The 119,982-nt window shown below is 49.3% G+C and overlaps 1 pseudogene; it reads right to left on the reverse strand.

Moving 5' to 3' along the window:
* Window positions 1–3,642: 3,642 nt before the first annotated feature.
* LOC142440655 (cytosolic phospholipase A2 beta-like) lies at window positions 3,643–118,899 on the reverse strand (annotated as a pseudogene).
* Between the last annotated feature and the right edge of the window lie 1,083 nt (window positions 118,900–119,982).

A 119,982-nucleotide genomic window follows, 5' to 3' on the forward strand; every position in this document is an offset into this window, starting at 1 on the left:
CTAACGGACCACCAATACCACAGCCCTCCATCCTTGTCCTGGAGACCAGGAGAGTTAGATGGTGCCCAGCCACCGCCTCAAACTGCTCTGGTTGAGCTCAAACTGGCAACTTGTGCACAGCTTGAAAGCCAATGGAAGTCGACTTCATGAAGAGAGGGCATTACAAGTTTGACAGGGACTACTGGATCCCCGAACCAGGGCCCTTCAAATCCAAAACAGAGCCCAGCTCCGGGAATCACCCCTGCCCAAGCAACAGTCGAGCTGATAAAGTGAACGCATGGCACCTGTGAGGCACTTGCTTCCCAGAGCAAAGGGGAGCATTTGCCCTCAAAATTCAGGAGGGAGGGAGGGGCCAAGGAGGAGGTAAGAAGAGTGCTGTGTTATATTATGAGGGCTGCAAACAAAATATGTAGAAATTGTTAAACTGCTCTGCATGTTTCCACTTTAAACAAAACCCTCTATATTAAAATTCATATATATGTGCATTATATGTGTATATATATATATATATATATATATATATATATATATATATATATATATATATATATTAGTCAAACCCAAGGTCAGAAAAAGGCATGCCCCGGGCTGCTGCTCGTGGCAAGGTCAGTGGTGTGAAACCCATCAGAAAGACGCGGCTCGGTTGTCTGCTCCCGTAGTGACAGCCTCAGAGAGCCGCAGGGGCCGTCGTGTGCTGTCCTACAGGGCCTCGATGATAGAAATCGACTCGATGGCAATGATTTGAGTGCTTTGAAGGTCAGAAACTGTAGACAGTGATCTATAAACGTCCTTCTCTCCTGTAAGGTGTCTGTAACACAATCAAAGGAAAACAATCGGTCTGCACTCCAGATCTTCAGTGGGACCATTTCCAGGGAGCCTGGCCACACACTGCCAGGCTGTGCCTTCTCAGATCCGCTGGCACTGCTAGGAAGGTTGTGGGCCCTGCAGGGGTGGGGGACTCTCCAGCCTGCTCCCCAGCAATAGAGGCACTAGGCCAAGACTGGAAGAGCCCCGGCGGGGGGAGAGTGGGGAGGTTGAGGCAATCACTGTGCCCTGCTTCTGACACTCTTCATGTGGCTGCTATGGTCACCCTTGACCTCAGGGAAGGCCAAGGGTCACCAGGGCAGAAAACACTTCCTTTTTATGGTGAGGGCCATATCGGGTCTCAACTCCACTGCTAATTAGATGTGGTCTCTAGCAAGTAACCCAGCCTCTCGGTGCACCCAGTTTCCCCAGTGCTATCTGGAGTCCCCAGAAGGGCCAGGTACAGCGAGGCTGCTTGCAGCTGGGCCAGAACCAGCAGCTGCCCTCATCGTGCCCTGAAGCCAGAAGCCCAGAACTCAAAGGCTGAGCTTTGCTGAAGGTCGTCCGACAGGGCCTCTCAGCTTAAGTAAGCTGTCCCAAGCTCCAGGCTGCACAAGTTGCTCCCTGGAACACGTGGTCCGGGCCCCCAATGTGGGCACACAGAAAGCCAGTTCACCTCTCAGGACAGTGGTGGTGTGACTGGATGTGGACACGCCCGCATCGCCCGCTCGGGGCTCCTGGAGCAGGGTCCCCATCTGCTCTGCACCTCCCGCACCAGACGCCCAATGCCCTGGGACTAAGAGAAGCCTCACCCCCACCCGCCAGGGCAACCCATGGTCCCCAGGCAGCTTCTGGACCATGTCACTCCCTTCCCCAGACTTGACGGCTGTCCCACCCACGGGCTCAGCCCTCTGTACTCATGCCTGTCCATGTGTGCATGTGTGTTTGCGGGCGCACCTGTGATAGATGTTCACGTGTTTTTGGTAGATGCGTGTCCATCGGTGTGGTGTGTGTTCATCCAGGTGTGTTTATGGTATACATGCCTGTGGTATGTCCATCCATGTGTGTGTGTCTGTGTGGTGTGCGTCCATGGGCACACACACACATCTGCAGACCCGTGCGATCTTTCAGCTTCCTGCTGCTGGCTGGTCTGCGGAGAAGAGCAGGCCCTCTCGGAACGCCTTGCCTACTGGAGCAGCACGGGGTTAGGGCAGCCTCTCTTGGCATAGTCCCAGCAAGCTTGCCTGGACTTGGCCTCCTGCAACTGTGCCCTTTGGCCTGCCTTCTCCTCTTCCCTCTCCAAACCAACCTCGGCTCATGGGCAGCCTGCTGCCTCCCCGTCCCTTGCTGTCACAGTCCCCTGCAGCTCTCCCAAGGCACAGGCCCCGTCGCCCTCCAAGGGGAGAAGAGAATCTAGTCAGGGGTCAGAAGGTGGAGGCAGAGAAGGCAGGGCAGGGCAAGGCTCTCTCTCTCTCTCTCACATGTGCAAGCAGGAGCCCCTGTTCCCCCCTACTCCCACCCCCCAGAATGTGCAGCACCCCTGAGCCCACCACCCTCCACCAGTGGAGACATCCTGGGGCACCATCTCCGCTGTAATTGCCCACCTCCACGCACTCTCCCATGGGGTCCAGTTCATGAATGGGATGAATGGCTGGGGTGAAGCCTCATCCTGGACACAGGGGTACTGAGCAGTCACTCCTGCCCTGACTCTCACTCTGTGCCCAACCTGGGAGTCACTCAGCCATGCATTGGGGGGAAGGGGGAAGGGGAGTGTCATGGGAATCCACGTGGTTACCAATGCTAGAGGAACGTGGGGTATTGTCAGGGAGGTGGTGGTGGGGCAGGTGTGACCCAGGGACCCAACATTAATTCACTGGGCCTCGCTGCTCCTCCACAGGGGTGGGTGGGGCCAGAAGTGACCCTGGGGCTGTAGGTGAGTGGGTGGGCCCAGAAGTGACCCTGGGGCTGTAGGTGAGGACGTGCTCCATCCAGGTCACCACATGGAACCAGCCACAGACTGCCCATGCAGGCTCGCCACAGTCTAGCCAGGCCACCACGCAGCACCCTGGGAACGGGCAGCTCCTGGTAAGGGGCAGCCCTTCCGAGGTCACACCTTCCTAGGCTCTTCCTCAAGGTGCTCTGACCCCCACCCGGCAAAGAGGGCAGCTACTGGCTGTGAGGGTGGGGCAGGGGTGCCCGAAGCAGACACCTCCTACGGGGCTTCCTGCTGGGAAAGGGTGGCACAGCACCAAGAGGCTGGCAACTCTTTGCGGGGCCAGGAAGATGTGTCCTTGTCTTGTTTCCTAAACTGGTCTTTGATGGTGGTACCAAAGGTCTCCCCATTTGTAGCAGCAATGACATCCTCAGACCGTTGGTGGGACGAGTCATATAATGTGTGCAGCCCCCGAGTCCCTGCGTACAGCATTCAGAGCAGCAGGGCGGGGGAGCCTGGGACCCTCCCCCCAGTGCCAGCACTCTACACCGGGCCCAGCCACCCCGAACCCCAACCCCACCCCATTTACACCCCGGCTGCCACAGCACCTCTGCACCCCACCTCTCCCGGTGCTTGGAGAAGAGGCCCACTGTGGCCTGCTCCAGGGGCCCAGGGCCTAGGACCAGAGCAGCTGCTGAGCTGTGGCAAGCCCGTAGTCACAGCTTCAGTTCACAGTGCAGATGGCCCTCTGTGAGGTGCTGGCAGCTCCTGCCCCGTCTGGGGTACCAGGGCATACACCCAAGGCTAGGAAGGGTGCTGCTGGGGCCAACCAGGCCCTCCGAGGCCCCAGAACACTGGGGGATGGCTCTCTGAGGCTGAGGCATGGTGTCACTCGGGGCGGGCTGTCAGTGCTGCCTCCTCTTCCGCACGGCCTCGCGCAGGGCAGCCGGCAGCCGCTCCTGGTTGTTGCAGATGTTGTAGTGGGCCAGGCCCAGAAGCTTGTCCAAGTCCTCTTGGCTATAGGTCACTTTCGAGTAGTGGTAGGGGGAGTCAGACGGAGACAGGTTCACCCGGCCGGCCTCCTGCTCCTCGGGTGTCCTAGGGACCCCTGTGCAGAGAGCACATCGTGGGCATGGAGGGGCAGGGTGCTGGGGTGGAGGGAGGGTCTGCTGGGTCGGGGAGGCTGGGACACCAGGAAGGGGGTGGCGGCAAGCTGGCTCACCAGGGGCTGAGTGGTCCCGGAAGGAGTCGTTGACCAGGGGGAAGTGCAGAATGACTGGGGCCTCAGGCCGGCCGGGATCAGAGAACTTGTGGCACTCCCGAGGCTGGCGCTCCTCATCGAGGCTGGGAGAGATGGGCAGGAACGGGATGCCCTGCTCTTGGCACATGCGGCCCACCAGCTGCAGCTGCCTTGGGCTCCCTTGGTCCTGGACACTGACGTCACATAGGACCAAGCATCAGTCGGAGTGGACAGCCGTGCCGCAGCCCCTCAGAGCTCCACCAAACGGACTGTAGCCATCACTGAGGCCAGCCATGAAGGGCACACACCTCTCACTAAATTAACACAGAAACTAAACGCTGAGTTGTCGACGGCCTGCAACCAGCCGGGGTGCAGGTGCAGCCAACCAGATTCACCATCATATCCTCTCCCCATTGCGGAGAAAGCCCCCTGATGGAGCGTGAATGAAACCCCAGTTCTTTTCACAGGGAGTGCTGGTGGTGAAACAGTTATGTGCTGGGCGAGGTTCTGCAGGTTCAGCACTGGGAAACCACCCGCTGCTCCATGGAGAGAGGGCCGAGCACCACGTTCCTGAACTTGTGCCTCCACGTTGGTAGCCACAGACTCTCCCTTAACAGCCATGCTGCCTTCAAGTGAGCACATGGCTGGTCTGATCTCCCTACAGAGGCAGACATCCTCTGGCTCTCTCTTCCTGCTGTCGCCCAGCCCCCCTCTCAGCTTCCCCCAATGCAGCTGTTAGGCTTCCTCACTTGTGAACTCAGCGTTACTGTCGATCCCACCCACCTTGTGGCGTATGTAACTACTGAATATGCATGTCTTAAGGCTACCTGTAACTACCCCAAGATAATACAGATGCTCTCTCTTCCCCCACTTCCTCGTGGTCCATCAAGAGGAGCTGAGGTGAGCATGCTATCATAAAACGTGCCTGACTCCTTTATTGTACTCTCGCTCCCCTATCTCTCCTAGCCTCTATGACTTTACTAGACCTTTACTATTTTATCGCCATACAATTGTGCCTACTGACCCATTGGTTGTTAGAGGCTGATTTCCTGTGACAAACTGCTCCGTGGGCATTTTTACTCCCGTAAGCAGTTCGATCTCGGAAACACACCAAGGGGGACCCGGTGAGTCAGCATGGACTCCATGGTGGGGATCCTGGTTTGGTTCTTTTGACATGGTGTGGTGGTTAGATATTATGTCCACTTGGACCTGCGTGAAAGTGCAGGGGTGGAGTCCCACCTGTCACTCAGGTGGAAGCCTGGTGATCCCTCCTTGGAAGGAAGGGGAGATGCTATGAGCCTCTTCCTCCTCGCTGGGATTCTGTCTCCAGGGACGGCCCCATGGGGCCACCAGCCTGGAGAGCCGCCGACTGGGCCGTGTTCACGCCAGCCTGGGCATTATCTGCCTGCAGCTACACAGAGGCTGAGGAAGGTTCTGACTAGTATGGTCTTGAATCACACTGGGCTGGGATGCCTTGCTGATCTAAAATGACTTCTTGATCTAAAGCTCTTTCTTTCTACACAAAGGAGTGTTGCTGCTTTTGTTTCTCTGGACAGCTCAGCCCATAGCATGTGGGTCCCTGTCTCGTAGGGTTGGGAGGAAGCCAGCAAGGCACACACTGTGAAGCCGCCCTAGCATCCTCGGGTGCCACTCATCAGCTCCCCCACCTGAAAGGTGGCATTTAAGTTGTAGTCCAGCGACAGGATGAGGTCCACGTCCCGGGTGGGCTGCAGGAGGGGCGGGCAGCTGGTGTTGACAAAGTAGCCCACGTCCAGCAGGCACAGGCGGGGCTCCCCAGGGGTCAGCTGGTTAGGGAGTCCATCCAGTTTGGTGTCTGGAGAAGTGGCGGGGTTGGAGGGCAGCCTTGAGCACGGGTGCTGAGGACACCACGCTTGCTCCCCTGGTCAGAGGCAGTCACTGGCTGCTCCTGGAAAAAGACTCCACCCTCAGGCCCCACCCACCTGGCCCCAGCCCTGAAGCAACCTCCAGCCCCAGCTGAAGGAGAAAGCAGGAAACTCTACTTCCCACATCCCGTGGGGCCACACATGGAAGGCCTGGAGCCAAGGGGTGAGGTGAGGGGCCCAGGAGGGGCCTGGAGCCAAGGCCCACAGCTCTGGGAAGACATCAGGGGGCTGGACCCCGGTGGGAGAAGCTACCTTTCCAGGAGGAGAAGTGAGGGTGCTGGAAATAGTCTTTGTGGAACTGGAGACCACGCAGAAAGTTGTGGGTGGCCTGGGCAAGCGGACGCCACGTCAGGAGGCCAGAGAACAACTCCCCGATCCTCCCAGCCAGGCTGGGTGGCACTTCCATCTTCAGCACTGGGACCTGCTCCTTGTCTGCACAGCCAGGGAGTGGGGCGTGGGTGCTAGCCCAGTCTGAGGGCAGTGACCCCGGAGAGGGAAAGAGCTGAGACCAGTGCCCCCACCACCACACACACACAGAGCTGGGAGTCACATGCCCACCCCCAGCACCAGCCCCGGAGCCTGGGCACCTACCCAAGCTGGTCAGGGTCTGAGCCCAGCGATCCCAGAACGGACGGGGCTCCGAGGACCAATATAAGCTGTCTTGGAGGCTGGCTGCATATAGGTTGGTCCAGATACCTGGGAGCGCAGACACAAGGGGACGAGAGCCCCCATTCCTGTCACAGCCTGACCCTTCCCTGCTGCCCGCCTCAGTGATGGGCCTCCCCCAGAAACATCCTCCCATTCTCTCTCCAAGACCCCCTCACCTTCCAGGAAGCAGATGCGGGACTCAGGCATCCTCTTCATCAGCCGCCCCATGAAGAACTCGGAGCCGAAGAGCTCGGAGGGGATGAAGGCACCTTACTTGGAGAAACCGAGCTCGTAGGGGGAGAAATCACACCACTCTGCGGTGGGAAGGGACCGCTGTTGGCCACCACCCTCCTGCCCACCCGAACCCACGCAGGGCAGCCACAAAGGACGGGGCGACTCCCCTGCAGTCCAAGTGACTCTGGGGTCATGGGTGTCTGGATTCACTCGGGTCCCGGACCAGAGTGTAAGGAGAAGGGCATGAAAAACTGCCTCCCCACACCATCCCAACCACCCCTTCCCCGACCCCTGGCCGCCCGGGGCCTCAACCAGCTGCCTCGACCTGCCTCCAAATTCAAAGGTGGACAGGCCGTGCCCCTTAGTGTTGAGGGCATAGTACATGGGGAGAGGTTTCTGGCCGTGCCTCAGAGCCTGTCGCTGCTCCGAGAGCTTGTGGACATCAGGCTGTAGGGAGATAACTCCGTGTAAACCCATTGCTGCCTGGTCTCTGGAGATCTCCCCTCGCCCTGCTACCCAGCAGGGCTGCCTCCAGGTCCAGGCCCGTCCCCATGGGCCGCCCTTCTGTACCCCATCATGTCGCATGGCCTCATTGATGAGGTCCCAGAGGTTGGTGAAGCAGGCCGGGTGTCCCAGGCGAGCGCGCTCCTCCAGCTCCTGGTAGTACCATTGCAGCTGGCTGGGAGCCAACACGCCCAGCTTGTTCTTGGTCACCTGCGTCTTCAGCAGTACGGTGGCGCCCCCCAGGTCCTTCTGCGACCACTCTGGATCCTTGTAGAGGTTTTCTAAGGTCCTAGGCAAAGCCAGAGGTCGGGGGCAGACAGGTTCCTCTAAGAGTCCCCCGAGACCTCACACCCCTTCGGACCTTCTCTCCCAGGGCAGCAGCCCGCAGGTGCCTTCCAGCTCCATGGAGACAGCCGAAGCCCATGGGGCACCTTGGGCATATCGCACCTGCCACCTGCCTCCTCGCAGACCTTCCAATCTAGTCAGGGAGGCCAAGGGGGCACTGGAGAAGCCTTACCACAGGCACCCCTGCCTCTGCCCACTCACCCCCAGATCCCACACTCAGCCTGCTCACCAAGTGGAGCCTGAGGCCCCTGTGATGTAGAAGACGCAGTCCAAGAGGCCCAGCTCCCTGAGGCCGGTCAGCTGCCCATACAGGGAAGTCATTGCCCGGACCCCTCCACCACTAGCCATGATTGCCACCACTGGGACCTGGAAGGGCAGAGTACAGCTGGGCTCAAGGGAGGCCCTGCGGGGACTTCCAGTTGGTGGAGGGGAGGTCAGGGTGCGCCGGGCAGTAAAAACCACAGGAGGATAACACAGCAAGTCAAGTGGCCACTCAGTCCCCTGCCCCTGGCCCCACCACCAAGTTAGCGTAGGTCAGAGTCTGGTGGGGACCCATGGAGCAGGTCTGAGTCAGAGCAGCTGAGGAGAGTCATGTCAGGATAACCTCCTTCAGCAGGGTGGGTCCTTTCGGGTTTTGAAAACTCCAGGGAGCGTACAGGCCACAGGCCTTATCTCCCCATCCCCAGCCTGGGGAGTACGGCGGTCACTTCTTAAAAGACACAGGCTCACCTCAAAACCCCTAAATCAGCGTCCCTCTCCCCTTGCAAGGAGCTCATTTCCTTAGGAGCCAGCCCAACCAGCAGAGAGGCCTGGCCAGATGTCCACCGAGTTGTCTGAGAGGCCCAGTCTTAAAAGCAGCTCCAGGTCACGGGCCAACGCACAGAGAAGGGTAGCTACCCCTGGTGGGGCCCGTGGTTCTGACACTGCTCAGCCGCATTGGGCCCAAGATAACATCAAGAAAGCTCCGGGAAGTACAAGGGGGGTAGGTGGGCAGACGAGAGGCAAACACAAGTCCGCCTTACAACCAACCCTGGTCGGGCAATGGAAGTGTGGAGGCCCACTCAGCTCAACACTCGGCCTGAGACCCCCACACTCCTGCCCAGCCCGACAGACCTCGTCCTCCTGCAGGTCTCCCTCCAGCTGCAGGGCCTGCTGCAGGGCCTTGGCCACCACCTGCTTCCTCCTGCTCAGGAAGGCCTGCTCCTCAGCACACAGCTCGAAGCCCAGGCGCACGGCCAGCTCCCCTGGTCTGGGGGTGGGGTGGGGGGATGGACGGACAGTGAGGCAGTGCTCATCCTCGTCAGAAAAGAGAACACTGGGCCCATCTCCCTGCAAGATCCACGTCCATCTCTTCTCTCCCTTCAGCCTGCGTGCTGAAGCTTGGAGAGTGAGGGGGGGATGGTGGGCCCAGAGCCACACAAACACGCCCGGCATGACAGCAAGGCCAGCCGGCAGATGAGGGTGTCCCTGTGGCCAAAGGTGGCCCTGAGTCTCAGCTTCTCCCTCCCCTGCAACGCTGGACCAGGGCTACACTGGGGAGGGGGCACGGGGGCTGAGAAGGAACAAAGGCCTTTAAGTTGGGGCTGCTTATGCTCCCAGACACCGAGGGCCAGCAAAAGTTCTTGAAGGCCCAGCCACGTTGCTTCCACCCAAAAGGTTGCTTCCTTCTGGTCTTTGTGCTCCTCAAACCAGGCGTGTTACTCTCCTCAGCCCCCACCTCTCTCCCACCCAGTGAGGCCACACGCAGACTACAAGGCTGAGGAAGGACCCTCTCTGCTCTGAGCACCTTCCCAAGACTGGGAGCTCCCTGCTGCAGCCACCCGCTTGCTTCCGGTCCTCCAGGCCACCCAGCTGCACGTAGCGCCCTCCCTCCCCCGGCTGCTCTCCCCCAGCCCAGCCTCTCACCTGTCTTCTTTTCTCAGCTCCACCTTCATCAGAGGCTCCTGCAAACCAGCAAAACACCACTCAGAAAGGCTGGCACCTCCACCCCAACTTCGGCCCTGGGATGCCCCAGTCATCTCCACAGGGATGCACCCCCACAGCCCAGCCCAGGGGCTTGGCCCAAAAGAAAAGGGAGAGAAGGAGTCACCCCCTGCCACCACCCCCGCACTGGCCTGAGGCCCTGTCCCACCCCCACATCAAGGTCTCTTCCTCTGAGTGAAGAGTACCTGGGACGTAGGGAAGACCAGCCTCACGAGCTGGTCTGATGGCAGGGCCCTGAGTGGCACCTTCAGTTGCTCCTGGCGGGCGTTCTGCAAGGGGACTAAAACTGTACACTTACCCGAGTCTCAGAGCAGGGGTACCACCCGGCCCTGTGGGCCTGAATTCCAGGGGGTCAGTGGGGGGGGCACCCTACCTGCAGGTGGATACTCAGCTCCTGCTCCCAGCAGGTGGGGAAGTGGAAACGGAAGGAGTCGCTGCCTATGGTGGCCTCCTGAGATCCCTCGTAGGATCCGGGGACCACAAGCTGATCTTTTCCCTTTGACTCTGGAGAAAGGAACCGAGGTAGGGGTGGGAGGGGGTTCCCTGCCCGTGAGGTGTCTCCCGCCCCTGTGGCTGGCAGAGGCTGGGAGGAGTTACCCCCAGCCCAGCCCCCTCAGAGCAGGGTCATGGGAAAAGACCAGGTCTTGGTAAGCCCGGGCAGTTTCACCCCCAGCCCCTAGCCTTCGGAGGCTAAAGGTGGCTGGCAGCTTCTTCCAGGATGGGCAGCTGAGGAAGGGGGAAGACATAGGCTGAGGGCCAGGGCTGTCCTGGTGACCTGGGAGACTCACCCTTCTGGTCCCTGGCCTCCTTCAGCCGCACATGCAAGCGGGAAAGCTCACGGGCCTGTGTTGGGAAGAGAAGATTCATATGCCGCCCCTCACACGCAAGGATACCTCACCACTACCCTTTCCCCTGCAGCCCGCGGTTCCTGCTCCTCAGTCCCATGTCCTCTGGAAATCATAGCCCCTCCCACTTTGCTCTTTCCTGGTCCAGACAGACTTGCAGCCAGGAGGGCAGGTGAGCAGATGGCCTGAGGGAGGGTGTGTCTCTCACCACTACAATCCCAAAGCACTACTATGATCCCAAATCACTACTGTGATCCCAAATCACTACTATGATCCCAAATCACTACTATGATCATAAAGCACTACTATGATCCCAAAGCACTACTATGATCACAAAGCACTACTATGATCACAAAGCACTACTATGATCACAAAGCACTACTATGATCACAAAGCACTACTATGATCATAAAGCACTACTATGATCACAAATCACTACTATGATCCCAAAGCACTACTATGATCACAAAGCACTACTATGATCCCAAATCACTACTATGGTCACAAAGCACTACTATGATCACAAAGCACTACTATGACCCCAAAGCACTACTATGATCCCAAAACACTACTATGATCCCAAATCACTACTATGGTCACACAGCACTACTATGATCCCGAATCACTACTATGATCCCGAATTAGTACCATGATCCTAAGTCACCATTACCATCCCAAGTCACCACTATGATCCCGAATCACTACTATGATCCTGAATCAATCACTACAATGATCTGACTCACCACTAGGACACCGTTGCTGGTGAGCTGCTCTGCACAGTCTGTCCTGGGAAAAGCCATGAGCGGGGGGTCAGGTTCTTGCCCCCAAGGAAGCCTAGGCAGTCCTTCCAACCACAGAGGGTCCCCGGGGAAGGACACCAGCCCTGAGCGCACGAGGCTCTCTCCTTCCAGAAGGGACAGATTTGACCCAGAGCCCCTCTCCCTACCTCGCAACCCCCAACTCCCCTGACCCCCGCAACCCCCAACTCACACACTCCGCAGGCGGAATTCAACGTCAAACCGCTCCCCACCCTGAAAAAGCAAGTTATAAAGGTAAGACGTGTGCATGTATGTGGGCATGCATGTGAGTGGTTGTGTGCACATGTGAGTGTGTGTGCATGTGTATCCACATGGCTGTGCATGTGTGAGTGTGACAGTGGTTGAGTGCGTGTGCTTGCTTGTGAGTGTACCTGTGTATGTGTGTGAGGCTGTGTGTGGGTGTGAATGTGAGTGTGAGTGTGTGTGTCAGTGTGGGTATGTGCAGATTCCAACCCAGATGCCAGCCAGGGGTGCCAATGCGGGGAGGGCTGCTGTCCATAATGTGGCCCCGAGGAGGGGGCCGCTCCTCGGGAAGCAGGTCCTGGTTGACAAGGGCCTCGGGCACCAGGGAAACCTGACCTCATGGTCTGTAAACAAGTTCTTTGAAGAGGGCATTTAAGCAGCATCCCGTTGGTGGTACCGAGGGTGGCCGCCCATGTGGAGTCTTGCCTGCAGGCTCAGCAAGAAGCTCTGGCGCCGGAACTCCCCAGGCAGCAGAGTGCCCACGTCAAACAGCACTGACAGCATGGGGACGTCGCTGGTCAGCAGGTCCTGGTCAAAGACTTTCAGCTCCACCATGTTCTGGAAGGGGAGCAGCGGGACAGGGCCATGGGGTGGGGGGTGGTGTGGGGGTGGCGCTGGGGGTACGCAGGACTGGGCTGAGGCAGGCCCACCTTGATCTGGCTGTGCACCCGGAAGTGGAAGCTCTGGTTCCAGACAGGGTTTCTGCAGTTGTTGACCGTGCGCGTCTGGAGTCGGTGGTTGCAGGCCGTGGGCAGCCACAGGGTCACATAGAATTCACGGTGGGTCACTTGGAGGAGAAGAAATGAGGGCCAATTCTCCCCCAAGCCACGCAGAGTTCACCACCAGAGGGATCCCTGGGGACGCACCAAGCCCCACCCTCCATCACCAGCCCTTGCCCATCACTCTTTGCAGCCCCTCCTCCCAGGACCTCGCAGGCCCAGCCCTCCTGCCACTTCCCACCGTCCCTGCCCTGCTCCAATTGCAACCTCAGTTCCCTTCTCCTCTCTCGGTCAACTCACCCACGTCCCTGGCAGGAAGGCTGTGGGCCTGCAGCACACGAATGGTGAGCAGGCAGGTCCCGGGAAACTTGGCCTGCAGAGCAGCGGGGAGGGGACAAGCTTGCTGTGGGATGACATGACCAAAGGCCGCAGGCGATGGAAGGGAGGTTGGGGCACCTGTGAGGGCTCACCCTGCACCAACAGGGCCAAGGCCACCCAGAACCCCGAGTCTAGAAGAGACAGGGCACGTCCATAGGAACTTACACAATGCCCATGACAGGTCTGTCCCAAGGGCTATCCATACATTAACTCAGCCGACTACTACGCTGCCTCACGAGGAGGCGGAGGCATGGAGAGGTGACCCAGCAACTGGCCGGAGACCCAGAGGCAGGATCGCTGTGCTCTCCGCTTCCCTCTCCTGGAACCAGCAGGCTCCCATCTTGCCACCTGTCTGCCCCAGCCCATGCCCTCGCTTACAAAGCTCTGGGTGGGCATACAGAAGGGCATGGAGGGAGCGGCCTGCTAGGACTAAGCTCCTGCTTGCTCACTCGCTCCTCCCTGTGCATCCCACCCCTGGTCAGGGGGAAGTTCTGGAAGCCACCTCTGTGCTGGGGCAGGTGGGAGGTTACCAGGCCAGGCAGCCCATGGGCGCCAAGCCCTGCGCCCTCCAGGTTCTCCGAGGGCAGAGGAACAAAGGACCCCAGGACTCCATCCCAAACCACCCCGGGCTCTGGGCTGAAGCCCTGCCAGGTGCGCTGGGGCCAGGGAGCGTGTGTCAGCACACCCTTTCACTGGCCTCCCAGCTGTCGTTGGAAGTCCCAGCTGCATGCACCCAGGGGTTCCTGGCAGAGGAAGAACCCGGGAAAGTCACCCATCTCATCAGTCTCAGGCCCCGACAGCCCAGGCAACTGACTCAGAGGGAGCAGGGGAGCAGCCAGGAGCCTCTCCCTGCCTAGAAGCTCTGTGGATCCGCAGCCCAGCCATGCCCCTACCCAAAGCTGGCAAACACGCCCCCTACACCTGAAGACCACCGTGGCCACAGCCCTCCAGAGAAAGCATTAGCCAGGACTCAGGTGGGGAGCAAGGGTCAGAGTGGGCTCCAGTGCCACGCCAGTCTTACCAGAGCCATGAGGCTGGGGGTCCCAGGCGGGGCGAGCAAAGGCAGCAGTAGCCACTGGGCCGAGGACTGTGGGGTTTTAAGCCAAAATCCAAGTATGTCCCAACTGGCCTCCCTAGCCCCTCCCACCTGCATCTTCCGCTCCGCCCAAGCCCCACACCCTGTCCAAGAAATGTGGCACCTCAGCCTATACTGGGGCTACTGACACCCTCCCATGGGCTCAAGGTCCCCCACCCCTGCTGGGTTCCTGGAAAACCCACTGCTCCCAGCAGACACCACCTGGGCCTGCCCAGCTGGGTCCTGCTTCCAGGACAGCTCACCAACCACCCGTGTGAGCAGGACAGGAAGGTATGGCTTGGAGGGGCCACAGGTCTGGGCAGCCGCCAGAGGTAGGGCAAGGGCAGAGTCCCCACCAACAAGGCTTGTAGCAACATCCAGGTACCAGAAGGACAGGAATGCCCAGTCTCCACTGAAGCAGACCCAGAGGAGGGGTGTATCCGGAGCCTATCATCACAGCAGGGGAGTGGCTGTTACTAAAAACAGCTCTTCAAAGCCAGGGCCTGGGCCACCTGGGTCCCCAGAGATGGCCAGGACTGGAGCTCCAGGTGGGCACCCAGGGGAAGGGGGCTCATCTCCCCTTTTGTGGGGGCAGCATGAGAAAGCCAGTTCCTTCTGCAGAGGAGCAGCCCAGGGGTGGGGGTGGGGCAGTTTATGTCCCCTGGTCCCTGTGCTGGTTAGGAGACACAGGCTCGTCCCCAGGCCACCAACCCCATCGCGAAGCAAACCAGAGTCCCAGTCAATGAGCCCTGGCAGAGAGTTAAAACAGGGTTGGCCTGCCGGACAGACCGGAGTACAAGCTGTGGTCCCTGGACAGACAGGGAGCTAGCTCCTCTCTCTGACATTTCCATCTGAACCCTCCCCGCCCTCCTGGAGACACAGAAATCCACAAGGGGCAGGTACCACATGGAGCCTCCCCGGCTTTATTGAGCATGTCTTTCGAGTGAGCGAGCGGGCCCTTACACAAACCCTCTCCAGGCCCCAGGGCAGCCAGAAAGGTAGGGACCATCATTATGTCCACTTCACAGCTTTACAGAGGAGGGAGGACGCCGCAGCTGGCCTCCACCCACGGGGCTGCTTCACCTGCGTGGCAGCTTTCTGGGAACCCTGACCTAGACACCTGCCTGGCACTTCCTGGTCCTCCTCCTATCACCCACGATAGTCTCCAGGATCGGTCCCAACCCAAACGGGGTTCTGGGTCAGACAGATTGCAGGGTGTCTCTGTGGGGGCCTATCTGGGGAGGAGCCAGAGTGCCCCCTGAGCTGTGGGGGGGCACGTTCCCTGGGGGCTCCACTAGTCCAGGCCTGAGGCCTTGGTGAGGGTGTCGAGCAGTTGGAAGTAACTGTACTTGAGGTCATACTCCATGTCGTACCAGAAGTTCACTGTGGGGAGAGCAAGCACAGGAGTGGGTGGCCCAGCTCTGACCCAGAGCCTCCCCAGCCCACCCGCTGGCCGAGGCCAGCAGCTCCTCACCAGCAATGCAGCCCTGGGACTGCTGCACGTGGTGGAACCACAAGGCCGGCAGGTAGAGCATCTCGCCGGCCTGCATGGTGCAGCGGAGGGCCTGGGCCCCACGGTACTGTGGGTACCGGGACAGATCTGGTGTCAAGGGATCCAGTGGAAGCCAGGGCACCTGGGGACGGAGCAGGACCGGGGAACTCGGCCTTTGGCCTTGCCAACGGTAAGGGCCAAAGGTCCTCCTCCATCCGCCCTGGGAAGCCAGCCCCAGAAGGTGGGACCTTACGGAGGAAGGGGCCACCTTCCCAGGACTTTTGGGGCCCACTTGCTCCTCGGAGATGGATGAGCTTGCCCCTCCCTGAGGTCCAGGGCCAAGATGGACACCTTCTCCATGGCCTCTTCATCCACCACCTCAAAGGTGCCCGCCTCAGTGAGTCGGTAGGTTGCTGGGGTGTACAGCTCTGATGCCAGAGAAAAAGGGGGAGCTCAGCAAAGAGTGCTCCCAGCCCCTCACACCTCCTCCCAGCCTCTCCTGTTGGCTGCCTGGCCCCAGGGACACAGGCAGGGAAGCCTCGCTACCCTTCCTCTGGTTTGGGGCCCATGCGTAAGGCAGGTCCCAGCCCTACCATAGGGGATGAAGGGTCGATCGCTGGGCGGGTGAAACAGGAAATGTTTCTCTCCAGAGAGGACACAGTAGAGGTTTTCGTAGTGGTCCTTGTGCACTGCCAACACAAAGAAGGTCCTGGGCAGATTTGGCGGAGCAGGGCACATGAGAGGCAGAACCTGCCCACCCAGAGCCTTGCGCCTCAAGACAGCCAGGGGTGTAAAAACGAGAAAGTCCTGCGAATAAAGATTTCAACCTTCCATCCAAAGTGTCCCCTGATGTCTCCTTTACGCCCAGTACTAGTTCAACTTAGCCAGTAAAGGATCTCCATCCCTCTGCCATGAGCATGGTGCTCTTTTAAACTCCATCCGGGCTCAGACTGAAAACAGCCTCTTCAAAGAACAGCCAGGATCCTGGAGGACAATGAATTTATAAGGGGGAGGGGGAATCCCATTATTTTCTACACAGTTTCTGAAGCCCCCTCATTTCCCTCAGGGAGAAGAACTCGGGAAGGGAGGGTGAGAACGTTTGAACCAACTAGAGGGACTGAATCAATGTCACTGAGCTGTCAGCGTAGAAGCTTGGTGTGTGCTTTTGCTCTGTGTATTCTCAACGACATAGTCAAACCAGACTCCAGGAGATGCCCAGGGGGTGTCTGGGGTGGAGGGCATTCCAGATCTCAGCCACCAGGGACTTGGCACTCACCACACGCCCCATGCGGGTCATCTCTCCAAAGAGGTAAATATCCACGCATAGGGTTCTCCCAAGTTCACCTCCGGGGCCAACGTGCCCTCTGAGAGATGTCTAGTGCGCCCCCACACCAAAGTCATCCCACCCACCACGCTGCAACGCCGCTCCTCCTCTGTTCGCAGAATTGTAGACCGACCCTCCAGGCCAGCCTCCCACCCTTGGCCCCATCCTGGCTCCTCCCTGTCCCTGCATCCCAGAGACACCTACAGGACGTCACTGCGGCCGCCTCCCCCAGCCAGAATTTCACCGCCTCTGGCATCTTCCCTGCAGGACAGAGGAGGAGAGTTAGGAGTGGTTGTCCCCTGCAGGTCGGGTCTGGGATAACACCCAACAGGATGTGGGCAGGGGTACTGCATGCGAGCGAGGGGCATCACAGGGAAAAGTGGCGAAGAGGCCATGGTTTGGAGGGCTTGGGGAGTGGGCCCAACCCCCCACAGGCAAAAGTTAGAGCACTAATCCTTTGCAGTCGGTCAACAGTCAAGGCTTCCAGGGCGGCAGGGCCTGACCCTGGCCATGGGGTGGTGGGTGTGGGCCAAGACAATCAATGTCACCGAGCTGTCAGTGTAGAAGCTTGGTGTGTGCTTCTGCTGTGTATTCTCAACGACTGCCCTCTGCCCCAGTCGCCCCCTCTCACCCAGAGCCTCGGAGGCCCAGGGCACGTGGGGCTCCAAGTCGAGCAGCAGCTGGGGCAGCTCGGTAAGCAGGTTAGAGCACTGCTTCTGCACGTAGAGCACGCCAGAGTGCCGGGCCCTGCCCTCCAGGACGTCCAACACACCTCACAGGGGCAGCAGGCGCTCGGCTGGCATCACGAAGTGGTCTCCGCGCACGGAATCAGCATAGCCATCTGTGGTCACCACTACGCTCATCTCCGTGGCACCCACCGTGGCCCTAGGGGAAGGGACTCTAAGAGCATGCCCACATGCCACAAGACAGCTCGCCCATCACCCTAGCCCAGCCCAGGGCTGCACCCACCTCAGATAGGGGAGCGACCACTTCTGCAGGGCATTGTGCATGATGCAGGGCCTGCTGGGGAAGACCCAGTCCCGGTAGAAGTGCAGTGGCATCGGGGCCTCACCCAGGTAGGGCACGGTTGGAGGCACGCCAAGCTCTTAAGTGGGGTGGGAGGTAGATGTTGACATAAACAGCACCCAGCCACTTACGGATGAGATGCCCTCTCTGGGCAGGCCACAGGGTATCACTGGGCAGTGCTCACTGGGGAGGGACCAAGAGACTCTGGACCACCAGAAATAGAAGGGGATTTTCAAGGAGGAGGCTGCCGCACGCCTACTCCAGGAGGGGCCACACAGCCCAAGAGCACGTGAGCAACATACTCTGGTGTCAACTTGTGGAGGGGTGGAGTCTAAGCTGTCATTCAGGTTGCAGCTTGATGACCTCATTTGGAGGTGCCCACGGAAATCAATAGCTCCCTTCCTGTGAGACATTCCTGCTGACAAGACACACAGAGCTACACTAGAGCCCTGGAGCCGCAGGGCTCACTTGGAGACCCCTGCTAGCGCTGGGATGCCTCCACCACCACTGGGTCCACAAGGCTTTCCACCCACTGGCCTGTGATCTTCCTGCATCAGCATCATTGCTTGTGTTTCATGAGTAGGAAGAGGGATTTATAGACTGGTATCGGACATATGGGCTAATATCAGACTTAAGGACTTGATCTGGACTGGGCTGGGATGTTTTCATAATGTACAATTTTTCTTTGATATAAAGTTCTCTTTTAAAACACATATAAGTGTCTATGAATTTGTTTCTCTGGTCAACTGGGGCTAACACAGCGGGACTCCTGCTTGGCCCAAACCCCAGTCCTCCCTGGGGCCAGACCCTTGGTTAGCTTCCCTAGCTGCGGTGGTGGACCTCTAGCGAAGTATAGAAAAGCAGCCTCAGGCACCACGCAGGGAGCTCCCCGTGGCTGGGGGCAGCAAGATGAAGGAAGAATGCCTTCCAACTGTGAATATTCACTGAATATTTTGGAATGTGCTCAGCCCTTGGTTTGGCCAGTGTGAATGGATCCTTTCAAGATGCTGACAGCCTCATCGGGGAGACATGCCTATAACCTGAACGCCCTGGGTCTTCCATGATGGTACCGTGCTGTGTGCTGCCTGGGTGGCTTTCTCTTGCTGCCCTTCATAAAAATCACTGACTCCCTGTTGTGCTCCTGGCTGGCTCCTCGTCTCACAGAGTCTACCTACAAACACTCCCAACCTCCCTCGCCCTCACCTTCTCCTTCTCCCATGCCACCTCCTTTGGGGCCCCTCCACTCACAAGTCACCCCAAGAGCCTTCCTTCCCCCAGCTGGCTATCCTTCTTCTTTAGGAACTTGTGAACCACACCACCCACCGCCCACCCCCTCCCGGCCCCAGCCCACAACCATTTCTAGTAAACAAACAACAGTTGCCCTCGAGTCGATTCTGGTTCCTGGTGACCCGGGATGTCAGAGTGGACCTTTGCTCCACAGTTTGTGGCCCTGACTTTTCTGAAAAGGATTGCATTTCGTTGGGGGTCCTTTAGGAGTAGGCAATGTGCACCGACCTTCCCATTAGTAAGACAAATGCTTAACCATGGACACCACCCCGGGGCTCTGAAAAACTCCTCGTTCCCTTCCTGCGTGCATGTCCACTTGACCACCTGCACCATTAAGCACACTATCTACGGGCCCTGGTGGTGGTCGGTGCTTAAGCACGTGGCTGCTAACCAGGAGGGGGTTGATCTCAGTCCACCAGGTGCCCCTCGGGGCAGAGACATGGTGGCCAATCTGTTTCCTCAGACACAATACGGGGCAGTCCTACGACTCCAGTGACAGGTTTGCAAACAGGTTAATATACTATCTACTCAATTGATTTCCACTGGATAGCTGTCTCTGTCCCCGGCTAGAATGTGATCTCCATGAGGGTGGGGGTGTGGGTTACACCTTCCCAGGATGGAGCACAGTGCCCAGCACGCCCATGATCCCCAGTACACACTGGCTTAATGACTGGATGAAAGGCTTACAATATCTCCTGCCACAGTGAACTAACTGGTTCCCCTGGCTTAACTCCCCTCCTTCCAAAAGCATTTATCACCCCAGCTCCAGACAACCTCTTGAAAGGCAGCCTCATGTTGTCACTCTGAGCAAACCTCCTTTGATGACTTACCACTTGGAGAATAAAGTCTGCCTGGCCTTGGTAACGGGGCCCAACCCATTCTTCTCCTCTGATGAGCCTCTGCCTGGAGCCGGCCCCTTACCACACACCCTCCCTGCTCCCTGGCCCTGCAGCTCCCTCCATTCTTTCCCTTGGGTAGAGCAGAAGGTCCCCCCTGTGCTTCAAGGCCACTGCCCCCCCCCCTGAACCACAAGGTCGCGCGCCTCCAGTGAAGTCATCTGATTAGTCTCACGGTCAGTGGGAAAGTTGGGATGTCTTTAACTAGATCAGAAATTGGAGCTGAATAGGAAGGTCCCAGGGGACCTGGGAAGGTGGAAAGGGAAGAGCTGATTGGTACTTGAAAGTCACTGGCAAAGAGGCAAGATGGATCCTGCCTAGTAGATACAGGAACGCGGAGGGGTGACACGTGGCCAAGCTGTGCCAGCCCACTGTAACAGGCACCGCGGAAGATGACTCAGTAAACCCCTGAGATTCTCACAGAAATTCTTAACAGAAGTGGTAACTGCTATTTTTAGCCCCTTTATGTTTTCTACTCTTCTTCCATTTTGATTTTCTTGCATTTGAATAGATTTCTTTTGGGGTACGGTCACTCTTCTATCCCAGGGCTTTGAAACGAGAGAATTTCAAAGGAGATCTAGACAATTCCTTTGACCCCATAATTCCTCTGCTAGGAATTTAACCAACCAAAAACACATGGGCAAAACGCTTCCCTCTCCCGAGCGCACCAACCTCTCTCCGACTCAGGGTGTTTGCCTTCCGTGAACTGCCCCCGCATGTGTCTGCACACTCCCTCCCTCCCTGCCCTTGAGTCTGTGCCCAAGAGCCACCTCCTCATTGAGGCCCGCTTTACTCACCCTATTGAACCTCCATCCCGGAGCCCCTCATTCCACTTAACTCATTTCCCCACATTTATCTTCTAACCTACTGTCTCTTCATTTAGTGTGCCTACGGCTAACTGTAAGGAACCCCGGTAGCTGCTAACAGCAAGGTCAGTGGTTCAAACCCATTGGCCACTCCTCAGGAGAAAATAGACGCTGTCTGCTCACTTAAAGAATTTCAGCCTCACTAACCCACCCAAGGGGAGCGGGTATTGTTTTTATCTCCACAGGGAAAGAGGGACCAGACTTCAACCCAATGCTCCAAGATGTGAATGCAGCATGCCAGCATGCAGTAGGGAACCAGTGGAGAGGTTTGAGGGGCCGGTCAAAATCCCAACTACTAAATGGACACCTGCCCCTCCCCCCAGAAGAATTTATTTCAAAGGGCGGCATTGAATCTGAAGCTCCGGGAGAGGGACATATCTGATCAGAGCACACGGGAGCAGAGGAAGGGGAACGAGGAGAGTGGAGCACATCCTGGACCACCAGGCCATGGGGAGGATATTTCCAATTAGAACAGCCAGTTCACAGAGAGGACCACATGGCCAGCCAAACTAGGAGACATGGCGCCCCTCACTGACTCATAGCCCTACAGGGGACAACAATGGAGACACAGTGTGGGAATTGCACCCAATATGATCCTGCCACACTGAGGCAAAACACTAAAGGGGTGCAACAGCAAGGGATTGGAGTGGCGAGGTCCCCAGGGAATGCTGAAGGTGGACTTTGGAGCCAGCATGGTGCCCCAACAGAATGGACTGGAAAACACTCCTAAAGGCCAACAAACAATCCTTGAACTAACTACAAGCTTTTTTTTCTTATTGTGTTTTGTTTTGGTTTTTGTCATTGGTTTGTTGTTGTTTTGCTGTATATTGTTTCTTGGTTTTGCTCTGTCTTGTTTTTGTGCATGTTATTACCTCCTCAGGTCTGTCTAAATAAGATAGGCTGGATGAACAATCTGGAGGAGAAAACAATGGAACCAACAGTTCCAAGGGGACATGGGAGAGGGGGAAGTGGGGGGAAAGGTAGTGGTGTTAACAAACCCAGGGACAAAGGAACAAGTGACCCAAATCGGTGGTGAGGAGGGTGTGGGAGGCTTGGTAGGGCATGATCAAGGGTAATGTAACCAAGAGGAATTGCTGAAACCCTGGTGGGGACTGAGCATGATAGTGGGAAAGGAGGAAAGTCAAAAAAGAAAATAGAGGAAAGAGCTGGGAGGCAAAGGGCATTTATAGAGTTCTAGATAAAGACATGTACATAGGCAAATATGTTTATATATGAGGATGGGGAAATAGATCTGTTAGGTAGCTTAGCCTAGGTAATTGGGAAGTCCATTTACGCATGCCCAGGAGAACCAGCAAAGGACAAAGCTGGATTTTCCCGCCAGTGGGTGGAGATGGGCGTTACACCTGGAGCAGCCCACCTGGGCCAGGTTACTACAATTCAGCCAATGGGATCGACCTGGGGTCGTTCACCACGCCTCCCCCAGGAACCTTTAAGAAGGCAGGAACCGAGAGGGAGAGGGTCTGGTCATCTCCGTGGGAGGGGAGAGATCCTTGCGTGTCCCGGAGCAGTCTCTGCCAGGCCGCATGGTCAAAGGAATCCTATGGGTGCCGCGTAAAACCTGATGCTTCTTTGAACTTTCATTAAATTCACTTGGATCACGAGCCCGGCTTCAGCATAAAATCTTTCTCGCGCGGAGCCAAGGACCAAGGCTGAAATCTAGTCCCGGAGAGAGAGACCTTACAGATCTATGTGCACATATTTATAGGTTTAGTATTAAGGTAGCAGAAGGACCTTGGGCCTCCACTCAAGTACTCCCTCAATCAAAAATACTTTCTTCTTTTAAATTGACACTCTATGAGGCTCACCTTCCTGATACAACTGCTGAAGACAAAGCGGGTGAATAAGCAAATGTGGTGAAGAAAGCTGATGGTGCCCGGCTATCAAAAGGTAATAGCATCTGAGGTCTTAAAGGCTTGAAGGTAAACGAGCGGCCATCTAACTCAGAAGCAACAAAGCCCACATGGAAGAAGCACACCAGCCTGTGTGATCAAGAGGTGCCGAAGCCATCACTTATCAGGCATCAAAGAACAAAAATTCATATCATTGTGTGCTCACCTCCCTGATTTGATCGCTGAAGACAAATGGGTGCATAAGCAAATGTGGTGAAGAAAGCTGATGGTGCCCGGCTATAGAGTCGGGGTCTTAAAGGTTTGAAGGTAAACAAGCAGCCATCTAGCTCAGAAGCAAAAAAAGCCCACATGGACAAAGCACACCAGCCTGTGCGATCACGAGGTGTTGAAGGGATCAGGTATCAGGCATCATCAGAACAAAAAATTATATCATAGTGAATGAGGGGTGGAGTGCAGAGTGGAGACCCAAAGTCCATTTGTGGGCCACTGGACAACACCCCCTTACAGAAGGGTCTCGGGGAGGAGACAAGCCAGTCAGGGTGCGATGTAGCAATGATGAAAAATACAACTTTCCTTAAGTTCCTAAATGCTTCCTCCTCCCCCACTATCATGATCCCAATTCTACCTTGCAAGTCTGCCTAGACCAGAGGATGTACACTGGTACAGATGGGAACTGGAAACACAGGGAATCAAGGGCAGATGATCCCTTCAGGACCAGTGGTGTGAGTGGTGATGCTGGGAGGGTAGAGGGAGGATGGGTTGGAAACGGGGAACCAATTACAAGGATCTACATGTGACCTCCTCTCTGGGGGACGGACAACAGAGGGGTGGGTGAAGGGAGATATCGGACAGGGAAAGATATGGCAAGATAATAATTTATAAATTATCAAGGGTTCATGAGGGAGGGGGGAACAGGGAGGGAGGGAAAAAATGAGGACCTGATGCTAGGGGCTTAGGTGGAGAGCAAATGTTTTGAGAACGATGAGGGCAATGAATGTACGGATGGGCTTTACATAATTGATGTGTATATGGATTGTGATGGGAGTTGTATGAGTCCCTAATAAAAAGATTCTTTAAAAATATGTTGTGCTTCCATACACCAGCAGCAAACAATCGGAAAAGGAAAGAAAGAGAACAATTCCATTTCTAATACCATGTAAACAACTAAAGGACTGAGGAATAATTTTTTTAATAAATCGTTTTATTGGGGCTCATACAACTCTTATCAGAATCCATACATACATCAATTGAGTAAAGCACCCTTATACATTCGTTGTCTTCATCATTCTCAAAATTCGTCTTCCACTTGGGTTCCTGGAATCAGCTTTTTCCTTTTTTTCCCCTCCCTTCCCTCTCCGCTCCCCCTCCCCCTCCCCCTTGAACCCTTAATAGTTTATAAATTATTATTTTATCTTATCTTACACTGCCCCGCGTCTCCCCTCACCCACCGTTGCATTGCCCATTTCCCAGAAAGGAGGTTACATGTAGATGGGACTGAGGAATAATTTAATGAGGGAGATAAATACTAAAAATACTTCTGAGGGAATTTAAAGAAGACATAAATAAATTAGAAGGCTTAATATTGTTAAGATGACAATATGACCAAAGTGATCTGCAATCCCTATAAAAATTCCAACAGCTTTTATGTTCCTTTTAGGGGAACGGAAAGTCAATTCTCAAATTCACATGATTGCAAAGGGCCTCAAATAGTAAAAATGATCTTGAAAAAAAGAAGAACAAAATAGGAGGTTTCAAAATAAAATAAAAAATAAATTTTTAAAAATAGGAAGTTTCATCCTTTCCAATTTAAAAATGTACTGTAACGTTGTTAGGCAGACTAGCGCAGGGATGGGATGTCCCTTAAGCCATGCCCAGAGAGCCAGGCAAGGGAACAAAGAGCGGCACACTGCACATGCTCAGAGGCTCAGGTTTCCCACCAGTGGGATTGGGTGGGTGCTAAACCTGGATCGGCCCACCTGAGCCAGGTGAATTCAATTCAGCCAATGGGGTCCATCTGGGGTCGTCCACCACGCCTCCCCCTGGAATCCATGAAAAGGGAGGGGTGGGGGAGGGGGAGGGGGAGAAGGGAGAGAGAAAGTGAGTCAGAGAGAGAGAGAGAGAGAGAGAGAGAGAGATCTAACAGAGAGCAGAGAGTCGCAGGGAAGGAGAGATCTTTGCGTGACGCTGAGCAGCTTCAGCCAGGCTGCATGGTCGGCGGAGTCCTATGGGTGCTGTGTAAAACCTGAAACTTCTTCTACCTCTCATCAAACTCACTTGGTTCACGAACCAGGCTCCGGCGTGAATTCTTTCTAACGAGGTACAACTCGATCTCCCGAGAGATCTAACAAAGCCACAATCATCAAAAGAGTGTGGTATTCCTAAGAGGGCAGTCCAAGGAGTAGAAATGAGAATCAAGAAATACACCCGTACACCTATGGTAACTTGTGATTTGACAATTATGTGAATGGGGGAAGACCCACTTATTCAATACACAGTGCTATGACCACTGAGTCGCCACATGCAAAGGAATGAAGGCAAATGGACCGATACCTTACATCATGTATGTGGAATTATAAAGAGACTTCTCCCCAGATTTGTCTCCCCAAAGACATGTCAAACACTAGAGCCTATTTGCCGGCATATCGTGGGAAGCCAGATGCTTGGAGACATCCTCCCTGAAGGCAGTCATTGGCCAGACAACTGTCTGCTCCCAGGGCAGGTAGAGGTCCCCCCTTCCCTGCTGTTAAGGACAATGGGCTAGTTCTCCCTAAATGCTTGTGACCATTAGCTTGGTTCCCATAGGAAGAGTTTACACCCTACTGATAATGGTTTCTATGGAGACCCAGAAAACAGGTCAAACCAGCTCAGTGACATTCAAAGTTAGGCTGCCATCCTGAATCTAGGATCTGCCCTTGTCATATGTGTGCCCCCAATCCCTCCTCTTCCTATTGTGTATATCCCTATATTGTCCCCCTCTCATTGCTGTATACCCTATAGTGCAACCCCTTCCTGTGATGTATGTCTTTACCTGTAATTACTGGTCTTGCACATCCCCCAAAGATATATAGGCCTGGGTTATGTGTCTTTGTAGTCAGAACTCCAGAGCCTCGGAGCACTCTGCTGATTTTCTTTAGATGCCTTTCCTCCCACATGCCCAACAACCCGTTCCCCTATTTTAGCATTGAAAGTCCCTCCACCCAGGCCAACTGGTTTGATCATGTGTTCGATTTGCATGCAGCCCCTCCCCTCTCCTGAGGGGTAGCCTCAGTGAAGGCACTGACAGGCTCAGAATCTTGGTTTCCTGACCTGTGCGTGTGCTGGAAAGTTTACATGGGATGATAAATAATAACACGGATCGCAATGAACAATTATAAGCACTTACTATGGGCCAGACGTTGTTCCTCAGTGCTTCTAGCAGGCACACAAATGCCATGTCCTTGGGGCCTACAAGAACTCAGATTCCACTTCAGCAGATCTGAAGCAAGCTGTGAGAAATGGAGTTTCTACAACAGTGAGGACCAGGATTCTAAGAAGGATTGAGGCATTCAAATGACCGTGATGGCAAAGACCATGTATTGAGTATACTGTGGGTGGCCAAAAGAATGAGCAAATCAGTCCTGGAGGAAATCGAACCAGGACATTCTTCGAAGAATATTCCTAGAAGATAGAATGGCAAAATTTTGTCATGCTGATTTTGGACATGTCGTTAGGAAAGACCAATTGCGAGACGAAAACATCATGTTTGGTAAAATAGTGGATCTGGGGAAACTCTTCATGACACGGACTGGCACAATAACCGCAACAATGACCTCACACCTGCCAATGGGCGGGAAGATTGCATAGGATCTAGCAGTAATTTGTCCTATCCGGCATAAGGTCACAAGGAATCAAATTTGCTTTGCTGGCGACTAACAACAACAAGGTCTTTCTATCATTCAATCTCAACCTCGAACACACAACCTAAGAACTATTTTTCACTTCCCTTGTACACACAGCAGAACAAAGGGGGTTCAATGATTTTTCCGAGGTTATAGAGCTAGAAGGACATAGAGCCAAGACTGGACAATGGAGCGATTTGACACCAGAGACATTAATCTTAAGCAGGACCTTTGTCTCCCACAAAGATCATAGCATATCCATAACGGACTTGGCACAAGCTCTTCCACATGGCAACCTTTCAGCAGATAGTTGCTATCTTAGTGCCATCCAGTTGACACCAAATCAGCGACTGTATAGGGCAGGGTAGAACTGTCTATGTGGGTTTCTGACACTAAATATTTACAGCCATAGAAATCCTCATTTTTCTCCCACAAAAGTCCGTATGATTGTTATTAATTGGGTCAGAAGTTACTTTAATGGTGACCAAATCCTTCCTCTTCTTGGATTCAACATTATACCCCACTGCTTCTAATAGCTCCTCTACCCAAACCAAAACAGGCATGAGAGAGTTGATTCTGACTCATGGTGCCTTATGTGTGGATTCCATAGGACTTTCAAGACTATAGGCTTTAAGCAGGTTTCCAGGCCTTTCCTCCATGGTGCCCCTGTGTGGGTTCCAACTGCCGATGATTTGTTGAATAGTTGAGTGTGGAACTCTTTGCCCTCCTCCAGGAACTCCAATACCCTTGAAGCTCTCTATTCACAAAGGACTGTCCTTCCAACCTAGGCTCAGAGTGCTTGTCTTCTCTCTCTCGTTTTCCTTTTCATCAAGTTGTTTGGGACGCCCCAGGAGTTGGGTCCCAGGGACATATTTATATGTAATTATGTCCCTGTCATCTAAACATGATCATGATAAATGGAGAAAATACTGAAGTGATCAGTGCTATCTTCTTGCTGCGATCCACAATAAATGATCACGCGAGCCCCAGTCAAGAACCCAAAGGACGTATTGCATTGGGTAAATCTGCTCTATGAGACCTCTTCCTTTTTAAAATTTTTTTGCAGCTGGGAAAGAGAAAGGGGAGATGGGCTCTTCTCCCAAGTTGGCATCCCTGCCAGGGCACCCCTACTCAAATCTGGCCAACTTCACTCCCGAATAGAGTTCCCTGCTACTCCTGTAGAACTGCCCCGTGGAAGGACCAATGGTCTAAAGATTCAGAATAGAGAAGACAAGTGCCAAAAGCCATAGCCTAGCCCTTCACAGCCAGAGTGTGACCCCACAAGGGCCCCCACAAAGAGACACTTTCTAGGGATCTTAAGTTGTTGGGGCTTAAGGGGAGGGGAGTGAGGCTCTAGCAAGCTAGGATCCCATTCCAGGCTGTGGGCACATATCCCGAGCCCTTGATGGGGAGGCCTCACGTACCCAGTGGGTCCAATGGAGTTCTGGGTATATGGGCCTGTGGGAGGGAAGCCACCTTGGTGGCTGGACCAACCCAGATCATCCCAAGTTGGATGGGGTGCAGGGCCTGGGCAGGATCCCTCCTCCTTTCCATCCCTCATGACCAACCAGACTAACAAAGTCTTGGGCAGGGAGGGGGCCTGGAGAAGGACCAGGGTTGGGACAGGGGTCCTGGAGTGAGGTCTCAGGTGGGTGGGCCAGGCAGGGTAGGAGTTCTGGGGCCTGGGCAGGCACCAGGTGGGCTGCAGACCCACATCAGGGGTCATGGTGGCAAGGCCCGGGTGGGCAGGAGTCTGGGAGAGGGCGGGGAGGCCGCAGGAACCACACCTGGTCTGTGAAGCCCTAGGCCTTGCCCATCAGGTCATTTTGGCCCATGGAGGTGGTGCGGCTCTGAGGCTGGCTCACTCAGCACTCAGAGCTTGGCCTGCTCAGGTCCTGAGCCCTTGGCCTCCACAGGAAGTGCTGGCTGGCCTCTTGCCTTGTCCTCAATAGTGGCTCCAGCTGCTGCCAAATAGGCCAAGGCTTAAAGGGGCCATGGGCTTCCACCTGTGCGCCCCGCCTCTTCATCCTTAAAGGGGCCACGCGTTGCAGCCAGAGACCTCTTTCAAAAGTGTTCTCCAAAGTGTTTAAGAGCAAGGATGTTACCTTGAAGCTTAAGGTGTAGCTGACTAAAGCCATCTGAGTCATATATTCAATGGCCTTGTATGCACGTGAAAGTTGGACATTGAAAAGGAAGATCAAAGAAGAATCAATGCATTTATATTGGGATGCTGGTGAATAATATTGGAAGTACTATGAACTGCCAAAAGAACAAACAAATGTGGGTTAGAAGTACAGCCAGAATACTCCTTAGAAGCAAGAATGGTGAGACTTCCCCTCACGTACCTTAGACATACTGTTAGTGAGAGATCAGTCCCTGGAGGAGTAAGGACATCCTGCTAGGTGAAGAGAGATAAGCGAAAATGAGGAAGACCTTCAGTAAATGGATTGACACAGTGGCTGCAACAAGGGGCTGAACCATAACAACTATTGAGAGGATGGTGCAGGACTGGGTGGTGTTTCGTTCTAATGTCCATAGGGTGGCTAGGAGTTGGAATTGACTCAATGGCATCTAACAACAGAAACAAAATCTACACCTACTACTAACAGGACAGGAAGTTTTCCAACCCCTCGCATCTCTCAACCCCAGGAACAGAGATGCCACCTTCCTTCTACCTGTATAACCAGTATCTAGAACAGAGCTCAACGACGAAGTGCCTAACAAACCTGAAGTAGCTGTTACTTAGCTCCATGCCTCATAGGTCTCAGTTCCCCAGCCCCAAATCAATAACATCGGTGTTGTTGTTTGTTGCCAACAAGTTGATTTCTACTTACACCTGACTCACACCTGCCTACCTAGTAACCCACCTTATGAAAATAAGGCAGAAGAATGATTCTTTCCCACGGTGTCTGCAGACTATGACTCACCACTCTGAAGGCACTGTCATGTAAATGTTGAATGGCTAGCTGAAAGGTTGACAGTTGAAACCCACCAGCTGCTTCAAGGTAAAATGATGGGGCTGTCTGTTCCAGTAATGTTGTACAACCTTGGAAAACTTATATAAGGAATTGACTGGACTGCAATGAGTTTGCTGTACCTGGAATGATGATGCGACCAGAGAAAGAATGAGAGGGAAGCCTGAACAGAAAGCACTGCCCTGCCCTCCATCTGGCAGTTTTGTGATTTTTTGAAGCAGTTGGTTCGAATGGAACAAGGAATAAAGAGGCGGAGTGCATGGCAGTTGAGCGCTATTTGCCATTCTGACCAAGTGCCTCTGTGAGAAAAGGGGGAGGGTAGGGTTGATCTTGGTCTTGATCAAAGTCCAAGAAAATATTTGCATTTCCAGAAAGTGGGAGGTTTCCCAAGCCAGGGTAGTAACAGGAGCTGCTAGCTCTCACATCTGGCCCTGTGGACCCTGTTCAAAGAATCTCCTGCACTGGGTAAGAGGTTGGTGGTTAGGCAGAGAGACAAAGAGAGAGAGTTGAACTTCCTCAGGTTGTGTCTGGTCTGAAGGGTTTTGTCGACAGGCATCCTGGCTCTTTCCCAGCCTGAGCCCTTGAGGCTCCTCAAGGCCACGCTCCCGCTTCCCGGGCCCCCCACAGGGACAACTTCCAGAGGTCTTCCTGTACCCATATGTGGATTTTGGCTTTTCCTTCTTTTGGCTCTGCTCAGTAGCAGGGCATTTGAAGGGTGGTTGTGGGCTTTGTACAGTTGTCATTAGCATAAATGGGTGATAATTTCCTAAATTTCTCCTCCCGCAGCTTTAGGCTGTGTTTCCAAACTCCCGGTCCTCACAGAGGCTCTGCAGAGGGGGCAGTGGCTCTGATTCCACCTGGCAGTTCCTGGTTGAGCACATGGATGTCCCATCCCAGTCTAGCTATGGCACCAGGGATCACGGTGCTAGGAGAGGGCAAATGGGTCCTCCAAAGGAGATGTGTAGTGACCACAAAAGTGACACACTTATGGTTATCTAATAATTGTACATGGTGGTGCTTGGCCCTCTCAAGGTGGAAACATACAAATTAGCTTATGCCTCTTCTCTAAAAGCAAGGGTACCTGCTTGTGACATGAGGTTTTGGAATGTTCTTTCATGGGCACAAAGAAGGGTGGCTGATCCAACCCTTCAGCAGCTCATCAATCATTGAGTATCTCAAGCTGATTTAGAGTAGTGTCCAGAGATCTAGTGGTGAAATGGGGTAGAAAGCTGTGGGGCGCTAGCCAGGGAGAGAATACGGAGTAATTTGAGCCAGAAAGAGTTATGAATGGGAGGCAGAATGAATATAGAAGGGATCTGGGAAATGAGTTTGGATCTATCTACCTCTTGAAGGATCTCACCCTTCTCTCTTCTCAACTGCTTCCAATGCAGCCTCGATCTGCCTGCTCTGGGCTTCCAAACCACACAAGCGACAATGCAGACACACGCACTCACAGGCACGCACACACACATGTACACACACATGTACAAATACACTCCGAAGAAGCAAAACCTACTTCTGGTGAATCCAGCCAATTCAGATGCATAGCAATCCCAGAGGAAATAGTAGAACTTCCTGTGTGGGTTTCTGACACCATAAATTTGTCCATGTCAGACGGCCTCATCTTTCTCCCTCTCAGAACAGCTAGTGGGTTTGAACTGCTGGCCTTGTGATTAGTAGTGAGATGCTTAACCCACAGCATCACCAAATCTCCTTAGCAAGAAGGATATTACCACAATCAACACCACCTTTTTCCTACTTTTCTGGGGGTTAGGGAAGGAAAGAGTACTGTTCAGCATTCGACTCCCTTTAAAGAAAATGGGAGGTCCAGGGTGATGACAGCAGATGGCTGGAACATTCCAGCCTGGCATCCTGGGTCACCCGGAATGATTCTCCCTTGTGGGCTCTATGAAGCAGGCACACTCAAAGACCACAGAACCTCGTTCTCAGCTGTCAGCCTCGGGTCTTGGGTTTTTTTGGACCTGCCGGTTGGAGAGGGGCTGCTCAATGGAGAGCCTCATCACTTAGCATCATGGCTGCTCCGACATGATACCTCTGAGTCATGTAATTTATATTTCATGCACAATTGAAGCAGCTAATGGTGTCATTCTCCAAGGGGGAAACAAGTTGTTACAGTGTGAATTACATTGCAGGCGTGTGCCCTTTCCTTTCTCCCCAAGTGCCCCAGGGGAAGTTCCCAGGTAGCCGTCTTGTGGGTGTCCAAGAGAGTGGACAGGCCCCAAGGTGTCAGGGCTAAGGAGTGGTGGCAAGGCCAAAAATGCTTTCTCTGACTTCTTTTTGTGTGCATTGAGGCGGTGGAAATAGAGGTGGCAGCTAAAACTGCCCAGTGGTCTCACCATTTTTTTCTCACCTGTACGTGTGGGATTGGGCAGGGTTAGAGTGTGACTCTTCAGTTCTCATGCTAACATTGATCGATATTGGACAGTGGAGATGATGTGTAGGGGAACGGATGCAAAATCCAACCACTTGTACTCAAGACATCAGCAGAGTGTGGAGCTAAGCCTGTTGTCTCTGAGGTTGGTCTGCTGGGATATGAATTCTAGCTCCCCCTTTGATAAACTGGTCACCTCTGGGCTAGATTGTTTCACTTTTCTGTGAATTCATGTTCTCACCAATAGACGGGAGCTGATGCACTCACTACCAATGGGTCAGTCAATTCCAATTCATAGTGAGCCTGCAGGACAGAATGGAACCATTCTAGAGGTGTTCCTATAAGCTGTGACTTGTCCTGGAGAAAATTGATGCATCATTCTCAGGGGAATCTGCTGAGGGTTTTTCTGAGCTTGTGGTAAGTAGTCAAGGGCTTCTCTATTGCCCCACCAGCGCTCCTCTTAAAAGGGTTGCAAAAGCCACCAAAACCCCACTGCTCTTGAGTTCATTCAGACCCATAGCAACTCGGCAGGATAAAGTAATAACTGTCCCGGCAGATGTCCAACCCCGAACATCTTTATGAGAGCTGACAGCCCAATCTTGATCCCAAAGAACAGCTGGTGGATTTGAACCACCGACATTCTGGTTAGCATTTCTAATGCTTCACGCACACCGCACCTGTGGGATGAAATTAGTGAATGTACATGCAATGCTTAGAACACTAGTACATAACATGCACTTAGCAATTGTGAGATATTATGGTAGGAGGGGATGCCAAAAACCAAACCAACTCACTGCCATCCAGTCCACTCTGACTCACCATGACCTGAGTTCTACCTTATAGGACAGGGTCCAACTACTCCTGTGGTTATTTGAGAGTGTAACTTGGTAGGAGTGGAAAGCCTCATCTTTTTCCCTGAGTGTGGCTGGTCGTTTTGAACTGTTGACTTTGGGATTAGCAGTCCAATATGTAATCACCCACGCCACTATTAAATGAGAGCAACGAGTTTCTGACATTTTCTGTGAGGTGGTAGAATTATTTGTCATTTCTATATTTGAATATGGTAAATCGACTGAAACACAGCAATGGTCATGACTTTACCAAGAGAGGAGAGATGTCAATTTTAAGGATATATAGAGCTGGAAGTCAATCCTGGATAGTACAAATGGTGAAAACACTTGGCCATTAACAGAAACGTAGGAGGCTCAAGCGCACCCAGAATACCTTGGAAGAACGTCTGCCATCTGTTTCTGAAAGGATATGCCCATTGGAAATCCTATGAATTGCCATGAATCACAATCCACTCAGTGTCAAATGGTCATTTTAAATTTCAGAATGGTTCCTGGGATGAAAGAAAAAAATCTAAGTTGTCTATTGAAGACGTGGTTTGTGAGAGCACCTGGCCCATTTAAATACAAAAATGGACGAGGAACCTCGCTGGGGTCACTGTACACAGACCAGTCCATGCTTTCTCCACATCTAGTTGTGTTGGATGCTGTCAAGTTGGTTTCAACTCGCAGCGACTCTTTGTACAACCGAAAGAAACACTTCCTGTTCCTGTGCCATTCTCAAAAATTGTTATGTTTTAGACTATTGCTGCAGAAACTGTGTCCATCCATCTTGGTGAGGGCCTTCCTCATTTTGGTGCCCCTTTAACAAGCATGATGGCCTTCTCTATGATGTTGCTCCTCATAGCTCCTGATGTTCAAGTATGTGAGACGAATTCTAGCCATTCTTGCCTCTAAGGAGCATTCTGGATACACTTCTTTGAAGACAGATCTTGCTCCTCAACTGAAATTCTTGCACAGAGAGTGAAAGCAAACCTGATTTACCTAGAGTCTCGTTTCCCACAGTGCGCAACACCACCATCTGCTTGGCATGGAAAAATCCAGGGATCTACAAAGCAGATATCTACATTTTATCCTGGATGGTGAGCTATAGTACAAAATTCTTTCATTACCAGGGGTCCCTGAGTAATTTCTTTTTCTGAAAAGGGGGCAGTAGGCAGAATAAGTTTCAGAACTTTTGGTCTAGAGCAGGAGCTGGAACCTTGTTTTTCTGCCAAGGATCATGTGATTTATAATGTCATTCATGGGGCCATACAGGTCAAATATTTAATGAATTCACCCCTAAGGTGAGTTCAAATGCTTCTCTTTGCTTCTCTTTGGTGAGATGTGTGATGCTGGCAGGTATTGATGATTTGGGGGGCCATATACAGCCCTCGGGCCAAACGGTCTAGGGTAGTGGATCTCAACTGGTGGGTCACGACTTCTTTGGGGGTCGAATGAGACTTTCACGGGGGTGGCCTGATTCATCACAGTAACAAAATTACAGTGATGAATTAGAAATGAAATAATTTTGTGGTCAGGTGTCACCACAAACTGAGGAAATATATGAAAAAGTCACGGCATTAGGAAGGCTGAGAAACACTGGTGTAGGGAATGGTTGGGATCTCAATGTAGGAAAACATGAACTTCATAGGCATTCAGGCAGTGTAGCACTTGGGTTTCATTGGAGAGGAAAGAACTATTGATCTTGTTTCAAGGACAAACTAATCTGGAAGTAAATGCTTTTGTGGATGAAAACAAAACATAAAACAAACTCTTGAAAGATTTCTGTATGCTAGAGATGAATTGCAATCAAGAAAATTAAATGATATCTGTTAGGGGTCCAGCAGAAAACAAACCATTCAGAAGTTTTAATTAAAGAGAGTTTAATGAAGACTGTTCACAGTGGTGCGGATGGGGTTAAGGGAACCAACAAAAGAAAGGGAGGCCCCAAGGGGTTAACAAGAGCATAAAGCTGTTGCCACGTGTCCTATGGAATTTCCTCTACAGCTCTTTGACTTCATATCTTCTCATTGTCTTAGCTACTCTATGATGTAGAGCAATTCTACCTCATAGGAATTTTATACTACTGTCCTCTCCCAATTTCCATTACTTTCCAACTTCATTCGTGTTAAAATAGGTAGTATTTAATCAGATTTACTATGCTCTAAACCAGTGGTTCTCAAACTTCGTAATTCCTTGGCACTATAGTGAAGTCCCTGATGTTGTGGTGAACATCCATTCATAAAATTATTTTTGTTGCTACATTATACCTGTAATTTTGCTACTAATAAGAAGATGTCAACCCCTGTGAATGGGTAGCTCAAGCCCCAAAGAGGTCCTGATCCACAGGTTGTGAACCGCTGCTGTAAACTAAGAAGTGTTTCTTTAAGATGTAGTTCAGTATATTGTTAGACGCCCAAGTCCTGTTGTTGCTGTTGTTAGGTGCAATCGAGTGGCTTTTGGCTCACAGCAACTCTATGTACAATGTACTGAAATGCTGACCCATCCTGTGCATTCCTCACAGTGGTTCTTTGCTTGGGCTCTATGTTGCAGCCACTTAGCTATTCCAAATTGTAGGGGCTGCCTCTCGTTTGCTGCCCTTCTACTGTACAAATATTTGTGTCATCCTCTAGGACAGTGATCTCAACCTTCCTAATTCCACGACACTTTCCAATGTAGTGGTAGACCTTCAATCATAAAATTATATTCTTTGCTACTTCATAACTCTAGTTTTGCTACTGTTATGAATAGTGCCACCCTGTAAAAGGTTCGTCTAAGCCCCAAATTGGTCACGACCCACATGTTGAGAACTGCTGCTCTAAATTCAGAGGAGTTTCTCTTAAGGTCTGCTTCACCATACTGTTAGAAGCTCAAGTCCATTTGTTGTTGTTGTTAGGTGCCGTAGAGTGGGTGTGTCTCATAGCAACTCTATGCACATTATAAAGGAACGCCTCCCTCTCCTGTGCCCTCCTCATAGTGGTTCTTTGATTATGTTCAGCCACTGTGCTAATGTATCTTGTTGGGGACTGCCTCTCTTTTCCTGCCCTTCTGTACCAAGATTTGGGTCTTCCAAAAGAGCAGTGGCTCTCAACTTTCCTAATGCCATTTTCTTTTCATACTGATTCTCATTTAGTGGTGACCCCCAACCATAAAATTATTTTCATTGCACATTCATAACTGTAATTTTGTTACTGTTATGAATCATGACACCCTTGTGTAATTTTCATTCCACACTACAAAGGGGTTGTGACACGCAGGTGAAAATCCTCTGCTCTAAACTAAGAGGAGATTCTCTTAAGATAGAATTCAGCATATTTGTAGATGCAGAAGTTCTGTTGTTAGGTACCATTGACTGGGTTTTGGCTCATAACAACTCTATGCACAATGCAAAGAAACACTTTCCCGTCCTATGCCACAGTAGTTCTTACACTTGCGCTCATTGTTGCAGCCACTGAGCTAGACCAACTTTTGGGTAGCTGCCTCTTTTTTGTGGCCTTTGTACTGTACCAAGAATTGTGTCTTCCTCTAGGGCAGTGGTTGTCAAATTTCCTAATGCCATGACTCTTTCATACAGTTCCTCATGTAGTGGTGACTCACATCATAAAATTAATTTCATTGTTACTTTGTAACTGTAATTGTCCTACAGTTATGAAACGGGTCTTACTTGTGAAAGGGTCATTTGACCGCCAAAAGCGGTCGCGACCCACAGATTGAAAACTGCTGGTCTAAACTAAGAGGAGTTTCTCTTAATATCTATTTCACCCTATTGTTAGAAGCACAAATCCCGTAGTTATTGTTGTTAGATTCTGTCGCATAGCTTTCGACGTACAGCTACTCTAAGAACAATATGGTGGAAAGGTGTCCTGTCCTGTGCCATCCTCACAGTGGTTCTTTTGCTTGCTCGGATTGTTACAGCCACTGTCGTGTTCCATCTTGCTGTGGGTTGCCTCTTTTTTGCTGCCCTTCTACTGTACCCAGATTTATGTCTTTCTCTAGGGCAGTGGTTCTCTACCTTCCTAATGCCACGACTCTTTCACACCATTTCTCTTGTACTGGTGACACCCCCCAATCATCAAATTATTTTCCTTGTTATTTCATAACTATAATTTTACTACTGTTATGAATCAGGCCACCCATGTGAAATGGTCATTCCTCCCCCTTAAAACGTTGTGATCCACAGTTTGAGAGCTGCTACTCTACACTAAGAGGAGTTTCTTTTAAGGTCTACTTCAGCATATTGTTAGAGGCACAAGTCCTGTTGTTTTTGGCTGCCTTCGAGTGGGTTTTGGCTCATACCAACTCTATGCACCGTGTAATGAAATGCTTTCCCGTCCTGTGCCTTCCTCACAGTGGTTCTTTTGCTCATGCTCATTGTTGCAGCCACTGTGCCAATCCATCTTGTTGGTCACTGCCTCTTTTCCTGCTCTTCTATACACAGATTTGTGTCTTCCTCTAGAGCAGTAGTTCTTAATTTTCTGAATGCCTCTACCATTTCACACCGTTCCTCATGTAGTGGTGACATCCCAGCCATAAAATATATTCATTGCTACATCATAACTGTAATTTTGCTTCTGTTATGAATCAGGCCACCCATGTGAAAGGTTCATTAGTCTCCTCAAAGGTGTCACGACACTCAGTTTGAGAACCAATGTTCTAAATTAATAGGAGTTTCTCTTAACGTCCACTTCAGAATATTCTTCGAACCACAAGTCCTGTTTTTTATTGTTAGGTGCCTTTTAGTGTGTGTTGGCTCATAGCAACTGTATGCACAATATAATGAAACCCGGCCCCATCTTGTGCGATCCTCACAGTGGTGATTTTGCTTGTGCTCATTGTTTCAGCCATTGTACTAATCCAACTTTTGGAGTGCTGCCTCTCTTTTGCTGCCCCTCTAATGTACCAAGATTTGTGTCTTCCTCTAGGGCAGTGGTTCTCAAATATGCTAATGCCATGACCCTTGCATACATTTCCTCATGTAGTGATGAACCCCCAATCGTAAAATTATTTTCATTGCTACTTCGCAACTTTAATTTTGCTGTAGTTATGAATTGGGCCTCCACTGTGAAAGGGTCATTTACCCCCCCGCCCCCCACAAAGGGGTCGCGACCCACAGGTTGAGAATCGCTGCTCTAAACTAACAGTAGTTTCTCTTAGGATCTACGTCACCAAATTGTGAGAAGCACAAGTCCTGTAGTTATTGTTGTTAGGTGCTGTCCAGTAGTTTCGGCTCACAACAACTCTACGCACAATATAATGAAATGCTGCCGCCACTTATGCAATCCTCACAGTGGCTCTTTGCTTGCGCTCATTGTTATAGCCACTCTGCTAATCCATCATTTGGGGGTCTGCCTCTCATTTGCTGGCTTTCTACTCTACCAAGATTTCTGTCTTCCTTTAGGCCAGTGGTTCTCAACCTCCCTAATTCCACAACCCTTTCATACAATTCCTGATGTAGTGCATACCCCCCAATCATAAATTTATTTTCATTACTACTTCATAACTGTAATTTTGCTACCATTATGTACTGGGACACCCCTGTGAAAGGGTCATTCATCACCTAAATGGGGTCCTGGCCCACAGGTTGAGAACCGCTGCTCTAAACTATGAAGAATTTTTCTTTAGATATATTTAAACACATTGTTAGAAGCACAAGTCTTTTGTTATTGTATTTAGGTGCCATAGAGTGGGATTCAGCTCACAGTAACTCTATGCAAATATAATGAAACACTGCCCTGTGCCATCCTCACCGTGCTTCCTTGCTTGTGCTTTGTGTTGCAGCCACTGTGCTATTCCAACTTGTGGGGGCTGCCTCTCCTTTGCTGCTCCTCTACTATACCAACATTTGTGTCTTCCTCTCAGACAGTGGTTCTCAACCTTCCTAATTTCATGACCCTTTCATACAGTTCCCAATGTAGTGGTGGACCCCCAGTCATAAAACTTTTGCTGCTGAAATCAGGGAGGTAGGTAGTAATAGCGGGAACCACTTACTACTCCCATAGTTCCCATAGCAACCTGGACCAATTGGTGGGAGGCATGGGGGGTTTCGGTGCTTGGTGGAGGTGAAGGCTGACGTGTTTAGAGTGGAGAGAGGAAATCAGCCTGTTGGGGAAATGTTATTGGAGATGGCTTTGAGACTAGCCTCTGCTGGTCTCTTGCTCCTCACTCTCCTCTTGGTAGCAGCACGTGTGTTCCCCTCCCCACCATGCCTCATCCCAACTTGGAGCCCTTCTGGCTATTATTTCCTTATGGAAAAGCTGTCAGCTCATTATCCTGCTTTCTTCCATTCATGCTTCTTTAGCTCCGTGTTGACTTCTAATAGGAGAGAATCAGAAAAGTTAAGTCCCCACCCCACAGGGCCTTTGCTGAAGGAGACGGCAAGCTGTGTACGGAATATCTCCTAGCTCACTCTCTCACTTCTCCCTAATAGATTTTTCCTGCCACTGCTCCTGGCTGGAGGGGATGGAGAGTTCACGTGATGCCACAGAAGTCACAGCAAAAGAACCAAGGCACTTGGCAAAGACCATTCATGAGCCGGAATATGATAGAAGCTCTTGAATGGGAAGGCACCATTCTGGCAGTAAACATGCTCCTATGGACCCTCCCAGTTCTAAGGCTTTAGTGCAGTCCCACCTGAATGAGTTCTCCCTGGGTGAGTTCCTCCTGAAAGCGAAAGAGGGCTTATCCTTCTTTATCTTTGAAGCTATGCCTTCTATACCTACTGGATCCAGATATTGAGGATCTTCGCTTCCTGATTCCTGAACTCAACTGTGCTGATTGATAGCTGCATGGCCAAGGACCCAGACACAGCTCTGGATTCTCTGTTCGCTCTCTTTAGCCACCATTGGTTTCCTTTTGTCTAATTGTGCAACAGAAATCTCGGGGGATGCTTTATTCTAAAGTTCTTCCACTTCCCTAAAGGCGGGTATAGAGAAAGGCAGAGTTAACTGGAGTCTCTCCAGCACACACTGGAACCCCAAGGGGGCTGCATAGGTCTCATCCAAAAGTGGAGATCTGCTGCCTCACCCCTAGCCTGGGAACCCATCATGGGTAGGGGCCAAGTGCTGTTTCTATCTGGACCTTCAGGGTCTTCGCAGTGCCTGGCTCATAGAGGAAATGAAAAATGCTTGTTTCTTCTTAACAAGTCAGAGATTTACTATTGTTGTTAGGGTCGGTCCTGTTGCTTCCCACTCATAACAACCCTATGTCAAACAGAACACAACGCCACCCGGTACCCTCATCACAATTGTTCTTATGTTTGAGCCCATTACTGCAGCCCCCATGTCCATCCATCTCATGAGAGCCTCCCTCTTTTCCATTGCCCTTCCACTTTACCAAGCATGATGTCCTATTCCTGGGCCTGGTCTCTCCTGACAACATGTTGAAAGTACATGTCCAAAGGGTGACAAAATCTGGTCATCCTTACTTCTAAGGAGCATTTGGCCTGTGCTTCTTCCAAGACAAGTTTATTGGTGCTTCTGGTAGTCCATAGTACTTTCTATGGTTCTTTTTTCCTAGCACCATAATTCAAATGCATCGATTCTTCTTTGGCCTGCCTTATTTAATCTCCAAATTTTGCATGCATAGGAAGTGTTTGAACACACTATGGCTTGTGTCAGATGCACCTTAGTTCTCAAAATAACATCCCTGCTTTTCAATACTCTAAAGAGGTCTTGTGAATATTTAGCCAATACAATGCAATGCATTTTTTAAGCTCTTGACTGCTGCTTGCATGAGCGTTGAACATGGATCCAAGGAAGAGGAAATCCTTGACCACCTCACAATTCTACATCTAAGCATATACCTCAAAGAATAACAAACAGAGACTCAAAGAGATAGTGGTATACAAGTTCACTGCAGCACTACCCACAATAGCTGAAAGGTGACTATTACCAAATTGCCCGGGGCCCGAAGAATGGATAAACCAAACAATATCTAAGTCATACAATGGAATATTATTCACCCTTTAAAAAGGAATGATGTTTTGGAACATGCTACACTATGCAGGGACCTTGAACACCTTCTGCTGAGTGAAACAAGTCAGACCATAATGAGATTGATATAAAATATGCAGAATCCATAGGGAAATCCATACACAGCAAGCAGAGTCACGGTTAATAAGGGTTGGGTGACGAAGGCAATGGGGAGTGACTGGTTAATGAGCATTGACTGTGTCTCCATTCAGAGTGATCCAAATGTTGGCCTGATCCTATATTCGGTTTGCATGGAGCCCCTGCCCTCTCCTGAGGGGTAGCCTCAGCAAAGGCACTGACAGGCTCAGAATCTTGGTTTCCTGACCTGTGAGTGTGCTGGAAAGATTAGATGGAGTAATAAATAATGACACTGATCACAACCAATAATTATAAAGCACTTACTATGGGCCAGACGTTGTTCCCCAGCCGTGCTTCTAGCAGGCACACAAATAAAATGCCCTTGGGGCCTAACAGAAACTCAGATTCCACTTCAGCAGATCTGAAGCAAGCTGCGAGAAATGGAGTTTCTAATGGGGAAAACAGTGAGGACCAGGATTCTCAGAAGGATTGAGGCATTTGAATGACATTGATGTGTGTGTGGCATTGTGTGTGGATTATACTGTGTGTGGCCAGGAGAATGAGCAAATCAGTCCTGGAGGAAATTGAGCCAGGACACTCTTCACAGAATGTTCCTAGAAGAGAGAATGGCAATTTTTTGTCATGCTGATTTTGGTCATGTCGTTAGGAAAGACCAGTTGTGAGAAGAGGACATCATGTGGATCTGGGGAAACTCTTCATGACATGAACTGGCACCATAACCGCAACAATGACTTCAAACCTGCCGATGGCCAGGAAGATGGCATAGGTTCTGGCAGTGATTTGTCTTATCAGACCTACGGTCAAAAGGAGTCAAATTTGACTTACTGGAGACTAACAACAACAACAAGGTCTTTCTATCTATTGATGCATTCAATCTCAACCTCGAACACACAACCTAAGCACTATTTTTCACTTCCCTTCTACACACAGCAGCGCAAAGGGGGTTCAATGATTTGTCCCAGGTCATGGAGCTAGAAGGACATAGAGCCAGGACTGGACAATGGAGCGATCTGACAACAGAGACATTAAACATAAGCAAGACTTTGTCTCCCACAAAGATCATAGGCATTACCATAATGGACTTGGCACAAGTCCTGCCGCATGGCAACCTTTCAGCAGATAGGTGCTATCTTAGTGCCATCCAGTTGACAGCAAGTCAGCGACTGTATAGGACAGGGGAGAACTGTCAGTGGGTTTTGACATGAAATATTTACAGCAGTAGAAATCCTCATCTTTCTCCCACAAAAGTCCCTATGATTGTTAGTAATTTGGTCAGAAGTCACTTTAATGGTGACCAAATCCTTCCTTTTTTGGGATTCAACATTATACCCCACTGCTTCTAATAGCTCCTCGCCCCAAACAAAAACAGGCATGAGAGAGTTGATTCTGACTCATGGTGCCCCCATGTGTACATTGCATAGGACTTTCAAGACTATAGGCTTTAAGCAGGTTGCCAGGCCTTTCCTCCATGGTGTCCCTGGGTGGGTTCCAACGGCAAATGATTTGTTAAATAGTAGTGTGTGGAACTGTTTGCCCCCCTTCAGGAACTCCAATATCCTTGCAGCTCTCTATTCACAAAGGACTGTCCTTCCAACCAAGAGCTCAGAGTGCTTGTTTTCTCTCTCTTATTTTCTTTACATCAAGATGTTTGGGACTCCCCAGGAGCTGGGTCCCAGGGACATATTTATATGTAATTATGACCCTGTCATCTACAACATGATCATGATAAATGGAGAAAAGTCTGAAGTGATCAGGGCTATCTTCTTTCTGGAGTCCACAATAAATGATCATGTGAGCCCCGGTCAAGAACTGAAGGGATGTATTGTATTGGGTAAATCTGCTCTTTGAGATCTCTTTCTTTTTTTCTTTTTTTGCAGTTGGGAAAGAGAAAGGGGAGATGGGCTGTTCTCCCAAGTTGGGTCCCTGCCAGGGCACCCCCCACTCAAACCTGGCCAACTCCACTCGGGAATAGAGTTCCCTGCCACTTCTGTAGAACTGCCCTGTGGAAGGACCAATGTCCTAAAGGTTCAGAATGGAGAAGACAAGTTTCAAGGGCTACAGCCTAGCCCCTTACAGCCAGAGTGTGACTCAACAAGGGCCCCCACAGGCACTTTCTAGGGATCTTAAGTAGTTGGGCCTTAAGGAGATTGGCATGGGGCTCTAGCAAGCTAGGAGCCCATCCCAGGCTGGGATTACATATCCCAAGCCCTTGATGGGGAGGCCTCAGGTAAGCAGTGGGCCCATGGAGTTCTGGGTATGTGGGCCTGGGGGAAGGGAGCCACCTTTGGGGCTGGGCCAACCCAGGGCATCCCAAGTGGGATGGGGTGCAGAGGCCTGGGCAGGGTCCCTCTTCCTCTCCATCCTCCATGGCCAGTCAGGCTAACACAAGGTCTTGGGCAGGCAGGGGGCCTGGGGCAGTGCCCAGATGACCCAGGGGATAGCTGGGCAGGGGGTGTTTCCTGGGTAGGCAGAGGGCCTCGTGCAGGGTCTTTGTGGCAGGCCCAGACCCAGGTGGGCAGGGACCTGGAACAGGGATCCCAGGTGTGTGCCTGGCCTGGACTGGACCCAGGGTTGGCAAGGTCCCTGATGCAGGTTCCTGGGTGGGCAGCGGGCCCAGGGCAGAGTCTTGGTGGTGAGCAGGCTCAGGGTGGGGGCAGGGGGTCTGGAGTGTGGTCCTGGGTGGGTCAGCTGGGAAGGGCAGGGATCCTGGTGGCTGTCCAGGTGCCTGGTGGGCTGCAGACCCACATCAGGGGTCATGGTGGCAAGGCCCTCCCTGGTGGGCAGGAGTCTAGGAAGGGGCAGGAAGGCTGTACAGACCACAGCTGGTCTTTGAAGTCCTAGGCCTTGCGCATCAGGTCATTATGGCCCATGAAGGCAGTGCGGCTCCGAAGCAGGCTCACAGCCTTCAGAGCTTGGCTCGCTCAGCTCCTGAGCCCTTGACCTCTATAGGAACTGCTGGCTGGCCTCCTGTCATGTTCTCAATAGGCTCCAGCTGCTGCCAAGTAGGCCAAGCCTTAAAGGGGCCATGGGCTTCCACCTGTGCGTCCATCCTCCTCACCCTTAAAGGGGCCGGGTGCTGCCGCCAGAGACCTCTTTCAAAAGTGTTCTTCAAAGTGTTTAAGAGCAAGAATGTTACATTAAGGTGCACCTGACTAAAGCCATCTTAGTCATATTTTCGATGGCCTTCTATGCACGTGAAAGTTGGACATTGAAAAGGAAGACCAGAGAAGAATCAATGCATTTGAATTGGGAGGATGGTGAAGAATATTGAAAGTACTATGAACTGCCAAAGAACAAACAAATGTGGGTTAGAAGTACAGCCAGAATACTCCTTAGAAGCCAGGATGGTGAGGCTTCCCCTCACATACCTTGGACATACTGTTAGGGAGAGACCAGTCCCTGGAGGAGGAAGGACGTCCTGCTTGGTGAAGCAGAAAGGCAGTGAAAATGAGGAAGAACTTCGGCCAATGGATTGACACAGTGGCTGCAACAAGGGGCTCAAACATAACAACAATTGAGAGGATGGTGCAGGACAGGGTGGTGTTTCGTTCTATTATCCATCGGGTGGCTAGGGGTTGGAACTGACTCAATGACATCTAACAGCAGAAACAATGTCTACACCCACTACTAACAGGACAGGAAGTTTCCCAACCCCTCTCATCTCTCAACCCCAGGAACAGAGATGCCACCTTCCTTCTAGCTGTATTCCCAGTATCTAGAACAGAGCTCAGCAATGAAGTACCTAACAAACCTGAAGTAGCTGTTACTTAGCTCCATGCCTCATAGGTCTCAGTTCCCATGTCCCGAAACAATGACATCAGTGTTGTTGTTTGTTGCCATCAAGTCGATTTCCAGTTACACCTGCATCACACCTGCCTACCTAGAATCCCACCTTATGAAAATAAGCCAGAACAATGATTCTTGCCCAAGGTGTCTGCAGACTATGACTCACCACTCTGAAGGGATGTCATGTAAATGTTGAACTGCTAGCTCAAAGTTGACAGTTCAAACCATCAGCTGCTTCAAGGAAAACGATGAGGCTGTCTGTTCCAATAATGTTGGACAATGTTGGAAAACTTACATAGGGTTTCCATGAGTTGGAATTGACTGGACAGTAATGGGTTTGCTGTACCTGGAATGATGATGCGACCAGAGAAAGAATGAGAGGGAAGTCTGAAAAAGAAGCACCGACCTGCCCTCTATCGGGCTGTTTTGTGATTTTTTGCAGCAGATGGTTTGAAGGGAACAGGGAATGAAGAGGCGGAGTGCATGGCACAGTTGAGGGCTATTTGCCATTCTGACCAAGTGCCTCTGTGAGAAAAGGGGGAGGGGAGGCTTGACCTGGGTCTTGATCAAAGTCCAAGAAAATATATGGATTTCCAGAATGAGGGAGGTTTCCCAAGTCAGGGTAGTAACAGGAGCTGCCGGCTCTCACCTCTGACCCTGTGGGCCCTGTTCAAAGAATTTCCTGGACTGGGTGGGAGGTGGGTGGTTAGGCAGAGAGACAAAGAGAGAGTCGAACTAGGAACTCTGGCTCTTTCCCAGCCTGAGTCTTAGCCCCCGAGCCTCCTCATCTCCACTCTCCCCCTTCCCCGGCCCCCCACAGGGACACCTTCCAGTGGTCTTCCTGTACCCATATGTAGTTTTTGGCTCTTCCTGCTTTTGGCTCTGCTCAGTGGCAGGGCATTTGAAGGTTGTTTGTGGGATTTGTACAGTTGACATTAGGGTAAATGCGTGATCATTTCTTAAATTTATCCTACTGCAGATTTAGGCTGTGTTTCCAAACTCCTGGTCCTTACAGAGGCTCTGCAGAGGGGACAGTGACTCTGATTCCACCTGGAATTTCCTGGTGGAGCACAGGGATTTCCCATCCCAGTCTAACCATGGCACCAGGGATCAGGGTGCTAGGAGAGGGGCAAATGGGTCCCCAAAGGAGATGTGTAGTGACCACAAAAGTGACACACTGGTGGTCACCTACTAATTGTACATGGTGGTGCTTGCCCCTCTCAAGGTGGACACATACAATTTTGCCTATGCCTCTTCTCTAAAAGCAAGTGGACCTGCTTGTGACATGAGGTTTTGGAAAGTTCTTTCATGGGCCACAAAGAAGTGTGGCTCATCCAGTGTCTCAAGCTGATTTCGAGTAGTGTCCAGAGAGTTCGTGGTGAAAGGGGGTAGGGAAATGTGGGGAGCTGGCCAGGGAGTGAACACGGAATAATTTGAGCCAGACAGAGTAATGAATGGGAGGCAGAATGGATATGGAAGTAATCTGGGGGACGAGTTTGGATCTGCCTCTGTGGGTTTCTGACACTATAAATTTGTCCATTGTCAGACGGCCTCATCTTTCGGCCTCTCAGAGCAGCTAGTGGGTTTGAACTGCTGGCTTTGAGATTAGTAGCGGGATGCTTAACCCACAGCATCACCAAAACTCCTTAGCAAGAAGGATATTACCACAACCACAGCCACCACCCCTTTTTCCTAATTTTCTGAGAGATAGGGAGGAAAGAGTGCTGTCCATCATTCGACTCCCTTTAGAGAAAATGGGAGGTCCAGGGTGATGAGAGCAGGTGCTGGAACATCCCAGCCTCGCATCCAGGGCCACCCGGAATGATCCTCCCTTGTGGGCTCTGTGGAGCAGGCACACTCAAAGACCATAGGACCTCGGTCTCAGCTGTCGGCCTCGGGGCTTGGGTTTCTTAGTTCCTGCTGCTTGGGGAGGGGCTGCTCAATGGAGAGCCTCGTCACTTAGCATCATGCCTGCTCAGATGTGATACCCCTGAGTCGTGTAATTTACATTTCATGCACAATTGAAGCAGCTAATGGTGTCATTCTCCAAGGGGGGAACAAGTTGTCATGATGTTAATTACATTGCAGGCGTGCTCCCTCTCCTTTGTCCCCAAGTGCTCCAAGGGAAGTTCCCAGGTAGCAGTCGAGTGGGTGTCCAAGAGAGTGGCTTTGGCTCCCTCCAAGGTGTCAGGGCTGAGGAGTGGTTACAAGGCCAAGAATTCTTTCTCTGACTTCCTTGTGGGTGTGTTGGCGCAGTGGGAGTAGAGGTGGCAGCTAAAACAGCCCAGTGATCTCCCCATCCTTTTCTAACCTGCGCGTGTGCAATCGGGCAGGGCTGGAGGGTGCCTGTTCAATGCTCAAGCTAATTTTGCTTGATAGGGGACAGTGGAGATGATGTGTAGGGAAAAGGAGGCAAAATCCAACCACTCTTAGTCCAGATATCAGCAGACGGTAGAGCTAAGCCTGTAGTCTCTGAGGCTGGTCTGCTGGGATTTAAATTCCAGCTCCCCCTTGGATAACCTGATTACCCCTGGGCCAGATGGCTTCACCTCTCTGTGCATTCGTGTCCTCACCTATAGACGGAAGCTGATGTACTACCAATGCGTCAGTCGATTCCATCTCATAGTGAGCCTGGAGGACAGAGTGGAACCATTCTATAGGCGTTCCCATAGGCTGTGACTGATACTGGAGCAAATTGACGCATCATTCTCATGGGAAGCTGCCGAGGGTTTCGCTGAGCTGGTGGTAAATAGTCAAGTGCTTCTCTATTGCCCCGCCAGCGCTCCTCTTAAAGGGGTTGCAAAAGTCACCAAAACCCCACTTCTCTTGAGTTCATTCAGACTCATAGCAACTCAGCAGGATAAAGTAATAACTGTCCCTGAAAACGTCCGACCCTGAAAATCTTTATGAGCTCAGACAGCCCCAACTTGATCCCGAAGAACAGCTGGTGGGTTTGAACCACCGACCTTCTGGTTAGCAGTTCTAATGCTTCACCCCCACCACCACCAGTGGGATGAAATGAGTGAATGTACATGCAATGCTTAGAACACTAGTACATAACATGCACTTAGTAATTGTGAGCTATTGTGGTAGGAGGGGAGTCCAAAAACCAAACCAAACTCACTGCCATCGAATCCACTCTGAGTCCCCATGACCTGAGTTCTACCTATAGGACAGGGTCCAACTGCTCCTGTGGGTATTTGAGATTGTAACTTTATAGGATTGGAAAGTTTCATGTTTTCCCTGAGAGTGGCTGGTGGTTTTGAACTGTTGGCTTTGGGATTAGCAGCCCAATATGTAATCACCCACGCCATTATTAAATGAGAGCTACGAGTTTCTGACATTTTCTGTGAGGTGGTAGAAGTATATGTCATTCCTATATTTAAAGAAGGTAAATCTACAGAAACAGAACAATTGCCATGGCTTTCCAAAGAGAGGAGAGATGTCAGTTTTAAGGATATATAGAGCTGTGAGTCATCCCTGGAGAGTACAAATGGTTAAAACACTTGGCCATTAACAGAAACTTAGGAGGTTCAAGCGCACCCAGAAATACCTTGGAAGAAAAGCCTGGCCATCTGTTTCTGAAAGGTTATGCCGATTGAAAGTCCTATGACTCACCATGAATCACAATCAACTCAGTGTCAAATGGTCATTTTAAATTTCAGGATGGTTCCTGGGCAGAAAGCAAACATTCTAAGTTGTCTATTGAAGAGGAGGTTTGTGAGAGCACCTGGCCCATTCAAACACAACTGATGAGGAACCTCGGTGGGGCCACTGTACACAGAACAGGCCATGCTTTCTCCACATCTGGTTTTGTTGGATGCTGTCAAGTTGGTTTCAACTCGTGGGGACCCTACATACAACCGAAAGAAACACTGCCTGCTCCTGTGCCAGCCTCACAATTGTTATGTTTTAGTGTGTTGTTGTAGAAACTGTGTCCATCCATCTTGGTGAGGGTCCTCCCCTTTTGGGCGCCCCTTTACCAAGCATGATGGCCTTTTCCATAATGTTCCTCCTCATAGCTCCTGATGCCCAAGGATGTGAGATGAAGTCTAGCCATCCTTGCCTCTAAGGAGCATTCTGGATACACTTCTTTCAAGACAGATCTTGCTCCTCAACTGAAATTCTTGCAGAGAGAGTGAAAACACACCTGATTTTCCTAGAGTCTCATTTCCCAAAGTGGGCAACACCACCCACCTACTGGGCACAGAAAAATCCAGAGATCTACAAAGCAGATATCTACGTTTTATCCTGGATGGTGGGCTATAGTCCAAAATTCTTTCATTGCTGAGGGGTCCTGAGTAATTTCTTTTTCTGAAAAGAGGGCAGTAGGCAGAATAAGTTCGGGAACCTTTGGTCTGGAGCAGGAGCTGGAAACCTGTTTTTCTGCCAAGGACCATGTGGTGATTGATAACATCATTCATGGGGCCATACAGGTCAAATATTTAATGAACTCACCCCTAAGGTGATGGCTCCAAATGCTTCTCGTTGGTGAGGTGTGTGATGCTGGCAGCTATTGATTATTTGGGGGGCCCTATACAGCCCTCGGGCCATACGTTGGTCTAAGGTAGTGGATCTCAACCAGTGGGTCACGACACCTTTGGGGGTCCAATGACACTTTCACAGGGGTTGCCTGGTTCATCGCAGTAGCACAATTACAGTAATGAATTAGCAATGAAATAATTTTTATGATCGGGGTAAACACAACATGAGGAACTGTATGAAAGAATCATGGCATTCGGGAGGTTGAGAAACACTTGTCTAGGGAATGGTTGGGATCTCCATGTAGGCTACACATGAACTTCATAGGCAGTCAGGCAGCATATCACTTGGGTTTCATTGGAGAGGAAAGAACTATTGATCATGTTTCAAGGACAAACAAATCTGGAAGGAAATGCTATTGTGGATGAAAACAAAACATAAAACAAACTCTTGAAAGATTTCTGTATGCTAGAGATGAATTGCAATCAAGAAAATTAAATGATATCTGTTAGGGGTCCAGCAGAAAACAAACCATGCAGAAGGTTTAATTAAAGAGAGTTTAATGAAGACTATTCACAGTGGTGGGGATGGGCTTAAGAAAGCCAACAAAAGGTAGGGAGGCCCCAAGGGTCTAACAAGAGCATAAAGCTGTTGCCACATGTCCTATGGAATTTTCTCTTCAGCTCTTTGACTTTGTCATTTCTTCTCATTGTCTTAGCTACTCTATGATATAGAGCAATTCTGACTCATAGGAATTTGATACTACTGTCCTCTCCCAATTTCCATTACTTTCCAACGTCATGTGTGTTAAAATATGCAGTATTTCATCAGATTTCCTATGCTCTAAACCAGTGGTTCTCAACCTTCCTAATTCCTTGGCACTATAATGAAGTTCCTGATGTTGTGGTGAACATCCATTCATAAAATTATTTTCGTTGCTACTTCATAACTGTAATTTTGCTACTATGAAGAAGATACCGACCCCTGTGAATGGGTAGCTCAACCCCCAAAGAGGTCCCGATCCACAGGTTGAGAACCGCTGCTCTTAACTAAGAGGTGTTTCTTTAAGATGTAGTTCAGTATATTGTTAGACGCCCAAGTCCTGTTGTTGCTGTTGTTAGGTGCCGTCGAGTGGATTTTGGTTCACAGCAACTCTATGTACAATGTACTGAAACGCTGCCCTGTCCTGTGCATTCCTCACAGTGGTTCTTTGCTTGCACTCATTGTTGCAGCCACTGAGCTATTCCAAATTGTAGTGGCTGCCTCTCCTTTGCTGCCCTTCTACTCTACCAATAACTGTGTCTTCCTCTAGGACAGTGCTTCTCAACCTTCCTAAATCCACGACACTTTCATACAGTTTCCTTTGTAGTGGTAGACCCCCAATCATAAAATTATATTCTTTGCTACTTCGTAACTCTCGTTTTGTTACAAGTTATGAATAGTGCCACCCTGTAAAGTGTTCGTCTAAGCCCCAAAGTGGTCACGACCCACACGGCGAGAACCACTGCTTTAAATTTAGAGGAGTTTCTCTTAAGGTCTATTTCACCATACTGTTAGAAGCTCAAGTCCATTTGTTGTTGTTGTTAGGTGCCGTCGAGTGGGTATGTCTCATAACAACTCTACGCACAATATAATGAAATGCCGCCCTGTCCTGTGACATCCTCACAGTGGTTCTCTGCTTGCGCTCATTGTTGCAGCCACTGTGCTAATGCATCTTGTTGGGGACCGCCTCTCTTTTCCTGCCCTTTCATACCTAGATTTGGGACTTCCAATAGAGCAGTGGTTCTCAACTTTCCTAATGCCATGATATTTTCATACCGATTCTCATTTAGTGGTGACACCCCCAACCATAAAAATGATTTCATTGCAGCTTCATAACTGTAATTTTGTTACTGTTATGAGTCACGACACCCCTGTGAAATTTTCATTCCATACCCACAAAGAGGTCGGGACACACAGGTGAAGATCCCCTGCTCTAAACTAAGAGGAGATTCTTTTTTTTTTTTTTTTAATTTTTTAAAAAAAATTTTTATTTTATTTTTTTTATTTTAACAATTTATTGGGGCTCATACAATTCTTTTCACAGTTCATACATATATATTCATCAATTGTATAAAGCACATCTGTACAGTCTTTGCCCTAACCATTTTTTTCTCTTTTCTTCTTTTACATTTTATTAGGGACTCATATAACTCTTACCACAATCCATACATATACATACATCAATTGTATAAAGCACATCCATACATTCCCTGCCCCAATCATTCTCAAGGCATTTGCTCTCCACTTAAGCCCCTTGCATCAGGTCCTCTTTATTTTTTCCCCCCTCCCTCCCCATTCCCCCCTCCCTCATATGCCCTTGGTAATTTATACATCGTTGTTTTGTCATATCTTGCCCTATCCGGAGTCTCCCTTCCCCCCTTCTCTGCTGTCCCTCTCCCAGGGAAGAGGTCACATGTGGATCCTTGTAATCAGTTCCTCCTTTCCAACCCACTCACCCTCCACTCTCCCAGCATCGTCCCCCACACCCTTGGTCCTGAAGGTATCATCCACCCTGGATTCCCTGTACCTCCAACCCTCATATGTACCAGTGTACAGCCTCTGTCCTATCCAGCCCTGCAAGGTAGAATTCGGATCATGGTAGTTGGGGGGAGGAAGCATCCAGGATCTGGGGGAAAGCTGTGTTCTTCATCGGTACTACCTCACACCCTAATTAACCAATCTCCTCTCCTAAACCCCTCTTTGAGGGGATCTCCATTGGCCGACACTTGGGCCTTGGGTCTCCACTCTGCACTTCCCCCTTCATTTAATATGATATATATACATATATATACATACATATATACATACACACATATATACACATACATACACACACTTATATCTTTTTTTTTTTGCATGATGCCTTATACCTGGTCCCTTGGGCACCTCGCGATCGCACTGGCCGGTGTGCTTCCTCCATGTGGGCTTATTTGCTTCTGAGCTAGATGGCCGCTTGTTCACCTTCAAGCCTTTAAGACCCCAGACACTATCTCCTTTGACAGCCGGGCACCATCAGCTTTCTTCACCACATTTGCTTATGCACCCATCTGTCTTCAGCGATCCTATCATGGAGATGTGCAGTCAATGATATGATTTTTGTTCTTTGATGCCTGGTAACTGATCCCTTTGGGACGACTCGATCACACAGGCTGGTGTGTTCTTCCATGTGGACTTTGTTGCTTCTGAGCTAGATGGCTGCTTGTTTATCTTCAAGCCTTTAAGACCCCAGTCACTACCTCTTTTGATAGCCGGGCACCATCAGCTTTCTTCACCACATTTACTTGTTCACCCACTTTGGCTCCAGCCGTTGTGTCGGGAGAGTGAGCATCATAGAGTTCCAATTTAATAAAAGAAGGTATTCATGCATTGAGGGAGTGTTTGAGTAGAGGCCCAAGGTCCTTCCGCCACCTTAATACTTGACCTATAAATATAGTCACCTAGATCTATTTCCCCATCCTCCTATATATATTTGCATGTACATGTCTTTGTCTAGACCTCCATGAATGCCCTTTGACTCCGAGCTCTTTCCTCCATCTCCCTTGACTTTCCTCCTGCCCTACTACCATGCTTCATTGCCACCTGGGCTAGAGGATACCTCTTCTCTAAGCAACCTTACCCTTGATCATTTCCCACCAGGCCTGCCACTCCCCCTTCTCTACCATTTGGGGTCCCATGTTTTTCCCTTGTCCCTGGGTTTGTTAACACCACTTCCTTACCCCCCCTAACCCCCCACCCCAAGTCCCCCCAGAACTGTCGGTCCCGTTGTTTTTCTCTTAAGATAGAATTCAGCATACTGGTAGATGCACAAGTTCTGTTGTTATTGGTGTTAGGTACCATCGAGTGGGTTTTGGCTCATAGTAACTCTATGCACAATATAATGAAATGCTTTCCCATCCTATGCCATACTCACAGTGGTTCTTTTGCTTGTGCTCATTGTTGCAGCCACTGTGCTAATCCAACTTTTGGGTAGCTGCCTCTTTTTTGTGGCCTTTCTGCTGTACCAAGACTTTTGTCTTCCTCTAGGGCAGAGGTTGTCAAATTTCCTAATGCCATGACCCTTTCATACAGTTCCTCATGTAGCGGTGACCCCCATCATAACATTATTGTTACTTCATAACTGTAATTTTCCTACAGTTATGAATCATTTCACACCTTGAAAGGGTCATTCGATCGCCAAAAGTGGTCACGAACCACAAGTTAAAAACCGCTGGTCTAAACTAAGAGGAGTTTCTCTTAATATCTACTTCACCCTATTGTCAGAAGCACAAATCCTATAGTTATTGTTAGATTCTGTTGTGTAGCTTTCGACGCCTAGCAACTCTAAGCACAATATGACGGAAAGGTGTCCTGTCCTGCGCCATCCTCCCAGTGGTTCTTTTGCTTGCGCGGATTGTTGCAGCCACTGTTGTATTCCATCGTGCTGTGGGCTGCCTCTTTTTGCTGCCCTTCTACTGTACCCAGATCTAGGTCTCCCTCTAGGGCAGTGGTTCTCAACCTTCCTAATGTCATGACTCTTTCACACCATTCCTGATGTACTAGTGACCCCCCCCCCCAATCATAAAATTATTTTCCTTGTTACTCCATAAATATAAATTTGCTACTGTTATGAATCAGGTCACCCATGTGACCCACAGTTAGAGAACTGTTACTCTACACTAAGAGTTTCTTTTAAAGTCTTCTTCAGCATATTGTTAGAGGCACAAATCCTGTTGTTTGGTGCCTTCGAATGGGTTTAGGCTCATGCCGACTCTATGCACCATATAATGAAATGCTTTCCCGCCCTGTGCCTTCCATACAGTGGTTCTTTTGCTCACACTCATTTTTGCAGCCACTGTGCTTATCCATCTTGTTGGGCACTGCCTCTCTTTTCCTGCCCTTCTGTACCAAGATATGTGTCTTCCTCTAGAGCAGTGGTTCTCAACTTTGCAAATGCGACAACCACTTCACACCATTCCTCGTGTAGTGGTGACATCCAACCATAAAATATTTGCATTGCTACATCATAATTGTAATTTTGCTTCTGTTATGGATCAGGCCACCCATGTGAAAGGTTCGTTAGTCTCCTCAAAGGCGTCTCGACAAACAGTTGGAGAACCAATGGTCTATACGAATAGGAGTTTCTCTTAAGGTCTACTTCAGAATATTCTTAGAAGCCCAAGTTCTTTTTATTATTGTTTGGTGCCTTTGAGTGTGTGTTGGCTCATAGCAACTGTATGCACAATATAATGAAACTCGGCCCCATCTCGTGCCATCTCACTGTGGTCCTTTGCTTGCGCTCACTGCTGCATCTCTTCCATCTTGTAGGGGCTGCCTGACTTTTGCAGCCCTTCTGCTGTACCAACATTTGTGTCTTCCTCTAGGACAATGTTTCTCATACATCCTAATTCTGCAGCCCTTTCGTACAGTTCCCAATGTAGTGGTGGACCCCAAACATAAAATTATAAAATTATATTCATTGATATTTCATAACTGTACTTTTGCTACAGTTATGAATCAGGCCATCACTGCGAAGGGGTGTTTCGAAACACCCCCCACCTGAAAGTGTTCACGACCCAATGTTGAGAACCCTGCTGTAAACTAAGAAGAGTTGCTCTTAAGATTTACTTCAGCATATTGTTAAACACACAAGCCCTGTTGTTATTGTTGTTAAGTTCCGCGGAGGGGGTTTTGGCTCATCGCATCTCTATGCACAATATCATGAAATGCTTCAAAGACCTGTGCCATCCTGACAGTGATTGTTTGCTAGTGCTCATTGTTGGAGCCATATTGGGAGGGGGCTGGCTATTTTTTGTTGCCCTTCTACTCTACCAAGATTTATGTCTTCCTTTAGGGCAGTGGTTCTCAACCTTCCTAAAGCCACAACATTTTCATACCGTTCCTCATATAGTGCTGACTGCCAAATCATAAAATTATTTTCATTGCAACTTTGTAACTCTAATTTTTCTACTGTTATGACTGGGCGACCACTATGAAAGGTTCATTCATCCCCCAACAGGGCTCGTGACCCAAAAGTTGAGAACCGCTGCACTAAACTATTAGGAGTTTCTCTTATGGTGTATTTCAGCACATTATAAGAAACACAAGTCCTGTTGTTTTGTTGTCAGGTGCAGTCGAGTGGGTTTTGACTCATAGCAACTCTATGCTCCATTTAATGTAACCCTGCCCCATCTTGTGCCATCCTCACAGTGATCCCTTAGCTTGAGCTCATTGCTGGAGCCACTGTGCTATTCCATCTATTTGGGGGGCTGACTCTATATTGCGGTCCTTCAACTGTATCAAGACTTGTGTCTTCCTGTAGGACTGTGGTTTTCAGTAATCCTAATGCCACGACCCTTTCATACAGTGCCTCGTGTAGTTATGACCCCCCAACCAAAAAAATTATACTGTTGCTACTTCATAACTGTAATTTTGCTACTGTTACGTATCGGCCCACGCCTATGGGCGGGTCATTCGAACACCCCCAAAGGATTTACCACTCACAAGTTGAGAACGGCTGCTCTAAACTAAGAGTAGTTTCTCTCAAGGTTTAGTTGAGCATATTGTTAGATGTATGATTCCTCCTGTTATTGTTGTTCGTGCCGTGGAGAGGGTTTGGGCTCATAGCAACCCTGTGCACAATATAATACAGGCCTGCTCAGACTTGCATCATCCTCACAGTGGTTCTTTGCTTGCGCTCATTGTTGCAGCCACCGTGCAAATCCGTCTTGCAGGGACTTCCTCTTTTCTGCTGCCCTTCTACTGTACTTGCGTCTTCCTCTAGGACAGTGTTTCTCACCCTTCCTATTTCTACGACCTTTCCATACACTTCCCAATGTGTAGTGGTGGTCCCCAAAGCATAAAGGTTTTTTCTACTGTTTTTCCATAACTGTAATTTTGCAAGTCTTATGAATCTAGTCACCCTGTGAAAGGGTTGTTCAACCAACCAAAGTGGTCACAAATCACAGGCTGAGAACCGCTGTTCTAAATTAAGAGGAGTTTCTCCTGTGGTCTAGCTCAGTATATTATTACACGCACGAGTCCTGTTCTTATTGTTGTTAGGGGCTGTCGAGTGGGTTTGGCTCATAGTTGGCTCATAACAACTCTATGCACAGTATCATGAAACACTGTTCCATCCTCTAACACCCTCACACTTTTCTTTTGTTTTCTTTCATTGTTGCAGTCTCTGTGCTAATCCATCTTTTGGGGGACTGCCTCATATTTGCTGACCTTCTACTGTACCCAGATTTGTGTCTTCCTCTAGGGCAGTGGTTCTCAAACTTCCTAATGCACGACTCTCTCACACCATTCCTCATGTATTGGTGCCCCCCCCCAATCATAAAATTACTTTCCTTGTTACTTTATAACTAAAATTATGCTACTGTTATGAATCAGGCCACCATGTGATATAGTCATTCTCCACCCCACCCCCCAAAAGGCATCACGACCCACAGTTTGAGAACTGCTAATCTACACTAAGAGGAGTTTCTTTTTAAGGTATGTTTCAACATATTGTTAGAAGCACAAATCCTGTTCTTGTTTTTGGCTGCCTTCGAGTGGGTTTTGGCTCATACCAACTCTGTGCACAATGTAATGAAACGTTGTGCTGCCCTGTGGATCCTCACAGTGGTTCTTCTGTTTGTGCTCATTGTTGCGGCCACTGTGGTAATCCATCTTGTTAGGGACTACCTCTCTTTTCCTGACCTTCCGTACCAAGATTTGTGTCTTCCTCAAGAATAGTGTTTCTCAACTTTCTGAATGCCACTACTATTTCATACCAGTCCTCATGTAGTGGTGTCACCCCAACCATAAAATATTTTCATTGCTACATTATAACTGTAATTTCGCTTCTGTTATGGATCAGGCCACCCATGTGAAAGGTTCATTAGTCTTCTAAAGGCACTGTGACACAGTTTGAGAACCACTGGTCTAAACTAAGGGGAGTTTCTCTTAAGGTCTACTTCAGCATATTCATCGAAGCACAGTCCTGTTGTTTTTGTTTGGTGCCTTTGAGTGTGTGCTGGGTCATAGCAACTCTATACACAATATAATGAAACGTGACCCCGTCTCGTGCCACCCTCACAGTGGTTATTTTGCTTGTTGTCACTGTTGCAGCCATGGGCTAATCCAACTTTTGAGGGGCTCCCTCTCTTTTGCTGCCCCTCTACTGCCCTTTCATTCATTTCCTCAGGTAGTGATGAACCCCCAATCATAAAATTATTTTCATTGCTACTTCGTAACTTTAATTTTGCTACAGTTATGAATCAGGCCTCCACTGTGAAAGGGTCATTTGACCCCCCCCCAAAGGGCTAGCGACCCACAGGTTGAGAACCACTGCTCTATACTAAGAGGAGTTTCTCTTAGGATCTACAGCACCATATTGTGAAAAGCATGAGTCCTACAGTGATTGTTGTTAGGTGTTGCCCAGTGGATTTCGACTCTCAGCAACTCTACGCACAAGATAATGAAACGCTGCCCCGTCCTGTGCCATCCTCACAGTGGTTTCTTGTCTGCACTCATTGTTGCAGCCACTGCGCTAATCTATCATTGGGGGTCTGCCTCTCATTTGTTTCCTTTCTGCTCTGCCAAGATTTCTGTCTTGCTCGAGGACAGTGGCTCTCAACCTTCCTTCCTTCCACAGGCCTTTTATACCACTCCTCATGTAGTGGGTACAATCCCACTCATAAATTTATCTTCATTGCTACTTCATAATTGTAATGAAGCTACTGCTATGAATTGGGCCACCCCTGTGCAAGGGTAGTTCATCACCCTAATGGAGTCCTGACCCACAGGTTGAGAATCTCTGCTCCAAACTATGAAGAATGTCTCTTAAGATATATTTCAGCAAAAGTTAGAAGCAAAAGTCCTGTTGTTATTGTATTTAGGTGCCTTCAAGTGGGTTTTGGCTCATAGCAACTCTATGCAAAATGTAACGAAACGCTCCCCCATCCTGTGCATTCCTCACAATGGTTCTTTGCTTGTGCTGGTTGTTTCAGCCACTGAGGTATTCCAACTTGGAGGGGCTGCCTCTCCTTTGCTGCCCTTCTACTCTACCAACATTTGTGTCTTCCTCTCGGACAATGGTTCTCAATCTTCCTAATTCCATGACCCTTTCATGCAGTTCCCAATATAGTGGTGGACCCCCAGTCATACAAAATTTTCGCTGATATTTCATTACTGTAATTTTGCTAATCTTATGAATCAGGCAACCCTTGTGAAAGGGTCATTCAACCCACTCACTCCCCAAAAGGGTTCGTGATTCATAGGTTGAGAACCCTGCTCTAAACTAAGAGGAGTTTCTCTTAAGATCTATGTCAGCATATTTTTAGAAGTCAAGTCCTTTTTGTGTTGCTGTTAGTTGCCGTCGAGTGGGTTTTGACTCTCAGCAACTCTACGCACAATATAATGAAACGCTGCCCCGTCCTGTGCTGTCCTCACAGGGGTTTGTTGATGGCACTCATTGTTGCAGCCACTGAGCTATTCCATCTTGTAGGGTCTGCCTCTCACTTGCTGCCCTTCTGCAGTACCACGTTTTGTGTATTCCTCTTGGGCAGTGTTTCTGAACCTTGTTAATGGCATGGCTCCTTTATACAATTCTTAATGTTGTGCTGAGCCTCCAACAGTAATTTTTTTTCATTGTTACTCCATTACTGTGATTTCTCTACTGTTATTAATTGGCAACTCCTGTGAGAGGCTCGTCTGAAACCCCATAGGGGTCGCAACCCACAAGTAAAGAACCACTGCTCTAAATTTAGAGGAGTTTCTCTTAAGATCTAGTTCAGCATATTGTTAGAAGTACACGTCCTGTAGTTATTGTCGTTAAGTTCCGTCGAGTGGGTTTTGACTCTTAGCAACTCTTTGCACAATATAATGAAACGCTGCCCTGTCCTGTGCCACCCTCACCGTGCTTGTGTGCTTGGCCTCAGTGTTGCAGCCACTGTGCTAATCCAACTTGTTGGAGACTCCCACTCTCTTCCTTCCGATCTGTACCAAATTTGTGTTTTGCCCTAGAGAAGTGGTTCTTAACCTTCCTAATGCCACTACCCTTTCATATCGATTCTCATTTAGTGGGGACCCACAACCATAAAATTATTTTCATTGGTACTTTGTCACTGTAATTGTACTACAGTTATGAATCGGGCCACCCCTGTGAAAGGGTCATTCTACCCTCCCAAGGGGCGCGACCCACAGGTTGAGAACTGCTGCTCTAAAGTTAAAGGACTTTCTCTTAAATCCTACTTCACCATATTGTTAGAAGCACAAGTCCTGTAGTTATTTTTGTTGAGTGCTGTTGAGTGGGTTTCTGGTCACAAGAACTCTATGCACAATATAATGAAATGCTGCCCAGTCCAATGCCATGCTCAGAGTTGTTCATTTGCTTGTGCTCATTGTTGCAGCCACTGGGCTAATCAATCTTGTAGGGGCTGCCTCTCCTTTGCTGCCCTTCTACTCTACCAAGAATTCTGTCTTCCTCTAGGGAAGTGGTTCTCAACCTTCCTAATGCCACAGCTCTTTCATACCATTCCTCATGTAGTGGTGACTGCCAAATCATGAAATTATTTTCATTGCTACATCATAACTCTAATTTTTCCACTTTAATGAATGGCCCACTGCCGTGAAAGGGTCATTCGTGCCCCAAAAGGGGTCACAACCCTCAGTTTGAGGACCGCTGCGCTAAACTAATAGGAGGTTCTCTTCAGGTCTACTTAGGTACATTGTTAGAAAAACAAGTCCTGTTTTTTTTTTCTTGTGGTTTTGACTCATAGCAACTCTATGTCAATATAATGAAACACTGTCCCGTCTTGTGCCATCCTTGCAGTGTTTCTTTGGCTTGTGTTTATTGTTGCAGCCACTGTGCTATCCCATCTATATTGGGGCTGAGTCTATTTTGTTGCCCTTCAACTGTATCAAGAATTGAGTCTTCCTCTTGGACAGTGGTTTTCAACATTCTTACTCACGACCCTTTCATCCAGTTCCTCATGTAGTCGTGACCAACCAACCATAAAATTATTTTTGTTGCTACATCATAGCTGTAATTTTGCTACTGCTATAATTCAGGCCACCTCATGAAAGGGCTGTTTGACCCCCTAAGTAGACACGACCCACAGGTCGAGAGCCGCTGCTCTAAAAGAAAGGGGAGATTCTCTTAAGGTCTTCTTCAGCATATTGTTAGAAGCACAAGCCCTGTTGTTATTGTTGTTGGGTGCAGTCGAGTGGGTTTGGCTCATAGCCACTCTCTGCACAATATAATGAAACTCTGGGGGTCTTAAAGGCTTGAAGGCAAACAGGCTGAAATCTAGCTCGGAAGCAACAAAGCCCACAGAGAAGAAGCACACAAGCCTAAGTGAACACGAGGTGTTGAAGGGATCAGGTAGCAGACACCAAAGAACAAAAACCATTATTGTGTGATCACCTTCCCCACATAAACGCTGAAGATGAATGTGTGCATAAGTAAGTGTGGTGAAGAAGGCTGGTGGTGCCCGGCTATCAAGCGATATAGAGTCCCGGGTCTTAAAGGCTTGAAAGTAAACAAGCAGGCCCTGAAGCAACAAAGCCCACATGGAAGCATCACACCAACATGTGTGATCATGAAGTGCTGAGGGGACCAGTTTTCAAGCAACAAAGGCGGGAGGGGGGATTATATCATCGTGAATGAGGGGAGTGCATGACGGGGGACCTATGCCCACCTGTAGACAACTGGACATCCCTTGCGGAGGGGTAGTGGGAAGGAGATGAGTCACTCAGGGTTCAGTGTAGCAATAAAGAAACCCACAACCTTCCTCTAGTTATTAAACACTTCCTCCCCCCCACCTCTCATGATCCCAATTCTACATTGCAAACCTGGTTAGACCAGAAGATACACAGCGCTACAGATGGAAACTGGAAACACGGGGAATCCAGGACAGATGAACCCCCCAGGACCAGCGGTGAGAGTGGCGATACTGGGAGGGAAGTGGGTGTAGAAATGGGAAACCGATCACAAGGATCTACATATAACTTCCCCCCTGGGAGATGGGCAACAGAAAATTGGGTGAAGTGAGACGCCGCGCAGTGTAAGATAAGAGAAAATAATAATTTATAAATTATTAAGGGTTCATGACGGAAGAGGAGCAGGATGAGAGGGGGAGAGGGGAAAGGGGAAATGAGCTGATTCCAGGAACCCAAGCGGAAAGCAAATTTTGAGAATGATGAAGGCAACGAATGTATAAGTGTGCTTTGCACAACTGCTGCATGTATGGATTGTGATGAGTTGTATGAGCCCCAATAAAATGATTTTAAAAAAGAAAAAGAAAGAAATGTCTATAAATGAATGAAGGCAACATATGTACAAAATGCCTGATGCAATCAATATGGATTGCAACAAAAGTTGTAAGAGTCTCCAATAAAAGATTTTTAATAAAAATGTATATATAATAAATATTTTCCTAACTTATATAAATGATTAATAAGAATAAAATTAAGCAGCCTGGGTTTTTTATAGGAAAAAATAATGATAAAAGAACAAATGAGAGATTCAGCAGGAAGCAATGGATAGGAAAATATTATAAGGAAAGTTTTCTCTTATATGGAATGTACATTCTCTTACATGACAACAATCAGAATATGCCGTAAGAACCTCAGACCAAATACTAGAATAAAATAGAGGAAAATATTCCCAACCCTTCAATAAAATGCTATATGCTTTCTATGATTTTCACAAAAGGTCAAATTCTTTAACAAAATATTTTGTTCATTCAAATTTTTAATTATGCATTAATTTATGTCTCCTTGCATTACATCTCATAAAAAGGCATAAGAATTGTTTTTGTTCTATCTAAAACTAAATAGAACATAGTGAAGGTGAAAAAATAGCTTTCGTGAATGTTGCTTTGAAATACAAATGGCATTGTCCTAAGAAATTATAATGATTTAATTTAAAAAAATCATTTTATTAGGGGCACATACAACTCTTATCACAATCCATACATACATCAGTTGTGTAAAGCACATCCGTACATTCATTGCCCTCATCATTCTCAAAACATCTGCTCTCCACTTAAAGCCCTGGCATCATGTCCTCATTTTTCTCCGCCCTCCCTGTTCCCCCCTCACTCATGAACCCTTGATAATTTGTCAGATCTTACATATTTTGTCTCCCTTCACCCACTTTTCCGTTGTCCATCCCCCAGGGAGGAAGTTATACGTAGATCCTTGTAACTGAGGTCTCAGAGCAGCTGTGTGTGATGCAGGGGAAGCTCTGGAAGCAGCTGCAGGCACTGCGGGAGTTGGCAGCCCAACAGTGAGGGTCACTGCATCCGTGGGTACCAGAAAACTGGCTGGGGTTGCTTATTCCCCTAGATGCTACCCCTGCCTTGAAGAGAACCGTGACAGAGGCCTGTAGACATGTGTCAGGAAAAGATGAGTCCTTCACTGTTTCCTCTTCCCACAAACTTTTGAGGAGAGCCTGCTGGGCAGGGGCTCAGCACCCTGGCTCCAGTCAAATGCCCTTCCCCCCACCACACCCTCGCCAGCCCCAACTCCCCATGCCCTGGGTTTGCTTCTTGAATCCAGAGGAGCAGCCTGGGCAAAGACCATGAAGAACCTTGTCCTTCAGGCAGCCCCTTTGATTGGGTCCCATGACCTCCAGAGTGTGGACACATGCACACTAACTGTTGGGGGACTCAGGCTGTCACCACAGGGGCCAGGATCTGAAGAGGATGCTGGCACTGCAGGGCTTCCTGAGGGAAGCTGAGGACTTGCAGAGTTGGCTGAGCAGCCAGCAGCAGGTGGCCAGAGGAGAGAGGTCTGTGAGCACACCCTAGTGAGGAAGGGGCTAGGGGCAAGGAAGGTGCCCTGGAGCCGAATGAAGACGGGTAGTGGAGGGGGGGCTGCATGCACAAGGGGCTGATGGGGAACATCAGTCTGGACTGAGGACAGCTGTGGCTTCCTATTCCCCTCTCTGCGTAGAGGGGCAAGTTCTGTGGCTGTTCAGTCCTGCCCTGCCCAGTCACTCACTGAGGTGTCTTACAGCCCACCAGCCAGGGCCCCCTGTGACCCCTCTTCTCTCTTCGCTCCTCTTAACCAAGTTTGCAATGTTTAGGCATCAAGTGAAGATGGGTGGCCACCAGGGGGCAGCCTGCCCCACTAGCGGAGAGCCTGCTGGAGTGGTGGCCCAGCACTGCCCCCAGGGCCCAGCAGTGGTGAGAGGACCTACAGTGAGTACCAGCAGCCTGGAGCAGGGTTGAGTTTGGGAGGAGGTGCTGGGCATGGGATAAAGAGGCTTCCAGGGAGACCCTTGCTGTGCTGCGGCTCTGCCAAACCACTGTCTCTAGAGAGGGCCCGAGTTCAGGGAACCCAGGGCAGCCCCTGCTGTCTGCGGCCTGTGGAGGAGGCAAAGCTGGGTCGGTGGATCAGGGAGCCTGGTCACAAAGCCCACTTAGCAGGGTCACTTTCCCAAGCCACGGGCTCCCTGCACCTGCAGGGGCGTTCTGGGAAGAGTTGAGCTGGGCTGAGGATGCCCTGCACAGCCCCAGGCTGACCCAGGTCACAATACAAGCTACTGCGTTTCCAGCCCAGATGGAGCTTAGGCGAGATCCCGATTTGCCCATGATCCTAGCCCAGAGGCTGGCCCGGAGTCTCAGGGGCCCAGCATTTGCTGCATGCAAGAACCATGGAGGGGTGCAGCTTCTACCTTTGAAGGGTGTGCAGTCTCCTCCAAACACACAGCATGCCTGGGTGGCACACAACGTGGCTACCTGCCGTGTGCCGGGCTTTAGAATGACCCCACCTGCTGACTCATGGGGATCCTCCAGAGGGTTTGCAAGTCAGTAAATCTTTCCAGGAGCAGGGAACCTCTTCTTTCTCCTGAGGAGCAGTTAGTGGGACTGAACCAGGCAACAGCCCAACACTTCCCAAGCAGGCCTCCTGGAGCATCGTTAGAGCAAGGGGTAAACTGCTAGTGATAATGGGCTCCTGGGAGGAGAGTTTGCAGAAAGGCCTAAAGCGCCGAGCAAGATCTCAGGACGGTGGCCCTCTGGGAGCTTAGGACAAGTTCTAAACCCAGCCAAGAAGCTGAAGGGTTGACCAGACAGAAGCTGAGGGGGAGGAATGAGCATGCTGGGATAACTGCTGACCCCCGTCTGGGGGCAGGGCTGCCTGGTTGGAGCTGTGGGAGCTGACTCAGGCCAGACCCCACCTGCTCTGAGACGCTGAGGCCACCCTCAAAGTTCACAGCCAACTGTCTCACGTGCTCGTCCGTATCCAGGTGGGTGCCTGGGGGAGGGGGTGGCTTCTGCAAGTGCTGCCACCCCAGGCCCAGAGTCCCACACTCAATGCCCGGGCCCTTGGCCACCATGCTGTCTCAGGAGAAAGCCACAAGCCTCCCAGATGCTGTGTCCCACTGGGTGGAGGCCCTCCTGAGGAGACATGGATCGCACCAATGAATCACACAATCTGCCTCTGACACCTTGAGGCCTCCTCACCCCCCACTATCATCACCCCAGTGCCACTTCCCACTCTGGACTAGAGTGCATAGATATCAGCAAGAGATAAAACTCATGACACATGAAACCCAGGAACAGGAATGGGAATAGAGATACCAAAAGGGTAGGGGGAAGGGAGGTAGAGGATGGGAGGAACGGGAACCGATAGCAATGAATGACATATAACCACACACCCCTCTCAGGGAGAGGAGCAACAGAAACCTGAAGATAAAAGAGACAATGGTCGATGTGAGATATGAAAATAATAACAATCTATAATCTATCAAGTAACCATGATTGGGGGAGGAGGAAAAAAAGAGGAGCTGATCCCAAGGGCTCAACAGAAAATAAATGTCTAGAAAAGAATGATGGCAATATACGTATGACTATGTCAGATACAATTGGTGTATGGATTGTAACAAGAGCTGTAAGAGCCCCCAATAAAATAAATAAACTTAAATTAAAAAAAACACACCAAAAACCTCCATCTGCACAGTGAGGCAGTGAAGGGACAAGTGTCCCTAGTCCCTCGGCTCTCACACCAAAGGCTACCTCTAAGTGGGGGTCTGGCAAAGTTGTGGATGGGTGGGCAAAGCTATCAAGCGGCCCATGAGGGACTTCATTGGCCCTGGAAAACTGGGGGGGAAGGAGGGGTGGCAGGCAGAGCTGAGGCCGAGTAGACACTTGGTAAGGCTGTGGGATTGAGCGGCAGAGACATGGAGGTTTGGACATGAGTGGTGGTGGACTCAGGCCGGCTGTGATGCTGCCTCGGTACCAGGTCCCCTCACCCCATGCTCTCCCGTGCTCTCCCAGGCTCCAGGTGCAAGACTATGCCTCCTGGGCAGCCAGTGTGCAGTGAGATTTGCAGGTGGTGGAGGAGCCCCAAGACCCCGGCAGTGGAGCCGAAAACTTCAGTGTCCATCAAGAGCTGCGGGCCAAGCTGGAGGCCCAGAAGGAGCTGCACCAGTGCGCCACCCAGCGGGGACAGCAGGTGCTCCAGGCTACAGGGCCGTCCGCCGTGGAGGTCGGCTCCCCTTTCTGGCCCTCCCCCAGCCCACTGGACCACTGCACCCTGGCCCCACAGGGCCAAGCACCTTTCTTTTCTATTTTTTTAATCATTTTATTGGGGGCTCGTGCAATTCTTATCACAATTCATACATACATACATTGTGTCAAGAACATATGTACAGGCTCTTCCTCTAACTGTAGCGGCCTGAGGTGACCTGCTAAAATGGTTCGCTACTCATTTGACCCAGAAAACCCTACAAAATCCTGCAAATACAGAGGGTCGAATCTCCGGGTCCACTTCAAAAACACCCGTGAAACTGCCCAGGCCATCAAAGGCATGCACATTTGGAAAGCCACCAAATACTTGAAAGACGTCACTCTGCAGAAGCAGTGTGTGCCTTTCCGACGGGACAATGATGGTGTTGGTAGATGTGCCCAGGCCAAACAGTGGGGTGGGACCCAGAGTTGGTAGCCCAAAAAGAGTGCTGAATGTTTGGTTCACATGCTTAAAAATGCAGAAAGTCATGCTGAACTTAAGGGTTTAGATGTGGATTCTCAGGTCATCGAGCACATCCAGGTGAACAAAGCCCCCAAGATGCACCACCGGACTTACAGATTTCTTGGCTAGATTAATCCACACAGGAGCTCCCCCTGCCACATTGAAATGATCCTGACTGAGAAGGAACAAATCGTTCCCAAGCCAGAAGAGGAGGTTGCACTGAAGAAAAAGATTTCCCAGAAGAAACTGAAGAAGCAAAAACTCATGGCTTGGGAATAAATTAAGCTTAAATAATAAAAGGGTTTTTTTTTAAAAAAAAATAACATATGTACATTTGTTGCCATCATCATTCTCAAAACATTTGCCTTCTACTTGAGCCCTTAATATCTGCTGTTCATTTTCCCCCTCCCTCCCCACTCCCCCCTACCTCATGAAACCTTCATCATTCATAAATTAATATTATTTTATCATATGTTGCACTGTCCAAAGTCTCCCCCTTCCTTCCTCTCTGCTGTCCCTCCCCCAGGTAGGAGGCTATTTGTAGATTCTTGTAATCAATTTCCCCTTTCCACCCCACATTCTCTCCACCCTCCAGGCATCGCCACTCTCACCACTGGTCCTGAAGGAGTCATCTGTCCTGCGTTCCCTGTGTTTCCAGTTCCTATCTGTACCTATGTACACCCTCTTATCTAGCCAGATTTGTAAGGTAGAATTGGGATCATGAGAGTGGGGGGAGGATGCATTTTAGAACTAGAGGAAAGTTATATGTTTCATCGTTGCTACCCTGCACCCTGACTGGCTCATCTCCTCCCCACAACCCTTCAGTAAAGTGTGTCCGGTTGGCTACCAATGGGCTTTGAGTCTCCACTCTGCACTCACCCACATTTTCAATGATATGATTTTTTGTTCTTTGATTCTTGATACCTCATGATCCCTTCGACAGTTCGTGGTCAAACAGGCTGGTGTGTTTCTTCCATGTGGGCTTTGTTGCTTCTGAACTAGGTGGCCACTTGTTTATCTTTGAGCCTTAAAGATCCCAGATGCTATATCTTTTGACAGCCAGGCACCATCAGCTTTCTTCACCACATTTGCTTATGCACACGTTTGTCTTCACTGATCATATCAGGAAGGTGGGCACCCACTGATACGATTTTTAGTTCTTTGATGTCTGATAACTGGTCCCTTCTACACCTCGTGGTCAGCCAGGCTGGTGTTCTTCTTCCATGTGGGCTTTGATACTTCTCAGCTAGATGGCCGCTTATTTATCTTCAAGCCTTTAACACCCCAGACGCTATATCTTTTGATAGCCGGGCACCGTCAACTTCCTTCACCACATTTGCTTATGCACACATTTTTCTTCAGCAATCGTGTCGGGAAGGTGTGAATCCTGGAATGCCAATGTAATAGAACAACGTGCTCTTGCATTGAGTAAGTGCTTGAGTGGAGGCCCAATGTCCATCTGCTGCCTTAGTACTAAACCTATAAATATATGCACATAGATCTGTTTCCCTACACTCATATAAATATATTTACATATGTACATTCCAGTCTTTGGACCTCTATAAATACCCTTTGTCACCTAGTTCTCTCCTCTATTTCCTTTTACTTTCCTCTTGTCCCACTATCATGCTCAGACTTCATTTGGATTTCAGTAATTTCTCTCGGTTACCTTGCCCTTGCTGAATCCCTACCAGACCACTCACACCCTCCTTGCTACTGATTTTGAATAACTTATTGCTCCCCTGTCCCTGGGTTGGTCAGCACTACCCCTTTGCCCCCTTCTCTCCCACTCCCCTATTCCCCCGGAACTATTGGTCCCCTTGTTTTCTCCTCCAAACTATTCATGCAGTCTATCGTATCTAGATAGGTCTGTAGAGATAATAATATGCACCAAAAATCAAGTCATTGCAAGATAGGCAATGAGTGAGAACACAGCAATGACAACAAAAAGGAAACCAATTACCCATAGAAGAATAAATTAATTTTGGAAGGCAAATGCTTTGAAAATGATGAGGGCAAAGAATGTACAGATGTGCTTTATACAACTGATGTATGTATGGATTGTGATAAGAGTTGTATGAGTCCCTAATAAAATGCTTTTTTAAGAATAAAATAAAAGAAAAAAATTTTAAAGAAAGAAAAACGTATACATAGATGAAGGTCTGATTTTTAATCTCTAGGCGTGTCCTTCAGTCAGGTCCAATGGGGTACCATGCTTTGGCCCCAGAGTCTGTCCTTTGTACTACCTCAGGGTCTCCCTGCTCTGCTCCCACGGTTGCTCTGCCACACACTTTTAGTGGTTTACCTCAGTGCCATAGGATCAGTCTGGGCCAGTTCTAACCCTGAGTCTCCAGTGTTGTCCCCCTTAGGGCACTGGGCCATCAATGGACGGTGTGTCTCATAGTGGGACCAGCCACATTGTCCACTCTGTCCACTGGCTGTTCAGAGCCGGGATATCGTCCTCCAGGCCTGATGGGCCTGGATATGCTCCACTCTCTCTTCCTCCCCCTTCTTTGCTCCCATTTGCTCTGATCAAACATGCCCCTCTCTCCTAGATGCAGCTTCAGTGCTGTCCTCTGAAGTAAATTCTTCTGGGGACAGGGGCAGTTGTCCACATAGCTGGTATGGGAGCCCAGCCCTCAGGCCCCTCCACTGGCTCCCCACTCCGTGCGGGCACACTGCATTCATCTGGCACTGGCTTGATATCTGGTCCCTCTTTCCCTGTGGAAACACAAACAATACCCTCCCCTTGGGTGGGACAGTCAGGCACCTTTTCTCTGGAGCTTCCCTCAGCACCACCTTCGGTTGTGTCCATGCCCATGCCCAGGTCCAGGAAAGGCTATGCGCCCTGCAGGATGCTTGGGAGCAGGTCTTTCAGGCCTGGGAACGGAAGCAAGGGAGACGGCAGGCCATGCACCGCAAGCAGCTCTTCCTCAGACAGTGTGGAAGCTGGACAAGATCCTGCAGGCCCAGGAGACAGCTCTCCTCACCACACACAGACACACTGACCCCAGGACCTCCAGTCCTCCTGTAGTACCACCCCAATCCGCCTTGCTTCCTGGATCACTGGCTGCTATTCTGATACGGAGCTAGATAGTGTGTCTTCCCAAGTGGCCAAGGGGACTCCTGAGCCTCAGGTCACTCAGGGCCATCTCCTCCCCGCACCTGGCCCCGGCCAGCCAAGCCCTATGCGGTTTGGTTGGAAATTGATGGGGCTCCTCACCACCTCGTCAGAAGTTGGGATGTTCCTAACAGCCCCCAGGTTGGAATGCTCTTCTTCCTCAGGTTCCTTCTCCTCCTGCTCAGCACCCACCTCCCCCCCCTCCAGCCGCAGGCCCCTTGAGGCACCCCCAGAGAGCCCAGGCTGTAAACCAAGGTTCTGGCAGATGTTGCTGTCTAGGGTTCCCTTTAAACCACCATCTGTGCCCCCGATCACCCCCCCCCACCTCTGTGTCACCTCCATGGCTGCCCCAGGTCTTCCAGGAAGCCAGTGTCCTGGAGGGCTCTGTGGAAGAGGTGGAGCGGCTGATCCAGAAGCATGGCACCTTCCCGAGGTGCTGAGCACACAGGACAGGGAGGTGATGGCCGGGACGGTCATGGGCATCACCCTGATAGGGCCGGGGTATCCAGACTGTTGGGGGAACACGGGTGAGGTGTGTATGCACACCGAACCTGTGCTGGTGGGTGAGGGATTACCAAGGAGCCAGGAGCTCCAATCCAGGGCTGGTGACCAAGCCGAGGTGCCCAAGCACCCAGAAGTGCATGGGGATGTGTTAGGCCACACTCTGGGGACCACAGAGGGCATTTGGATCTGCCCATATCACATGGCCCCTGCTTCCTTCTGCCCAGGAGCCTGGCCAACCCTCAACTGCAGAGCTGAGGGGAGGCCCCCGGGACTTATAGTGAGGGCTATGGGCTGTGAGCCAGCCCCAGCAGGGGTACACTCGGTACTCAGGGCTGGGTCCACCTCCCACTATGCAGGAGGCTGTGCTGAGAGAACAGGCCAGGGTGCTGCAAGGCCCCTGGGTTCAGGGCCTGCTGGGCACAATACGTGAGCGGCCGGCTTGAGTGGAAGCCCTGGGAGAAGGTCAATGACACAAGCTTCACACCTCTCTGATTACTGCTGGCTTTCTCAGGGCTGGTAGCCAGGTCAGAGGGCACCCCACCTGAACCCCTTTTCACCTTTACAAGTGACCTTCAGCCCCACTAGGGGCCAAGGGGCGGCCTGCGGTGGAACGGGATGTGGAGAGTTTAATGGCTTTTCCAGGGGCAAAGCTAGGACTGGAGCCCAGGGCCCTTGATTCTCAGACCCGTGTGGACACCTGTCATCCTGATGGGCAGAGTAGACAGGGCCCCGGTGGTGGTTGAGGGGCACCCTCCACATGAGAACCCACCCATGGCCCATGCCCAGCCACTTCCTAGATCTGAAGACTGATGGGCCTGGGCCCTGTCATCTTGGGTGAAAGAAAAATTATTGTGCTGTCCCTGAGCTTGGTCAGCATTTCACTCCTTGGCAGAGCCCGAGGGGTAGACGGGGTCACCGCTTGGGACCAAGGCAGTATGAACATCTGGGCACTCATGTCCCCACCATCACACAGGACGGCGACTGGATCCAGGGGTGGGGCCAGCAGCTGGAATAGCCTGTCCCTCTTGGGGACCACAAAGAGAAGCTGATGCGGTTTCAGAAACACCTGGCCTATGAGACAGAAACCCCATGGAAGGGAGGCAGGAAGGGAATTGACAGGAAGAGCTGGGACCCCTGCTAGGTACTGGTTTTCCATCCAGCAGCCTTGTCCCCAACACCCGCAGTGTCACTGTGCAGACACTAATCAGACTCTGTCACCTGCCCGAGGCCAAGACCAAGACCAGCCAGGAAGAAAGGATCGAAGAGAACCCTGGGCAGAAGGGCACAGGCCAAGCCTGTAATGTGCCCGTCCTCCACAGTGTGCCCATGCTAGAGTCCTGGACCTTGGGAAGGCTCTGGAGAGCATAGAGAGGCTGCTGCACAGACACGAGGCCTTGGAGCAGGAGATGGGCCTCCTCCAAGTTCAGGGGCAGGTATGCCACTGGGTCTAGCATCGGGGCCAGGCCAGGGGACCTCTTCTGTGGGACGCTGCAGAGGAAGAGCTGAGCCAGTACACTCCCATGCCAGGGGCCTCTTGATCACAACTTGATCCCCTTCTTCAGCCTCCGGACATCCCCCATATCCCAGAGCAGAAGGCAGCCCTCCTCTGCCAGAGAAGCCTGGGGTCAGCCCGCAGCCTCGGCCACAGGTGCCAACAGTTCATGGACAGCTGGCACAGCTCCAGAGCAGAACCCAGAAGTGGTATGGACACCCTTTGGGTCCATTTCTTCACTCCTGCCCCCCTTCAGCAATCAAGTCCCATGCATCTCCTTGACTCCTTGTTTTAGGGTACAAAAGAGACCTTCAGGACAAACAATGTAAAGAAAACATCGATCAAGTCTTAAAAGAGACCACGACCACACAATGACCCAGACACATCATCCGTGAAACAAATCCAGGGAGACTCATATGTGTGTAAGAAAGAGGTCTACTGGCGATATCTAAAACAGATGGAAATAGAGTTACCATATGACCAAGCAACCCCCCCCCACTCTTACTGGGCAAGAAACAAACCAAGATCAAACATCTGTGCTCCAAAGTTCATTGGCACAGTTCACAATTGCAAGGAATTGGAAACAAGCCAAATTTCCATCACCTGACAATTGGATTAAAAAGCTAGGGTACCTCTACCAGCGGGGATCAATGATGTAATGTCACACCGGAAGTTCTTGGCGCCCCAGCATGGGGCTCTGGGCTTCCTGCCTCGGAAGCGCAGCAGCCGGCAAGGCGGGAAGGTGAAGAGCTTCCCCAAGGATGATGGCTCCAAGCCGGTCCACCTGACGGCCTTCCTGGGCTACAAGGCCGGCATGACCCACATTGTGCGCGAGGTCGACAGGCCAGGCTCCAAGGTGAACAAGAAGGAAATGGTGGAGGCCGTGACCATCATGGAGACCCCTCCCATGTTGGTGGTGGGCATCGTGGGCTATGTGGAGACACCTCGCGGCCTCCGGACCTTCAAGACGGTCTTTGCGGAACACATCAGTGACGATGAGTGCAAGCGGCGGTTCTACAAGAACTGGCACAAGTCGAAGAAGAAGGCTTTCACCAAGTACTGCAAGAAGTGGCAGGATGACGAGGGTAAGAAGCAGCTCGAGAAAGACTTTAGCAGCATGAAGAAGTCCTGCCCGGTCATGCGCGCCATCGCCCACACCCAGACGCACCTGCTCCTCCTGCGCCAGGAGAAGGCGCACCTGACGGAGATGCAGGTGAACGGGGGCTACGTGGCTGAGAAGCTGGACTGGGCCCGAGAGAAGCTGGTGCCAGTGAACCAGGTGTTCGGGCAGGATGAAATGATCGACATCACGGGGGTGACCAAGGGCAAAGGCTACAAAGGGGTCACCAGTCGTTGGCACACCAAGAAGCTGCCCCGAAAGACCCACCGAGGGTTGTGCAAGGTGGCTTGTATCGGGGCCTGGCATCCCACCCGTGTGGCCTTCTCGATGGCCCACGCTGGGCAGGAAGGCTACCACCACCGCACAGAGATCAACAAGATCTATAAGATTGGCCAGGGCTACCTCATCAAGGACGGCAAGCTTATCAAGAACAATGCCTCCACCGACTAAGATCTCTCTGACAAGAGCAACAACCCCAGGGCGACTTTGTCCACTACGGGGAAGTGATCAATGACTTTGTTATGCTGAATGGCGGCATGGTGGGCACCAAGAAGCGGGTGCTGACTCTGCACAAGTCCCTGCTGGTGCAGACTAAGCGCCGTGCCCTGGAGAAGATCGACCTCAAGTTCATCGACACCACCTCCAAGTTGGGCCATGGCGGTTTCCAGACCGTGGAAGAGAAAAAAGCTTTCATGGGACCACTCAAGAAAGACCAGATTGTCAAGGAGGAAGGCACATAACAGATGGTACAGCTGGTGGGATCAGAATAAAGACTTCTTTTTCAGTGGGGGGGAAAAATGTGGTACATACATATAATGGAGTACTACACATCGCTAAAAAGTAGTGATGAAAATTTGAAGCACATCACTGCATGGGAAGAACTGGAGGAAAGCATGCTAAGCGAAGTAAACCAAGCACAAAAGGACAAGTACACTTGAGTCCACGGAGGAAAGCTTTAAAAACAATGCAAAAGGGACATAGGGGAAAAGCTACTGTATAAACATTCCTGGGGTGAGGACCAGGTAATATGGCAGGGACCAGACCAAATTCAGGGATACACATGGTAGACAGATAAAAAAGAGGCGGGGAAAGGAAAAGTAATAATAATAATAATTAAATGGGTAGTGGGATCACAGGGCACTAACCCGCCCAAGGGTGCCACCGTGAACCCATATATCTCCGATCTGCCTGCCTCTGTGCCTTTGCCTGTGCTCACCCTTTCTCTACTTGGCTCGGTCCTACACCTGTTCTTTTGTGTCTGGCTTATGTCATTACCAGCAGCCCTGCTCGCGTAGTGGTTACGAATTGGACTGTGATCAGCAAGACCAGCAGTTCAAGTCCACCAGCTGCGCCTTGTGAGAAAGATGAAGCTTTCTATGTGTGTAAAAGAGTTACCATCCCCGGAACCCGTGGGGGCAGTTCCACTCTGCCCTTTAGGGTTACCAGGAGTCAGAGTTGACTGGATGGCAGTGAGTTGGGAATTTTATTTATTTAATTCCCAGCATGTCTTTTCAAGGTTCATTTGTGACCTGACATTTATCCCCCTATTTTAATGAAAGGACACGACTCCGTTCTAGAACTCGAACTCACTGACTTGGTCCATCCATCTGTCCACGGACTCAAAGGCGGCTTCCACCTTTGGCTGTCGTAACTATAATGCAGTGATGTCCATAATTTAAAAGAAAACATTTTGACATGATGTTTTTAGGGGACACAGTGAGACCAGAGCATTTGTCCCTGCCAGTGAAGTGACTGGAGGTCAATCCTATTTTTTCCTTCTTTTTTAAGTGTCTCTATTCCCATCTACAAAAGTTGGGCCCCACTCAGGACTGTATATGGTTTCTCTCCTTGAAACAAAAAAATCCATTGTTGTGCCCATTACCTAGAGGGGGGAACGAAGCTTACAAGCTAGTGCCCAGAACCAACACCCACAAGGCTGGTGGCTGGAGGAGGTCTGTGTGCCCACTGTGGCTTCAGGAGGGACAGAGGGGCCTGCAGGGGGGCCACTGGGCCTCAGAGACCTTCCAGGCGAGGCTACAGGAACTGCAGCAGCTCTGGGGCGAGTTAAGGGCCAACTGTAGGAGGAAAGAGGCCACGCTCCAGGAGGCCTGCAAGGTGGGATTGTGCACGCCCTGGGCCAGGTTGGATGGGACCCCAGGTTGCCCAGTGCCCACTGCTCACCCCACGTCCTGTCCCAGGCCCTGCATACGGGGGAGCATCTGGGAGCTGGAGAGCTGGCTGCATCCTGTGGAGGGGGAGCTGCGAGTCCCTGGCAGTGGATAGGACCGTCCTGGGGTGGATGAGCTCCAAGTGGGGGCAAACAAGACTCGTTTCAAACACCAGGTCTGTCTCCTCTAAGGGCCCGTGTACAACTGCGACAACACAACATTGGGTCCTGCTGGGTCCCCATTAGCATCTGGGAGGAAGGCTATTTATTACAGGGAATCCTACTTTTGTCCCTTGGTGTTAATTGCAGACTCACTGGGTGACGGATTGTATCTGAAATGCACCACGTTTGCAGCAGCAAACACCAACACTTTGTCAAACTCCATTTGGTATTGCTCCATCCCTCCATTATTCTCACTAATGACAAAAATAATTAACACATTTATATAAAAGCACAGGATGAGGAAAGCTTTAATTTATGCATCTAGCTCAGGGTCATCCCTCTTATCAATATATGACAATCTAATGATGCTTAATTAAAAAGTAGCAGTGAAGCAATTTAGGAAACTGAGGGATTGTCATGAGTCCTGGTTGTGACAGCATGTTTTGTGCACCATGGAAGATAACAGATTTGTCTTCTGTGGTATCTCATATCCATCATCCCCAAACTACCTGCTCTTAGGGGTAGAGAGAGCGAGCTTGTCTTTGAAAAAAGTGCCTGGGTTTGGTAGCTGCTCACAGGATGGCAGGTGTAATGTATTATGAGAACTTAACAAGGCTCTGAGAAGATGGCTATTGGAAGGTCTGGGTGGAGGGCAAGGTCATGGCCCTGAAGGATTCAGGATCCAGAAGTCAAGTCAGAACTGGATGCCAGAGATTTTCTCAATCCAGCCCTCTTTGCCCCTCCCCTAAGGCCAATACATTTCTAAGGGTTATGGATTCTACTTCAGAATCTTTCTCAAACCCAGGGCCCTCTTCACCATTATTGTCTAGACCTGGTCACCTCTTGCTTTATAAATAAAAATATGGGTTTATTGTAAGTCTGGGCCTGTTAGGTTTCTCGGGTGGGAAATGTCTCGGTCCTTGTCTACACACTGGAAAGAAATTCACACCAAAGCCTGGTTGGTAATCCGAGTGGGTTTATATACATGAGAGAAGAAGGTTCCGGCGTTACACTAAACTGAACATGGGCACCCTTATGACACTGCACACTCAGCCCTGCTGAGTGGAAGGCAGAGAAGCAGCTGAAGGGAAGGGGCGGTGGTCTCCAGATTCCAGCCTTTTAAGGGTTTTCAGCTGGGAGGCGTCAATTAAGCTTTCCTGGCTTGGGCTTAGCCCGCATTGGCTTCCAACCTCCTGTAGGGGGCCCCCTAAGCATGGAGAGGAACAACCCCTTGTCTTGCTACCTAACCGGTCTACATTCCTGCATGGCTACATTGAGATGGAACTAGCCCCTTTAGACAGCCTGTGTGGTTCACCAGGAGACACGGGCCCCAGTGTTCCCTGTGACCACCTTCAACCTTAAACTACTGTTGGAGTTTATATTACCTGTGTGGGTCTGTGGGCATGGGACGTTTCCATGCCAGAGACCTGAAATTACACAAATAGGCATCCAGAACAGTACTCATACAGGCTCTAATAAGATGCTCAGGTGCTTCTCGCTAGGATGAGAATTTAACGAAGTGTGTGAGCAGTTCAGATCTTGTAAAGGAGAACAGGTCAGTAGGGTATCCAGAGAAGAGAGCAAAGGTCAGGGGAAAGGGAGGGGGCCCACAGACATCTGTGCTCTGTGTTTGGCCACAAGACAAGAAACCGGGTCTCCTTGCAAAAGAAAGCAGAACAGCATGTCCCTCAGAACTACGACATTTTAAAACATGACCTATACAACACTCGGCTCTGGGAGGCGCCTTAGAACCATAAAAGCCCTAAAAGAGGGGCAAGGAGGAAGCCCAAGTCTTTGATTTTCCCTGCTGTGCTTTCAGTGTTGAAATGTCTGTGCACGGAGCCTTTGAAATTTCAGAATCAGAGAGTGGATTCACAAGCCAAGCTCCTGCTTTATTCTTCAATGCATTTTGGCCCAGCTTCTCCTTGGTGAGACATGTAACAGAAATTCTGGACTTAGGAGCCACTTGGTCCTTGGACACTAGGAGATTTCAGTGGAATCTGAAATAGGGCTCTAACCACCAGCTGGACTGGCCTAGGAAGCCCAAGTATTCAGTCTCCCAAACACCAACCTCCCGTTGCTCTTCATCTGCCTCCACCTTGTTCAGCTTTAGTGTTGTCCGTGGAAGCGTTTGGCACCCATCTGATGCTTCGGAACCCAGAAAGGAGGAAAGGTAAAACTGGGATTCAAATGAAACAGACTTAAGCAGGACCATAGCCAAGATGTGCACAGGGCTCCTCGCAGCATTTGTCACCTTCATTTCCCTCTTCGGACTCAGACGTGGCAAGGTTCAGAAACAAGCTTTACCAGAAAGAACAGCTGTGAACCCAGCCTGCTTCCAAGTGAGAAAAAGCCCTTTACACATGAGTTCCTGAGGTCAGCCCAGCCCTGTGCGTCCCCACCCCTCCCAGAGTCCCCAGCTCTCTGGCGAAGCATTAAAGCAAGTGGAAGCAGAGATTTGCTCAGAATAAAAAATCATTTTTCACAATAGCACGGCACGTTCTGGATGGCAATCACGGCTGCACAAACCATATCCGTCCTCCAGCCATAATGTTGGCGCCTCAGTGACCACGCACATACATTGTGTGGCGAGACTCAGAGCCTATTCCATTTGTTGTCAATTGTTTCCTTACTCTCCATACTTTGCACTTAGGAGACATGCTCTCTGGAGGTGGTTGAGGCTTACCTTGTCACCAATAATCATCTCCTACGCCTTCCTTTACAGTCACTAATTTGATGTGTTCACTCAAAGAAATGCCAATAATATGAGGTTTCAAGAGGAGAGCTCCTAGAGCTCCCCCAGACAAACTGGAGGCCGAGTGTCACCGTCATTATCCTGAGCTGGGAGGGGGCACTAGTGTTCCGGAAGCTGGGGATCCGTCACTGCCTGCCCACCGCACAGACAGAGCAGGTGCTGGTTATAATTGCTTCTAGACGTCCTGCCATGCTGAGTTGAAAGTCAAACCCATAAACGCTGCCCGACTACAATAAAACTGGAGTACACAGACATTTCTGCATCATTGCTGGCTGAAAATATACTGAGTGGAGTTGGATGAGATGGCAGCAAGTGCCTAAGGAGGGGATGCTGTGGGAACACCAACAAGATGACTGTCAGTCGCCGTTTCCTCTTCTCGTCTGCTTCCCCCCCCCCCCTATCTTTCAAGACCAAAAGACATGACAAATATGTAAGGAAACAAATTTGTTCATTTTTAGAGGAGTCTCCCTCCCCACCCCACCCCACCCCCATCCACCTCTGGCCTCCTTTGAGCAAGTCAGTAGAACTTTTTTTTTTTTTTAAACCTGGCTTCTACTATGGCAGTTTCCGGAGTTGCTATGTGGCTGTGTTTAAAAGTCGCCTTTGGGATACAGAGCACAATCCTTGTCACAAAGGCATTCTCCCAGTCCCAAATAGCAATGCGACCTCATTTTAGAAGATTGTTCTTGTTTCTGTAGACCCAGAAAAGAGTTCAAGCTGTTGATCTTGACCGTGGTTGTCGAGTCAGCCTCTCATGGGCACCTCATGGGAAGCGGAGCAAACTATGCCAGTCTGTGCTATCACCAGGGCTGGGAGGGGAAGCCAACCGTGGCGGGCCATAGGTCGATGTGTGGATGGAGATAATCAGGTCTTTCGTCCTTATTCTATTTCAGTCTGGAAGCATCACTGAAGCCTGCTCAGTGTCATAGCAACGCACAAACTTTCACTGACAGTCTGGGGCACATTGGCTGCAAATCGAACCCAGGTCTTCCCGGTGAAAGACAATGAGAGATCTACCACTGAAGCACCGTGGCCCTCACCTCAAACCAGGGCAGTCATTTCCCACAGATCTACCAGAGTTCAAACCAGACCACAATGCAGGATGACTGAGATTGCCACCAGCATCTGATACTGATGCAGAAAAAAAACCTAACTACCATTTTATTGACTCCCACTCATACCGGCCCAATAGGACAAAGAACTGCCCCTTTGGGGTTTTGAGACTTTAAATCCTTACAGTAGTGGTTCTCAACCTGTGGGTCGCGACCCCTCTGGGGATCAAATAACCTTTTAACTGGGGTCAACCAATTCATCACAATAGCAAAATTACAGTTATGAAGTAGCAATGAAAATAATTTTATGGTTGCAGGTGTCCACAACATGAAATGTATTAATGGGTGGGGGCATTATGAAGGTTGAGAACCACTGCCTTACAGAAATAGACAACCTCATATTTCTCCCACGGACGGGCTAGTCAGTTCAAACCCCCGACCTTGCGATTAGCAGCTTAATGCACAGTCCACTACACCACCTGGGCTCCTAATGCTATAATAAGAGGTACTATTGTTAGATCTCTCCTGGGAGAGATATACCTCAGGCCTTGGCTTCGCGCGCGAAAGAATTCACTTCGAAGCCTGGATTGTGATCCAAGTGAGTTTTTTGAGAGAAGAAGTTTCAGGTTTACACAGGCACCTCAGGGCCCCTCACGGGGCACAGCCTACCTAGAAGCTGCTGGAGAGAAAGTCACTCAGTGGGCTCCGGGATCCTGCCTTTTTTCTTTTTTTAAAAATCGTTTTATTAGGGGCTCATACAACTCTTATCACAATCCATATATACATCAATTGTGTAAAGCACATTTGTACATTCATTGCCCTCGTTATTCTCAAAACATTTGCTCTCCACTTAAGCCCCTGGCATCAAGTCCTCATTTTTCCCCTCCCTCCCCGCTCCCCCATCCATCAAGAAACCTTGATAATTTGTGAGTGGTGATACTGAGAGGGTTGTGGGAGGGTGGATTGGAAAGAGGGAACTGATTACAAGTATCTACATGTGACCTCCTCCCTGGGGGACAGACAACAGAAAAGTGGGTGAAGGGAGACATCGGAGCGGTCAAGATCCTGCCTTTTCAATTCCTCCATAGGGAGGCATGGTTAACGGTCATGGTCAACCTCAATGGCTGGATTGAATTCACCTGGCCCAGATGGGCCAATCCAGGTGTAATGCCCACCTAGGTGTACCACCCCTTCCTGGCCAGAAGTTTGAACCTGAGCATATGTAATGGATGACCCAGTCCCTATGCTAAACCACCTAATAGTATTTGCAAGATGCCAATCACCATTCTAAGTTTTTTGTGTATAATAATTCAATTATTCCACTTAACAAGCCTATGTGTGGACGCTATTCTGGCCTCATTTTACAGATGAAAAATCAGTGGCACAGGATGATAAAGTCATGAGCCTAGGACCACACAGTGAGGAAGTGGGAAGGAGAGATTTGGACCCAGGCTGCAGAGCCCATGCCTTGGGTGCCTACAGCTGCCATGTAGGACACAGAAAAGCATGGAGCAGACTCGGCATAAGACATTAGGGAGTTGGGAGGACTGTAGCATGAATGTGTGTGCTATGACTTCATGAGAGTAGCTGCTACTCAGATCCAGAAGAGAATACAAGCCTTTTGCAAAATTTATTTTTGCAAAGAGAGGGTGGAAAACTGCATCTTGTGCGAAATCCCCCCAACCTGCACATGTGCATAGCTATTTCAGAAGGTTCCAAACAATGTGTGCTGTGCGGCAAACCAAACTGAGCTCAGGGGGAGCTGGTCTGTGGGTTATGTTAGCCAGAAAGTGAGCAGTTTGAACTCACCAGCCACCACTCCAAGGGATAAAGAGGAGGCTTTCTGCTCCCATGGACTTACAGTCTTCGAAGTGGCAAGGAGCATTTCCATGCGTCCTATGATTAGGATCTCGGAGGGTGAGGGTGGAGTTGGTTGAGACCTGTTTCCAGGGCATTTCCCAGAAGGGCTTCCTGCAGTGATTCTGCCTTCAGGAATGTCTGATGACCTTGAGGGCAGCAAAGTCCTAAACACACTGGGGCAGTGGTTCTCAACCTTCCTAATACAGGTCCTCTTGTTGTGGTGATGCCCCCCTCCCCCAACCATTAAATGATTTTCTTGCTACTTCATCACTGTAATTTTGCTACAGTTATGAATTGGCTGAGCCCTGTGAAAGGGTATTATGACTCCCAAAGGGGTCGCAACCCACAGGTTGAGACCCACTGCACTAAGGGTTCCCCTCCCAGGCAGCCCTACCAGTGTCTGGTGTGCATAGTTCTGTGACGTGAGAGAAATGGACTTAGTGTCTTCTTCTGGTGACAGTTGATGTGGGTGGGCTTTCTCCCTATGTCAAATCCCTCTCGAGCCATTTGTCACCACAACAGAGGGAGCCATGCACAAAAAAGCAAGAAGAGGATGCAGCACAGCAGGACAACAAGCAGAACAATGATTGAATAAGCACAATTCACTTCAATCATGAATCGGGTGCCCTTAAGATGTGAGGAAGACCCCAGTCTAGTGACATTAGATCAGGTTTAGGGATTGAGTGAAGGGACCCCTCTTGGCTCCCCTCAGCCCCTATTTTGCTTTCCCATTGACCCTGACCCTTGCATCATGATTGGTCCTTATTCCAGCATGATGTTTGGTTTCATAACCACGGCATATGGGAATGTGTTAGTCGATAGGTTATACAGGCACAGCCTCTGGAATGGGTAAGTGAGGAGGCGATTAGGGCTCACTCATGCAGACCTCTAGTTGTCCTTGACATGACTAGTAGAATGGATCATGTGAAGTGATTTTAGATCGGCGTTGAGATCTGATAGGTCATGCAGACTTCTAGCTGATCCTGGCAGTACCCTATTTTAAGGAAACAGAATGTTTGGCGTTTAAGTCGTATTTGAGCTTAAATTTTGAGCAATAGGCTGTGGTCACAGTGAGAGTCTATGTGGAGACCCTACATCCATTTTGAGGGGCCACAGATTCAGCCGCCATTGAGTTCTTTCCTACTGCTGACTGGCAGTGGAAAGCTTGTCCCTCAGGCAGTGTGCTTGCATCCACTCCCCGGGCCAGACTCAACAATATACGGTAGTGTGCACATCCCAATAAAGGTCCCGCTCATGCTCTCACAGGCCCTCCTGAAACTCCATGAATTGATCTGTCTTCAGTCACAATTTTGTGACAAAGTTGTTTGTTTTCTATGTCTTATTTAAGTTTTCAGGAGCCCAGGTGGTAATGCTGGATAGTGTTGGACTATTAAGAGCAAGGTCGCTGGTTCAAAGCCACTAGTCATTCCACAGGAAAAAGATGAGCTTATTGCTTCCTGTAAAGGTAGCAACTTCAGGATCCCTACACAGAGTCACTATGAGTCAGAGTCAGCAGGACAGAATGGGTGTCATTTTATTTAAGTAACTGTGGCTGTGGGTCCTTCTGACACCATTGTGGCCTCATGCGGATGCTCTCCTTCTTCCAGAACAGCAGTTTGTGCCTTTTTCTTGTGTAAAACTTAGCAAAGGAGTTCCTAATAAGATATAGTTGAATTGGGGGTTTTTTCCCCCTAAAAAGAAAGTAAATACATAAATAGAAATGAGACTATGGTTCTAATAACCAGTTGGAGAGTTGAGAGAGATGAAATCTCAATCCTGATAGAAACCCATTGTGACTGAGCACCTGCTCAAGGTCACACACAGCCTATGAGGTTGAGCCTATGTGTTGGGGAGTAATTGTGTACATAAAGTTAACAATTTATCTTTCTAAAGATTCTGTCTAAAACTTACTTTAAATAATAAGTTTTCCCCTGGGCTAGATAAAGTTCAGGGAGTTTAACCCCCTAGTATCCACCCGCTCTCAGCATTCATCATGTTAGGCCAGAGGAGGCAAATCATACCCACTACCCAGAGAGCACTGCTTCCAAAAGCACATTGCCTGTGCCGGGGCAGAGGGGAGGTACCCGGACCGGAATAGCTGACAGAGTGGAACCAGAGAGCTCAGCCCCCAGCTTCCCGAGGGAGCAGCTGTGATGGTTCACTTCTGGATGAATATGTTTAAGCAAAGGCCAAGGGCATGACTTGGGCAGCACAAAAAGCAGATGTGCAGAGGTTGTTCACTGCATTCCAGAAGTTCACACACTCTCCGGAGGCTCCTTGGCTCAATGGCAGGAAGTCATTGGTGGCTTCCACCTTCAATCCCAAAAGGTCACTGCCGTCCAGTGGATTCCAACCACAGTGACCCTATATGGAGTGTTCAAGACTGTAAATCTTCATGGGAGCCAGCAGTCTCATTGTCCCTCTTGGGACAGGGAGCTAGCAGCCCGTTTTGCCACCAGGGCTCTCCTTCCTCTCTAATTCTGGATCCAGTCCCTCCGAATATCCTGCCTTGCCCTTGTCTAGGCTTCTTAAATGCGTTCCACGCAGCTTATGTTAGTCTGGGTGCATTCGAGAAACAAATCCACAGAAACACATATGTATAAGAGAGTTGTATGTAAAGGGTGAGTGCACATCAAGAAAACATGCTCGTATGTGCTTATGCACCCGCTTTATCTTCAGCGATCATGTCGGGGTAGGCTGGTGTGCTTTCTCCATGTGGGCTTTGTTGTTTCTTAGCTAGATGGCCCCGTGTTTATCTTCCAGCCTTTAAGACCCCAGACGCTATATCCTTTGATAGCCGGGCACCATGGTGCTTAACTACTACACCACCAGGGTTCATTAGCATGTGACTTATCTCCTGTCATTCACACTAGATGCTCAAAGTAGCAGGAGACCAGGTTTCTCCTTTGTGGCCACACCAGGTACTGACAGAACCAAGAACAGAGACACAGTTATATATCTTGACTATCATTTGCATATTATATGCCAGGAATCCCTAGGAAGTGTCTTGGAATTGTTCTACTCTGGTTCAAATTTCACACACCCTCCCAGTTTCCATACTGACTCTGCCAAACCCTTAGTAACTGATTTGCACCTCCTATCAACTTGGGGAAAAGACCCTATGCCAGATATAGAAGTGGACATACTTGGTACCCAGAAAACCTGTTCAGTGTTTTGAGGGCGGCTCAGCAAACAAAATGGGCACAGTGATTAAGCATTCAGCTGCTAACACAACACTCAACTCTGTAGTGGTTCTGAAAGAGAAGGACATGGTAGTTGGCCCCCCAAAAGAGTTACAAACTTGGAAACCCTATGGGTATTTCTATAGGGTCGCTATGTGTTCCAATTGAGATGATTGTCATAGGTTGGGTTTGGTTTAACCCGTCTTACTGAGGAGACTCCTTCTTTACACGCGATCAGTTACTTTAGAGGAAAAAGACATGCCTGTCCCAGAACAATCCAAGGACTGGTAAAGGCAACACCCACAAAGACACTCCCTCTGCCTGCCTAACTCTAAAATGCTGCCCATAAAACACTCTGCCTGGTAATATCTGGGCAGCACACTGGGGAGGTGCAGCAAATGTGTGTTGAATGTATGAGGCCATTTCATAGTTTGGCTGCACGATCAGGGTTTCTGTCATAAAGCCGATCTCTTTTACTCCACCTCTCAGCAGAGATGAACACAAGCTTCCCGTTTTTTTCTCGGCAATGTCCTTGTCAAATAAAAGTTCCTTGTAGATCAGTAACTTGCCACAGAGCAAAAGATATGGGAAGAGGCTCATCTTTCTCCTGGCTATGAAATAGAATGGCAAGCCCCTCCCTTCAACACACACACACACACACACACACGCACGCACGCACACACACGCGCGCACACACACCCCTGCCTTACAACTACATTCGGTTGATTAGCAAACAAAGCTCTACAACCCAACTATGTGTTTTTCTTCTCCAGAGGAATGACGGACTTACATACCCTGCATTGTCTTTTTTTAATGGAATTGCCCCAGTTCTCCTCACCTTTCCTTAGATAGTGCAGTGAACTATTAGATGACTGCAGGTATTGAAAACTAGTACTGATTTCCAGTTTGTGTCACCTTTGGCTTTGAGCACCCTCCACTTCTCTAGTAAGCTTTCCATTGCTTTGGGGAAATGTTCTCTCTCTGAATTTATTATGTGAGGGGGGTAGGGTAATAATCAATGTGCCTATGGAGGACTACCCTTCATGACCTAAACTCATTATGGGGCATCAGGTTGGAGGAAAGCTTATTAACAACCTGCATTATACAGATGACACAATTTTGCAGAAAATGAGAAGGACTTTTTTCACTTGCTGATGAAGATGAAGGATTAAAGCCTTCAGTTTGGATTATGACTCAAGGTAAAGAAAGCCCAGACCCTCACAACTGGACCTATTGATAACATCATGATAAATGGAGGAAAGATCGAAATTGTCAAGGATTTTGTCTTGCTTGAATCCACAATCAATTCTCATGGAAGCAGCAGAGAAGAGAACAAATGATACATTTCACTAGTCAAATCTGCTACACGAGACCTCTTTAAAGTGTTGAAAAGCAAGAGATTACTTTGAGGTCTGGGGCGGGTTGACCCAGGCCATGGTAATTTCAACTGTCTCATATTCATGTGAAAGTTGAACACTGAGTAAGGAAGACCAAAGAAGAATAGATCTATTTGATTAATAGTGATGTAAAAAAGTAATGAGTGTACCATGGACTGCCAAAAGAACAAACCCATCTAACTTGGATGAAGTACAGCCAGAATGTTCCTCAGGGCATGGATAAGGAGTCTTCGCCTTAACTTTGAGATGTTGTCCGGAGTGATCAGTCCCTGGAGCAGGACATCGTGTCCTGGAAAGTAGAGGGACAATGGAAAAGAGGAAGGCCCTCAACAAATGGGATTGACACAGTGGCTGCAACAATGGGCTCAAACTTAAGAACAACTGTGAGAATGGTACAGTACCGGGCAGTGTATGATTATGTTGTATGTATGGTCACAATGAATCCAAACCCTCCCTATGACGCTGAACAACAACAACAACAACAACAACCTAACTGAATCCTCTGGGAGGACTCTTGAATGTGAGATAAATGGAACGAAGCCAGCGGAAGGATTGGAGGATGTCTTAAGTTCCTGTCTTAATCTCCTTAACCAAAAATTATCCAACAAGTCAGTAGCCTTAAAACACTTTTCCCCCTGCTTTGGAGCTTACAGGTTCAAATTTGGGGTGCGACTCTAGGTCAGGGTCCTTCTTTGTGGATACCAGAAAGTTCCTTGGCATTCCTCGCTATCTTTCTCCCCGTACTGTGTGTTACTGGATCTATCCTGGCCTTTAACTCAGAAGTGTTTATGTTTAGGCTCAAGCCTATTCTCATATGGCCTCATTTTTTTAAACATTTTATTAGGGGCTCATACAACTCTTATCACAATCCATACATTTACATACATCAATTGTATAAAGCACATCCGCACATTCCCTGCCCCAATCATTCTCAAAGCATTTGCTCTCCACTTAAGCCCTTTGCATCAGGTCCTCTTTTTTTTCCCTCTCCCTCCCCGCTCCCCCCTCCCTCATGTACCCTTGGTATTTATACATTGTTATTTTGTCATATCTTGCCTTGCCCTATCCCGAGTCTCCCTTCCCCCCCTTCTCTGCTGTCCATCTCCCAGGGAGGAGGTCACATGTGGATCCTCATAATCAGTTCCCCCTTTCCAACCCACTCACCCTCCACTCTCCCAGCATCGCCCCTCTGACTACCCATCTCCTCTTCTAAACCCCTCTATGAGGGGATCTCCAGTGGCCATACGGCCTCATTTATATTACAAAAGAACTCCCTTCTTTTCAAGCAGGATCATGTCCACCAAGGCTCAAATTTCTCACATATTTTGAGGGGGCTACAGATCAATCCATAATGGTTCTTTTGGGTAGCTGTAACAAATGGCTACCAATTGAGTGACTTAAACAGCAGGCATTTGTTCTCTCACTTTTCTGAAGGGCAAAGGGTTAAAATTAAGGAGTGGGCAAGATTCATTCCTTCTGAGAGCTCTGAAGCAGAATCAAAGTAGCCTCTCTCTGCTTCTGGTCACTGCTGCTAATCCTTGATATTTCTTGGCTTATAGATGCACTGATCCAATCTCTGCCAGTGTCTTCACACGGGTTCTCTGTGTGCCCACTCCTCTTCTTATAAGAACACACCAATCAGTGCATGTAACATCCATCTGAAATCTAAACCCAGAAAGATGGAGCTCTTGAAATCCTTAACTAAGCACATCTGCCAAGACCTCCTCTCCAAGTAAGGCCATAGCCTCAGGTTCCATGTGAACATGAATGGGTGTGTGTGAATGTGATTTAATGTACTACAGAGGGCACGCTTTGGCCTCAGGAGGAGTGTTTCGCCAGTACCTGCTTCACAGCCCTGAGATTGCCCAGGCATTTGCCACATTTTCTTGTCTTCCCACCATTTATCCACCATTAGGCCTTTTTCCCTAAGTTAGTCAAGCGTCAGTTTCTGTCACTTGTGATCATCACCCTCCCTCCCGCCCAGGTCACAAATTTAAACTGATACAGGCAGTTTCTTTAATGAGCACTATGTTAACCTGACTAGCCAGCATTGTAAGGAGGGAGGATGATTCAGGGAGAACCCGCTTGCTTCATCTAGCTTCGGGGCAGTCCACAGATGATTGATCCCTGAGCCACTAACGAATTTTGCAACTGTCACAGAACAATGCAAATAAGTAAGATCCACATCTGCTGAACACCATCATGAGGTCAAACTGTGTGTAAATAAATGCCTGTTTCAAGGAGTGAGTAAATCCTAAGGTAAGGAGTGACAGGGCTTTGTTGGCATAAACCCAGCAAGGCATTATGGGTCGGATATTAATGAACTCATGCTCCTGGGCCTCACAGAGCCCCAGCTCAACTGCTTCAGCTTGTTGACAAAACGAACTCAGGGTACCCGGAGAGAGTACTACCATTTTGATGAACAGGGTTGGTTGGGGATGATGCTTCCTAACTTGCATTTTAATACAAATTGGATGCTTCATCCGAGCAATGTGGAAAGAGCATTCAGATAAAAGAGAGGGACAAACATCAAGTGACCAGAGGATGAAACTTCTATCTAATCTGTGCCCACTGGAATTGCTTCGGGGGAAGGTATTTTTTGGTGGTGTGGGGTTGTTCCCTACCCTGCTCCAAGCCTTCCTCCTCATGCCCACCCCCACCCCACCATACATCCTACTGGGAGAATGTCTCTGAAGAATGAAGTTTTAATAAATGAAGCTTTAATGAGCCTGATAGTCTGCCTTAGACCCCTTCAAACTGTAGTCTTTCATTTGTATTCTTCCATCCTTTTTGAAGAAATGAACCTGATGGCAGGTAGTATGTTTCCTTTCCAGGATGAGCTGATAGAGCCTCTCGCTGCTGCAGTTGGAGGTGAAACATTAAACCCATCTCAACCAAGCCAGTCTTCATTTGCACTGCATGCCCTCTCTGAGCTCCAACCGCATGCTTCATTTGAGGATGACAAAGCCTCTATTGTCTGAGAAGATGCGCAGACATATGAACTAATCAATGCTCCCCCTGTCCCCGGGGAGTGTGAAATTCTCCCATCATGACCCACCAGCTTCCCTGGAAATTCCTGTCTTAACTCAGGAACTTAATATCATTGGTGTCTCTGCTTCCTTCCTTCTTGCACAGCCCCCAGGCATTAACTGTCATCCTTTCTCTCCCTAAAATATACTTTGAATCTATTCACTTCATGCCATCCCTACTGCCCCAAGGTGTGTCTTGCATTGACTATGAAACTAGATTCTGTATCCATTTTCCAGGGCTGTCAAAACAAAGCATCATAAATCAGGTGGCTTTTAAGAACAGTCCACCACCTGTCTATCAGTTTGTGGTGCAGTGGTAGCTAGAGTGTTGCTGTGAAATTGGAAGCCGTGCCACCGATATGACAAACCCCAGAAGGGTCAGCAATGATGGTCAGGCTTCAGTGGAACCTCGAGCCCTGTGGTGCTCAACCTTCCTTTAATACAATTCCTCATGTTGTGGTGACCCCCAACCATAAAATCATTTTCCTTGCTACTTCATAACTGTAATTTTGCTACTGCCATGAATCGGGTGACTCATGTTAAAAGGTCGCTGGACCCCAAAAGGGGTCACAACCCACAGATTGAGAACCACTGCTCTAGCCTAAGGCAGACTAGGAAGAAAGACCTGGTGATCTACTTCCAAATATTAACAAATGAAAGCCTTATGGGTCACAAAAAAATATGGTCCTATAGAGTGCTGGAAGATGAGCCACTGACCTGCACACAACAGCTACAAAAATAGACTCAAACACACCAACAAAGGCCTGCTGAACTCCAAAGCCCTAACAAACCCACTGCCCTCAAGTCCATGCCAACTCATAGCGGCCCTATAGGACAGGGGCGAACTGTGTATTAGTCTGGGTGTGCTAGAGAAAACTCGAGGGAGACTCATGTGTATGACAGAGAGTTGGTGATTTTTAAAAATCATTTCCCTATTATTTAATCATTATATTAGGGATTCATACAACTCTTATCACAACCCATCCATCCATCCATTATAAAGCACATTTATACATTCATTACCCTCATCATTGTCAAAACATTTGCTCTCCACATAAGCCCCTGGCACCTGCTCCTCGCTTTTCTCCTCCCTCCCCACTCCCCCCTCCTTATGAACCCTTGATAATTTTATTGGGGGCTCATACAAATCTTATCACAGTCATTCCATCCATCCATCCATTCATCCATCCATCCATCCATCCATCCATCCATCCATCCATCCATCCACCCATTGTGTGTCAAGTACATTTGTACATGTGTTGCCCTCATCATTCTCAAAACATTTGCTTTCTACTTGAGCCCTTGGTATCAGCTCCTCATTTCCCCACTTCCATCCTCTCCTTCCTCCCTCATAAATCCTTGATAATATATAAATTATTTTGTCATCTCTTACACGTCAAACATCTCACTTCCCCCACTTTTCTGTTGTCCGTCCCCCAGGGCAGAGGTTTTATGTAGATCCTTGTAATCGGTTCACCCTTTCTACCCCACCTTCCCTCCACCCTCCTGGTATTGCCACTCTCACCACTGGTCCTGAAGGGATCATCTGTCGTGGATTCCCTGTGTTTCCAGCTCCTGTCTGTACCAGAGTACATGTTCTGGTCTAATTCTACCTTATAAATCCAGAGAGAGAGTTTTATATCAAACAGTAATTGTACATTAAACAAACATCCCAGCCCAGTGCAGATCAAATCCATAAGTCTGATATTAGCCCATATGTCTGATACCAATCTATAAATTCCTTTTCAGACCCATAAAACATGTGCAGTGATGCTGAATGCAGGATAATCACAGGCCAATGGGTGGAAAGTCTTGTGGATCCAGTGGCATTGTAAGCATCTCAGTGCTGGCAGCGATCTCTCTGAGCCTTCTTTGGCTTCAGAGGTCTGGTCGCATCCATTTGGCTTGCCTTCTGCAATGTCTCCCAAGGAGTAGCAGAGAGAGAAAGAGAGAGAGAGAGGTGTCTTCCACCTCCAAGGAGGAAGTACCAGATTTCTCAGAGTTCTCAGGAGAAGGCTATGCCCACATAAAATTCTCACTGACTATCTCCAGATTGGCAGCCTAGACTCCACGCCTACACTCCTAATCCTTAACTTGACACAAGATTAGGTGACTACCACAGGCTCCTAATCCATAACAAGCCCATTTATTTTTTCCCTGCATACCGACACCAATCCAATACCCAAAGCTTTACCCAATGGGTGGAGATCTACTTCTAAAACATGAATATGGAAAAATCGCTTTCGCTTGAAGGCTCTCAAGGAAATGCTCACTGAAAACTCCATTCCTATTATCTCACCTCCCCCAAATTAGTCTTCTTCTGGGCTTTCAGTCACACCAAGATCTCTCCTGCCCCAAGGCCTTTACATGCACTGTCACCTCTTCCAAGCCCAGAAGTGCCAAGTTCAAAGTTCCAGTTAATCTCCCTGATCCTGAATTTTAAGAACTGTGTGTGTGGGAGGGAAGGGGTTGGGCTGTTTGTTGAACTGCTGGGTTTTGGAGCCATTTGTTATGCAACCTCATTTTGTCAATGACTGGCTAATTAATGGACCATTCATCTGCTCTTCTTCCACGCACAGCACATGGCTTGTATCTTTGGGAGCACTCTTCCACCATGCTCCATCTCCATGCTTCTGCTGGCATTGACCCAACCTGCCAGCTCCAGGCCTGGCTAGTCAGGGCATGACTTTCCTCTGTCCAAAGGGACTGGGTCAGACTCAGTATGTGACTCATGCTAGGTTAATGATATCTAACCCTAAAAAATGCCCCAGAAACAATTGCCCCATTGCCAATGAGTCCATTTTGAATCATAGAAGGTCCCTGTGGGGTTTCTCAGACTGTAAATATTTATGTGAGCAGAAAGTTCCATCTTTTTCCCTATGAGGTAGCTGGTAGGGTAGCACTGCCAAACTTGCAGTTAGCAATCCCATGCTTACCTGATAGTACCACCAATGATTAGAAAACAAAAGAGACTCTCTCTAATAGAATTCCTGAGCTTCTAGATAAAATTACAGCTGTCATCAGGAAGCCTGCGTGAAACTCAAAAGGAAACAGCACTGAAAGGAAAAGGTTCAAACTCTGATGGTATCAACTGAGTGCCAGAACCCAGCTATTCCTGATGCTCTGTCCCCAGACTTACAAATTCCATAAACCTACCCATTAATTTCTTCTCCTGCTCCTTCCCTTCTCACGCCCCAAGGTACTTTGACTTAGCTTTGAAGGCACTCACAATTTCACGGGTTCTGCCTTGAACAGGTGACTGCTTGCTTCCAGTTCAGTCCTGACATTGTCCCTATCTTTAGCCATGTTAGGCTTGCGTCCTAGAGCTTTCCTTTGCTTGTCTCCCTATTGCTCTTCTCCTATGAAGTCTGTGGCTTTATCTATAAGTCTAAGTCCTGCCCTTTCGCTTTCGTAGAAATCTGTCTCTGTATCTTGGCTCGTGGCAGGTTGTGTCCTTCAAAGATGACTGTCCTAATGTTTCACATCGCACATTCTCTTGTGACAAGATGAGTTTGTGTTCACTTTTCCAGAAACAGGGCCTTCTTTCCCTCTTCCTTGCATCTTGACAGGCCTTTGACTATGGCAGAAGTGTTGCTCTGTGACTTCCACCTGGTCGTATTGGGTTGTTCACCATTGGGACCCTGTCAGGATGTTGCAAGGAAGACCAGGCCAAATGAAAATGTCACATATAGGGTTCTTCTTGAGCTCCAACCAATAGAAGTATCAGTCGTGTGAGGGAGTGAGTCTTAAGAGAGCTGCAGCCTCTGTCCTTTGAGCTACCCCAGCTAATGCTTGATGAAGCCAAAACTAGTGTCCTCACTGAACTCTGCCCAGATTGCAGATTTGTGAGCAAACTTGATATTATCATTACTTTAAGATGTTATTTGTGGGGATACTTTCTGTTAGCATCAAATCATCAGAATACTGACTAATCAGACTGCATTGCCAGTTTTACTCTCTCTCTCCATATATATATATATGTATATGTATATGTATATAGATATAGGTATAGGTATAGGTATAGGTATAGGTATAGGTATAGGTATAGGTATAGGTATAGGTATAGGTATAGGTATAGATATAGATATAGATAAGATATAGATATAGATATAGATATAGATATAGATATAGATATAGATATATAGATATCCTCCACTCATCTGTCAGTTGGTTGTACTATAATGGTTTGTGTATTGTTATGATGCTGGAAGCTCTGTTCCCACAATTTCAAATACCAGCAGGATTGCCCATGGTGGACCGGTTTCAGTGAAGCTTCTAGACTAAGACAGACAAGGAAGAGGGGCCTGCCAGTCCACTTCCAAAAATTACTGAAAGAAAACCTTATGGATCACAAGAGAACACTGACTGACTAATGTGTTTTGGACACATTATCAGTGGACAATTGCTAGAGGAAGACATCATGTTTGATGAAATAGAGGGACATGGAAGATCCTTATTGAGGCAGATTGACCTAATCGCTGCAACAATGGACTTCAACATTCAGGAATGTGTGACAATGGTGCCAGATCAGACAGCACTCCATTCCATTTCATATAAGGTCTCCATGGATCACAGTAGACTTGATGGCACTCTCTATATGTTTGTCTTCAGTGACTTCTCATAGGGCTGCTCTGCCTGGCAGTCTCTATTCTTCATGCTTCCAAATGGGGAGCACAACAGGTCCATAGTCACTGATATTCCCCTCAATCCCCAGGTCAATAAGGAGGCATGAAACTAACTATGTTGTTCTCTTTGCCTTGTCTCTCTTCCTTTTCCCCTCCTCCAACAGGGCTAGAGGGGGTAAATACTTACCTTGCAGTCTAGAAGAGAATTTCTTCCACAACAAAATCTTCTCCTTCCTCAAAAGGCACATACATGCTTTTCTCCTTGTTTTGAATTAAAATGGCAGATGGGATGGTAGGAAAGAAAATGAACTAGTCTAACAGAATGGCCAAACAGATTTACCTTCCACATAAGAATGCAAATAACTCCTCAATCTTGTTATAGAGTCATGATATGATGAGCTCCATCAAAGCAGAGTAGAACACCACGGAGGTGAGACCAGAAAGACCATATTGAGTTGATTTTGTATGAGAGATTCTAGTTGCTAATTATACTTTTCATAACAGACAGATGGCAGGTATAGAAGCCCAGACTTAAAATGTCTTTATCTAATTGCCTGCCTAAATATATATTTGCAATATGGTCTTCAAAGGGAATACTTTCTTTACCTTAAATTCCTTTCCTTTTTCCCCTCTTTTATGTAATTTTATTGAAGTATCATTGATGTACAATAAACCATAGTGTGTTTTGCTCTTTGAGGTTTTTAAAAAGAATCGTTTTATTGGGGGCTCCTACAACTCTTATCACAATCTGTACATACATCCACTGTGTACATTTGTTGCCATCATCATTCTCAAAACATTTGCTTTCTACTTGAGCCCTTGGTAGTAGCTCCTCATTTCCACTCCTTCCCCCTCCCCCTCCCTCATGGACCCTTGATAATTTATAAATTATTATTCTGTCCTATCTTACACTGTTTGACATCTACCTTCACCCACTTTTTTGTTGTCCCTCCCTCATGGAGGAGGTTATATGTAGATCCTTGTAATCAGATCCCTCTTTCTACCCCACCTTTCCTCCACCCTCCTGTTATTGCTACTCTCAGCACTGGTCCTGAAGGGGTCATCTGTCCTGGTTTCCCTGTGTTTCCAGTTCCTATATGGACCAGTGTATATTCTCTGGTCTAGCCAGGTTTGTAAGGTAGAATTGGGATCATGATAGTGGGCGCGGTAGAATTTAGGAACGAGAGGAAAGTTATATGTTTCATCGTTGCTACACTGCATCCTGAATGGCTCATCTCCTCCCAGCGACCCTTCTGTAAGGGGTTGTCCAGTTGCCTACAGATAGATTTTGGATCCCCTAACTGTACCCCCCCCCTCATTCACAATGATATGATTTTTTTGTTCTTTGATGCCTGATAGCTGATCCCTTCTACACCTTGTGATCACACAGGCTGGTGTGCTTCTTTCACGTGCACTTTATTGGTTCTGAGTTAGATGGCCACTTGTTAACCTTCTAGTCTTTACAACCCTAGACTCTTTATCTTTTGATAGCTAGGCTCCATAAGCTTTCTTCACCTCATTTGTTTATACACCCACCTTTTGTCTTGAGTGATTGTGTCGGGAAGGTGACCATCATGGAATACCAGTTCCTTAAATTCCATATCTATAGGCTTAAATCTTATCCACAGGAAGCCTATTTTTATTGTATCCCTTGAACAAAATTTTGCAATAATTTTCTCTTTTTGGGTAAGTCCATCCTCAATCATTTATCCTTTAACATTTACAAGAATTTATCTGTAACCAACCCCATTTACATAGTCTCATTCATGCTATTTCCACAATAATTGCTAATAACCCTATTTTTAAGAATCGGCAGAAAGCATCAGCTTCAATATCCCATTGCCACTGAGTTGATGTCAACTCATGGGTACCCTATAGGACAGCATAGTATTGCCTCATGGGTTTCCAAGGCTGAAAAAAAATCTCTTTATTGTGAGTTGGGAGAAGGTTTACATAATACATCCGTTTTCCATTCAACAGTTCACACATATTTTGCTTCATGATATTGAGTGCAATCTGCTCAACGTAATATCACTTATCGCACTTCCTCCTTGTATTTCCTGTTTCCATTCCCCCTTCTTTCCTGACCCTTCTGAACTTTATCTTTATTGTTTGGCTGAAGATTGAGCCAAGGGAGTGAGTTCAGTTCCAGATCTGAAGGTGCCTAAGGACAACAGTCTTGTGGGTTCCAAGAATCTCTCTCTGAGTAATACCCCTGAACTTTTAAAATAAGTTTAAACTTTGTTGCACATATTTCTCCTATTCTATCCCAAAATTCCAAAGCAAACTCATTATCATTGTGTTGAAGCTGACTCATAGAGACCCTACAAGATAGAATAGAACTTCACCCTTTGATTTTCCAAGGCTTAAATCTTTACCAGAGCAGACAAACTCATATTTCTCACATGGAGCAACTGATAGGTTAGAACCACTTACTTTGTGGTTAGGAGCTCAATGAGGAGTCCCCTCTGCCATTAGAGCTCGTTTAGAATGCTATCCAGGATTCCCTAATGCTATCCCTCTCAGATCAGTTGGTAGTGGTAATGAATGTAAATCTTAAGGGGGTCAGACTGCCACATCATAACTCTTCCTTGGGGAAGATGGTGGGTTTGAACTGCTGATTGATTAGCCCTTAAGTGCTTAATTACTGCCTCACCAGGGTTCTCCTTAACATTAGAACAGTGGGCACTTATTGGTTTATCTTGCTGGTCTCTGTGCCCTCAAAATTGCACTTCATCCACAGGGTTTTCTTCCACAACACACAGCTGCTAGTGTTTTTGGTTTGTTTTTCCACATGACTTCACCTTCCTGGTCAAAGCTGATTTGTCCAGGGCTAAACACACAATGAAAACATAGCCATATTTGCACACTACAAAATTTGAAGTGAGACAGCGAGCTATTTGTTGAGTTTTTTGAGTGACAGAAGTCTAAAAGGAAGTGTTATGATACAGGAAACAGTGAGTTTTGATGTCCAGGAATTATGCTAGGGACCCAGTTGGCACTCCGAATGACTATTCAAAGTGATGGTATGAATTCTCCTCTTCCATGACCTACACATATAATAGATATAACCACTAAGTCCATGATTTGACAAATGTCTTGTGTGATTGAGTTTGGGTTCCCCATAGGATTAGATCCTGAGACAAAGGTTTTAATTAAGCCATTTTGGGGGAGATATCAATAAGGAAATGGGAAATAGAAAAGGGAAAGAAGGCAGCCAATGAAAAGTACATTATCAAACAATTTAAAATTGTGAGCAACTGGAGGTTAATCTTATTGGAGACACTGTAGAAAATCCACTAGTTATTCTGCCCAGAATGTGAGGGACTGTGGCTATTTGTCCAACAACTCCTATGGGTCATTGGTTAAGGGTTACTCCAGGAAGCAAGAATTAACTCCACAACCTCCTAAGCCATGCATGCTCAGGTACCGTGGTCTGCAGAAACTAGAGAAAGCAAGAAGAGAGATGTGATGGCCATTCGGAATTAGGCTAGCATGCCAAGTTGTCAGACATGTCAGGTTCTTGCACTATCATAACTTATGAGATATATCACTGGTATTTCAAACACAAGCATAGTTACCCGTGGTGGAAAATTTTCAGAAAAGCTTACAAGCTAAATAGACTAGAAAGAATAACCTGCCAATCTACATCTGAAAAAAATAGTGGTGTTTGTGGAGCACATTGATAGCAGTGGAATATTGTTTCATATAGTGCAGGATGATGAACCCCTCAAGTTGGAAGACACTCCTCAAAGTAGAGTTGCCCTTAGTGATATAAAGTTTTCAGGACCTATATTTGTTTATGTGGCAATGACTCAAAATGAGAAGATACAGCAGTACTGCAATAACCACTAACAAGAAGATGGGATGCATGAAATATGGATCTAGAAAAATTGGAAGCCATGAAAAAATGGAACACATAAAGATCAAACACTCTAGGTGTTATTGAACTGAAATAGACTGGTATTGGCCATTTTGAATGTCATAATAATATGATTTACATACCAGGGTAACAAATTTGAAAGGAATGGATGACTTTCATGTTAAAAAAGAGAATGTTTCAACATCGATTCCAATGTTCACCATTGTTAGGTGTAGGATATATTACACCTACAAGGATGAATAATTAATAAAGTTATTTTTCAAATTTACACACCAACCACTAATGCTAACAATAAAGCCATTGAGGATTTTTACCAACCTTTTCAGTCTGAAATTGATGAAACATGCAATCAAGATTACTGATGACTTGAATGCAAAAATTGGAAACTAAGGAGGAGGATCACTAGTTAGAAAATATGGCCATGGGGATGGAAGCCACATGGGAGATCTTATGATAGAATTTTCCAATAAGGATGGCTTATTGATTGAACATTTATTTTTCAGTTATGTAAAGAGTAACCATAGACATGGATCACGTATATTGGATAGAAATACACAGGAATTAAATCAACGACATCTGTTGAAATAAACTACTATATATACTCGAGTATAACCCAAGGCAACTAATTTTACCCCCCAAAGCTTGAGTGCTTTTTCAGCATAAAAAATGTGCTGAAAAAAACTCGGCTTATACTCAAGTATTTACGGTATAAAGAAGTTTAATATCATCAGTCACGAGACTGGAGACCAACTGTGGAACAAACCATCAATGGCAAATTCAACTCGAATTCAAATAAAATTAAAACAAGTCCCCAAGAGTCAAAGAATGAATTTGAGTATAGCTCATCTAAATTAGAGGATACTTCAAGAAGAAAGTTGACACATTGAACACAAATCACCTGAGATGATACGAGTTCTGCAATAATATCAAGAACATCATAAATAAAGAAATTCAAAGATAATTAAAAAGATCGAAACTAAAGAAAAGACAAAATGGATGTCACCTTGAATGTGGACTAGCTGAAGCCAATGAAAGAAATGATGAAGTACGAAAAAGATAGAGAGAGAAATATAGAAATAATTGATGAAGTAAAGACGCTGAATAAAGAAGCTGAACATAAAATTTCAAAGGGGAATTCAAAAAGATGGAATAAAGAATTATATTAAAAGGTGCAAAGACCTAGAATTAGGACAGCAAAAAAATGAAAAGCAAGTGCATTTCACTAGCTGAAAAAATTGAAGAGAAATTCACAATACAGAATTACACAGATAGCATCAAAAGAACATGAAAGGGATTCACTGACCACATGAAGCCCAGGCTCCACAGCGCTGAGTCCAGAAGACCAAGATAGCATAGGGTTCTCACTGCAGATTGCTCTGAAAGTGCTCACAGTAGTAGGCCCTGGATCAACTGGGGAAAATGTAGAACTCAAAATAAGAAGACTAACCTTAGGATATGATAGGCACTAGTGGAATTCCCATTTGACACCTGACCTCACCTCCATGGCTCAACTTTCATCCCCCAAATAGGAGACCTATCCTGTCAACGATGTACAATTCAGAGCCCAGCATTTGTCAGGGAGTTACTCAGAAGGCAGGAAGGAATGGGAAGGAAAGACCAATGGAAACGGCAAACAAAGGGAGGGAATAGGAAAAGTAGTATTGCATTGTAGGTATTGCAATCAATATCATAAAACATTGCATGAATTGTAAGGAAAATCAATTTGCTCTGTAGATTTTCCCTCACATGACAATCAAAACAGTGTAAAAAGAAAATAAGTCATATGACCGAGTACACTGGTAGATCTTGCTGAAGACCAATTTCCAGTGTTAAAAGATGTCACTTTGAGGAATAAGGCACAGCTGAGCCCTAGTGGTATAGTGGTTACAAACATAATGCGTCAGAACCAACCCAGTTGGGTTGCTCAACACAAGATCAACAGTTCTGCTCCCATACAAAATTCCAGTACTGGAAACCCACAGGGATATCTCTCCCCTGTCCTATAGAGTTGCTAAGGGTTGGAATCAACTTGATGGCAGTGAACTGGATGTAAGCCAGGCTGACTGAAGACACAAATCAAGTGACACTCATATATGTGCAATAAATAGTTTTCTATCAAGAAGTCACTATAGTATTTCTATTTCAAGGAAATATCCCAGGCCAGTCCAACTCAAGTCCATAAGTCCAACACTAGCCCATAAGTTCCTTTCCAACTTACGCAGTTACATGCAATGATGCAGAATGCAGGGATGTCAAAGGCCAGTGATTGCAATGTCGTGTGGACCCAAGGTCGATGGAAGCATGGTAAGACTCTGGCAGCTCTCAACGTGGCAGGAAGCAGTCAGGTGAATGCAAAAAGAAGGGGAGCTTCCCAGGGCCCTCCTTATGAGAAGGCCATGGCCACAAAGAGGCACCATCAGGCTATGGTGTGATTGACAGATTGGATACCAACCTTACACTTTTACATATCTTCAAACTGACATAAAATTATATAACTATCATACTATGGCATTTTCAATCACCTCATATGTACTTGAAAATGGACAATAATTATGAAAGATAAAACAAAAGTTGATGTCTTTGAATTATGATGCTGGTGAAGAATATTGAATATTCTATGGACTTTCAGAAGAAGGAACAAATCTTTCTTGGTGGAAGTAGAGCCAGAATGCTTCCTAGACGTGAGAATGGCAAGACTTCATATCACATACTTTGGACATGTTAACAGCTGAGCATAGTCCCTAGAGAAGGATATCATACTTGGTAAAGTGGAGTGTTGAAAAAAAGAAGAAGGTCCTCAATGGGATGAATTGGCATACTGGCTGCAAAAACGGTCTCCAACATTAACTGTGAGGAAACAGGCTGTGGGTGCTATGAGTTAGAGCCAAATTAACAGTGTCTAACAATGACAACTCCCCTCCCGTGCCCCATCTGTCAATTTGCTGCACTGTGGTAGCTTGTGCTTTGCTGTGATGCTGGGAGTTAGTCCACTAGTACTTCAAATACCAGGCAGGATCACCCACGGTGAACAGATTTCAACACAGCTTCCAGACTAAGAACTGACAGGACGACAAAACAATCAGTCCACTTCTGAGGGATTCACCATTGAATACTTTCTGCATAGCAGTAAAATATTGTCTGATATAATGCCAGAAAATGAGCCCCTCAGATTGCAAAACAATCAAAATATCACCGAGAAAGAGAGCTTCCTCAAAGTAGAGTCCACCTTAATGATAACTCAAAACCTCACAACAGGAGCTGTAGATAACATCATAATAAATGGAGAAAATATTGAAGTTATCAAGGATTTCGTCTTGCTTAGATTCACAACTAATGCTCATGGAAACAACAATCAAGAAACCAAATAACATATTGCATTAGGCAAATCTACTGCACATAACCACTTTAAAGTACTGAAGATCAAGAATTTCACTTAGGATTAAGTTGCGCCTGGCCCAAGGCATGGTATTTTCCGCCACATCTTATGCATGTGAAATTTGAACATTGAATGAGAACGACTGAAGGAGAACTGGTGCATTTGAATTAAGGTACTGACAAAAAATACTGAAAGTACCATGGGTGGGGAGAAGAACAAACAAATCTGTCTGAGAAGAAGTGCAGCTAAATGTTCCTTGGCAGATAGGATGGCGAGACTTCATCTCAAGTACTTTGCAGATGTTATCAGGACAGACCAGTCCCTGGAGAACATCATACACATTACAGTGGAGGGGTTGCAAAAAGAGGAAGACACCCGATCAAATGGATCGAGACAATTCCTACAACAATGGGCTCAAACATAACAAAAATGTTGAGTATGGGGCAGGACCAGGCAATGTTTTATTCTGTTGTGTAGGCATTATTATGAGACAGAACTGACTTGAAGGCATCTAGCAACAAAGTGTACTAAAGCTTCTGGCACCTTCATTTGCTGATGGATTATAATTCAAAATGAGAAAAATCATTGCAACCATTCATTAATAATCAGAACATGAAACGTGCAAAATAAGAATCTAGGAAAACTGGAAATCATAAAAAACGGAATCTGACCTATAAAGATCAATATCCTAGGCATTGGTGAGTTGAAATAGTCCCTTTGAATCTTAAAATGATAAGAATGACTACGCTGACAATGACAAATTCAAAAGAATGTCTCTTTCATCCTCAAAAAGAGCATTTCCAGATCTATCTTGAAGTGCAATGCTGCCTGTGACAGAATAATATCTATCTTCATACACAAGGAAGGCCGGTTAATAGAACCATTATTCAAATTTTCTTACAAACCACTAAAGCCAATGAAGAATTGTACCAACTTCTTTAGTCTGAAATTGATCACACATGTACTGAAAATGCATTAATAATTGTTGACAATTGGAATGCACACATGGAAACAAAAAGGAAGGAAGAGTAATTAGAAACTATGGCTTTAGGGATCGAAAAGAAGCTGAAGACTGCATGAAAGAATTCTGCAAGAGCAATAATTTCCTCATTGCAAACACCTTTATTCAACAACAGGAGCGGCATATATACATGTGGAATACACAGGGATGGAATTGATTAAATCTGTGGGAAGACATGATAGAGAAGCTCAATATCATTGAGACAAAATAAGACCAGGGGCCAACTATGTAACAGACTATCAATTACTAATATGCAAGTTCAAGTCAAACCTGAAGAAAATTAAAATAAGAACGCAAAAGAGCCCAAATACAGCCTATATTATATCTGTGGTCGGCTGGGGTTTCTAGAGAAACAAACCAGTGATACTGATACATGTAGAAGAAGGAAATTCATATCAATAAAGAATTTTACATTAAGAAGTCCACACAACAAGAAACGCCAGACCAACTCCAGCCCATAAATCAGATGCAAATTAGAGGCCATTCCAGACTCATGAAGCTGTTGGAGGAATAGCCTAAGAAACAGGAAAACCACAGGTTGGTGGAGGCAGAGTTGGGAGAATCCAAAGTCAACAGGCAGTTGGCAGGCCACAGACAGCTCTTAGGGTCAGCATGCTTCATGGTGATTGCCATCCCAAGAAGCCAGACATAAGGTCCAGGGTCTTTTCATCAGGAAGAAAAAGAGTGAGCCCATACTCCACAGTCTACTTATAGCTATGAAATAGGTCACACCCCCAAGGAGACTGTGACCTGTGCCTTCTGAAGATCCTGGTCAAGCTATATTGACACCAAACCTTACTATCATAATATCTCACCTGAATTTAGAGCCTATCTCAAGAATGGTTTGGACATATTGAACATTAATGATCAGCTACCAGAAGACTTGTGAAATAGCATCAAGGTCATCAATCTTTTTTTTTTGTCATGTCATCTGTGGCTATTTATTTATTTATCATAAATCATTTTATTGGGGGCTCCTCAAAAAGATCATTATAATACAGTAAAGAAAGAAAATACTACAGTGGATATCAGAGGAGACTGTGAAACTTGCTCTTGACCCTAAAGCAGTTAAAGCAAATGGAAGAAATGATGAAATAAAAGAGTTGAACAGAAAAATTTGAAATGCCAGCTTGAGAAGATAAAGAATTATATTGTAACGTGTAAAGACCTGGAATTAGGAAAGCAAGAGGAAGGAGTACAGTCAGCATATCATAAATTGAAAGAACAGAAGAAAAAATCCAAGCCTTGGATTAAAATGTTCAAGGATTATTTATCAAACTATTGAATGATGCAGGGAGAATCCAAAGAATATGGAAGGAGTATACAGAGTCTCTGTACCCAAGAATTAGTTGAGGTTCTATTAGTTCAAAATGCCAAGAGGAAGTTGAAGCTGCAATGTAAGCATTAGTGAAAAGCAAGGAAGGGATAGGAATGAAAATATTTCAACATGCTCCTGCAGTGATAGTCCATGTCAAGAAATTTGGAAGATAGCTATCTGGCCAACCAACTGGAAGTGATTAATATCTGTGTCCATTCTAAAGAAATATGACGCAACAAAATCTGCAAATTAATTTAAAATAACATTAATATGACATGCAAGTACAATTTTATTGACGATAACTTTAAAAGTAGTTATAGCAATATGTCAACAGGAAGCTGCCAGAAATCCAGGCTGTATTAAAAGAGGGCATGAGGCAAGGTATATCAATGCTGGTTTCAGATGGACCTTGGCTGAAAACAGAGGATACAAGGAAAATGCTTACTTATGTACTATTGACTATGCAGAGGATTTTACTGTGTATCATAACAAACTTTGGGTAGCATATGAATACATATGAGAACAATGGGAATCCCCGTACATTTAATTGTGCTCCTGTGGTACCTGTACAAAAACCAACAGGAAGTGGTTCGAATAGAACAAGGGGATACTGCGTGGTTTAAAATCAGGAGAGTGTGTGTTGTGGTTATATCCTTTCACCATATGTGTTAGACAGGGTTCTCTAGAGAAACAAAACCAGGACATTTATGATTTAATAGATAGATAGAACACGAAGGAATATAACAGCTAATTAGACAAACATAGCAGTACAGAGGACTCAGTTTAACTCACTTCCATGCAACAGTAAATATGGCAGTACAGCCAGGCAGCAAACTGCAGAACTAGGTAAGGCAGCCACACACTGGTCTGGTCACCAGAGAGCAACTGAGAGATAGGAGTGGCTTGCTGAGCCATTTATCTCTTTGCCCACTAATCAAACTGCAAACTTATTAATCCCACATGTTCTTATTGGCCATGTTGGCACTATAAACCTACCTACCTATCACACTATACTTATTCAAATAATCTGAGAAGCTGCTCTGTATGAAGAAGTTGAGGCATCTGGATTGGAGGAAGAATCATTAACAACCTGTGTTATGCAGATGACCCAGTCTTGCTGGCTGAAAGTCAATAGGCCTTGAAGTACTTACTGATAAAGCTCATATAGTACACCTTCAGTATAAATTAGTCTTCAACACTAAGAATACAAATGTCTTCCCAACTTGACAAATATAAACACACAACATCATTACAAATAGAGAAATGTAGCTAAACTCTATTTTACTTGGACCCACAATCAATACTCACAGAAGCAGCAGTCAATAAATCAACGTATTTCATTGGAAAAATCTGTTGTAAAAGACCTCTTTAAAATGTGAAAGAGCAAATGCTTTACTCTGGGGATTAGCAAGTTATGCCTGCTTTTAGCCTTGATATTTTTAATCACCTTAGATGCATGTGAAAGGAGTCTTAATTTCAGTGTCTGGTATGGGTTGAATGACTAACAGCAAGGTTGGTGGTTCAACCCACTTGCTGCTCCACAGAAGAAAGAGGAAGCTATTTGACCCTGTAAAGATTTACAGCCTTGGAAATCCTATTTGGTCACTATGAATAAGAATAGACTTGATGGTAATGTTTGACATATGCATGTGAAAGATGGACCATAAACAAGAAAGACTGAAGAAAATATGATGCCTTTCAAATATGATGTTGCAAATAATATTGAATATACCATGAATGCCCAGCAGAACAAAGAGGTCTGTCCCGGAAGAAGTACAGCCAGAATGTATTTTAGAAGTGAGGATGGTAAAACTCCATTTCATATACTTTGAACATGGTATCAGGAGAAATTAGTCCCTAGAAAAGGACAAAATACTTGGTAGAGCATCATCCAAAAACAGGTAAACCCAGAATGAGATGGATCAACACAGTGGCTGTAACAATAGGCTAAAATATGGCCATTGTGAGGATGTCACAGGACTAGAAAGGCTTTTATTCTATTGTGCATAGGGTCACTATAAGTGGCAGTGCGTGAGATTTTGTTGATTAACAACACTGGGATATGAGCAATGTCCCCATGGCATATGCTAAACTGTCACCATGCTGGACACAGTTGATCTTTGTGGATTTAGAGGGTAATTATTTAGAGGGTTATGATTCCACTGAATTTTTTTCTGTGTATTCAAACTATTCCATCCTAAGATTCCACAGATCTATCCAAACCAAGCTCACTGCCATTGATTCAATGCTAACTCATATCGACCCTATAGGACATGGGTACAATTGTACCTGTGAGGTTCTGAGACTGTACCTCTTTACAGAGTAGAGTTCCATCTTTCTCCCGAAGAGCAGCCGGTGATTTCAAAATACCAACCATGCAATTAGCAGCCCAATGTGTAACCAAGAACTATTCAGGGAAGCTAGAGGGAGAGCATGAAAAGAAATGAGTAGTTGAGGTGGTTGGATGCACATCCATCCCTTTGTTCTACTCTTTATGACTTTTTCTGAGTTCATTCAAAATGTAAATTAAGATACAAAATAGAATTCTACCCAACCCTGCTATATGCCTCAACAGTATCCATTTTTCTCATTCTTACTACTAATAGAAGCTCAATTTTGTTTAGGGTGATAATGGACCTACTTAAATCGCTCACTCCTAGGCTCCCTTGCAGCTATGCATGAGCATTTGACCCAGTTTGGGCCAAATATGTGTAGGTGAAAGATACTGAGTAGGACTCCCAAGAAAGTTTTTGTTGTTGTTTAAGGCAAAACACTTGTCTTGCATAACCCATTTCATTTTTGTCCTTGGCTCTTCTGCTGTCATGCTCCCTAGTCAGAATATTGAAAGATGGGAGAGTCACATAGGTTACATGAGTTTGGCAGACCAGAAAGCATGCATTCTCCTATATGCGAGATGAGTCCCTGAGCAAATACGCCAGACCTAGGCTACAGATTTCAAGACTTACTATTGTATAAGACAAACCCCTGTGTGGTGCAAAGGGTTAACACAATTCACTGCTAAGCCAAAGATGCCTTGGAAGAAAAACCTGGCAATCTACATTTAAAAATTCAGCCCTTGAAAACCTCATGGAGTACAGTTCTACCCTGAATCATATGGGGTAACTGTAAATCAGAATCAATTCAGTGGCAACTGGTTTGGTATTTTTGGTGTTAATATAAGAAAAATGAAGCTTTTGTGATTAGACCACTAGAGTCGGTTTGTTTTTTCCCATGTAGCCAGATGCAATTAGGGCTGATAGAGAAATAATTAAAAGAATGTAGAGTTAAGTAAGCGTAATGATTATGGAACTAATCATTTAGCAATGGGCTGCTAACCACAAGGTCAGTAGTTCAAATGCACCAGTCACTCAGGGGGAGGCAAAAAGTGAAGCTCTCTGCTTCTGTAAAGATTTACAGTCTTGGAAGCCCTATATGGGGTTGCTATAAGTTGTAATCACCTTGAAAGCATTCTCCAGTGTTGTCCCCCTTAGGGCCCTGGGCCATCAATGGACGGTGTGTCTCATAGTGGGATCAGCCACATTGTCCACTCTGTCCATTGGCTGTTCAGAGCCGGGATATCGTCCCCCAGGCCTGATGGGCCAGGATGTGCTCCACTCTCTCTTCCTCCCCCTTCTTTGCTCCCATTTGCTCTGATCAAACATGCCCCTTTCTCCTAGATGCAGCTTCAGTGCTGTCCTCTGAAGTAAATTCTTCTGGGGGTAGGGGCAGTTGTCCACATAGCTGGTATGTGAGCCCAGCCCTCAGGCCTCTACACTGGCTCCCCACTCCGTGCGGGCACACTGCATTCATCTGGCACTGGCTTTATATCTGGTCCCTCTTTCCCTGTGGAAACACAAACAATACCCTCCCCTTGGGTGGGACAGTCAGGCACCTTTTCTCTGGAGCTTCCCTCAGCACCACCTTCGGTTGTGTCCATGCCCACGCCCAGGTCCAGGAAAGGCTATGCGCCCTGCAGGATGCTTGGGAGCAGGTCTTTCAGGCCTGGGAACGGAAGCAAGGGAGACGGCAGGCCATGCACCACAAGAAGCTCTTCCTCAGACAGTGTGGCATCTGGACAAGATCCTGCAGGCCCAGGAGACAGCTCCCCTCACCACACACAGACACACTGACCCCAGGACCTCCAGTCCTCCTGTAGTACCACCCCAATCCCCCTTGCTTCCTGGATCACTGGCTGCTATTCTGATACGGAGCTAGATAGTGTGTCTTCCAAAGTGGCCAAGGGGACTCCTGAGCCTCAGGTCACTCAGGGCCATCTCCTCCCCGCACCTGGCCCCGGCCAGCCAAGCCCTACGCGGTTTGGTTGGAAATTGATGGGGCTCCTCCCCACCTCGTCAGAAGTTGGGATGTTCCTAACGGCCCCCAGGTTGGAGTGCTGTTGTTCCTCAGGTTCCTTCCCCTCCTGCTCAGCACCCACCTCCCCCCCCCCCATGCCGCAGGCCCCTTGATGCACCCCCAGAGAGCCCAGGCTGTAAACCAAGGTTCTGGCAGATGTTGCTGTCTAGGGTTCCCTTTGAACCACCATCTGTGACCCCAACCCCCCCCCCAACCTTTATGTCACCTCAATGGCTGCCCCAGGTCTTCCAGGAAGCCAGTGCCCTGGAGGGCTCTGTGGAAGAGGTGGAGCGGCTGATCCAGAAGCATGGCACCTTCCAGAGGTGCTGAGCACACAGGAAAGGGAGGTGATGGCCGGGACAGTCATGGACGTGACCCTGATAAGGCCGGGGTATCCAGACTGTTGGGGGCACACGGGTGAGGTGTGTATGCACACCGAACCTGTGCTGGTGGGTGAGGGATTACCAAGGAGCCAGGGGCTCCAATCCAGGGCTGGTGACCAAGCCGAGGTTCCCAAGCACCCAGAACGACATGGGGATGGGTTAGGCCACACTCTGGGGACCACAGAGGGCATTTGGATCTGCCCATTTCACATGGCCCCTGCTTCCTTCTGCCCAGGAGACGGGCCAACCCTCAACTGCAGAGCTGTTAGTGAGGGTTAGAGACTTATAGTGAAGGCTATGGGCTGTGAGCCAGCCCCAGCAGGGGTACACTCGGTACTCAGGGCTGGGTCCCCCACACACCTCCCACCTCCCACTACGCAGGAGGCTGCGCTGAGAGAGCAGGCCAGGGTGCTGCCAGGCCCCTGGGTTCAGGGCCTGCTGGGCACGATATGAGAGCGGCCGGCATGAGTGGAAGCCCTGGGAGAAGGTCAGCGACACAAGCTTCACACCTCGCTGATTACGGCCCCCTTTCTCAGGGCTGCTAGCCAGGTCAGAGGGCACCCAACCTGAACCCCATTTTACCTTTACAAGTGACCTTCAGCCCCACTAGGGGCCAAGGGGCAGCCTGCGGTGGAACGGGATGTGGAGAGTTTAATGGCTTTTCCAGGGGCAAAGCTAGGACTGGAGCCCAGGGCCCTTGATTCTCAGACCAGTGTGGACACCTGTCATCCTGATGGGCAGAGTAGAGAGGGCCCCAGGGGTGGGTGAGGGGCACCCTCCACATGAGAACCCACCCATGGACCCTGCCCAGCCACTTCCTAGATCTGAAGACTAATGGGCCTGGGCCCTGTCATCTTGGGTGAAAGAAAAATTATTGTGCTGTCCCTGAGCCTGGTCAGCATTTCACTCCTTGGCACAGCCCGAGGGGGAGACAGGGTCACCGTTTGGGGCCAAGGCAGTATGAACATCAGGGCACTCATGTCCCCATCATCACACAGGACGGCGACTGGATCCAGGGGTGGGGCCAGCAGCTGGAATAGCCTGTCCCTCTTGGGGACCAAAAAGAGAAGCTGATGCGGTTTCAGAAACACCTGGCCTATGAGACAGAGACCCCATGGAAGGGAGGCAGGAAGGGAATTAACAGGAAGGCCTGGGACCCGTTCTAGGTACTGGTTTTCCATCCAGCAGCCTTGTCCCCAACACCCGCAGTGTCACTGTGCAGACACTAATCAGACTCTGTCACCTCCTGAGGCCAAGGCCAAGACCAGCCAGGAAGAAAGGATCGAAGAGAACCCTGGGCAGAAGGGCACAGGCCAAGCCTGTAATGTGCCCGTCCTCCACAGGGTGCCCTTGCTAGAGTCCTGGACCTTGGGAAGGATCTGGAGAGCATGGAGAGGCTGCTGCACAGACACGAGGCCTTGGAGCAGGAGATGGGCCTCCTCCAAGTTCAGGGGCAGGTATGCCACTGGGTCTAGCATCGGGGCCAGGCCAAGGGACCTCTTCTGTGGGACCCTGCAGAGGAATAGCTGAGCCAGTATGCTCCCATGCCAGGGGCCTCTTGAGCACAACCTGATCCCCTTCCTCAGCCTCCAGACATACCCCATATCCCAGAGCAGAAGGCAGCCCTCCTCTGCCAGAGAAGCCTGGGGTCAGCCCGCAGCCTCGGCCACAGGTGCCAACAGTTTATGGAGAGCTGGCAACAGCTCCAGAGCAGAGCCCAGAAGTGGTATGGAAACCCTTTGGGTCCATATCTTCACTCCTGCCCCCTTCAGCAATCAAGTCCCATGCATCTCCTTGACTCCTTGTTTTATGGTACAAAAGAGACCTTCAGGACAAACAATGTAAAGAAAACATCGATCAAGTCTTAAAAGAGAGCATGACCACACAATGACCCAGACACATCATACGTGAAACAAATCCAGGGAGACTCATATGTGTGTAAGAAAGAGGTCTACTGGCGATATCTAAAACAGATGGAAATAGAGTTACCATATGACCCAGCAACCCCCCCCCTTACTGGGCAAGAAACAAACCAAGGTCAGACATCTGTGCTCCAAAGTTCATTGGCACAGTTCACAATTGCAAGGAATTGGAAACAACCCAAATTTCCAACACCTGACAATTGGATTAAAAAGCTGGGGTACCTCTACCAGCGGGGATCAACGATGTAATGTCACACCGGAAGTTCTTGGTGCCCCAGCATGGATCTCTGGGCTTCCTGCCTGGGAAGCGCAGCAGCTGGCACGGCAGGAAGGTGAAGAGCTTCCCCAAGGATGATGGCTCCAAGCCGGTCCACCTGACGGCCTTCCTGGGCTACAAGGCCGGCATGACCCACATTGTGCGCGAGGTCGACAGGCCAGGCTCCAAGGTGAACAAGAAGGAAGTGGTGGAGGCCGTGACCATCATGGAGACCCCTCCCATGGTGGTGGTGGGCATCGTGGGCTATGTGGAGACACCTCGCGGCCTCCGGACCTTCAAGACAGTCTTTGCGGAACACATCAGTGACGACGAGTGCAAGCGCGGTTCTACAAGAACTGGCACAAGTCGAAGAAGAAGGCTTTCACCAAGTACTGCAAGAAGTGGCAGGATGACGAGGGTAAGAAGCAGCTCGAGAAAGACTTTAGCAGCATGAAGAAGTCCTGCCCGGTCATGCGCGCCATCGCCCACACCCAGACGCGCCTGTTCCTCCTGACGGAGATGCAGGTGAACGGGGGCTCGTTCCGTGGCTGAGAAGCTGGACTGGGCCCGAGAGAAGCTGGTGCCAGTAAACCAGGTGTTCGGGCAGGATGAAATGATCGACATCACGGGGGTGACCAAGGGCAAAGGCTACAAAGGGGTCACCATGCGTTGGCACACCAAGAAGATGCCCCGAAAGACCCACCGAGGGTTGCACAAGGTAGCTTGTATCGGGGCCTGGCATCCCGCCCGCGTGGCCTCCTCGATGGCCCGCGCTGTGCAGAAAGGCTACCACCACTGCACAGAGATCAAAAAGAAGATCTATAAGATTGGCCAGGGCTACCTCGTCAAGGACGGCAAGCTTATCAAACAATGCCTCCACCGACTAAGATCTCTCTGACAAGAGCATCAACCCCCTGGGCGACTTTGTCCACTACGGGGAAGTGATCAATGACTTTGTCATGCTAAGGGCTGCATGGTGGGCACCAAGAAGCGAGTGCTCACTCTGCACAAGTTCCTTCTGGTGCAGACCAAACGCCGTGCCCTGGAGAAGATCGACCTCAAGTTCATAGACACCACCTCCAAGTTGGGCCATGGCCGTTTCCAGACCGTGGAAGAGAAAAAAGCTTTAATGGGACCACTCAAGAAAGACCGGATTGCCAAGGAGGAAGGTGCATAACAGATGGTAGAGCTGGTGGGATCAGAATAAAGACTTCTTTTTCAGTGGGGGAAAAAAAAACTGTGGTACATACATACAATGGAGTACTACGCATTGCTAAAAAGTAGTGATGAACGTATGAAGCACATCACTGCATGGGAAGAACTGGAGGAAAGCATGCTAAGCAAAGTAAACCAAGCACTAAAGGACAAGTACATATTGAGTCCACGGAGGTAAGCTTTAAAAACAATGCAAAAGGGACATAGGGGAAAAGCTACTGTATGAACATTCCTGGGGTGAGGACCAGGTAATATGACAGGGACCAGACCAAATTCAGGGATACACATGGTAGACAGATAAAAAGAGGCGGGGAAAGGAAAAGTAATAATAATAATAAATAAATGGGTAGCGGGGTCACAGGGCACTAACCCGCCCAAGTTGCCACCGTGAACCCGTATATCTCCGATCTGCCTGCCTCTGTGCCTTTGCTTGTGCTCACCCTTTCTCTACTTGACTCGGTCCTACACCTGTTCTTTTGTGTCTGGCTTATGTCATTACCAGCAGCCCTGCTGGCGTAGTGGTTACAAATTGGACTGTGATCTGCAAGACCGGCAGTTCAAGTCCACCAGCTGCGCCTTGTGAGAAAGATGAAGCTTTCTATGTCTGTAAAAGTGTTACCATCCCCGGAACCCATGGGGGCAGTTCCACTCTGCCCTTTAGGGTCACCATGAGACAGAGTTGACTGGATGGCAGTGAGTTGGGAATTTTATTTATTTCATTCCCAGCATGTCTTTCCAAGGTTCATTTGTGACCTGACATTTATCCCCCTATTTTAATGAAAGGACACCACTCCATTCTAGAACTCGAACTCACTGACTTGGTCCATCCATCTGTCCACAGACTCAAAGGCGACTTCCACCTTTGGCTGTCGTAACTATAATGCAGTGATGTCCATAATGTAAAAGAAAGCGTTTTGACATGATGTTTTTAGGGGACACAGAGCATTTGTCCCTGCTGGTGAAGGGACTTGAGGTCAATCCTTTTTTTTTTCCTTCTTTTTTAAGTGTCTCTATTCCCATCTACAAAAGATGGGCCCCACTCAGGACTGTATATGGTTTCTCTCCTTGAAACAAAATAATCCATTGTTGTGCCCATTACATAGAGGGGGGCACGAAGCTTACAAGCTAGTGCCCAGAACCTACAGCCACAAGGCTGGTGGCTGGAGGAGGTCTGTGTGCCCACTGTGGCTGCAGGAGGGACAGAGGGGCCTGCAGGGGGGCCACTGGGCCTCAGAGACCTTCCAGGCGAGGCTACAGGAACTGCAGCAGCTCTGGGGCGAGCTGAGGGCCAACTGTAGGAGGAAAGAGAACACGCTCCAGGAGGCCTGCAAGGTGGGATTGTGCACGCCCTGGGCCAGGTTGGATGGGACCCCAGGTTGCCCAGTGCCCACTGCTCACCCCATGTCCTGCCCCAGGCCCTGCGTACGGGGGAGCATCTGGGAAATGGAGAGCAGGCTGCATCCTGTGGAGCGGGAGCTGCGAGTCCCTGGCAGTGGATAGGACCATCCTGGGGTGGATGAGCTCCTGGGGGCACAGGCAGACGTGGAGGCAGTAGTGGCTGAGCATGCTCAAAGGGCACGGAGCCTGCTGGCCCGGGCCTGGGCCTTCATTCCTGAAGGGCTCAGCCTCAACGTGGAGGATCCTGCCCTGCTGCTGCTTCAGAAGTAGATCTGCCTGTGCCCCCTCCTCCTTCCCTGCAGGAATCCCACCCCTGTCCCCAGCACACCCACTCCCAGCGCTCCTGTGACCTGCATGAGGAGCTCACCTTAAGACTGTCTACCCTGCACCATCACCACCCCCTGACCCCTCCCACCCCCACCACTCACCCCCACCCCCCGCACTGACAGCAAGCTAGAGAGCCTGCGGGAGCCCTGAGGCCCGGAGCCTCCTTTCCCATTTCTTTAGGGACACTGATGAGGAACTGGCCTGGGTGCAGGAAAAACTGGCCCTGGCCACAGCCCAGTACAACGGCCAGAGTCTGAGCGAGGTGCAGCACCTGCAGCAGCACCAGGTGCCAGCCCACCCCAGGATCAGAGGGGAGGGTGTCTGCCCCAGCAGGGAGCAAGCACAGGGCCCTGAGTGACCACTGGAGACTACGAGAAGACACAATGTGGGGCCCAAGGAGGAGCTTCTGCCTCAGCAGGCTTTGGGACATCCTGGGCTCTTTGCTGACCATGGAGACAGGGTCCATGTCTATGGGGCCCCATAAGGCTTCAAGGGAGTCTCCCAAGGAATGGCCTGTTCACATAGCAGCCCTGGAGACCTTGCGTACTCCACAGAACTTGGAGCAAGAGCTGCACAGCCGGTCCTGGCCAGGATGGTGGAGGACACAGGGCACAAGCTGCAGGCTGGCACTTTGCCACCCAAGAGGTGGCAGCTGAGGTGCAGCAGCTGGAGAGCGCTATGCGCTGCCTGTGCGCAGAGGCAGAGCAAAGGAGGCTGAAGCTACAGCAGGCTAAGGAGGCCCAGCAGCTGCAGATAGATAGAGGTGAGGGGCACGTAAAGTGGGGTTCTGCCCGGTGTCCAGGGCTCAAGGGGACTCCTATGGGGGACCCAGACTCTCGATGTGCCTAGCAACTCCTCTAAGCACTCTCTTGTTCCAAGGCCTCTCTTCCACACGTGTCCAGAGATGAGACCCACTGGGTCCTTTAGCTTTGCTTTCCTACTGAGGCAGAATGGACCCAATGGCAGTGGGTGTGGGGGTGTCTTCTAAGCCGGTTGCTCTTCTCAGTCGGTTATTGCATTCGAATGTCCTGGAACTTTGAAAAGATATGGACATGCAGCCTCCCATCCAGACAAAATCTGGATCTACAGGGGTGGGGCCTAGGCAGAAGCACCTTTTAAAGCTCTCCTGCCAACCCCGCCGGGAGGAGGCAGCACACCCAGGTCCAGTGGGGAAACAGATAAGCCACTCTGGACAACCGTCTGGCCGGAACCACCGTGTTCTTGTGACACGGGAGAACTTCGTGGGAAAGGGAAAAGAAAAGGCCACAGGGCTGCAGGGGACCTTGGGGAAGGAGCTGTCTTGCTTCCTGAGAACCAAGACTGCCTTCAGAGTAAACTGTGGGAAATAAAAAAGAAACAGGGGGCGGGCTTCTAAAGAGCAGCCAGGTGGGCCGGTGCACTCCTTCTCAAGGCTGCAAACCCAGGCTGGAGGCCATGGCCCGCCCGGCTGTTACCCCAGCTCCTGGAGGCAGAATCCTGGCTGGCAGAGCAGGGTTGTGCCCTGGACGGCATGAACACGGGCCTCGTGCACCCTGATGCCATGGTTGGAGGCCAACCAGAGCGAGCTGAAAGGGTTCTGGGGGCACCTGGAGGATTTGCAGAACTCAGACAGGTTGGCAGGGGGTGGGAAACCTAGGGAGCAGGGGGTGGGCAGCCAGAGAGGAGAGGGCAGCAATCCCCTGTGACTTTCCTGATGCAGCCCCACAGTGCTGTCCAGCTGTGGGCGGTGAGGGAGGTCCACGCAGTACGACTATGGGCAGCGGAGGCCCAGGGGTAGTGCCAACTGGAGGGAGAAGCCCTGCTCCTCCACGCCTGGCTGTACAGCAAGGTGGCCACTGCCGACTCCCAGGACTGTGGGCAGGACCTTGAGGGTGTGGAAGTGAGTCGTGCCGGGAAAGTGGATGGAGGAACGGAGGGTAGGGTAGATGCTGGGTGGGCTGAGGGGGCAGGAGATGCCCTGCGGAGTTCTAGAACCAGGGCTGAGGGATGTGGGAGCTGTTGGGGCCAGCTGGCCCTTTCGTGAGTTTTAGGAGCTGCCTGAACCCTATCCACATTGACCCTCTCCAGCCCCACCTTTGCAGATGCTGGAACAGAAGTTCAAGGTCTTCCGGGAGAAAGGGCAGAGTGTGGGGCTGCCAGGGTGCAGTCTCTGAGGGAGCTGGCAGGTGCCCTGGAACTCGCCTCCCCCAGCTCCATGGCCCAGAGTCAAGTCCACAGGAGCTGGGTTGAGGCCACATGGGTGAGGCTGGACAAGGCAATGAAAGCCCGCACAGAGGTGGGTGCCTAGAGGGACAGGCCAGCGACAGCCAAGGGGCTCGGGACACAGGGGCCTACCCCAGATGTGTGTGCGTGTGTGTGCGTGTGTGTGTGTGCTCATGTGTAGTGGTGGGCATGTGGGTGTGTGCATGCGTACTTCTGTGTGTATTCTCGTGTGTGCATGTGTGTATGAAGGGGCATGGCTGACTCCAGCTCCCAGCATCAATCAGCCTTCCCCGTCCAACCACGATCCTTCCTGCCCCCAGTTTGGAGTCCTTCAGCGCAGGTCACCCCTTGTGGCAGGAGCACGAAGTGGACTCTCCCAATGCTCCCTGAGCACGGGCCGCAGTTTCGTTGGGGGCACAGGCCCTGCTGGTCTTCTTGCTGACCGCCACTCTTAGAGCTCCCTGCCTCCCCTCACCACACCCTCCTTTCTCGGGATCTGGTGTCTCAGTGCACTGAGCACCTGACAGGTCCTGCAACCGAAATCCTGGGGCCGGGTGGCCCCGGGGCCAGCCCTCTCCTCATTGACTGTTGGAGGTGCTACAGGCAGACCCCCTGACAGGCAGCCCACTCGCTCCCTGAGCCGCCGTCCTCATGTGCTCAGGGCTCCCCATATTTTTGCCTTCCACCCAACATGTGTGTCAAGACCCTTTCCTCCCTCGGGCCCTGCCTGTGGCCCCCGGGCCTCATCAGGAACCTGCTGTGATCAGAGGAAACCATCTTCTAACCACCAAAGGGCCAGAAGGCGCGAATGTACAGCGATGATAATAGGTAAAGGTCACGGTAAAGTCACAGAGGACAGGAAAGACAGGGGCGAGAGAATACAATACAGAGTCAGACATGTTTTATTAGGCATTCTCACTTCAGCTCCTCTTGATGGACCACGTGGAACTGGGAGAAGTGGAAACTTTGCTATCTTGGGACGTGTATAGGGAGCCTGTAGACACACCTCTTCAGTAGTGACATGGGTCACAAGGTGGGTGGTATCTATCGTAAGGCCCCTGTACTTGAGCTCACCAAGGTGAGGAAAGCTAATACCTGCATTGGGGGAAGCTACAAAGGGGGCTGGGTGTCACGGTGAGAAGAGAGGGCAAAAGGATCATATCTGCTTCTACACAGAGATACAATCAGCCATGTGCTCACGTTAAGGCAGCCTAGCTGTTAACGGAGAATCCGTGGGAATGATTTTTAAAGTAGGACAATGTACTTGGACTTTACCTCTAACTTACCAAAGTAGAGGCTTTCCTACCGTGGAACACCAGCTTTCCAGATTCTCACTGTTATAAGTTAGGGAATAGAGTCTTCGTCCTATTTCCCTCCGTGTTAATGCCCCACAAATCCCCAAGCCACAGTCTTTGCTCAAAAGGAGGTGGCCCTGTTCTCAGGGAGAAAGTTGCTGGCCCTCCTTCCCGCTGTGCCCTCAACTTCCACAAGGCGGCGCTCGAGCAGTAGGGCCACATGCAGAAGGTGGTCCTGGTGGAGGGTGCTGTCCTTGGCCACGACCTGGCGTCTGTGGAGGTCCTGCAGCGCCAGCACCGCCTCTTGTAGGGAGGGCCCCAGTCCCTCCCCCCACCCCGCGTGAACCCCTCTTTGTAGGCAATGGATGGATGAGGAGTCCTCGCCCCCAGCTGACCTCAGGCAGGACTGCAGCCTGCCCCTGCCCCCTCTGCGATGGGGGGTGACGAGCCTGGGCTTGACCTAGGCTGGGGTACAGCCAGGATGGCCTGCAGAGTCCTGGGTGGAGAAGCATTCAGCCTGCTCTTTGCCAGCTGCAGAGGGAGCTGGTGGCTGTGGACGAGGTGGTGGTTCAGATGGGGATGGAGGCCATTCAGGTACACCCTGCGGTCCAGGAGGGCCTGGCTGGGCAGCTGGCTGAGGTGCAGGAGGCCTGGGCCACCTGGACATGAAGGCCTGGGAGCAGGGCCAGCAGCTGGAGTGGGCAGCCCATGGCCATGCCTTCCTCAGGCACTGCCAGGAACTGCTGTATGTGCCACCCCACCTGGATGGGGGCTCGCTCTGTTCCATGCGGGTGGGGGCACCCAGCTCTTCCCTGCTTCCTCCCTGTTCTGCCCTCTTGGCCCTAAGACCTGTTCCCATGCCCTGTCCCCCACCCAGCACTCGGGCTCAAGAGAAGCAGGCGCTAGTCTATATCCTCAGAAGGGCCAGCTGGGGCCAAGGAGACACTGGGGCAGGAGCTCTGCCTGAGAGCCCAGGCAGTGCGGCCGGCGGGGTAGCAGCTGCTGGACACCAGCCACGTCATAGCCCCAGAGATGTGCGCGCTGAGGGCTAGGGCCAGGGTGGTGCGTGGCCAGAGCCCCCTTTCCTGCTTCTCCCTGCTCCACGGTAACCCAGTCCTGCCCCACCCAGACCACACCCTGCGCCCCTCCCAACAGCCCTCTGCCCCCCAGGTCACAGCGTCTTCGGGAGCTGAACAGGCAGCTGCAGGAGCTCCGGATGACCTGGGCCCTTCACCAGGAGCACTGCCTGGTGAGCCAGGACCAGGAAGAGCTTCGGGGAATGCTGGGTCAGGCTGAGGTCTGGCTGGCCTCCTGAGAGGACCTCCTGCTAGACCCTGACTGTGGGGTGAGCAGGGATCCACCCCTTAGAGGGCCACATGCCTGGCACCAGGACTTGGAAAGGCAGCTGGCGGCCCAGGAGGAGAAGCTCACCCAGCTCCAGATGTAGGTGAGGGTGTGGAGGGCGGGACTGAGGAGGGGTCGAGGGGCCTCAACCTGCGGTGGAGTCCCCAGAGCATTGATCCGCCCTGAGGGGCACCCCTTCGAGGAAACAGCCGCAGGGTCCTGTCCTCCGTGGGCAGTCTGGCTCTGTGGGGTCCATCACAGCTTCTTCTGCCCAACTGCTCCCTCCCCTCCTCCTCCTGGTTTCCCCCTCTGAGAGCTGCCCCCAGAGCAAGCCCTGTGGGACACAGAGGGTCACTATGGGTGGAAACCAATCAATAATCTCATGGGTGCAGAGCACACTCTGAGGAACACAGGGGAGGTGGCACTAGCTACAGAGAATCTGAGTGGAGCGAGGGTTTGTAATCCTTGTGTAGGCTGGGGGCGGGGCTGATAGGGGGGGTTGATACCACAGGATCCTGTGGGACTGAAAGTGAGGACCTGAGGGTGGATGGGCAGAGGGAGTGCCCCATCCTCTGAGGCAGGAAGGTGGTCAGCTAGGGTGAGCATGGAGGAAGATGAGCAGGGGCTCTGCAGTCACACAAATGTCACCTAAGAATCTCACTTTAGTATAAAATGTTTGTCTCCATTGCAAAGCCACCTCTAGCAACTAGGATCCCCTCTCTCCCCATCTGGAGCAGACGAGTGAAGAAAATCAAAAACTGAAGCAAAGCAGTCCACAGGACTAACGGACCACCAATACCACAGCCCTCCATCCTTGTCCTGGAGACCAGGAGAGTTAGATGGTGCCCAGCCACCGCCTCAAACTGCTCTGGTTGAGCTCAAACTGGCAACTTGTGCACAGCTTGAAAGCCAATGGAAGTCGACTTCATGAAGAGAGGGCATTACAAGTTTGACAGGGACTGCTGGAGCCCCAAACCAGGGCCCTTCAAATCCAAAACAGAGCCCAGCTCCGGGAATCACCCCTGCCCAAGCAACAGTCGAGCTGATAAAGTGAACGCATGGCACCTGTGAGGCACTTGCTTCCCAGAGCAAAGGGGAGCATTTGCCCTCAAAGGTCAGGAGGGAGGGAGGGGCCAGGGAGGAGGCAAGAAGAGTGCTGTGTTATATTATGAGGGCTGCAAACAAAATGTGTAGAAATTGTTAAACTGCTCTGCATGTTTCCACTTAAAACAAAAACCCTCTATATTAAAATTCATATATATATGTGCATTATATGTATATATGTATATATATATATATTAGTCAAACCCAAGGTCAGAAAAAGGCATGCCCCGGGCTGCTGCTCGTGGCAAGGTCAGTGGTGTGAAACCCATCAGAAAGACGCGGCTTGGTTGTCTGCTCCCGTAGTGACAGCCTCAGAGAGCTGCAGGGGCCGTCGTGTGCTGTCCTACAGGGCCTCGATGATAGAAATCGACTCGATGGCAATGATTTGAGTGCTTTGAAGTTCAGAAACTGTAGACAGTGATCTATAAACGTCCTTCTCTCCTGTAAGGTGCCTGTAACACAATCAAAGGAAAACAATCGGTCTGCTCTCCAGATCTTCAATGGGACCATTTCCAGGGAGCCTGGCCACACACTGCCAGGCTGTGCCTTCTCAGATCCGCTGGCACTGCTAGGAAGATTGTGGGCCCTGCAGGGGTGGGGGACTCTCCAGCCTGCTCCCCAGCAATAGAGGCACTAGGCCAAGACTGGAAGAGCCCCGGCGGGGGGAGAGTGGGGAGGTTGAGGCAGTCACTGTGCCCTGCTTCTGACACTCTTCATGTGGCTGCTATGGTCACCCTTGACCTCAGGGAAGGCCAAGGGTCACCAGGGCAGAAAACACTTCCTTTTTACGGTGAGGGCCATATCAGGTCTCAACTCCACTGCTAATTAGCTGTGGTCTCTAGCAAGTAACCCAGCCTCTCGGTGCACCCAGTTTCCCCAGTGCTATCTGGAGTCCCCAGAAGGGCCAGGTACAGCGAGGCTGCTTGCAGCTGGGCCAGAACCAGCAGCTGCCCTCATCGTGCCCTGAAGCCAGAAGCCCAGAACTCAAAGGCTGAGCTTTGCTGAAGGTCGTCCGACAGGGCCTCTCAGCTTAAGTAAGCGGTCCCAAGCTCCAGGCTGCACAAGTTGCTCCCTGGAACACGTGGCCCGGGCCCCCAATGTGGGCACACAGAAAGCCAGTTCACCTCTCAGGACAGTGGTGGTGTGACTGGATGTGGACACGCCCGCATCGCCCACTCGGGGCTCCTGGAGCAGGGTCCCCATCTGCTCTGCACCTCCCGGACCAGACGCCCACTGCCCTGGGACTAAGAGAAGCCTCACCCCCACCCGCCAGGGCAACCCATGGTCCCCGGGCAGCTTCTGGACCATGTCACTCCCTTCCCCAGACTTGACGGCTGTCCCACCCACGGGCTCAGCCCTCTGTACTCATGCCTGTCCATGTGTGCATGTGTGTGTGTGGGCGCACCTGTGATAGATGTTCACGTGTTTTTGGTAGATGCGTGTCCATCGGTGTGGTGTGTGTTCATCCAGGTGTGTTTATGGTATACATGCCTGTGGTATGTCCATCCATGTGTGTGTGTCTGTGTGGTGTGCGTCCATGGGCACACACACACATCTGCAGACCCGTGCGATCCTTCAGCTTCCTGCTGCTGGCTGGTCTGCGGAGAAGAGCAGGCCCTCTCGGAACGCCTTGCCTACTGGAGCAGCACGGGGTTAGGGCAGCCTCTCTTGGCATAGTCCCAGCAAGCTTGCCTGGACTTGGCCTCCTGCAACTGTGCCCTTTAGCCTGCCTTCTCCTCTTCCCTCTCCAAACCAACCTCGGCTCATGGGCAGCCTGCTGCCTCCCCGTCCCTTGCTGTCACAGTCCCCTGCAGCTCTCCCAAGGCACAGGCCCGTCGCCCTCCAAGGGGAGAAGAGAATCTAGTCAGGGGTCAGAAGGTGGAGGCAGAGAAGGCAGGGCAGGGCAAGGCGCTCTCTCTCTCTCTCTCTCTCTCTCTCTCTCACATGTGCAAGCAGGAGCCCCTGTTCCCCCCTACTCCCACCCCCCAGAATGTGCAGCACCCCTGAGCCCACCACCCTCCACCAGTGGAGACATCCTGGGGCACCATCTCCGCTGTAATTGCCCACCTCCACGCACTCTCCCATGGGGTCCAGTTCATGAATGGGATGAATGGCTGGGGTGAAGCCTCATCCTGGACACAGGGGTACTGAGCAGTCACTCCTGCCCTGACTCTCACTCTGTGCCCAACCTGGGAGTCACTCAGCCATGCATTGGGGGGAAGGGGGAAGGGGAGTGTCATGGGAATCCACGTGGTTACCAATGCTAGAGGAACGTGGGGTATTGTC

The sequence above is a fragment of the Tenrec ecaudatus genome, chromosome 1 (assembly GCF_050624435.1).
Source record: "Tenrec ecaudatus isolate mTenEca1 chromosome 1, mTenEca1.hap1, whole genome shotgun sequence".
NCBI lineage: Eukaryota > Metazoa > Chordata > Mammalia > Afrosoricida > Tenrecidae > Tenrec > Tenrec ecaudatus.